Genomic DNA, 144,179 nt, shown 5'->3' on the forward strand with positions numbered 1-144,179 from the left:
ACAAAATTATTGGTTTGTAATACTTACTTTATAGAAAAAAGTACGTCCTGAATTATTGTTAAGAGTTTTGAAGCATGTTCTGAGATCCACATTTCTGGGAGACAAGTGGAAAAAAACAAATTAAAACTGCATTTTGTACATAAGATTATGTACTTTTGAGAAACCCATCACAGTGTTCTGTGTAACCTCTCCTCTGCACTCTCTTCCCCTAACTGTTTAGCACCTAGATCCCCAAATCAGACTCTGAGACTTATAAGATCAGATCTTCTAAGGACTCTGAATTTTGTATTTGTAAGTGAAATATTTCTTATCTCTTTCCCTTAAGTCCTTTGCAAGTTTTACTTTAGAGCAAAGTTCTTTTTGTGTAGACACAGCAAGACAGTTGATGCTATGCTTTTGTAACTTGGGGGTTAATTGACTCCAAATAACATTTACTCATGAGAGTCTGTCATATTTACTTCACTGAATCCTTAGTTGCCCTTAGTTCCTTAGACCCAAACCAGGGTCCCGACAAAGGGACTGAATGAACCCAGGGCAAGCTGTAAGCATCCTGGTATCGAAACGGGACAGGCTAAGCACCATAATATTTAACTATCAGTTAAGAGCTCTGTCATGGACAAATTCTGTCATAGTTCAAAGAGAAACAAATGGACAAGGACCCTGCTTAGGGTTAGGAAGGGCTCGTCTGAGAACTCTAGTCTGGGATCTATAGCGAGAATTCCCCAGGAGAGCCACCCTCTAAGTTCAATGCATCTCTAACTGTGTCCATACAAAATGACTAACATTAAGAAATAGAATAAAGACTTGCATGGCAGAGCCTGGCAAGCTACCCTTAGCATATTCGATATGCCAAAAACAGTAACAATTACGGGTCTCATTCCCTTGACCCTGAAAGAGGCTCCAATACAGCACTGTTGAGAAAGAGGAGTAAGAAGAGGCTGCTAAAATCTCAGGGCTGTGATGAATGGAGATGTTACTAGCACTCACTCAAGTAAATTGATGAACAACAGGATGACGGTAATACAGTGATACAGTGCTTTTGAGAAAAACCAAAACTGCAAATCATTGTAAGAAAATTTGAGTATGGACAGGTAGCTGTTTGTTATTTGAGAGGTACTAGAGCCTTTTAAGGCTGGATGAGAGTTGGTCACACCCCGTATCACTCACCTCACTATCACTGAAAACAAATAAATCTAGTGCTTACTTCTGCCACTTCTACATTATTTACCAATGAAATATTAGTAAAATACTGCAAAAAAGTATTAAATGTGGATTGTTCTATTTTATGTTTTTTGTTCACATTTAGTGGTCTTCAGGGTTTACTCCTGATTCTGCTCTTGGAAATCACTCCTGGTGAGCTCAGGAATCCATCAGGGATGCAGGGATCAAACCTGAGTGTCAGAGTCAAAGGCAACATCCTGCCCGTTGTACTATTTCTTTAGCCTCCTACACCTCATTTTCAACACTGATACAGTCTAATATTTGGCAATCATATGCATTCAGAATGCACCATCCATAAAATGTTCAATTCAGTCAGTAAGAGATTAGAAGTTAATTTATCCTATTTTTATACTATACAAAAGATAAATAAAATACTCTACCTAATGCCTGGATATAGGGTTATTAACAGTGAAACGGTGGCCATCAACAGTGATTTTGAACCAGCAGAATAAGGTTTAGGCTGGAATTAATTTATGATTTATACCTGTTGTGGATTAAAAATATGCAATTTAATCATGTACATTGTATATCATATTATATAAAAATCAGTTCTACTATTCATTATGCTATTTAATAAACCAAACAGCTGATGATTAAAATATAGTTCTGCCTTATTATTAGTTAATATTTCTAGAGCTTGGATTGTCTACTTGTGAAACAGACTATAATTAAAGTATCCATACTTGTAGATCAGTCAAAAAATAACATTGTGCATTCATGAAATATTTTTTAATTGTTGATATATGCAAATCTTTGAAATGACATTATAACAGGCTTTGGGAAAAGCTTCTAGTTTCTATTTTTTATTTGAGTGTTTTGAAAAGTGCTATATTCTTTCATAGTTTACCCTAAATTTTTATTGATATAAAACTTTGATAAAGGAAGTTTTCACTAATTGTAATTATTTTCATTGTTAAAAGATTGTATGCAATCATTCTTCAGGAACTATGAGTCATATTATTCTTATTTGGGAGTCAAACAGCTTTCTTTTCTGTTTCATTATCAAATGAGCGAGAGTTTTTTTTTTGAGCATTAAATACTAAGCATGTCGATTAAATGAGGAAATGTTTATAATATATGTGTCTATATGTGATGGCAGATGATATGTGTCATTTTTTTAAAGGATCCATGTTTAGATTTTCTTTTAAATGATGGACTCACTAACTAAACACATATTTACTGAGTTTCCACTATGAGCAATGTTAATCACATCTTTAGCAAAACAGAATGAATCTCACAAAAGAGTTGGGCGAGGGGAAAGAGGAGGTAAAAGAAGATGAGTATTTGCAAGAGTGCTACACAAATTTGTTCAAGCTAATATAAAGCTGCTGAGGAGAATGAAAGTTCAGGTTACAGTTGATAGTACAATTGACACTGCCAAATTAACCCAGGTGGTCTAAAGTACATTTCAAATGTTCTTTTGAATAGTTGGTTAGAAGCAGCATATAGAGTAATTGATTTTAGTGACCCACATTCAACTTTAATGATCATTTTGCAATATAGCATTAAGAATTGGTTCTAGTTGGTTTTTTTGTTTTGTTTTGTTTTGTTTTTATTGTATGGGTGGCTGGCTAAATGCAAACACAAGACTAAATTTCAACAATTGAGTTGTACTTGAAAATGCAAACACTCTGGAATGGCAGATTCAAATTGGCAACTCAGGTGGAATGACTTGTTTTGCATATTTTTATTCTTTCTCTTCTAAGCTTCTAAGGATTGAGTCTAATAGCCATGATTCTCCACATGGTAATAAAATGTATGAAGATGTCACAATGACCAAGCAATTGCCAGACTTTCTGAAGTTTACCGATGCACCATATTAACTGCGATCTGCTTACGTTCAGAATCTATCTTCAAGAGAAAGAAATAAGGGCTTATGTTGTTTTTAGGCTGTCAAAAGGCTTAATTCATTAACCAAGCAAAACAAAGAAATTTCCTGATATTCATCAAATGCTAATGCATTTTTTTCTGCAACAATAGAAAAAGCTTCCAAGGAATTCAAAATTCTGTTTATTAATAAACACTTCAGAATTTCATGGTCAGACTCTAAATATTATCTCAAATTAACTTGATTGCATTTTCAAAAATAGTATACTCAAGTAAGGTCATATACTTAGTTCTTAGAGGTGAGATCTTCAAAACTGAACTCTGCGGAAACAGCTCTACGCACATTATTGTAAATTAAAAAAAAAATTAACACAAGACTTGCCCTTGATTTAGACTTAAGAGATGCAGAATTCAGTCTTATCTGTCTATGGGTATATACATATTCAATAATATTGAAACTTTGCCATTTTCCAGACAACGCATTAAGTCCTATTTCAGGAACTATTCTTTAACATCTTGTATAAAACAATAAGCTGTCTGTAAAATACTATGAAAAACTCACAGATAAATAAGATCAAAAATATAGTTCGAGCGGGCACCAGTAACATCTCTCATTGAGAGACTTATTGTTACTGTTTTTGGCATATCCAATACGCACGGGTAGCTTGCCAGGCTCTGCCTTGCGGGCTTGATACTCGGTAGCTTGCCATGCTCTCCGAGAGGGGCGGAGGAATCGAACTCGGGTCAGCCGCATGAAAGGCAAACGCCAAACCGCTGTGCTATCGCTCCAGCCCCAAAAATATAGTAATAGATTAAATTACTTTTTGTCTATTTGTGAGATTTCTTTTTTGGAAGCCGGTGTTTGTTTGCTTCCGGGTCACACCCATCTGTGCTAAGGGCTTTCTTTTGGGTCTGCTCTCAGGTACAGAGAGAACAGTACTCTTGGCCCTTCTCAGAGGACCCTAAAGAATGCAGGGAAAAGACGGCCACGTTGGCAGCTTGGAAGGCAAGAGCCCTTTCCACTCTGCTATCCCTCCAGCCTGACATCAGGTGCTTTTTATTTAACAATGAAAACAAAAGTCTGAAAAGTATAGATATGGAATGAGCACTAAAACTTAAATGAGACTAAGAGATATAACAATGTGGTGTATTTTAGGGAACTTGATTGAATTCTGTTTATATAAATAAACTGAAAAAATATGGTGTCATTATTGAAATATGAAAATTAATAGCACTGTCGTAGCACTGTCGTCCCATTATTCATCGATTTTGCTGGAGCAGGCACCAGTAACACCTCCATTGTGAGACTTGTTATTGTTTTCGGTATTGTTTTTGGTATATCAAATATTCCATGGGTCAGCTTGCCAGGCTCTGCCGTGCAGGCGAAATGCTCTCTATAGCTTGCCAGGCTCTCGGAGAGGGACGGAGGAATTAAATCCAGGTCCGTCTTGTGCAAGGCAAACGCCCTACCCACTGTGCTATTGCTCCAGCCAACCATATTATTTATTATTTTGTTTTAGAACTGATAACAGATGTCATGCTTATAAAACAGCTTTCTACATCTTAGAAATTTCTCCTGAATTATCTACAGATATCTTACTCTAATGACAGGAATTTGATTCATAATAATCTCCCTTGGGGAGCAATTGGTGCAGAAAATTAACCATGAATTTATCTTTGAAGATACTCCATGATAAGTATGTGGCATTTTATTATGGTATTTACTCATTTTCAAATGTATGTTTAATTTTAATAATGTACAATGAGAATGACTATGAAATAACATTTAATGCGTAAATATAAAAACACATCTCTATCACAAACTACTTTCATTTGGGCAATAAAATATCTATTTTACAGATAGTAGGAGGTAAACATGAACACATGTTTATGTGGAATACTTTATCAACTTTGTACTACTTGATGATATTTTAGTAGTATTTTGATAAAATAAAATGCTTTTTTAAAGAATATTTTGGTACAATGGGAAAATAAAATTAGTTGACAATTGTAAAAAACTAAAGCTTGCCGAGGGGCGAGTGCACCTGCGGGCTCTCCGGGGGGCTCTGTCTCACCGCCCGCGTTCAGTGCCCTGGAACCGCAGTGTGTGGACAGGATCGGGACGGCCGGTGGTCAAGGACAGGCAAAGGAAGAACGAGGACCAAGCTAGTTGCTGATTAGTTACCGTTTATTCAATCTTCCATCTTTCTCATCTCCTGCACTCCCAGCTCCGGCCTCTCTCTGCATCCACTGCTGCCTCTCCCTGGCTTCTCTGTCTCCTCCTCCTTCTCTCTCCCACTTTGCCTTCTGGGCTACACCCAGCCAGGTAGCAAAATCAACATAAGAAAGCCCTTCCTGAGGGCAGGGCATTCCAAAGCCCTTCCTCACTCTTAAGGTTTTTTTCTTTTCCTTAGTCCAAGAACTTATTAACATCTTAATACTAGTTATTTTTGTATGGACATAGCAAGGGATACATTGAGGCTTGCAAGGCAGCTCTCCTGGCAACATCTTGCCACAGGCTCAGACCACAGCACTCAGGCCAGATTAATCATTCCTCACCCTAGCAGGGTCCAAATCTGGTTATCACTGTTTGGATCATGACAACATTTGTCCATGATCAAGCTCTTAACTTATAGTTAAGCATTAGGCACTTCGGCCAGGCCCATGTCGATGCCAGGGTAGCACACAACTCACCGCTTGCCCTGGGTCCGTCTCTGCCCCACGTCGGGGACCCTGCTTTGGGGATGCTAGGAAGTAAGGGCAGCTGAGGCTTAGGTCAAGAGAACAGATGCCCAGGAGGAAAATACCATGTAGAGTCAAATGACTCCCAGGTTACAAAAGCATAACATTTGCTAAGTCTTCCTGTGTCCATACAAAAAGGACTTGCTCTGAATAAACTTTGCAAAGGACTCAAGGAGAAGAGAAAAACATTATTTACAAGTCAACAGAACACTAAGAAAGAAGCTACAAATGAACAAAGAGGAATAGGAGCACTGTAACGGAAGTAACCCAATAAACCTAAACTACTGAGGCTGTGTTATCCTACAGACAATAATCATAAATAAAAACTATAGATCTAGAAGGAGTAAGAAAATGTCCGTTATAAAGAAGTTGGAAATGGGAATGTGAGTCATAAAGAAGGTTATGAGGGATAAAAGCAAAGTATAGCCCACGTCATACCCAGGCATATTAAGGAGTGGCTAAATTAACCAAGCATCTTAGCTTCATAGTATTTTTCACTACCCAAAACAGGATAGCTAAGAGTAGACAAACGTGAAGGCTACAACAATTTCCTTGTATTTTTCTGACTTACCCTAATTTTCTTAGGAACATATTTGAATACATGCTTATCAAGCAAGAGTTTGTATGTGATATGAATTGCTATCCAGATAATTTCTACACAAGAAGATGTAACCTCTTTTTTCTAATATTATCTGTTTATTTTTTATGAAAACGTGCTTTTGTGTCAAAACAGAGTGGTAATAGAAATGAGATCTGTTGTGTACAATGCACAGAAATGTAATTCAAAGAGCAATTCTTTGGAAAAGTAATTTGTACCTCTCTTAAATAACACATTTTTTACAAGTTCAAATATTATATGATTACTATAAAATGAATCTTCACTTTGCCTTATAATTGATTTTAAACTCAAAAACATCTTGAAATAATGGAAGTTAAAAGACACTTTTAAATGAATGCCTGTGGTATTTGAGATGGAAACAAGAGGGGTTCTGAGGCCTGATATTCTTTATATAAGAGAGTTATGCACATCAAAGAACAGAGTGGTCATGAGTTACAATGAATGAAAGATTTACAAGAACTTTGTCAATTGCTTCCTTGTCTTAGAAGAAATTCTGGGAAGGCCACACATTTTGTGACTGTAAACGGTCTTTTGTACAGCAGGACTAAGATGCGTGATAAGTCACTGATGAGTTCCCATTCTGTATCCTTGCTAAAAAGAAAAAAAGTAAAAAAAAATGACAAAACAAATAATAAATGACTAAAGTATTACACATATACGCATACATATGTATGGACACATTATATTACCGTTTTCAGAAAAAAAATTGAGGAAGTGTGGTACAATAAATGACTGAGTTCAGAATTTATAAAGAATTTCACTTTTTTGTTTCTCTTATACATCTAATTTGACTCATTTCTGAAATGGAGTTGAAATACATTGAAGACAATTGTATGGAAATCATATACAATGTGTCTGACATAATGCCAGTCACAGAGTATCACTGTATCACTGTATCACTGTCATCCTGTTGTTCTTCCATTTACTGGAGCAGGCATCAGCAACATCTTTATTCCTCCCAGCTCTGAGATTTTAGCAGCCTCTCCTTACTCATCTGTCCAATGATTGGAGGCTCTTTCATGGTCAAGGGAATGAGACCTATTGTTTGGCATATCGAATACACCACGGGTAGCTTGCCAGGCTCTGACTGTGCAGGCAGGATACTCTCGGTAGCTTACTGGACTGTCTGAGAGGTAATATATATATATATATATTGCTCTATGATTTGTTGCATACTGTCTGAACTCCATCAAATATGGTGTGGTAATTATGGAAAGTGGGTAGGAAGTGTCTTATAATGTGTCTAGAAAGTGGCCTGGAGCGTGGTGGCAGTTGGGTAGTGGAGGTCGGCTGCCAAAGCTGGGTCCCCTGGGGTGAGGAGGGTTCTCACCCGCCCCACCCTGTGGCTCCACAAGTGTAAACAGCCTGGCATGGAGTCTCAGTAACAGAGTAATTTGGTCAATAAGTGCTATTTATTAATATCATCTTGCTGTTATGATACCATTTTACATTAATACTGGTGTGATGATAAAGTAATGTATATTGCAATACAATTTTAGTGTGAACAATCTGGAGTAACTCTTGAATTTCAACAGGATAACCCTAATTTTATTTTAGTGAAGTGGTTATTGAAATGATCTCCAATTTTATCTTTCATTACCATTTTCTGCAAAACTATTGCCAGGTGATATTTTACTTTATGTGAGATCTAGTACACTTCACAACATCCTTACATTAGTGTTAGTGCATATCTATGTAAAGTTTCATAAGAGTTTTATTCAGGTGCTGGTCTGGAGTTGAATTACTTAATTTTCAAAGATGAATGTAAAACAGACACGTTGCCACAATATCTGACTATAATTTTCTTCTTATCACAAATCCCAGGGATCAGTAGGTATATTTCTGTTTTTTAAAAAAGTACCATACTAAATGTTGATGGCTAGACCTCCTGCTTTTTTAGACACTCTAGGGTCCAAAGCTAGTGGTAGGTAAGGTGCTTATCTTCCACACTGTGGACCCAGGTTCCAGGAGTAATTCTGAGTGCAGAGCCTGGAGTAAGTGCTGAATATTACCAGGTGTGGCAATACTCATAAGATACAAGTCCAGATGGGTTTTCCCATTGACTCTTTTGTGAATTCAACATTTGTGGTAACCGTGGAAAGCAGTGTGAAGCCTTATAAGAACCATTAAACCTATGCTATTTTTTCATACAACAACTTCATCAACTGTTAACTGGCTAACACAAGCAATCCTTACCATAGCTGGAATTCAGAAGGAACCTCAAGAGACTCACAAGAAATTTATTGGTATTCCTATGTATGTCCAGTGAGTTTGATAGTTTACCTGGGATATTTACAGAATAGTTGTCAGAGGTCTCTAAAGGTCCATAAAACTCAGATTTGCATATATTACTTCTTTGCAAATTAAAGGGTGGCAGTAGTCCCTGTAGCTTTAACAGAATTCACAACTCCAGATAGATGAACAGTAAAAAGGAAATCCTCACTTCTGGGAACTAGCTATATTTGCTTTGATTCAATTATTGCTCTCTTTGAAGAAGACAAGAAGGATTACACATAAGATACAGATGTATTAACTTAGGTAAGTGAGATTTCATTGACAAAACAAAAGTTATCAATGAACTAAGACCATTAAAATTAAGTAGTCTTTTAAACATCAATTTATACTGTAAAGTTTTCTCATAAAAAAATAAGCATTAAATATTTCTTCACATAAAATATCTTCTATTAATTCATTTAAAGTGAATAAAAATTGTTTACTTTTAGTGTCAGTACTGTTTATATTCATGCTTGAAATTCATTAATCTATTGAAAATTATCATCCAACCTTTAAAAGTTTCCTTAATCAGACCCATGCAAATATTTTTATATTTTATACTGGTAAACAGAAAATAATGATTGACATATTTCTTCATCAAATCAATATAGAATTTTTTAATCTAAAGTAAAAATGCTGTAAGAAAGCGTAAAGGCTAGGTGTTGGAAACCCACACAATTTTTAATTTAAGTTATAAATCTTTAGATATCAAGGATTATATGATTTATTTCTAATATTCTCAATCTATAGAATGATATAGAGAACTGCTTTTCTTCTAGAAGAATTATGCATAAAGCTAGGTCTTGCATTAAACTGTCATTTTGTTAATCTTAAATAATGTATATAAAATTTTTATGGTATAATTTCTGGCAGGGTAAATAATATAACTTTGCTTTTATCAACTTTATATGTTTGCTTGGTTTTGAAGCTCCATCTAGCAATGCTCAGGGGCTAGTCCTGGCTCTTTGATCAGGGATCACTCCCATCAGTGCTCAGAGGACCATCTAAGCAAGACAAGTGCCTTACATTCTGTACTGTCTCTTTGCCCAAATAATATTTTGATTATGATTATGTAGAGTTAAAAATAAGTGATCAATAATAGGCTATCATTTTTATTGTATTTTTTCATGGTAAAAGGTTTTTTTTATGTGGACAAGATGACATTTATGTAAATTTATATGGTACAATAATCACATTGTGAACTTGTCTGAATGCTCAACTGAGAAGTCTCATGTTCAAATAGAAACCGAAATAAATATGAGCTCATCCTTAACAACAGGGTCTATTAATGGAGTGACTTGATATTTTATGGTTTCCATCTGAATTGTTTTTACAATCAGAAGTGTGATTACCATGCTAGGGTAGAGCCTCACCCACAAGTGAACCTGCAGAAAACCCAGGTATGCAGATTTGTGACTGAAAACTCATGGTTCAATGGAACTGGTCATCGGTGACCGTCACACATCTCCCCCTGTTTCTGGCAACTTGACAGCCATCTCCACAAACCACCTCTGGCTGGTGCCAGATAATCTCAGTAACAGCCATAATCCAGAGACTCAATAAATCTCTCAGAAGAGAGCACGGAACAATACGCCAGAGCCATGCTACCGGATCCCATGCCAGGCTGTTTCATTTGGGGCAACACAGTGGGGCGCGGGTGAGGCCCCTCTCCACCCCAACGAAGCTAGCCTGGCAGCTGAAAACCTTCAGAACTCAACCACTGCCATGCTCAGGGCCACTCCCCACATGCTTGGGTTTAGCCTCACCCCTGAGTGAATCTATTTCTGGACATCTCATACTTTCACCACGATTATTCCAAGAGGAGCACACCACATTTGAGGGGTTTAAGAAGGCAGCCAATCTATTTTGACAGATATAAAAGCACACAAGTCTCAACCTTTAACAGCATGTTAATAATCTCTTATTTAAGGGTTTATTGGCTCTTGGGTAAGACACAACAATCTTCACACACTTTCCTCTAAGGAAACTTTTTTGGATCATTTTTTAGGAATTTATTCATAATAAACAATATAAAATAAATTATCTTGGTTCTGCTTTGGAAACATTGGAAATATGGTGATGGGAAGGTATAGTGGTAGTGGGATTGGTGTCCAAATATTAAATGTAATCAAATATTGTGAATGACTTTATAAAAATAAAATAAAAAATTTTAATAAAAGAAGTGTGATTATTGAAATTTCTTCTTTACTTTCTAGTTTCTTCCCTTTGTCAATTCCTTGTGCCATACTTTATTTTTCAAAGTCTTATCCCAATAGTTCTAGCTCTAGTTTAATACTGATATTTTTTGTACGACACTGGACATATGGTATTGATTTTGCACACCTTTTAATTTCCTTCTTTAATCCTATCATCTAAATTAAATCCACTCATCTTTGTGATTGTGACTTGCCTTACTGATAATGCAATAAACTGTCTCTGATACCCCCTTAAGACAATTCTCTGCAGTTCTGGGGAGTTCTGGAAGGATGTTGATAATTTTCACAGAGGAAACTGAGTCTACATGCTCTGTAACTGATTGTAGTATTAAGTGCTGCACTTTATAATCTCACTGTTTTATCTAGTAATTTAGCATTGCTTTATAGAAATTTAAAAGAAACCATTAGTCTTGTTGGAACAAAAATTGTGCTAGTGTTTAAGAAATTTACAAACGTGAAATTGATTTATGAATTTTTCAACTTCTTATCATTAGGTGGCATTTTAGAGTTACTTATCACATTTATTTGCTTCAAAGCAAAATATAATCTGCTATAAGGTCATTAAGTTATCAACTTAAAAATAATCAGTTCAGGAAAAATAAATTTATCATTTATTTAATAAACTAATTATAATAGTTTTGATGATGGTGCATGAATAAGGAAAAACTTCATATTGGTTGTCACTGTCATTGTCATCCCGTTGTTCATCAATTGCTCAAGCGGGCACCAGTAACGTCTTCATTCATCTCTGTTGCATACTAGTGTAGCCCAATGGCGTCTGCTAACTTCAAGAACACGAAGAGCATGTTGTTGTTACTGTTATTGTTTTTGGCATATCAAATACGTCACAGTTACTTTGCCAGGCTCTGCTGTGTGGGCCGGATATCCTCAGTAGCTTGCCAGACTCTCTGAGAGGGATGGAGGCATTTGGGGTGGGCTCTAATCGTCCTTACGGGTCCTCATGGGCTCCAGGAAAAAATTGTGTCGCTCTCTTCTGGGAGCTTTGTATTATAGTCTCTGGATCTTGGCTGTTGATGAGATTACATGGAGTGTGTGTGTGTGTGTGTGTGGCAGGGGTGGGAGTGGTGGCAGTTTGTGGGTGTGACTGCCAAGCTACTGGAGAGTGGAGAGTGGCCTTGAGCATGGCTGTAGCTGGGTTCTGGGGGATTTTGGCTGCTAGGGCTCTGCTTGGGGCGGGGAGGGAAACTCAACCCGGCCGCCTCCAAGGGGGTCCCAGTAAAGATAGCCTGCCACTGGGGCAAGAGATCGGTTGAACATATAAGATTATAGTTAGTGTTTCAGTCCTATTTGCATACAGATTGGGAGATCAGATCTGCTTTGATACTTCGTTTAGGGCTCTCCTTAACTACTAGTTGAAGATTTCTCTATATTTTGTTGTTATTTTGACTTGGTGCCACATGTGGCTGTTCTCAGGGTATACTCCTGGCTGTGTGATCAGGGATTAATGCTGATGATGCTAAGGAGTCAAAGCCAGGTTGGACAACTGCAAGTTGGACAATTGCCATACGTATTGTACTATATCTTGAGCCGCTGGGTAGAATTGCATCTTACATCAACTGTAAAACAAGAATAACAACACTATTCCTTATATGCAATACTTTTATTTATTTATTTATTTATTTATTTATTTTTGGTTTTTGGGTCACACCTGGCGATGCACAGGGTTGACTCCTGGCTCTGCACTCAGGAATTACTCCTGGCGGTGCTCAGGGGACCATATGGGATGCTGGGATTTGAACCCAGGTCGGCCGCGTGCAAGGCAAACGCCCTACCCGCTGTGCTATCACTCCAGCCCCCTATGAAATACTTTTAAGGAATGAAGATTGGATATATGCTTGTCTTAATAAATAATACCTGGTGCTTAATATATGTTCAATGAATATCTTCTATGCATTTCTGTATTGATACATTTAATCTATTAAATATATATTCATTGATGTTGATATTGATAAATAGGCTCACTTATTTTAGTTGTTCCTCATAATATTAGTGTTTGGAATTAGCACAGAATTTAGCATTAGATGCCACATAGGAGACAAAATTATGGAAAATTAAAAATGAAGAAAATTTCTCTGAAAAAGAATTGAGGGTAAATTAAAGAGACTAGAGTGAGCTGATTATAATTTGAAACCCAATGTGAGTTATTCCTTCTGCTAGCAAAAAAAAAGTGCAATTTACTACTCTGTATTGCTTTATTTCCTTGGGCATGTAAATAAAGTCACTTCTCTCCTGTGATATTAAGGAATTAACATTCATGATAGTTTTAATTTTATTTTTCATGATAGTCATGGAAACATTTGCTTATAATTTCAGTTATTTATGGCATTTATGTGCTCTTTATGTTACCTTATCTTATTTATGATGAGAATAAAAAAAAATTCCTATGTCTATGAAATAAGATCCAATAATTAGTAGAAGTTGAGTGATAAAAACAGGGACCAGATTTCTGAACATCACTGGTTTGGTCACATCTGTTATGCTCAGGGTTTACTCCTAGCTATACGCTCAAGGATCACTCTTGGTGGTACTTGGGAGGCAGTATGGTGTGATGGAGAATGAATCCACATCAGCAACAAACAAGGCCTTCTCACTGTTCTGTCTCACAGGTCCATTTCATACTAACTTTTTAAAACTAAAGGGCATAATAGTAAAAAAAGTGACAATAGCTTGTGTTTTGTAGAGTTTTTAAGATCATCATTTACACCTGCATGTATAACCCTATCAAACAATAGTTTGATCTAACTTCTATGTTCTTTGGAACTTAATTTTATTAATAAATTAAACTCTCTCTTTTTTTAGTTAAAAAAATAAAAAGAGAGAGTATCCCACCCACATGATAGAGCCTGGCAAGCTCCCCGTGGGCTATTCGATATGCCCCAAATAGTAACAACAACAAGTCTCATCCCTTGACCCTGAAAGAGCCTCCAATTGTTGGAAAAGGCGAGTAAGGTGAGGCTGTTAAAATTTCAGGGCTGGGGCAAATAGAGGTTACTGGTGCCTGCTCGAGTAAACCGATGAACAATGGGATGACAGTGATACAGTGAATAATTTAAAAATTATGCTTAGTATTTTACTTTTGAGTCAAACTTAAAATTACTAAGCTTATTGTTGGGGTCTCAGTAGCCGGCCTGAGACTTTGACTAAACCCCTTGCCCCTGAGAGCAAGAGTTGGCCCTGTTTATAGGGGCCCAGGGGCCCCACATTCCACACACTCCAGCATTCCACACACAGGCACTCTGGTTGAGGAGACAATGGGACGAGGGGTGTGACAGTTAACATTTACCTTAGCTAGTTAACTCAGCTCTGAGATTGGAGAATGCAAACCATTAACTAGCATCTGTACTGACCTAGACAAGATAAGCGTGATACATGCGTGGAATGCCCCCCTCACCCCAGATTGTGTGCATAAAAACCCCTGTGTAAGAGTCAATATGCGGAGTCTGCTTGACCACCAGGCTCCCTGCTCTTCTCGGTGACCTCAGTCGGTTCCTTTCTCGGCAGTAGGAATCCTGCGGCGAGCAGACGGCCAGGGCAGAGGCTTCTCCCCTTCCCACTCCCTCTCCCATAGGGAGTGAGTCCGGTGACTTCGGGGCTTATACTCCAGTGTGCTGGGGTTGACTGGCCAGGACCCTGACAGCTTATAATATAAAAATCTATTCAATTACCTGTTATTATTCAGAAACATTGTATAGGATAATATACAGTCAGGAGATGAACTTCAGAGTGGCTACTGAAAACACTGTGTGAGTAGGCATACATGGAGAATTAAATCACAGTATAAAGTATTAGGTGGCAGAAGAGTGTCATACTATTTCATTAACAAAATAAAACATATCATTTCATGACTGAGTTCTCACTGGAAGCAAATATGACTGAATTTTTGTAGACTCCCTTGCATTTCCCAACCATTTACTTTAATGCAGACATGAATGTAAACAGACAATGTAGGTTTCTTTCTATTTATAATCTCTATGTCCTGTAACTATTAAGACAATAAAAAGATAAAGCTAGTATATGTATTATGGTATCACTGATGGTGGTGATTGGTGGTGGTGGTAGGATGTGTGTGTATGTGTGTGTGTGTGTGTGTGTGTGTGTGTGTGTGTGTGTACAGAAAGGACATCATTTGTTATAACACATTATTTGCTAATATATTCATAAGAGTCAGTACTACAGTGAGTCATTATCCTCTGGAAACCAAATTCCCCCTAGTGACTCCTCACTGTTGGCTAAGTTGCCTGCATGTTAACTATTTCAGGTAACTTATGAATCATGTCTATAAATAATAGTCACAAGCAGCCCAGGTCCATCTATCAAACATAGAGAGAATACCATGAAGAAAATAAAGGTAAGATGTTTCAATTAACGCATATTCAAAAGATCCCATTATCTAAACATCAAATTTCTTCAGCCTAGACTCAAGACTGAACTAACTCTAATGCCTCTGTATCACAGGCTTCCTGAGAATGAGGCCATTTGTGTTTTCAGTCAGGGAGGACTTGAGCAATTGTTTTTTTGTGTATGACCACAAACTTTGGTTTCGATTCTTTCCTCATTGCATAGCCAGCACTCCTCGAGTCTAATGATATTACAGTAGTCTGGGTATGCCCTGCTTGGCAGTAGAATTGATTCTTTTTTTTTCCACCCTCAAGAATAAAGCTTTTATTGAACTTGTTTTCCTGGTCTTCCTTCTAATAACAAAATAAAGCTCATGAGTGTGTTTGGAAAATCAACATGAGTAGAAGTCCTGCAAGATAATACAGAAGGTACTATTGCTTGCATACAGCTGACAAGGCTTGATCCCTGGGACCCCATAGGGTCCCCTGTGTGCCACTAGGTTTGATCCCTGAGTGCAGAATACCCTCAACTCCTCATAAAAATAATAATTATTATGAGTAGAGTTCATGTTTTTCTCCTCTAAAACACTCATCCAATAATATAACAATATGTGCGGCAACAAACACAATTGTTAAGCTCCCATCAGGAATTTCAGCTAAGATATATAGTGTTTATCACGCAGGAGTTTTCACTTGTTATTGGGACACTATTCCCTAGAAGCCATTGCCAAGGATTTCCATCTTGATTATGTCATTTCGCCTTCCTTTTTGAATTCGCTTGGAAATAAGAATGGAGCCAGCTGTCTCTCTAACATTTGCTTCCTAACAATCAAGTAGTAGGAAAACTTCATCTAAAATAACATCAATATCGTTATAATAGTATTTGCTATTTTATATTCTTATGCATAATAGATACATAGATTGAATTGGATTTGTGCCAGAATCATTAAGTTCATTCAGAAAATATAACAGCAGCAACATACATAAGAAGTCTGGACTGAGTGAATAGATTAGCAATCTGAATTTTAATAGAAATGGATTGTGGAGGCAGGAGGCAGGTGCTAGGAGAAAAAAATGTGTTCAGCAAGATCAATATCTCCTATATTTATTTTAAAGCTTTAGAGGTCACCTTTTTTGTTACAAACTTATGAATGTGTGCAAATACCAATATAGATGGGCACATATGCATATATACAACTATATCGTATGCATAAAATTATTACATAAATAGCAAATGATAGCTTAAACCTTTACTCTTCTTTTAAAATAATATATTTATTTAGGGTAATGTGCTTAATTTTTAAAATAATATATAATACAAGCAATATAATAATGAAAATAGTAACAAAATTGGAAAATTCAAGAATCACTAAGATTTTCTTATGCTTTTATCTTTCTGGGCTCAAGTATTATTTCTAGACTGCAGTCTCAACTCTTCTAGAGACAAAAATGCTAAAATCCTGAGATACACTAACTAAGTGTAAGATTACAGTTATGAAAGAAAGCAGAAGACCTTAATACTTCTAAAAATAACACATTCTCCAGACAACTTACACTTCATTGCAATTTAAATATTAGAGATCAGACCCAAGCCAATTATTTAAAGTCATAAAAAATAATGAAACATTTGAATCATGTCTGAAATGCATAAAATAATAAATAGCAAATTTTATTCTAATGGTTTAGCATTCTTGGTTCCAATCTGAATGGGGGAAGAGAGAAATTTTTTTTAAATATATTTATATAAGTCATTAAAAATATTTTTTCAAAAGTTTTAAAACAAATTAAAGGCTGGAGATATATTTCAGTGATAGAATACCTGTCTTATAGGTGGAGAATCTGGGTTTGACACCCATGGTGTCAAAAAATAAATTATATAAAAAATTTTGACTACTATTTATTTTTCGATGTGAAGATTTTATACAGAGACTATTAAATATTTTGTGACTTAAGAATAGTTTATGCAAAAGAGATTTTAAAAATCTGTCATTTTCGATTAAAATTTTAAAACAAGTATGTAAGACTAAATTCATGAACATTTTTAATATAGTGAAGAGCATAGAATGATGCTTTATTTCATGTTTCAAAGAGGTTTTTGAAAAACAGTTCTGCTATCTTTGAAAGCTAATAAAATGCAAGTTGAAAAAGAAAATAGAATGCCATATTTTCAAGCTCATATTTCAAATTCCAACTAGCTCATACCTACCCAAAAGTCACTAGTTTGATTTAAATCTATGTCGGGAAACTATTCATCTTTGAGTTGTCATTGAGTTATCTTTTTTGAATTCCGAAAATACTTTCCTGGAGCATGTAGAACCTTGAAAGATCATGAAAATTATAGTAACTATAATTTGATCTTAAGAAAACTAAAAAAAATGCTTATTACAACTGATTAGCAGATGTGAACTTATTAAGATATTCTCTGTATGTCAGATGGTAACATATCATAATTTTATACTACAATAATCAGATATTTTAATACCTCTTAGACTTAGCAGAAGTATATTTTCTTGGCACTGTGGTAGGTTTGCAACAAGCATTTCAATGTCAGATTTTAAAAACTTACATAAGAGAAGGGGAAAAGTAAACAAATTTCCATTGTCTTAAGATTTATTTTAGCCATGCCTTATGCACTTAGTTTGATATTTCTTGTCATCAGTAATATCATTTTCTTTAAAATTATGGAAAAAATGTTTCTCTCTTAAGAAGCATTTTAAATAGATTTAAATTTTAAAAATCAAAATAGAATGATTTTTCTGACTAAAATCTTATTTAAAAAAATAAAGAGTAAAAGGCAAAGAGCCTTAAATTTCTGTACTAAGAAATACTATAACTAAAGTTTCCTATGAAAACAAGTAACTAACCAACGTTGCTCCACTGTCTAGAAATTAGCACTGGGAAGAAAACAAGTAAGACTCAACTTTTATAGTTTATACATCTGTCTATTTAAAGGACTTCCAACCCCTACCCTTGTGCTGTTGTCAGGAAAGAGATGGAAAATCCAGTTACTATTGTCTAGCAGGTCTATCATTATTCAGGATGAAAATACAGTTTAGTCATTCAGTAACTCAGAATTCTCTCTTTTTAGCAACTTAATACAGTATCATAAAACAACTGTCCCAGACAGTTTATAACAAGAGACTGTGCCAAAAATACATCACTTGTAAGGAAAACAGGAAACAGCAAAGAGAAAGTTAACTTTAACCAGCTTTTTTTGAGTCACCTTTTCCTGTTAGTTCCTTTTTCCACAAGACTACACTTATTTAGTGGAGTTTGAAGTACAGCATTAAAGGAAACCGTTAGAGCTGGTAAATGCTGTTAATTAATCCAAAGTAACTCTTTTTCCCAAGACTAGTTCTTGGCCAAATTACAGACAGGCAAGCACTTTCTTGGAACTATCTCCTCTGCTCTTTCTGCATTCACACCCCCATGCCTCCTGGTAACCTGATCATTTGTGCCTTATCAGGCTGCCCAAGGCCTGACCCCTTTACTCACCAAGGCCTTTGTGGTTAGTTTGATGATGAGTCACTTGGCATGATAAAGTAATACCAAATGCAGAAACAAATTAAGGTTAAGTGAAAAGTTGTTTGGAGTTACAGAAACTACATTGGAACTTCTTCAAGGCAAAAGATGGTCAATTAGTCACAGTGACCAAAAAATAGCAGCAATAAGAATTTATTCAGCATTTTCTGGCTGCGAGCTAAATTCCTTAAATTATTTCATGACTCATTACATACTATCTATATAGCTACGTCTCTCTCTATGAGTAAACAGGAAACTGAAGCATACATGTTAACTAACATTTCAGAATCTAGAACTCAGTTGCAGACCTGTGTGAATCTAGAGCCTGTCACCGTGCTGAGCCACACGCTTATTCTACACAAGGGTCTGTCTAGGGATGAAAGATAGTTGTCATGTCAAAATTTCCTTAGAGTGGTCTCAAAAGCCATATATGTGAATGAGACTCTTCTGACTCGTTTCATGGGTGCAACATTCATGGATGCCTTAAAAATTTACCAAATAATTTGAACCCACACTCTGGTTGAATGTGCACATTAATGGGGTTATTGATATGTGGAGACACAAGCACGGCTGATAAATCAGTCAGACAGAAAATCACAACCTAAAGAATGCCTGCTACACTCTAACTCAAGTGCTAATCAGCCATCCTCCAGCATATCAAGTTCACCTTTGGCAGTGCTGAACGTTTTATGGAACTTTTCTGGATTTGTGTTTATTATCGCTGAGAAGAGATCCTTCAGGAACAATTTGGGTCTGATTTTTGAGTTGAGATGAAAGACCTTGTGCTCTGGAGCAATTTTAATCTGTCGTCTCCCTTTTCCTAACCTGTCGTAGTTCTAACATCACAACCCTTGTCATCAGCATTGCTTTCTGAGATAGATTCAAAAGGAAGAACTTTGGTTTTCAGTCCTAATATATTTCTAGGTCTTCTCCAGTTCTTTTGTCTTTCTTCCCATTAAATAAGAAACCTCGATGGGGTTCTGAAGTTCTGTTTTGATAATCTAGGTTCAAGTAACTATAGCAATAGGCAGGGGAGACATAGCAATTTGGAAATAACATGATTGAGAAATCTTTGCTAAAGAATTCAGCTCTTTCTTTCCTAGGTAGCCAATTTAAAAAAAAAAAAACAACTTGCTTTCACTTCTATTATTTTCTACATAATTTGTCATCTTTCCTCTCTGTAGCCAAGCAATTTCTGTTGCTATTTTTCTTAGATTCCTTGCAGTATTTGGATAACTTTTCCAAAGAACTGGGAAGAACAAAGTCTTTTATTCTTGACTTCATATAGTGCAGTAAAAAAAAACAAACACTTAGTTCTAACTGGTTTAAATTCTAGTGAAAACCACTCTCCCCTTATGTCATCCAGTACTTACAGTCTCACTTGGTTGAGGCAACAACCCATGTCTTTGTGACCTCTTAAGGTGACCTGTAAGCAAAGACATCCTTTAGACAACTGTGAGTCTTGCAAAGTTCCAAATAGGGTTGAAATTACATACCCCTTATAATGTCAAAAATAATCACTTATGAAAGCCAAACTCAAATATACTCGTAGATCATTTTATTCACAATAATGCATTGAGTTTCTAGGAGTAGGCTAGTAGCAGTTTATTCATTTTGCCACCACTCTCTCCCTCTCTCCTATCCTTATACTAATTGTCTGTTTCATTCACCTAGTTTTTCTTGAGGGGTGAAGTTGTGACAAATATTCAAGTACTTATTCCTATCTCTATCACCCAAATGAGAGTTCTTGTTTAGAGATCTATCAGGATCTTTAGAGGAAACAGTTTCTATTGCTCAACACTTTGGGGGAGAAACAAATATTTGAGATCACTAGCCTTGGGCTATAGAGAAATAATGAAGTCTAAAAGTTTCTTCAGGTGAGGTTAACCTCTGGGCTGACATCGGCAGGGCCTTTATGGAAAAGGGAAGCAAATACCCCTGCCAGGTGGGTTTCAAAAACCTCAAGCCCTTCCCTCTGTCCACCCTGCACTCCCAGCCATCCCTCTTCCACATCTCCTTAACCTAAACTCATATGGCTGCTTGACAGGATTACTCATCACACTTCACACTCTCACACTTATATTCACTGGGTGAATGTCACTTCCTGTCACTGATAAAGACAGATAGGAAAGAGAAGACCAGTCTAATTTCTCAGAAGCACAGAGAGTGCTGAATATAATTTCACCCTGTTCACAGAAGGGCAAAACAGACAGTGGGGAAGACACTTAGGAGCCCACCAATCTCAATGACCCAAAATAGCATAGAAGACTGTACCAGCTATAAACTCTAAGACAATGACTTCAGTGGCATCACACTGAGCATGCTAGGTGAGCTAAAAGGAACAATAGCACAGGTAGTCAGCAAAGCACAAGACACTGTGAGACCCATAAATGAGAAAATGCCAATCAGAAGTGGCAGATGACAAGTATGGGAGGGGATATAAAGACTTCAATGGAGGGTCTGAGAAGCAGAATAATGGTATAACAGCTGACAGAAAAATCAGTAAGATTCAAGATGAGATGTAGAAAAGTTCAAAACAGAACAACAGAAATTAGGAAAAAAATCTGAAAACAAATGAACATTCACCAGAGAACTATGGGATAAGTTCAAGAGGATCAATGTAATAATCACTGGAGTCCCTTAAGAACTGGAGGAAAGTTCAATGAAAAACTTCTAGTTAAAGATAAGAATTTCCTAGAGTTGAGGAGTTCAGACACTGACATCCAAGAGACCAAAGTATTCCACTGAATATAGACCCAAGTTAAAAACTCCCAAACACACTATAATCATTGTGACAAAAGCCAATTACAGAGATAGAGTTTTGAAAGCAACATCATCAAAAAAAACTTCCATGAAAGCAAAGCAAAACAAAACATATGATCCACACCAAATCTGACTTGGTGATCTGAAAGAATATGGTGGATCATAGCTAAAAACAAAGAAAGAAAAACTTCAAGGAGATGAACACAACCCAGTTAAATTATGACACAGATTTGAAGGGATGTCACAGAGCTTCATGGACAGGCAACAGCTTAGAAGAATTTAAAACTTCAAAACAAATTTTTAAAATAAGCATTAAAGGCTGAAAGATCATCTAAAAATTGATTATGAGTAACTTTATAAATCACAGTGCTTAAGTAAAATAAAATTCTAAAATATTAAAAGGGAACACCTATAAGGAAAAGAAAAACTCTAAGCACTTTACCAATGAGTATGGCATTAATGCATGGTACTTGTGGTTGCCTCATCCAGATTAAGAAAGGTCTGTTCAATTCTCGTTTGCTAAGGATTTTATACTTTTTCAGTAATGAATTGAGTGCACTATGTCTATTTGGGTGATGTTTTTATAGCTACATGGATACTTCCACATTATCTATATTATTAGCTTTAAAGACCTAGCATTACTCAGAATTTACTCCTCACTCTGGCAAGGATCATTTCTTGTAGAACTTCGGGTACCACATGGGGAGCTGGCAATCATGCACAGATTGACCTCATGCATGAAATATTTTATCCTCTGTATGATATCGCCAGGCCCAATGTAACATAACATTTTCTAAACATAAAACTAATGTTCCCTTTATAGGATAAAACACATTTATACTTTTATACTATTTAGATTTTTCTTTAAAGTCTTTTGTTTCCTCTGTTCATTCTCACTAAATTGTATATTTAAAATATATTAGCATATAATTATTCACACCATTAAATTCTTTGTATTTGTAAAAAGATATCTATATATATATATACATATATATAAAGATTTTGCAAAAAGATTTCTATCCACTAATTGATTTACACTTTACTTGAATTTCAGGAGCATAGCTTTATTCATCTATACCTGCATAGACATAACCACCTCTGCAAAATTTTTAACAAAAAAATCTACTTGTAAGATATAAAGAAATGTAGAAAGGGAACAATAAATGGCAAAAGTCATCAGAATAGGAGATTTTGTCTATTGAATTAACTGAACTGGCTTGGGAGGGAAGACTGGATAGGAGAGTCATTCAGGATACTGATAGAGGGAGTCATGCACTAGGATTATGAATCTGGTGTTGGAATGATGTATGTATGAATAGCATTATTATCTGTATTATAAATTCTGATACCTCAATAAAATGTGCATTATATATAAAATAATAAAATTAAATTACTTTATAAAATGACCATCCAAGATCAGATGAAGAATTTATACTATGACAGGCAGAAAGTAACCATGGATCATATGTCCCTCTGACACTTTCTTGCATTAAGTACATCAAAATTACTCTGTAAAACATGAAGCTTTTAATTCTTGTAAAAAGATTTCAATACTATCTGAGGTGACATTTCTAAACAGAAATAAATTAAAAAGCAAGAACAATTTGGAGATAGTGCTCCTCCCTTTCCTGTATGAGGCCCTGACTTTGGCTTTCTGTACTGTAAAAAAATTTTCAATTGATTGATATTAATATGGACTATGCAATATGTAACTAGTTGTTTCTCCTACACAATAATTCTTGGGGTTAAGATTTCAAGTTTACTCTTTTACATAATGAGAATTCTCAAAAACGTATTGAGTGCACATACTATATTATCTTTTGGTTCTCAGACTAATATGCATTTTACCCAGGAACTGTTAGGCAGCACTGTAGCACTGTTTTGGAAACTTAAGTGAATTTTAATGTACTTCCATACATATTAGTCACTTAAAATTTTTAAAAAATTAAGCACAGCGGGTAGGGCATTTGCCTTGCACATGGCTTACCTGTGTTGAATTCCTCTGCCCCTCTCACAGAGGCCGGCAAGCTACTGAGAGTATCCTGAACGCACAGCAGAGCCTGACAAACTACCTGTGGCATGTTCGATATGCCAAAAACAGTAACAACAAGTCTCACAATGGAGATGTTACTGGTGCCCACTTGAGCAAATCAATGAGCAATGGAATGACAATGACAGTGACAGTAAAGTTATTATGTAGTGTATGATGTTTGTGTAAAGAAATAATTCAATTGCTAACATTCACATATAGGTGTGAATAAGAATTCAAACACATTGGTAACTAATATCAATGAAACTAAACATATTAGACTTAAAATAAAATGAATAACATTGAAACAATATAAATGATCACTGTATTACTGTATCACTGTCATCTCCTTGATCATCGATTTGCTTGAGTGGGCACCAGTAACATCTCCATTTGTTCTAGCCCTGAGATTTTAGCAGCCTCCCTTTACTCGTTCTTCCCAGTGGTGCCGCATTGGAGGCTCTTTTAAGGGTAAGGGGAATGAGACCCATCATGATGATGGGTCTGAATACAAATGATAACTTAAATAATTTAAATGTAGTCAAATTATAAAATAAATTACTTGTTAGAGTAAATTTCACAGCGAGCTTAAAGATTTTATTTTATCATTATATTATGGACAAATTGTTTTAATGACTATTCATAAACTTTACCTCATGATAGAGTTGTATTATAAATTCCTATTTAATTAATATGTGTTATGTACATTCACTAGGAATTTAAATGTATCCTTCTAATTTTGTTAGATAATCACCCTATAATAACACTAATGTATATATTTTTCCAATAAGATAGTTTGGTGATGTGAGTAACACATTAGGCGCTTTTCTTTTTATTTCACTCTATATGTGTATAGCAAAGAGAAGTTAATTATCTGTTTCTGATAGAATCTGTATAGCAAAAGGAATTTAATTATAAGTTTCTAATTACATTAGCAGGTACTTATAGTTCTCTTCTTTGTAATATCTTCATCATCACATCACATTTTATTTACTAGTGAGCTTTTTTAGAACATGAGCCAAATCTTTTTAACTTTTGGAATACTAATATCTGTTTCAGCACCTAGAACACAGGAAATATTCAATCTTTAGAACTATATTTTCTTCCTGAATTGCAACATTCTTCAAATTAGATCAAACAATTTTGTTATGATGACAGAATCAAATTGCTTTTTTACGTAAATTAAAGCAAACTCATAAAACAATGAAAATCTTATTAGATATTAACTGTGTACATTCTATTCTTTAAGACTCAACTGAAATAAATTACTTCTGAAGATATTCTGTTACTTGATATTTTAATTATTTTAATATTTTCTTTCATATTCATTTTTTCTATTTTTATAAAAATAAAAATGAACTAATGCATTGTTGAAACAAGAATGATATTAGTCCAGTACATGTATTCAGTGGGAGAAGAGGCAGCAAGACCAAAGAACAGAGAGCATAACTGGAATCATTTGAGTCTACTTGATAGCTCTGTCTTTGATTGTTAATGATTAGAAACTGATTGGCATGTTATCTTAAAAGATATCTATCCGTTTCCTGTAAAATAAACAGCCATCAAAAGCGATTATCTTGAACTTCACAATTGATTCATGCCATATTGATTCTACTGCACAATTTTTCATTCCTGGAGATGTCAGAAATAAGTTATTTACCAGGGAAATACTCTTGAAAAACAACCTCTATATTAGAAAATGGCATTTTTCTCATTTCGTAGGTAAAGAAATAAAGTCATCTGATATTACTGACCATAACTCTTACCTGAAGAAAATGAACATTAGCACTCTTACCTTTAACAATAAAAATTTGAGGGACATAAGTATTTACTTTTATTCAGGATCCACTTTTCAGTTAGAGCTCTTTATCAAATATTTTTTGGTCTTGTCTTATACTTACTTTCACAAAAAACTCATTGTCAACCATGTTTTCACTGCCTAGCTTCTTATTACCAAATTTCCTGTAAACATATTTGTCTCAGGCTTTAATTTTTTTTTTTGCTTTTTGGGTCACACCCGGTGATGCTGAGGGGTTACTCCTGGCTCCGCACTCAGGAATTACTTCTGGCGATGCTTGGAGGACCATATGGGATGCTGGGGGATTGACCTGGGTCGGGCACGTGCAAGGCAAATGCCCTACCCGCTGTACTCTCACTCCAGCCCCCAAATGCTTTGATTTTATGTCCCTATGTTGCTCATACTTGCTTTATTTGGGAATTTACCTATGCTTCTCAGAGTGTGATTGTCAATATTAATGCATCAGCTTGATTGGATCACTGAGTCCCAGATATTGGATCAAATATTATTTGTGAGTATGTATTGTGAAGGTTTTTATGTCCATTGGATTTTTTTTTTACTTATTTCTTACTGTATTTGTTTAGATATCACATGGGTAAACGCATCTGGTAATTTTCATTCTTTTTCTGACTGATTTTGTATGATTATTGTTGTTTCAAAACAGGTTTTCTTTTCTTTTATTTTTTTAAAGGTGAAAGATAAAATAATTGACAAGTCAAAAGATCTCCCATTTTGAAATACAGGTTTTAAAAACTGTAACTTCTCCCTCCAATTATTTATGTTGTTTGTTATATATCCACTTACATTAAGTAAGTACATCTTTAATTCAGTTTTTTTTGCTTTTAACTCTGTGGCTTAAAAATTAGAGTTTTAGTTTCCGGTATTTACAAATCTTATAGGACTCTTTCTTTACACTGGAGAGGTCACGCAGAGGCTAGAACTCTTGCCTTGCAAGTGTCTGAATCAGTTTTGCTTCTCTGTTCCCTATGTGGTTCTTCAGGCCCACCAGGAGCCATCCATGAACATAGAGTCAGGAGTAAGCCTTGAGCACTGTCAAGTGTGGGCCATAAACAAAACTTAATTTTTTCACTTTATGACTTCCTACTTAATGGCATTTTGACCAACATAAAAATCCTTAGATTATTGAATACTATTATATTTATTGAGACATGTTTAATGTTCTCAAACAGTCTTAATTTTTTTTATGACATAGGCTTGCCCTGTTCAATATTGGACTAGGTTATACAAGGTCATGTGCCTATTTTCCATCATAATTGTTCATAATTTACAAGTCTATGTGCAACTGGGGACTCAACAATCTTTAATGGAAATAACAATGCAGTCACTGGTGTTTAAATAAAAACTTAGAGCAAAAAGTGAACAAATGAAGTATAGTCTGTGATAAATGTTGTGAAACACATAAAAAGGATGTGCTAGTAAAATAAAATGAGATGACTGTTGATGTTTTATTAAGGATAAATAGGAACATTCTCTACTGAAGGACAATTGAATCTCAACATGGAATAAATCAGCCAATAAAGGAGCTGAGGAAAGATTATTACAAGAAAGAGAAGAGCAGAAAGAGCACAGTGTTGAGAAGACAAATGAGCTGACTGAAAATGTTATTGAAACTTAAGAGAATAAATATAGTATAGTAAATGTTTAGAGAATCACTGGATCAGTTATTTTAATCTCTTCCAGAAAATTACAATTTGTTTTAAATGCTTCAGAGATGAGAATTGCATATATTTATTTTAAAACTAAAAAGAATGACTATTGCTTGTAGAATTGGAGTCTTGGGTGAAAGTGGAATTACTATATATATTTGAATACTGGGAATAAAAACAACACAGGGTACTGATAGGGAGTCTACAAAGTGTATGAGAAGATTTGATTGCTAGAATTGAATTATAAGGAAAGGAATAATAAATTTTCTACAAGCAGAGAACAAAATTGATTTGTTGATGGATTGGATATGAAAGGTTATTAAAAAAAAAGAATGAGTTTCACAAGCATGAGCTAAGTTAAATAAGTCAAACATAAAGTACTAGATAACTTCAATAGTAATAAAAGAATGAATAGGAAAGGTGAAATTTTATTGACATAAAAGAAACACTAATATAGGGATAGATTTCAGTCAAGGAGACACTGTAAAGAATCAATAGAATTAAATAAGAGTCACTGGACATTTGTACACTTTAATTATGGTAGAAAATTAAATTTTTTACATTTAATTATAAAAAGATATGTACAGTTAGTAAAGTTTATAACAATATACATGGATTAAATATTTTTCTTTTCATAAATTATTCTTGAACTATATTATAATGTCACTTTTAAAAGGAGTCAAATATATTCAACATTCACTGTATCACTGTCATCCCGCTGCTCATCGATTTGCTCAAGCGGACACCAGTAACGTCTCCATTGTGAGACGTGTTGTTACTATTTTTTGGCATATCGGATACACCATGGGAAGCTTGCCATGGTCTGTCATGGGGGCGAGATACTCTCGGTAGCTTGCCAGACTCTCCTAGAGGGGTGGAGGAATTGAACCTAGGTCAGACGCATGCAAGACAAACACCCTACCTGCTGTGCTATCACTCCAGTCCATATTCAATATTATGTAATTAAAATAATTACTAACTTTAAAAATAAAAAAATGTTATTTTTAATTGCATATCTGAGGTAGACCATTACAAAGCTGTTCATAATTGGGTTTCAGTAGTGCAATAATGCAGCCCTCCCACCACCAATACCCAATTTCCCCCTCATAATCCAAATGCTCCATCCCTGACCCCCATCTCCCTCTGTGAGATGCACTTTCCTTCTTGCTCTCTCTCCTTTGCCTTTAGCACATTATGGTTTCCAATACAGGTATAAGAGGTCATCATGTTTGTTCAGGTCATTCAGTTTGTCTATTGGGAAAGTAAGGACAAAGTAAATTTAACTGGGTAGCAGCTTTGGGGTGTGGATGTGACTGCTGAGGCTTCTGGAAGTACTGGAAGGTGGGGGGAGGTAGCACATCCTGACCCTGAGAAAGGAGATTTCAGGCACGAAACCCAAATACCAGAACTTTCAGCAGATTATGTCTCGGTGAGGTCCATCCTGAGACAGTGGAGTCAGCCCATGGAGGATCTTGATGTACTGAATTTGAAAGCCCTATTTGTCTGGGCTTCAATGACTGCTTCAGTGTCAACAGAATTAAAGGCCTTCTTTAAATCAATTAACGTTAGACAGAGTGTCATCTTGAACTCTTGTGAAACTTCAATGAGCTTGGTCACTGTGTGGATATGATGATACCATACTGAATCCTTTTCGGAAACTGGCTTGCTCGCATAGTTGTCCTTTGTCTAGTGTTCTGCCTATTCTATTCAGAATGACACGAGTGAACAATTTGTAGACAATGGACAGTAGGCAGATTGGGCGATAGTTGCCGATGTCATGGATATCTCCCTTGTACAAGAGAACGGTCCTGCTAGCTTTCCATTGGGACAGAACCTTGCATTCAGACAGGTAGCGTGTGAAGAGCCGAGCCAGTGTATTTATGAATACTGACTTTAGATTCTTCAGGTGTTCATGTCTGACCTTGTCTGGACCAAGTGCTGTACAAGTCTTTACTTACTTACGAAATGGCATCTCGGATTTCGAAAGGGAGAACATTGGGAATGACATATCCATCCTACGGAATTTGGTATGTGGGCAGGTAGACATGGCTGTTAAAGAGATATGAGTAGAAGTCTTAAATAATCCTCTCCATTGCTCTTCTGGGAAATGTGATAGATCTCTAGGGACATCCAAGAATAGAAGAATATACAAATTGACAACTGATTTTTTTTAAATTTATTAGTGAATCACCGTGAGGTACAGTTACAAACTTATGAACATTCATGTTTACATTTCAGTCTTAAAGTGATCAATTACATCCCTCCACCAGTGCTCATTCTCCTCCACCAATGTCCCCAGTACCCCTCCCACCATCCCCACCCCAACCCCCACCACCTCTCCCTGCCTCTGTGGCAGGGCACTCCATTTTGTTCTCTCTCCTGTTGGGTGTTGAAGTTTGCAATAAAAGTATTGAGTGGCCATCATGTTCGGTCTATAGTTTACATTTGGCACCTAACTTTCAACCTGAGTGGGTCCTCCCAACATCCTCTACTAGGTGTTTCCTTTTCTATCTCAGCTGCCTTTTCCTCCGGCATGTGAGGCCAGTTTCCAAGCTGTGGGGTAGACCTCCTTGTTCTTATCTCTACTACTATTGGGTGTTAGTCTCCCATTCTGCTACTTTATGTTCCAAAGATGAGTGCGATCTTTCTATGTCTGTCTCTCTCTTTCTGATTCATTTCACTCAACATGATACTTTCCATATTGATTCACATATATGCAAATTTCATGAATTCATGTTTTCTAACAGCTACATGCTATTTCAATTGTGTAGATGTACCAAAGTTTCTTTAACCAGTCATCTGTTTTTGGTCATTCTGTTTTTTTCCAGATTTTGGCCATTGTAAACCATGCTGCAATCAACATACAAATGCAGATGTCGTTTCTACTATACCTTTTTGCCTCTCTGGGATATATATATTCCTAGGAGTGGTATTACTGGGCCAAGTGGGAGCTCAATTTCTAATTTTTTGAGAACCATCCATATTGTTTTTCAAAAGGGTAAACCAGTCAGCATTTCCACCAGCAGTGAAGGAGAGTCCCTTTCTCCCCGCATCTGAGCCAATACCAGTTACTTTTGTTCGTTTGGATGTGGGCCACTCTGTGGTGTGAGATGATATTTCATTGTTGTTTTAATCTGCATCTCCTTGATGATTAGTGATGTAGAGTATTTTCACATGTGCCTCTTAGCCATTTGGATTTCTTCTTTGAGAAATTTTCTGTTCATTTCATCACCCCATTTTTTGATGGGATCGACTGTTTTCTTCTTGTGGAGTTCAAGCAGTGCCTTATATATCCTTCATATCAACCCCTTGTCGGATGGGTATTGGGTGAATATCCTTTCCAATTCTGTAGGCTGTCTTTGTACTTTGGTCACTGTTTCTTTTGAGGTGCAGAGCTTCTTAGTTTAAGGTAGTCCCATTTGTTCATCTCTGTTTCACTTGCTTGGCCAATGGCGTGTCATTTTTGAAGATACCGTTAGCTTGAATATCATGGATGGTTTTGACCACCTTGTCTTTAATGTACCTTAGCAATTCTGTTCTAATGTTGAGGTCTTTAATCTCTTTTGATCTGACTTTTGTACATGGTGATAGGTGGAGATCTGAGTCCATTTTTTGCATATATCTGTCCAGTTTTGCCAGCACAATTTGTTAAATATGCTTTCCTTGCTCCACTTCACATTTCTTGTTCCCTTATCAAAGATTAGATGAGCATATAATTGGGGGGTGGGGTGTCAGAATAGTCAACCCTGTTCCATTGGTCTGTGGCTATGGGTTTGTCCTAGTACCATGCTGTTTTAATTATTACCGCTTTGTAGTAGAGTTTGAAGTTGGGGAGGTTGATTCCTCCCATTTTCTTTTTACCAAAAATTGCTTTAGTTATTCGTGGGCGTTTATTGTTCCATATGAATTTCATGAGTGTTCACTCCATTCTCTGAAAAATGTTATGGATATCCTTATAGGGATCTCATTGAATTTGTACAATGCTTTGGGGAGAATTGCCATTTTGACAATGTTCATTCTTCCAATCCATAAACAGAGGGTATCTTTCTATTTCCTCGTGTCCTTTTATTTCCTGAAGTAGTGTTTTGTAGTTTTTTTTATACAAGTCCTTTGCTTCCTTAGTTAAGCTGATTCCTAGGTACTTGATATTTTGAGGCACAATTTTGAACGGGATTGCTTTTTTCGTGTTGCTTTCTTCTCTCTTATTATTTGTGTATAGGAAAGCCATGAGCTTTTGGGTATTTATTTTATAGCCTGCAACTTTACTATACAAATATATTGTTTCTAGGGCCCAGGTGAAGATAGCCAGGCGTAGGGGCAAGGGACTTTGTGTTGCTCTCTTCTGGGAGCTTGGTTTTATAGTCTCTGGATATTTGTCGTTGATGGGATTACACGGCACCAGGGGCAATTTCTAGGTGTGACTGCTTAGCTACTAGAAAATGGAGGATCTGGGTCGAGAAGCCCAGTCCTGATCTGAGCAAGCTTGGAGATGTGAGGCCTTAAATGCTATTTCTATCAAATTTCTGGAAGTAGGATGTAGGGTGTAGGACACTATGGAAATAGAAAGTGCCCAATGACAGTGGAAATAATACAAAGTGCATAAGTAGATCACAAAGTTGTGTCAATATTCTATAAAAAGATGGCATAAATGTAATGTAAGTGGCATATATTCCAAATATATGCAATTTCAATATTTATCAGCAATGCATGTGTCAAATAAATTTAGTAAATTATTTGAATATATTGAGACTAAAACTGAAAGTATAATTTTATATTGCATTAAAAATCCTAAAAGGAAAATTCAAACTTTTTTTTTAATTTTATTGAATCACCATGTGGAAAATTACAATGCTTTCAGGTTTAAGTCTCAATTATACAATGCTGAAACAACCATCCCTTCACCAGTGCCCATATTCCACCACCAAAATATATATATATATATATATATATATATATATATCAAAAACCCAGTATACCACCCATCCCGCCCCCCCACCCTCAGCTGATAAATTTCACTTTACTTTCTCTTTACTTTGGTTACATTCAATATTTCAACAAAAACCTCACTATTATTGTTAGGAGTTCCCCACTAGAGTCAGACCTGTTGTGAAGAGATATGAGGGTAGCTGCACGGTTTTGGATTTCTGTATTTTAGCAACCAAGTCCAGGGAAATTCCTTCCAGATATTGGATCATTGCAAGCTTGTAATTCTTATCTGTGGTCCTTATAATATGGCAGTAGCCACGCTCTTCACCCCCAGCAAGGAAAATGGCGAGAGAGAGAGGAATACCTTTCCCCTCCTGGGCAGGCATGGGGCTGTGGCTTAGTTCTCAGTCTGTAGACATTTTGCAAGGAGCTGCTGATACCAAAAGTAGTTTAGCTGGCCTCTGGAGTCATGCTCGTGCAGCTGTGGAGAGGCCGCACACGTGCGGCTCCTGGGATCACATCTCAGCAGTGAGTGGGGCCGGTGCCGCCCATGGAAAATTCAAACATCAATGGAAAGAACATCTAAGATTTATAATCAAAGTTCCCACCTTAGAAAATAGGAAAATTATTAAATTAAACCCAAGGTGTACAGAATAAATGGAATGGACTCAGGATAATGAAAAAGTTCAACTAAAATTTGTTTCCCTTGGGAAGAAAATTATAAAAACTGATGGAATCAAAGCCAGGGTCAGGAATGAAAGATAAGTCTTTAATACTATTACTACTGACAATAGAAAGGAATAAGAAATCATTACAGCAATTGTGCATATATATATATAATTTCGATGGAATGAAATTATATAGATAATGCATAACTATAAAATTATTTCAAGAAAGGTAAATAACCTTAAATTGAGTTATTAAAATCATTTATTTATTTATTTTGGCTTTGGGGCCTTACACCAGCAATGTTCATGGCTTACTCCTGACTGTGTTCACATACTTTGCAGTGAACAGGGGACCTTCTGTGTTGTTGATGAATACAAAACACTTGTGCTTTCAACCTGTACTGTCTCTCTTGTCCCCCAAATGCGTTTCTTAACAAAGCTAATTTATCCTGAAAAATATTCTTCCAAATAATAAAATGCCATGCCCAATTAGTTTCACCAGTGATGTGTAAGAAAAAAATAATGACAACTTTACAAAATATCTTTCAGAATTTAAGGAAAACACATATTAATGCCTTTAACACTCTAGCACTAGCCTATATAAAACCCCATAAAGTGTGTCCCCTAAATTAAATATAATCCTCATATGACATCAACATTGATACCAAAAATCTTTACCGATTATTAGAAAATTCTTGAACTGAACATTTAATTCATCATGACTCAATATCTACGAGGATGTGGGGTATTTCTGAATAGATTTCTCTGACCTAAATATGAAACTGCCATAAAAATATTTGACACGACTGCCTGCATGTAGTGGGATATGAGAGGTGCTGACTTCCACAAGGTTTCACTTTTTTTTTACAGGTTTGCTTTTGATTTTGTCATCTTTAGCTGCAGTCTTTAACTAAAAAAGAAAAAGTATAGAAGCTTCTTCTGCAGGGTATCTGACCATCAGAACTATACTGGAAAGAAAAGACTTTACAGATTTGGCTTTGACCTTGAGGTGCTAAAGATTGGTTTGTCTTCCTAACACACACAAGGAATTAAAAACTGTCTCATGTGGCATTTTCCTTCAACTTCGGCCTCTTGTCGAGTTTATCACAAGCCTTTGTTGTCTAATTTCCATCTTGAAATTCTAGCACGCGGCCATATAAATGTCAAGGTTGCTGTTTAGTCACGCCAGCTCTGCTCAAGTGGTTACATGTCTCTGTCCCAACCAGCCCTCGGCTCAGAATCTGCAGAATCGGGAACCCTGTGGATGGTCATTGTTAAATTACTTAAGACCGGGGGTCCTGTTGAGCCCAGCAGTCATCCCTGAGCTGCATTAGGTCCCTTGTCTTCTGCCCTTCCAGGAAGCAAATGTCAACTTTCTGTGCACTCACAACAGGACAATACGTTGAAAAATGTTTTAAAACAGGAACAAAAATAGTTTAGTTTTCACAGTGATTCACACTTATTATGAAAAATTAAAAGGTAAAACTCCACTGAAGATGAGAAAGAAGCCATTTCTTTTTTTTTCCCCATTGAATTACTGTGAGATACAGTTACAAAGCTTTCATGATTGAGTTTCAGTCATAAAATGATCGAACACCCATTCCTCCACCAGTGTACATTTCCCAACACCAATGCTCCCAGTATCCCTCCCACGACCCCCACCCCACCCCATCTCCTGCCTTTATGGCAGACACTTTTTTTTTTTACTCTTTCTCTACTTTGAGGCATTATGATTTGTAACACAGATACTGAGAAGCAATCATGTTTGATCCTTTGCCTACTTTCAGCACACATCTCCCTCCCGAGTGAATCCCTCCAGCCATCATTGATTTAGTGGTCCCTTCTTTTTCCCAAAGAAGACATTTCTTGGGGTAAAAAATTATTTTAAAAGATCCGCTTTTGAGTCACACCCACAGCCCATAGCTACTACCTTGTAAACAGTGGTGTTGCTTTACAGCTTTACAACTAATCTCGGAAGAGACTCAAGCATAACTCAGGCCTCTGGGGCACCCTCTGGAAGTGGGAGGGCCCAAGTTATGTTTCTGCTGAAGTCCAGGCAGATGTACCCAGAACTCACAATCTCCATGTAGAACATGCAAATGGCTTAACTTCACTACTCACAACTTATGTCTAAAGAGATACCAAACCAACAAAGATTCCAGGCACACTTGTTTTGGGGCTGTGAACTCTGGAATCTTCTAAGAATCACAAGTTCCAAAATGATTGTACAGTGTGAGGCTGGAAAGAAAAAGAGCTATACATTAGCACTGGAATATATATAGTAATTTTTTTTCCCACAGAGCCTGAATGTTGATATTCAATCACATATAGATAAAGCTGCATACTAAAATTTATTAAATAGAAATGTGAATACTGAGTGCTAGGAGATATTCATGTATATATGTGTGTATGCATATTCATAAACAATAATATTTATTTTTGTGTTTGTGTCTATGCATGTGGGCAGATGATATAGTGTACTGTATATATAGATGCAGAAAATTCACATTAACAGACTTTCAAAAAGGTTTAAGTCATAAATCTTCTGAGATTTACAGTAAAGGTAAATCATTAGTCTGTATGTTTTTGCTGAGATTGATGCTCATATCTCGCTTAATATTGTTTGTGATAGACTTTTTGTATTATATTCTGAACTCATTTTGACAAATTCTGCAATGAAATTATTTTCCACAGTCTGGTAATTAGGTCTACTGACAGGCAATACAATAAAATGGATCTTTAACAATGTACAGTGTGCTAATTCCAGTGATTTATTTCTAAAATTAATTTTTTATTATATCGTTATATTTGGGTGATTTTTAGAACTTTTTTACTCTATGTGAGCATTATGTTCACAGAAAAATTAAACTATATAGAGATTTCATACTAATCCTTGTACCCACACATTGTTTCTGCCACCATTGATATCATCCATTAATATTGGAAAATATGGTTAATGATCAAGCATAACTTTTATATGATAATGATTAAGATTCCATAGCTTATAGTAAGATTGCCTCTTGGGGATGGTACTTCTGTAATTTTGGACAAATTCCATATGTGTAGTGACTTATTTTTCTTTGTTTTTTGGAACACATCCCATGGTACTCAGGGGCTACTCCCAGCTCTAAAACTGAGGGTTGCCCACATAACATTTGTGATTAAAACTTCTGCCTGCAAAACATGCACTTCAACCTGCTGAGCTATCTTTGTGGCTCCATTCTAACAATGTTCAAATGAGTCTCTGTGCTCTGCTTGCTCATTCATATTAAATTATATTTTGTTTTGTTGATCCTAAGAAAGCAACCTAATCTTAATTTGAAGATCTAGCTGCCAAATTCAAACACAAGTTACATTGTGCCACTTTAAAATCCTTCTTAAAATGGTCGATATTTGAGTAATCAAGACGTGACTATAGGGGGACTGGAGTGATACTACAGTGGGTAGGGAACTTGCCTTGCATGCAACAGACCCAGGTTCTATACCGGGCATCCCATATGGTTCTCCTAGCAGGCCAAATGTGATTTCTGAGAGAAGAGCCAGGAGTAATCCATGAGCACTTACAGGTGTGGCCACAAAACAACAACAAAGTGACCCTAGAGGCTGGATAGATAGCACAGAATGCAGAGCAGTGTGTTATATGCATTCTATTTTGGTTTGATCCCCTCCACCTCATACAGTCCCCTGAGCCTGGTCATGACCTCAAAGCCAGGAGTATACCCTAAGCATAGCCAAGTGTGATCCACTCACCTTTTTAAAAGTGGGTGTAGTAACACATGTAGGATATGTACAAAGGATGAGCAGAAAAATAAAAACAATCTGAGAATACTTAAAATCTTTCCACAGATCTTGAAACTCCTGATTAATGATTTCTTCTTTTTATAAACATGTTACATATATACTTTTAATTTGTATTTTTATCATTCCTAATTTTTTTTTTCTTTTAGGGTCACACTCAGCATTGCACAGGGATTACTCCTGGCTCATGCACTCAGGAATCACTCCTGGCGGAGCTCAGGGGACCATATGGAATACTGGGAATCGAACCCAGGTTGGCCGCGTGCAAGGCAAACGCCCTACCCACTATGCTATGGCTCCAGCCCCATCATTCCTAATTTCTTATTAATTTAAATATATTTAAGATAACGTGGATTTATCTGCAAATTTCGAACTGAGATTTGAAATAGAAATGAAATTTATAGGAGTTCCACTTCATGACTTTTTCTAGACTTTCTTTGATCTCAATGATATAACTTATAGTCTAACATATTAATATCTTTTGGTGATTTAGTAAATCAAACTGATAAAAGGGACTGACCTAGAATGTAATTGGTATTTCTTTTAAAAATAGAACACTGAATTGAACATTTTACTTATTACTTTCTTCTTTTAAACCCCACAGTGATATTTTTATCTGATATTACTCTGCTTGTAAAATATAACTGCAATAATTATTATTCAGCATAAATTATATGCTTCTTTGTATTTGATATATTTGAGATGTTTAACTACTCTGAGTTGTCCTACAGCAAGATCTATTTAAATTGTGTCTCCAAAGAGACTAAAAACTCCTACTTGATAATATTTACTAAATCAAGAGTAATTTTTTATGTTTAAAGAACTGTTTAAGTTTTTAGGGATAAAATAATGAACAAGAAAGACGTAATTCTTGTCCCACACTTCCAATTCATAAGAAAAACAATATCACATAGGCATTTCAATTATTTTTTTGGATATTACAAGAGTTGCAGGAAATATTTTTAAGTAGTTTTGAAGCATTATTACTGAAATAATTTTTAATAACCAATTACTAAAAATTGATTGTGTTTAGATAGTTTTGTGATGCTGCAATTAAATAACCTAAAAAGTAAGTTAACATGTCTTTAAAAATCAGTTTTTAAATGTACAGTTAGGCTGATTTATTAGACATAATTGGAAATTCTAGGTAAAAGTGAACATCTATAATTTTGACTAAATTTGATCAATTTTTATAGATCAAAATAATTGCATCAAAAAAAATACCATGATTCTCAAAACACTTTTTACTTAGCAAGCTACATCTCTTTATTAATTTATATCTGATCTGTTGCATCTCTCTACATTTGGTTATTTATAGTCCCTTGAAACCAATAGCTTTTATTATTTTTATACAAAATGACAAATTTACTTTCTGTAAATATATGTGTGAAAGTTATAATTTATTATACACCCATATGGGGCTTAATGCTTTTAAACACCTTTACCTAGCCCATAGCCAACTAATCAGACAGATATATAAAATAAAATTGATAAAATGTATATTTTTACAAATATCTTAGGAAGAAATTTGATACTGTGCTTGAAAATGTGGAACAACAATAAAAATATCTATTATTTCCTAAATGTTGGAGTTACATTTTGATAGGGTGAGCTTGGAAATTGGACCACATACATAAATTAACAAGCAATTGTATAATTGGAAGAGACAGTATGAAAACAAAAAATGGAAATGCTATCAAATTGGTGACAAGGGACTAAAAATTGGCCTGCAATATCATAGAAGTTGTTGCACAGTAAAGGAAACTGAATATAATAAGTAAAGAAAGGTAATCAGGTTTTGGGAGGTGGTGATTTTTTAGAAACAGTGGGAGAGGAGTCAAGAGAGAATGATACCACAAAAGGAGATATTGACATAAAATGATTTTATATTGTCCAGAAAATATAGAACCCCAAATTCTTGCAGAAACTAGGTAAATGACAATAAAAATATCTGCAACAATAATTTACATCAATCTGGGGTTTGCAGAATATGTATATATATTAATTTATTTTAAACATCGATTTTATTGTAGTTGTTGAAAAATGTGAATTAGTAACACGTTATTCATGATTTACTTTTGGGTATACAATGTCAAAGCACCAATCCTTTCACCAGTGTCCACTTCCCTCCAGTCATGTCCTCAATTTCCCTCCCAACCCCTGACTGCCTCTATGATGCTATGCTTTTTTTCTTTTCAGTGATTCACAATGCACTGCACTGCAGCAATATTGTCCCATTGTTCATCCATTGGCTGGAGCGAGCACCAGTAACGTCTCCATTGTGAGATTTGTTGTTACTGTTTCTCGCATATCAAATACTCCACAGGTAGCTTCCAGGCTCTGTCATGCAGGCGACATACTCTAAGTAGTTTGCTGCCTCTCTGAGAGGGATGGAAGAATCAAGCCCGGTCAGCCTTGTGTATGGCAAACGTCCTATCTGCTGTGCTATTGCTCCAGTCCTTGTGATTCACAATATTATTAGTAATAGGGTATCTCTTGAACAGCACTTTACCTCCTATCAGTACCCCACCACATCTCACCACTATTAACAAAAGGAAGTGACGTGCATTATTTGTTTTGTAAAATATTTATTATACTATTTTTTGAGCAGAGCCCCGGTATTTGAAAGATCTCTAGAAGAACCCAGCCACAGCCATGCTCAAGGCTACTTTCCACACACTTGGACAAGCCTCACACATGAAGGAACTGGCAGAGGAACCCAGGTGTTTGGGACCCAGGGCTGAGATTGACAAGCCTGCTCGGATCAGGACTGGGCCTCCTCCACCCAGATCCCCTTATTCCTGTAGCTAGGCAGTCACACCCACTAATTGCTCCCCGGGGCTGTATAATCCAATCAATGGCCAAGATCAACCTCTTATTCTCTAGTTCTCCCTCTCAGAGTACCAGGCTAGCTTCCAAGACTATCCTGCCCGCATGTTGAAGCCTGGCAAGCTCCCCGTGGTGTATTCCATATGCCAAAATAGTAACAACAAGTCTCACAATGAAGATGTAATTGGTGCCCGCTCGATCAAATTGATGAACAATGGGACAACAGTGCTACAAGTGCTAAATTGCTACTTTAATAATTATTGTATTCACTAAATATAACATGTTTATACTTCAGTAAGTTTATTGTTGACTATTAACTTTAATGTCTGTTAATACCATTACTGTTAACTATGGAACAATTCATAATCAATGCTTAGACCTTATATAATGGAATAACCACATAAACCAGGGTTTTGCTTACTTTTATTTATTTATTTTTATTTTTATGTTTTTAATTGAGTCACGGTGAGATACACAATTACAAAGCTGTTCATAATCAAGTATGACTGAACACTCATCCCTCACCCGTGTTCATATCCCACCACCAATGACCCCAATTTCTCTCTCTCCACCCCCTCACACAGCCTTGTCTATCACTCTATAGCAGGCACTTTCATTATCTCTCTTTCTCTTTCTATCTCTCTCTCACGCTCTCTGTCTGCCTGTCTTTCTCTGTCTCTGTCTCTCCCTCTTCTCTCTCTCTCTATCTCTCTCTATCTATCTATCTATCTATCTATCTATCTATCTATCTATCTATCTATCTCTATCTCTATCTCTATCCCTATCTCTATCTCTATCTCTATCTCTATCCGCTTCCTGGAACTATGGTCTGCGACACTATTGTAGACCATGTTTTTTGCTTACTTATAGTAAAGCATTTGTTGTGTTGCTTTTATCTCTGATTGAAAATTTGTTCTAATCTTCATTAAGATATTGTTGTTCTAATTTATACTTAATTAGGGCATAAATAATTTCGCCCTTATATTTTTTACTAATTTTTGACACTATCACTTTTTGTTTTATCTTGGTTTTGCTTTGTTTTGTTTTTTGGATCACATCCGGTGATGTACAGGGGTTACTCCTGGCTCTGCACTCAGGAATTACTCCTGGAGGTGATCAGGGGACCATATGGGATGCTGGAAATCAAACCCAGGTGGGCCATGTGCAAGGCAAACGCCCTACCCTCTGTGCTATTGCTCTAGCCCCGACACTTTCACTTTTGCCTTAAGAAAATTGTCAAGGTTCATTCAGAGAGACACAATACTGCAAGCAGCAAGGTCCAAGAAGGAAATTGCATACAAAGGAGCACCCCTTAGACTCACAGCAGATCTATCAGAGGAAACCCTCCAAGCTCGAAGGCAATGGTGGGATATAGTGAAAAAACTCAATGAAATCAACGCTTCACCAAGAATACTTTATCCGGCTAAACTCTCATTCAAACTAGAAGGAATCATACACTACTTTGGGGATAAACAACAGCTCAGGAACTTCATAGACTCAAAACCAAACCTAAAAGAAGCACTAAAGGGGCTATTGTAAGACAAGAACAACCCCTACAAGCACAAGAAACCCTTGTACAAAGATGGCACAAAATCCCATAACAATAATCTCCCTTAATGTCAATGGTCTGAATTCACCAATTAAGAGACACAGACTGGCAAAATGGATTCAGAGACTCAACCCAACATTCTGCTGCCTGCAAGAAACACATCTGAATAGCCAGAACAAACACAGACTCAAAGTCAAAGGATGGAAAACAATCCTGCAAGCAAACAACTCCCTCAAGAAAGCTGGGGTGGCATTACTAGTGTCGGACAACATAGACTTCAGGTTGAAAAATATTAGAAGGGATAGTGAAGGCCACTTTTTATCAATCACGGGATGTGTACATAAGGAAGAAATCACACTCCTAAATGTCTATGCACCCAATGAGGGACCAGATAAATACCTATAACAGCTGCTAAGAGACCCTAAGAAGGATATCTAGAGCAACACAATAGTAGTTGGAGACTTCAACACCGCACTGTCTCCTCTGGACAGATCAAGAAGATTAAAACTCACGAAGGAAATACTGGCTTTGAAGGAAGAAATAGAAGAGAGAGGGCTAATAGATCTATACAGGGCTTTATATCCCCCAAAAATGGAATAAACATTCTTTTCCAGTGCACATGGAACATTTTCCAGAGTAGACCATGCGCTGGGCCACAAAGCATACATCAACAGAATAAAAAAGATAGACATTGTAGCAGCTATCTTTTCAGACCATGATGCACTGAAGATAAAACTTAATCGTGGACCGGGGCCGGAGCAATAGCACAGCGGGTAGGGCGTTTGCCTTGCATGCGGCCGACCCGGGTTCGATCCCCGGCATCTCATATGGTCCCCCAAGCACCGCCAGGAGTAATTCCTGAGTGCAGAGCCAGGAGTAACCCCTGAGCATCGCTGGGTGTGACCCAAAAAAACCAAAAAAAAAAAAAAAAAAAAAAAAAAAACTTAATCGTGGACAGATGCAGAAAACTAAATCAAACACCTGGAAATTAAATAGCTCGATATTGAGCAATGAGTGGGTCAGGAAGGAAATCAAGGAAGAAATCAAAAGGTACCTAGAAACAAATGAGAATGAAGACATGAGCTACCAGAACCTGTGGGACACAGCTAAAGCCGTTTTAAGGGGAAAATTTATAGCTCTGCAAGCATATCTCAGGAAGGAAGAAAGGGCCCACATAAATAACTTGACTTCACAGCTCAAGACGTTAGAAAAGGACCAACAAAAGGAGCCCAAACCAAGCAGAAGGAAAGAGATAATAAAACTTAGAGCAGAAATTAACGACATGGAAACCCAAAAGACAATCCGAAAGATCAATGAAACCAAGAGCTGGTTCTTCGAGAAAATAAACAAGATTGATAAACCACTAGCAATACTCACAAAGAAAGAGAGAAAGAGAACACTTATAAGCCGAATCAGAAATGAAAAGGGGGATATCACAACAGAAACCAATGAAATTCAAAAGATCATCAGAGACTACTTTGAAAATCTCTATGCCACGAAACAAGAGAACCTAGAAGAAATGGATAAATTCCTCGAATCCTATAATCTCCCAAGGCTGAACCAAGAAGACCGGGAGTACCTGAATAGTCCAATTAACATCAAGGAAATTGAAATGGTAATCAAAAGTCTTCCCAAATACAAAAGCCCTGGTCCAGACAGATTCACTAGCGAGTTCTTCCAAACATTTAAAGAGGATCTTTTGCCAGTCCTTATCAAGCTTTTCCAGGAAATTGAAGAAACAGAATCCCTCCCAAAAAGTTTCTATGAGACTCATATCTCCCTAATAACAAAAGCAAACAAAGACACCACAAAAAAAGAAAACTACAGGCCAATATCCTTGATGAACACAGATGCGAAGATCCTCAACAAAATATTAGCGAATAGAATTCAACAACTCATCAAAAAGATCATACACCACGACCAAGTGGGATTCATCCCGGGGATGCAAGGATGGTTTAACATCTGGAAATCAATCAACATAATTCATCATATCAACAAAAGAAAATATAAAAATCATATAATCATATCAACAGATGCAGAGAAAGCATTTGACAAGATCCAGCATCCGTTTATGATGAAAACCCTCGCCAAAATGGGTATAGAAGGGACCTTCCTCAATATAGTCAAAGCCATTTATCGCAAGCGTATGGTAAGCATTGTCCTCAATGGGGAAAAACTAAGAGCCTTCCCTCTGAGAACAGGGACAAGACAAGGATGCCCACTCTCTCCACTTCTATTCAATATAGTACTGGAAGTACTTGCAATAGCGATTAGGCAAGAAAAAGATATTAAGGGCATTCAGGTAGGAAAGGAAGAAATCAAGCTCTCACTATTTGCAGACGATATGATACTATACCTAGAAAACCCTAAAACCTCTACCAAGAAACTCCTAGAAACAATAGAGTCGTATAGTAAATTTGCAGGCTGCAGAATCAATACACAAAAGTCCATTGCTTTCCTATATGCAAATAATGAGAAAGAAGAAAGTGACCTGAGAAAAGCAATCCCAATCACAATTGCACCTCAAAAAATCTAGTACCTCGGAATCAGCTTAACAAAGGAGGTAAAGGACTTGTATAATGAAAACTATAAAACAGTACTTCAGGAAATAAAATAGGACACAAGGAAATGGAAAGACATCCCCTGCTCATGGATTGGAAGAATTAATATTGTTAAAATGGCAATTCTCCCCAAAGCATTGTACAAATTCAATGCGATTCCTATAGGGATACCCTTGACATTCTTCAAAGAAATGGAGCAAGAGCTCCTGAAATTCATATGGAACAATAAGCCCCCACGAATAGCTAAAGCAATCCTTGGGAAAAAGAAAATGGGAGGAATCAACCTCCCCAACTTCCAACTCTATTACAAAGTGGTAGTCATTAAAACAGCATGGTATTGGAACAAAGGCAGAGCGGCAGACCAATGGAATAGGGTTGAATACTCTGACATACACCCCCAAATATATGATCATCTAATCTTTGATAAGGGAGCAAGAAATGTGAAGTGGAGCCAGGAAAGCATTTTTAACAAATTGTGCTGGCAAAACTGGACAGCTGCATGCAAAAAAATGGGCTTAGACCTCCATCTATCACCTTGTACAAAAATCAGATCAAAATGGATTAAAGACCTCAACATCAGACCAGAATCCCTAAGGTACATTGAAGATAATGTCGGCAAAACCCTCCACGACATTGAAGCCAAAGGTATCTTCAAAGCTGACACGCCACTGGCCAAGCAAGTGAAAACAAAGATAAATAAATGGGACTATCTTAAACTAAGAAGCTTCTGCAACTCAAAAGAAACAGTGACCAAATTACAAAGACAATCTACACAATGGGAAAGGATATTTATGTAGTACCCATCCGATAAAGGGTTGATAACAAGGGTATACAATGCACTGGTTGAACTCCACAAGAAGAAAACTGCCAACCGAATCAAAAAATGGGGTGATGAAATGAACAGAAACTTTTCCAAAGAAGAAATCCGAATGGCTGAGAGGCACATGAGAAAATGTTCAACATCACTAATTATCAGGGAGATGCAGAACAAAACAACAATGAGATATCATCTCACACCACAGAGACTGGCCCACATCCCCAAAAACAAAAGCAACCGGTGTTGGCGTGGATGTGGGGAGAAAGGGACTCTTTTTCACTGCTGGTGGGAATGCCGATTGGTTCAGTCCTTTTGGAAAACAATATGGACGATTCTCAAAAAGTTAGAAATTGAGCTCCCATTTGACCCAGCAATACCACTCCTGGGAATATATCCCGGAGAGGCAAAAAGGTATAGTAGAGATGACATCTGCATTTCCATGCTCATTGCCACTCTGTTTACAATAGCCACAATATGGAAAAAACCAGAGTGCCCGAAAACAGATGATTGGCTAAAGAAACTCTGGTATATTTACACAATGGAATACTACGTAGCTGTCAGAGAACATGAAGTCATGAAATTTGCATATAAGTGGATCAACATGGAAAGTATCATTCTGAGTGAAATGAGTCAGAAAGAAAGAGACAGACATAGAAATATCGCACTCATATATGGAATATAAAGTAGCTGAGAGGTACAAGCTTACAATGTTGCGATTCCTGGCAGACATTTCTCTGGACTTAGTTACTAAAATACTAAAATACAGAAATCCAAAACTATGTTGCTGCTAGTGCGGCTTCCTGACCTCATATTTCTTCATTCTCAGCAATGGAAAACAAATTACCAAATGCTTTGTTTTCAGCAGACAGACTTTAGGGGGGAGAAACTCCAAATCAATAATAGTGAATTTTTTTGTTTAAATATTGAATGTAATCAAAATAAAGTGAAAGTAAAGTGAAATTTACCAGTTACACATGCGGGGTGGGGGGCTGGGGAGGTGGGGGGAAGGGGGGAGGTATATCGTGATTCTTGGTGGTGGAATAGGTGCACTGGTGAAGGGATGGGTGTTTGAGCATTGTATAACTGAGACTTTAACCTGAATGCTTTGTAACTTTCCATATGGTGAATCAATTAAAGAATTAAAAAAAAAAAAAGAAAATTGTCAAGGAGCTGGAGACATTGTTACAAAGGTTGAAAATCTGCCTTGCATGTGACTGATCTTAGTTCCATTTGTGACACCACACATGATATGTGTGTTCCAGAATGATCTCTGAGAACAGACTCAAGAGCCCTGAACATTTGGATGTTGCCTCAAAGCAACATCAGCGATAACAATGGTCTGTATTTTTATATAGCCTTTGCAAATGAAAACCAAACATGCAGATTTTTTATGTTGCTATAGTTATTATGTATATATATAGCCATATGTACCTATTTTCCAGTAATTTTAGAAATTAACAGGGGTAAATTTAAAGTCACATTCTTACTTAGTCTAGTAACTTATTCTATAGATATACAACATGAACTCTGAGAGAGGGTTTAAATTATTGTGCTGGTGGGTAATTTCTAGTAATAGATAAAAATTCTGCTGATAAAGCAGGCAGACATAGATAGTGAACAGGAAGAAAGTTATGTGATTCAGAAACCAGCTGAGGGCATTAAAATTTTTTAACTGAAATTATCATTCCTCTTATTCTCCATGAAATACTAGTCTCCTGGAGATCAGAAGGTTTCATTTATATATATATATATATATATGTATATATAGGCTTCAAATATAGTGTTAAAGTGAAAGAGTATAATAAATTTTTAAGGTACTTGTTTAATGATATTTGATGTTATTACACACTGCAGTAAATTCGAGTTTGTAACCAAAGTAAAATCTGATACTTTCAAATTCGAATTTGTCTACATGGAATCTTGATTTAATTTTCTATTTAATTTTCTCTATAAGCTGTCCTGAATTAAAATGAATTTGCTTTTTACATGCTAAATTATAGGGCATTCCTGACCATTAAGCTCAACAAGAGCTTGTATTATGCAGGGAAGTCTTATAAAAACTTTTCGATTCCCTGATGTACTTTCCCTCTAAATCATTTATAAAAATGTTAAATAAGGCAGATGCTGGCACTTTTCCCTAAGGAACATTAGTGTTTACACTTCTTTATACACAAAAGTATCTGCTTCCTCTTATCCTTCCATATCTCTAAGTTAATTTTCTTTCCAAAATATAGTTCGCTGCACCTGCTTTTTTTTAAGTTTTAATATATAATTTTGCCATTAAACTTTCAGGAGCTGGTATTTATTGATATTTGTTTGTGTGTTATTGGATGGCTACCTATGACAGTGTTCAGGGCTTACTCTTGACACTGTGCTCAAGGGCACTCTGGTAGTATATATGGGAACATATGTGGTGCCAGGGATCAAAGCAGGTGCGTAGAACATAAAGCAAATAGCTTAACCCCTGTACTATTCCTCCAGGACCTATTCTTGACTGTTTTTATTGACACACATCTTTAGGATTTATCCTTCCTAAAAATGTTTTAAATGTGTCTCTTCACTCCCTGCTACACCTTTGATAGTCCATTGACTGTTAAAACAATGTCACAGTCACTGTCATCCCGTTGCTCATCGATTTGCTCGAGTGGGCACCAGTAATGTCTCCATTGTGAGACTTCTTGTTACTGTTTTTGGCATGTTGAATATGACACAGGTAGCTTGCCAGGCTCTGCCCTGCGGGTGAGATACTCTTGAAAGCTTTCTGGGCTCTCCAAGAGGGATGGAGGAATCAAACCCCAGGTCGACCACATGCAAGACAAATGCCCTACCGCTGTGCTATATTGTGTTATCAGTTGACCAAAAGCTTATGTGCTGTAGAGTAGGAATACTTGCAAAGGCGATTAGAGGTCGCCCCAAAAGCCTCCGTTCCTACCAGAGAGCCTGGCAAGCTACCAAGAGCATCCCACCCACATGGCAGAGCCTGGCAAGCTACCAGTGGCATACTTGATATGCCCAAACCAGTAACAACCATGGTCCTCATCCTCCTGAACCTGAAAGAGGCCCCAATATGCCATTGACCTACACTAGCACGTGACAGGGATGAATGGAGATATTACTGGTACTCGCTTGAGCAATCAATGAACAACAGGATAACACTGATACCATGATACAGTGATATTTATTTCAATTTTTCTCATTAGGTAATTCATTTTCTTGTAATGATATTGTAGGTTGTGTTTTTTCAGAGCATTCTATTCCAGAAGCTTTGCTAAATGTAGACTGTCATCTTTAGTCATTCATAGTAACAACTACACTTTAGAAAAACATTGAATTTCATATGTGCATGAACAAGTTTTGTTTCATCTGATGCTTTTGTGCTTCTAGAGTGTAGATATTTTATAAACAGTTCATATGTCTAAAGCCCTTGTGATAGTTCACAAAATATCCAATATTTTTTATAGATTGCAGAAAAAGTAGGCACTTTGTTTTTAACCTAACCTGGAAACCCATTCTCTAAAGAATTAAAAATGTAAATTACCAATAGCATAGCATATAGGTAGGCCGCTGTTCATTGTCAAATCACTTAGAAGAGCTGCTATATAATTTCTGCAGAAATGAAGTATCTCAATATCAAGCACAAGCATAAATTTTGTATTATAATGCATATTTCAAACCTACAGAGTAAGCAAAAAATAAATGCACACAATTCATTTCACACACTGTCCTTGATTCTAAAAGACAAAGTTAAACTATTTTTATCATTTAGATAAAAGAAAAAAAACAGAACCACAGACACCTGCACTTGGATATTTGACATGCATTTTTTTCCTCTCTTACATCTACCACTGAGAGTAGGCTAATATACACATTCCTGCGTAGCTTTCCATTGCACTGAAAAGTACTCTCTTGGTGATTTAGGTTTGATTGAAGGTGTATTTCTTGTTCCTAATCACTCCTTTGTTTGGAACTGACCAAGGTCTTCCACAACATGGCTCATTTACAGATAAAGTATTCCAGGTTCTTATTCCTCTAACAACTCCCACAAATTGCTCAAGTTGCAGAAACCTATTCCTACCACTTTCCTACCCCCAGATTTTCTGTGAATGGTAATCCATTTAGAAAACGAAAAGCAATAAAAATATCTGACCATTTAAATATTAATAGACTTCACTATTTAAAAATTCATTAATGCAACACAGAAACACTCAGCAAATTGTCTGGGTCTTACTGATAGGGGACCGGTACAAGGATGGGGACAACCTTGCTTTCCATCAGCTGTGCGGTGTGTAGATCTCAAATGACAGCAAACAAACCAGCGTGAGTTACCAGTATGGAATGGCACTTCAGGTTTGTACATCTTGTAAATAATGAAAAGCCTTTCCATATTCTGCCTACTGCTTGGCTTTTAGTATTATGTCAGTGCTAAACTGTACCAGATGCTTTTGAGTCTAAATTATTTTTAACATTTGGGAAATTGAGAAATGATATTTATGCAAAAAACAGTGCAGGATTTTAATTTTTAACTTTAAAAACTAGTAGAATGCCTAAATTTTCAATGAAGGATTTGTAAGAAGTATGAGGTTACATCAGGCAAAGAAAGAAGTAAGGGAGAAAAAAAAGTGGTCTTAGGAAGGAATTAGGTAGTTTTGACTCACTATATTATATACATGCATTATGGGGAAAAACCAAATTGATGCAATGAGATCTGTGGAGGAAGTCTGCATGTGACCTCCAGTCATCAAAATCTGATGACTTTATGTGTGTCTTGGGTCTTAAAAAACTTGGAGACATGTAGCTTATAAGGTAAAATACCATTTTTACTTTTCTTCTTTAAAATATTATGGATATAAAACAGAGTAATGTTTTAGACGTGAAATGATTGATGTTTTATGTCCCATGGATCTTTTTTATGTCATAGGTTTCTACCCATAGAATCAATGTTATGCATGATTTCAAAGGGTTTCCATGAATTTTGTAGTGAGGACCAAGAATTAATTACCCATATTTTGGTTTTACATGATAAATCGTATTGAGTAAAGTTTAATATGCTGCTTATTTCTATTTGTTTGCTCTGAGAATTGATTGGATACCAGCCATCCTGAATGTTTTTTTGTGTAGACTTGCCCTGAGATTGTGTGTTGACAGTGAGATTAAGTTAGACTTTAGCAATTGCAGCCCTATGTATCTTTTTAAAAGGCTGTGATATTTCTGTTGTTTTTCCCCTCCAAATCTGACATTTTCTTTCAAAGGAAGTTTGTATTGGCTCACTCTTACCTTGTTATTCAGAAACCGAGCTTCTGAAAGCTCTGCTCCCAGGAGAGCAATAGATCAATGTGAGAGCTCACATTTGTTTGAATGTATGTCAGGTGATCATAGTACAGCCCCTAACTATTGACTGAGCAAAGACAAAGTTAAAATCCTGTTATTTTCCATTGGAATCACATTACAGAGTCTAAAGATACTTTCACAATGATCAAAAACGTGAAGTTTATTTTGCTCTCATTAACAGAATGACAAACCTTTGTGACCCATAAACATTACCTGCTATTTGGGTGATCATTATACTTGAAATAATTTATTTCATCTAACACCTTACCTCTGTATTGCAATTTCCCTATGGGATGATGAAAAATACTACGGAATCTTTATATCTATGTTGTCAACATTTCTAAATAGGCACTGCTTAAATATTTTGATATACACTAACACTACTGCTTTCATGTTTACATATATTTCAAGATGGAAACTTCAGCTACTAATAATAGTCCATTAAAAAATAGAGAAATTCTAGTGAAACATGAGAGTTGGTACTGTTTATGATTCCCAAGGCCAAGTTTAAAGACTCAAATAGGGGCTGGAGCGATAGCACAGTGGGTAGAGCATTTGCCTTGCACAAGGCCAACCCGGGTTCTATTCCCAGCATTCCACATGGTTCCCTGAGCACCGCCAGGAGTAATTCCTGAGTGCAGAGCCAGGAATAATCCCTGTGCATCGACAGGTGTGATCAAAAAAAAAAAAAAAAAAGCAAAAAAAAAAGACTCAAATGTCAGTAGGTGGGACTCCCTTTGCAAGATAATTGCTGGCAGCATTTACATGGTTCCTACATAATACTCTGTAATTGTGGAAACATTTACATATGCACTATATTATCTTATATGACAGTCTTTTATAGTATCCCTTATTTACTTTTCGCTTTGATTTTTAGCTCTGGTGTGATTACGTTTCTTGCCTTAATCACATTAGAAAAAGGGGAACTGGGAAATGATTATTTTACTGTCTATCTATATCTGGACAATTTCCCTAATACTTTCATGTTGCCTCTTACAATCCCTTTGGAGTGTTACTTGTCCCCACACCTTTTGCCAATAATCTACATCACAATTTTATCCACAGGATGTAGGTGTGATGCTCAGGTAAATTAAATAAAGAAGAAACATTTACATTCTCATTTCTTATGTTGATCCAAAACATCAGCTTGGTGTATGGCTTCCTGCTTTCTTATTTGTTTTATGAGTGAAAACATCTCTTCAGATTTTATGCAAAATGAAAAGATCATTATGAACACCACTTTAAATTAGAGTAGGCAGGATAAATCTGTAAGAGACCAAAAAAATTAATCACCTGTGGCAACTGTCATTTGAAGTTATCCTTCCCTCATTCCACTCCAGCTCACCCACATAAACACAAAGAGAGATCATATTGTTTATTGGTATCAAACTGCAGAGTTTGGCTTGCCCTAGGCATTGTTTGAGCCTAGAATCCAAGCCGCCACAAATATCAATTTGGAATGCAGCTTCGGCGCTAGTGGGAAAGCTGTCACAGGCAAGTCTAAAATACTGAGAGTGCTGAGCTACTAACATTGCTAAAGATGATCATGAAGACATTTATCCAGTCTCTCCTGCCGCCCCTTCACCCAGCTCTTCAGAAGCTTATGTCAAGTGTGACAGGCTAGGTGATGAATGGGTAGAAAGTTGACAGGTGACGACAGGCAGCTGAGTAAGTGAAATCCTCCATCGTTAATTCTTGTGATTCAGCCTTTCTGACACAATGAACTGATATTAGAATGTGTGACTAAATAAACTACATGGAGAAAAACCACACAGAAAGAAAAAAGAGTCACAAATACAAAGTTCTCCTCCTCCTCCTGTCAAGCTTCTTGATTGCTGGTCTTCAGGAATATGCTACACAGTAAAGTATGTATTATTTACAATTAAGTGCCACGATTAGCTGTGCTTCTCTCTGGAATAAATATCCAGAGTCTTTAGATCAAAGTCATGAGTCAGAAAAATCCCATTTCTCATAAATCTATTCTAGACTAGACTAAAAAAGAAATCAGCTCATTGGAATTTTGATTAATGAGAATAGGAGAAAGGTTTCAGGGTGAATGCTTTGTTCTATTGATGTCCATGAAATGTTGGTTACTGCCTGACACATCCTAGTCCAAAGCAATTGAAAATCATTTTAACTTTGCTTTGTTTTGAAAGGCTTAGGGGTTATTGAATTGAGAGAAATTGGACTGAAACAAGTAATTTTTTTGACACAGGCCACTAAACAGCTTGGAGACCAGGAGCCTTAAGGCCCAAGCAGGTCATTTAGTTTAGAATAGTGCCTTTCTCAGGGGTGTTTGCTTCTTACATAAATATACTGGAAACAGTAGTCTGACTTATCTTCTGATTTTTTTCAACTTACATTTATATTTGCAGATAAGTATTGATGGAAATGAAGTTTTTGTCTATTCTCATACATCAAAATTGGCATCAGAATGGGCAGAGGATAAGAGAAAGCTGCAGACCCTCATTAAGTCTGGCAGGAGAATTTCATGGTTCAAGTTCAATAATATAAACTCCTACTCTGGGTAATAATGTGTACTCTTTTTTGAAACCCTATATGAATGAAAAAAAATTTTTAATTGCCTAATACTAGGGTGGAAAATAGAAATAACTCATATACACATGTTGAACAGAGGTTTATATTTGGAGGCATGTTATAAATGTGCAAACGCTCCTACTATTAAAAATATATGAAACCATTTCTAAAATAGAAGCTCTTAATTGAACTTATTTTCAACTCGTTTCCTCTTTTCACTGATATTATGATAGTGACTTAATCACATGCTGATTTTTCTTGCTTTGGAATATATTACATTTCTATAAATTTATGAAGATTTTACTAAAGTCAAATTTATAAGCTGTATCATTTATGTTTCCATTTTGAGGTTCCTGAGATGATGCTTCTTGAAGAGCACATTTCATAATGTTTTTCATTGATATGAATATCCCTCCTATTATTGCTAAAAATATAAATATATTATGTTTTGCTTATCTTTCAGTGCTTTCCCCTTGGGAAAACTCTATTTTCTAATGTGCATTTTTAACAATTAGTATAGTGTTTATTATGGGAAATCATTCCTCTAACAAATATCCAAAGATTGGGATTTTCTACTAGGTAAATAATTTAGATGTTAGAATACATAGGCATTGCAAATGTGCACCCAGAGAAGAAAAGATACGATGACAGGGCAAACAAAAAAAATGCACCCAGGAAAGAATACAACAAATAATTGAAGGTCTGAAAATGTATATGTACATATATGTGTGTACATAATAAATACATATGTAAATGTATGTATAAACATATATACGCATATGTATGTGTGTGTGGCTTTATAAACCTATCAATATATATGCGTATTTTCCTATAGATTATTTAAACATAGAAAAGTATTTCTTAAATTTTTTTTTGTTCCTTTTATTTCCAAATTCTGAGGAGATATTCCTATTTCATCATTTTTTCTTTTTTGGCTTTTTGGGTCGCACCCGTCAATGCACAGGGGTTACTCCTGGCTTTGCACTCAGGAATTACTCCTGGCGGTGCTCTGGGGACCATATGGGATGCTTGGAATCAAACTCGGGTCGGCCGCATGCAAGGCAAACGCCCTACCCTATATGTTATTGCTCCAGCCCCATATTCCATCATTTTTTAAACCTGCAGCAAGATAAATCAAAATGTTGAATCTTATTCTTAACTTATGCTTTATTACAGCTTAAAGTAATTTAATGATTGTCTTTGTGTTTGGTTCCAGAACTTTCCTCTAGTCTTATAAATATGTACCATACCCTAGAAGTTTGGCCAAGAAAATGAATAACCAAACTCAAGTTTCACTACGGAAAAGAAATGACTTTAATAATCACCTTTACCTTCCTTAAATCTTAAATGAAATAATGCCTATCCAACTGTCTAAGAAAAGTTTTAGTGAGGTCTCAATAAATAGCAGTTAGTACATTTGCATTGCTTTTATTCAGGAGCCTAGGAATGATTTATAGGTGGATCACAAAATAAAATGTTTACTCAGTGCAGTTTGAAAAGTTTTATTGTGTGTCTGGCATTCTTCACAACAGTGGTAATAGTAAGAAAATCAAGCATTTCATCTCCTCTTGATGTTGGGACTATACGAGAGAACATGCACTCTAGGAAATAAGAATTCACTGTGGCGGTCAGAATTGTAGTTCAGCAGGAAGGGTGCTTGTCTTTCATCCAGTTTGATCCAGGTAGTCAAAAATGTCCCCTAGCCCTGCAAGGAGTGATTTCGAAGGGCAGAGCCAGGAGTAAGTCCTGAGCACTGCTGAGTGAGGTCCAAAATCAAAAACAACAACAATGAAAAACCCCACTGGGAATCACACTTAATAAAAGTATAGAGAATAGGTGCTATAGAGACAGTGCAGGGACTAATGTGCTCTCTTTGGATATGATGAACCCCAGGTCTATCCCCAGTGCAGCATCTGATCCCTGAGCCTCTCCTGGGATTACTGAGTCAGAAGTATCCCCTGAGTATATCAGGATGGTCCCCAAAACCCAATATCTCACAAAAAATGTATTTAGAATAAAATTATTATGTAAGAAAAGGATTTAGGGAAGAAACCTTAGAGCAACAGAAACCAATCATGGATAAACTTTTAGGGAACAAATTTTAAAGGAATAAATAATTCCTACCATAATGAGTAGCTTGTTGGGCTCTCTGAGAGGGGCGGAGGAATTGAACCTGGGTCAGCCATGTGCAAGGCAAACGGCCCTAGCCACTCCGCTATCGCTCCAGCCCACACGGCAGAGCCTGGCAAGCTACCCCTGGTGTGTCCAATATGCCAAAAACAGTAACAACAAGTCTCAAGATTGGAACAGTACTGGTGCCCGCTCGAGCCAATCGATGAGCAATGGGATGACAGTGACATTGACAGTGACCATAATGAGAAGAAAATTGCAAGAAAAGTAACAGAATAAGGAAAGCATGTTTGAAAAGCCATTTAGTGTATTAAAAGTATGTGCTCTACTAGTAATATTAACAGTAATAATATTACTATTAAAGTTTAGGATAAAAGTTATAAGGAAATATGGGATGAGCAATAGTACAGCAGGTAGGGCACTTGCCTTACACTTGGCTGACTAGGATTCAATTCCCAGCATCCCATATAGTTCCCTCCAGGAGTAGTTCCTGAGTGCAGGGCCAAAAGTGACCCTGTGAATCGCTGGGTGTGACCCAAAAAGCCAAAAAAAAAGTTATAACAAAATACTTGTATATAGATAATGATGTATCAAAGTTTGAGTACTTTTATAATAAAGCATTTATGTTACAAATACTATATTACATATTATTGTATGTATGTTATGTATAAAGGTATACATATGTGTATCATACTATGTTTTCTTGTAATTCAGAACACATCGATGGTGTTAGGATGCATATGCTTTACCAAGGATGAAACTCTCCACCTAACACATGAAGGATATGTGTTGCACGATCCTTGACTGTTTAAATATATATTTTAAATGTTAAAAAGGAGTATTGTTGGTTTATAGATAATTTTTGTTAGCATAATGATATGAATTCCCATAATAAAAATATAAAATTTCTCAGAACATGTACAGTATAAGATATAAGATACTTCTCCTCTGGGAGAACCTGGCAAACTACCGGGAGTTTCCTGCCCAAATGGGAGAGCCTCGCAAGGTCCCCATGGTGTATTAATATGCCAAAACCAGTAACAAGCTAGGTCTCATTATCCTGACCTTGAGAGAGCCTCCAATGTAGCATCTTTTGGAAGGATGAGTAAAGAGGCTTCTGAAATCTCAGGGCTAGGATGAATGGAGACATTACTGAGACCACTCGAAAAATTCGATGATCAATGGGATGATGATGATGATGATGATGATGATGATGATGATGATGATGATGATGTACAGTATAGAATATAACTACTTTTTCACCAGATTTGCTCTACTCCAAAATTTTCAGGCTTCTGTGTAGATTTCTGCAAAATTTTAATGACTATGTCTGTTGATATCAGGGTTCACCTACTAAGATTTAACATAAATAGCTCTTAGATTTTGGGAAGGCATATACTAATTTAAAATTTGTGAATCAAAATCTAATGCATTTAAATGTGATATTCATCATATTTATATCACTGGTTCTATTCTATTACTTTCCTATACCAATTTTTATTTCATATTTTATTCAACTTTTAGAAACAGTGACTGAATTTTGCCAAATTTTAAGTACATGCTAGGAAGCAGCAACTGTGTATCCCACACCTGTATGTGTACTTTATGTGTAAATCACGTTACACTTCCTCAATTTCATTTTGATATATTTACTAGTACACGATGCATAACAATATACAGTATGAATTATTTGTGTTTGATTTAAAAATAATTACATATCATCTCCTTTTAAAATATATAATATGGGGTAGTTTGGGTGATTGTGGGATGGAAAATGGGGACGTTGGCGATGGAAAATATACACTGGTGAAAGAACAGATGTGTTGCATGCTGAAACCAGATCATGAATAACTTTGTAACTGTCTATCTCATGGTGATTCAATGAAAATAAAATAAAATTTTAAAAAGAAACAAATATTGACTGAGGCTGGAGCTGAGCAACAGTACAGCGGGTGGGCATTTGCCTTTTGCACAGCCAACCCGGGTTTAATTTCTAATACCACATATGGTCTCCTAGTCTTGTCAGGAGTGATATCAGACTACTGCCAAGTGTGACCCCAAATATAAAAAAAATGAAATATATACTGTCAGAGCTGAAACTTCCTCAAATAAGAAATTGGAATGGCTCAGAGGGCACATGAAAAAATGTTCTGCATCACTAATTATCAAGGAGATGCAAATCAAAACAACAATGAGATATCATCTCACACCACAGAGAGTGGCATGCATCAAAAACAAGAATAACTAATGCTGATTCGGGGAGAAAGGAACTATCATTCATTGCTGGAGGGATGTCGAATAGTTCAGCCTTTTTGGAAAACAATATGGACATTCCTTAAAAAACTAGAAATTAATTTCTGTTCTTAATTTTCCCCATTAAGACAGTACCTGATACATAACGGCCAGTTGAATAAGTTAATGGTGTATGTTTTCAACAAGATGTCACCACTTTAAACTTCCATACTTAATCTACAGGGCATAATTTAGATAGTAATTTCATGTAAAATGGCATGAAAATTAATAAGGTAGTGATAAATCAGAATAACAAATACTGCAGACTACTTAAATGTAGAGTGAGATGTAGCGCATTCCACAAATACTTCAGTGAAAAAGAAACATGTATATGTTTTATACTTCTTTTTAATGTTATGATTTTTGGTTTGTTTCTATTATTCATTTTTTACATAATGGCGCAGTGATTTGCAATTCTGCCAATCATAGTTTTAAGTATACAATGTTCCAACCCCAAATCAGCACCAGTGTCAGCATCCTACCAAAGTCCCAAATCCAGTGCAATTGATTATTGAGACTTTCTATTTCTGAATGTTATGCTACTGACCCAAATGTGACTGCTCTATTTTCATTCAGCTTCCTTATCATTGTAATTTTCAATGTGAACAGGCTATAATATTTATTTTGAAGGTTGACAATCTGTATTTAATAAGTATTAGTCGAGGTACTGTGCTATGTTACTATGTTCTGAGCTTTCCAAACTCATTCTCTGAGATACAGAATACTGTAACTCTGTAGGGATAAAAATCTCACTAAAATATTGCATGAAAAAATAAAAAATAGATAAAATATACACTGTGATTTAGTCTAGCAGTCCTAGTTAAAAAAAAGTGTAATTTTCTCCCTTGTGATATAACAATATTTGAAGCAAAATTATATATCCATATTTAAGCTTATATGTGACATAGAACTATAGCACTGCTGTCCTGTTCATCGATTTGCTCAAACGGGCACCAGTAACATCTCCATTGTAAGACTTGTTGTTACTAGTTTTGGTATATCTAATACGTCACGGGTAGCTTGCCAGGCTCTACCATGCAGGCAGGATACATTCTGTAGCTTGCCAGGCTCTTCAAGAGGGATGGAGGAATCGAATCTGGGTCAACCGCATGCAAGGCAAAAACCCTACCTGCTGTGCTATTGCTCCAGTCCAACATATATGACATACAGTGATAAATGAAAAGAGATATAACTGCAGAATTGCTATATGACCATTTATCTCTTTGATGATTTTTTTAACTATTATAAAGAAAAAGTGGAAGGTTTTTATATAAGGGGGAAATAAAAGGCTTATTGATGATATGTTGTAGGATATCATTGGTTTGTCCTTTCTCCCTTGCCACAGAGTTTGGGGTTATCTGGTAATAATCTCTAAATATTCTAGACTACATTGGTATGTCCTGTTCCCCTTGCCACTAGGAGCTTAGGTATATCAGTCACACCCATCAAAGTGCTCCCGAGTCACTCCCACTCCTTTGTCTATATGTAATGACTTCTATGCTTCCTTCCCCAACTAGTTAATCAGCTTTTCCCCTAATCAGACTATTAATTTGTAAGGTCAGACCTTGCTAGGACAGTGAACTTGTATTATACGTTAATATTGCCTTGCTCCTCTCCTCATGTCTTTTGAATAGTTTACTTTAAAACAATGTCCTTTTTTGTATGGACAAAGAAAGACAGTTGTTAATATGCTTTGGTAACATGGGATTTAATTGGCTTCGAATATTATTCACTCCTGGGCATATGATTTCTCGACTTAAGCCTCAGCTGCCATTATTTCCTAGCACCCCCAAAAGCAGTGTCCTGATGAGGGACAGGATGGACCCAGGGTAAGCGGTGAGTTATATGCTACCCTGGCATCGAGATGGGCCTGGCCAAAGTGCCTAATGCTTAACTGTATGTAAAGAGCTTGGTCATGGAGATGTCATGTCATGATCCAAAAGCAACAATGAGACTAGGACCCTGCTAGGGATAGGGAAGACTATCTGGCCTGAGCACTGTAGTCTGAGATTGAGATGACCCCAGGAGAGCAATTCTATAAGCTTAATGCATCGCTTGCTATGTCCATACAAAATGATTAATATTATGAATGCTTATGTGTCAGTTGGACAAGGAGAGGAGAAACACACCCATGGGATTATGCTCTTGGGTGGGTGTCCTGCTGAAAGAGAATCTGTCCTAGAAGAATCATCCCCTGAGGGAAAGAAATTTACCCCTATTGGTTGTGGCCACACCTATGTGTAAGCCCCAACCCCTCATGCTTGGGGATTTAACTAGGCTGAAAGAATGGGCTGGGGGGTCAGTCCCAGTGCCAGATCTGGAGAAGCTAGATCCAGATGCAGATCCAGAGAAGAAAGAGAATGGAGTAGCATGGGGGAGAAAGAAGTAGGAGGAAAATCAGAGGAGAATGGAGATGGGAATGGAATAAACTGCAACTGATACCAACCAGCGTGGCTCCGTTCCTTCCTTCGCCTGCCTCATCATCGCCATCAACCTCCCCGGGGTGAGGGAATCGGCTAGAGACTACCAAACTCGGGCAGCAGGAGAGATAGAGCGCCGCTGCCCAGTGCCTGCGGTGTGGTGCCCCACGTGACCCTCTCCCTCTTTCCCTTCTTTTTTTGTGTTTTTACACTATATGTAATTTCCTAACCCCAACGCATTCAGTATTCTTGGTAAAAAAATATAGGCCAAGTTATGAAGCCAAATAGGCAACTGTTTCTCTTTCCTGTTATCTAGACCCGAATAATCACAGAGGAAATAATTTGGTCTTGACAACTTGGATGCACATAAGCGTAGCTTCATTGGCCCTACATGCATTTTGTCTCTTATCCTTGGCTATGCCCAAATTCAAGTAGAACTGGGCAGGGCCCTTGACAAGATCTGCTACAAATCAAATTGCACCAGAGCGCGGATACCTACTAGTATGAACCCCTATTGCCATGAGGAAAACATCTCTCCCTGCTACCAAAGCGTTGCTCTGCCTATTTTGTTCCACTTTGTTTCTGTATTTTGGTAGCTACACCCAGCAGTCCTCAGTGGCCAGCCAAGGCTCTGTGTGATTCCTGGTGATTGTCAAGTGCCAAGGATGGAACCAGAGTCAGTTGGAGGCCTGCAAAGTTAGTCCCTTACCGACTCTGCTCTCTCTCCAGCCCCATGTGCCCTACTTTCTTTCATTTTCGAAAATCTTGAGACATCGCTCTAAATGGACTACAAAATTTCTTAACCCTTGATGAAGTGGAAGTTGTCAGCCATATCTGCTATGATTTAACACTTAACAATCTAATAGGCAAATGAGTCTTTCCTAATTGCTTTTAACGGCTTGATTTCAAATTGAATAAAGTTGATGGTTCCTTTCTCCTAGGTTTATTGGCCGTTTTACAGTTTTTAACCTCCCAGCATTTGTATGCAAATTTCCGATTTATAGGGGGTTCATAGTTAATAGTTATCAAAGTAAATACAGCTGCTATTTATTGAGCTCTTAACAACTTAATCTACAAAAAGAACTTAAATTTTTTATCACTATTAACCCTATTAGAAAGGTGAAAAAGTCTTTGCATAGAGAGTAAAAACTTGCTGGTTTGCACACTTGAAATAAAGCTAGAGGTAGGCCTGGAGCTGTATTCTCCAGAGCTGTAGTCTTCAGTGACTTTACTATTCTTCCCCTCAGGCTTTGTTTTAAAAATTCCTTTTGTGCTGTCCCTCCAAGGGAACATTTAAACATTATTATATTTTTTGTATTGAGTTCCTTTTTTAAATATTTTGATCATCTAGTGATATCTATTTGTTCTGGTGATGATTTAAAACTGGTGGTTTATCTAGACCCCATGGTGAATCCTGATTCACAAAGATGTTTTTGTTAGATGCTAATGCAATCACATCAGCAAAGGGCACCTATGATTCTGAACTAGAGAACAATGGTCTCACCAAAGCTGGTTTTTGATTCCCATTCCTATAACTCTAATTTTTTTTTTTTTAAATGGGGGAATTGTTGCTACAGAATCATATGAATGCCAGTTCCCTGGATGTCTGATTTTGTTCTCTCAACTTTTAATCATGAGATTCGATGGCTGAGATTCCCCTCCAATTAAAGCTATAATATCAAAATTCAGGTTCTTTGGTTTTTAGGATAAAGAAGTTAGTGAATTTTCTGTTGTTTATAATCAAAGTATCTGGACAGGTTCATAATAATAAACAAGTTTTTCAATGGGATACTATGCAGTTGTTAGGAAAGATGAAATCATGAAATTTGCTCATAAATGGATGGCCATGGAGAATATCTTGCTAAGTAAAGTGAGTCAGAAAGAGAGGAACATACGTTGAATGACTACACTCATTTGTGGAATATAAAACACCATAATATGAGATTAACACCCAAGAACAGTAGAAACAGGGCCAGGAAGATTGTTCCATGGTTGGAAACCTGACTTATGAGCTGAGGGAGAAGACAGCTGGGATAGAGAAGGGATCACAAAGTCAATGATGGTTGAAGGGATCAGTTGAAATGGGACATATGTGCTGAAACCAAATATGATGGCCTCTCATTATCTGTATTGCAAACCATAATGCCCATAAGTAGAGAGAAAGTAAGTGGAAAATGTCTGCTATAGAGGCAGGGAGAGGAGTGGGACGAAGGGAGGTGGGGCGGGGGGAGGGATCCTGGGGACATTGGTGGTGGAAAATGTGCACTGGTTGAGGGATGGGTGTTGGATCATTGTATGACTGAAACTCAAACATGATAGCTTTGTAAGTGTTGCTCACGGTGATTCAATTAAAAAAAAGAAAAATAGATATATGTGTTTTATATTTTTCTTCAAAAATGTCTGTTGCTTACCTTTGCTTTCTTAAAGCACCTCTGCTTATTTAATAATAGTCATTTTTTACATATTTAAATTAGGACCCATTACATATAGAATATTTTTTTTTTCTTTTTAGGTCAAAACCAGCGATGCTCAGGGGTTACACCTGGCTCTGCACTCAGGAATTACTCCTGGGGGTGCTCAGGAAACCATACAAGATGCTTGGAATTGAACCCAGGTCAGCCACGTGCAAGGCAAATGCCCTGCCTGCTGTGCTATCATTCTAGCCCCACAGATAGTATTTATTTTAATACAATTTGTATTATATCCTGGTTAAGAATATTTCTTGTACTATAGACAATAATCCAGTGCTATTCAAGTTGTCTTATTTTCCATGTGAAAACTCTGTGTCATCCAGAAAACCTTGCACATGGTCTTTCTGTGCTTTAATAGCATGTTTTACTACTTTCTTATTTATAATTAGCAGCTTAGTCAGGTTCTTATATGATGATTTTATACTTCCTGATATGAAATTTTATGAAATATGCAAGTGTATAGTTATATTCAAGCATTGAACACTCACTAAAGTACTTTTATTGAATTTTGGATTACTGATAAATTATGCCACCTTTTGCCTTTCAGTTTATTATATGGATTTCAACACAGCAGGTAGGGTGTTTGCCTTGCATGCGGCCAAGCCAGTTTCAATTTTTCTGTCCCTCTCGAAGAGCCCAACAAGCTACCGAGAATATCCCTACTGCATGACAGAGCCTGGAAAGCTTCCTGTGGCGTCTTCGATATTCCAAAAACAGTAACAACAAGTCTCACAATGGAGATGTTACTGGTGCCTGCTGGAGCAAATCGATGAACAGGATGACAATGCTACAGTGCAGTGCTGCACTTCTTTCTAGAAAACAACCTCTTCTGAGCCCATTTAGCAGTGAAAATAAGTGAGCTTGAAGATAATTGGGATGTTACAGTTTATGTAACTGTTTTTGACATACAGGATGAAGTCAGCACTGCAGTGCAACTGGCAAGGATATTGTCTACTTTAAAGTCCAAACACCTGCTGAATAATGGTCCCACAGGGTCAGAATGTTGCAAAATCTCCAAGACTCATAGAAAAGCACAACATTCTTTAAGAGGGTCTCAGTTTCAAATACTGTCATGATAATACAGGCAGGCAGACAGAGAGGGGAAACTTCCATTTTTTTTTGTAGCCATGGCATTGAGTTCTTGGGAAATAATAAAACACCTAGCAGCTAAAATATTATCTCATGGGCATGGAAATTAATTATTGATAAAGCTTATCTGGTGCTGTCACAGATCCAGAGAAGGGTGGACCCCAAGAAGAAAACAAATTTCAGCAGCCATAAAAGTAGGTGATGAGGTCTTGAAGAAGGATCGCATTTAAAATGAAAAGCTTTTTCTGGCACTACGTTAACCAATTCTCCCTTCTCCAGAAAATTTCACACCAAGGCAACCTGGAAAATATCCACATAAAAGTCATTCCTAAAAACCACTCAAGGCTATGCTATTTTCCTCTCTCTCTCTCTCTCTCTCTCTCTCTCTCTCTCTCTCTCTCTCTCTCTCTCCCTCTCCCTCTCTCTCTCCCTCTCTCTCTCCCTCTCTCTCTCCCTCTCTCTCTTTCTTTTCTCTCTCTCTGGCTCTGTCTGTCTGTCTCTCTCAAAACTTGACATGAAATTTATTTTTACTTCAGGGCTCATCTCCTCCTGAAATTTGTTTTTTGTGAGGAAAGTCACCAGACATCAAATGCCTGAGTAACGTCTAGAACGGACTTTCCTTCCATGCAAACGGCAATCCCTCACTCTAGCCTGAGTGAAAGGCTGCTTGAGAGATCTGCTATCTGCCCTCTGTACACAAAAAGCAGATGCCATGTGTAGCTTGAGACTGGTGAGACACAGTGTGTGTATGGTGTAGGACCTCATCTCAGTCTTTCTCCAGTCCTAAGGTAAACCCAAGTGCTGCTGAGGTGGCAGGGAGATAGAGAAAACCTTCTCAAGTTGGCTGGCTCTCTTCTTCCCCCTATCATGTAAGTAACCAGGGACTCCCTGTGACATCTATGAGACATGTACTAAACATAGCATAGTCACAAAAAATGAAGTCTTTGAAAAAGGGATAAGTACACATCAATAAATGAAAAAGCAAGGCAAGAAAGTTACTCGCTGAGATTATGCTCTTTGTTATATGTCCCATACATGCAGGACTGGAGCGATAATAGCACAGAAGGTACGGTTTTTGCCTTGCACATGGCCAACCCAGGTTCGATTCCTCCATCTCTCTCGGAGAGCCCAGCAAGCGACCGAGAGTATCCCACCCGCAGGGCAGAGCCTGGCAAGCTACCTGTGGCATATTTGATATGTCAAAAGCAGTAACAACAAGTCACAGAATGAAGATGTTACTGGTGCCTGCTCTAGCAAATCCATGAAAAACAGGACAACAGTGCTACCATACTTGCAATTTTAGATATCAGGTGTATGGAATTCTTATCCGTGAAAGTTTGTATTTTACTAGAATAGCATTATTGTATTGACTAACAAACTTAATAATTCTTTTACTTTGTATTACACTACTGATATTTATATTACTTCCTATTTTATAATTTTCTACCACTCCAATGGCAGAGTCTCTTGCCCTGGTGCCTGGGTGTCTTCACCGGGGCCCCTCAGAGAGGGTGGGTTGAGTTTCTCTCTCCACTCCAAGCAGAGCCCCAGCAGCTGAAGACCTCTGGAACCCAGTCACAGCCATGCTCAAGGCCCCTCTCCACATGTTCAGATGAACCTCAAGCATGAAGGAGCTAGCAGAGAATCCCAGGTGTGCAGGACCTGAGGCTGAGATCTCCAATCTTGCTCAGATGGGGACTGGGCCTCTTCTGCCCAGACCCCCCATTTTCCAGTAGCTAGGTGGTTACACCCAGAAACTGCCCCCAGCGCAGTGTAGTCCCATCAAAGGCCAATATCCAGAGACTATAAAACCAAGCTGCCGGAAGCTGACATCTTATAGCCTAGTTCTCCCTCTCGGAGAACATGGCAAGCTATTGAGAGTTTCCTACCCACATGGAAGATCCTGACAAGCTCCCCGTAGCGTATTCACATGCCAAAACCAGCAACAATGATGGGTCTCATTCCCTGAAAGAGCCTCCAATACGGCACCATTGGGAAGGATGAGTAAAGAGAGGCTTCTAAAATCTCAGGGCTAGTAATGAATGGAGATGTTACTGAGACCGCTCGATTTCCACGATCAATGGGATGATGATGATGATGATGATGATGATGATGATGATGATGATGATGATGACGACGACGACGACGACTCCAATAAACCTGACATCTAAGGATACAGGTCTGTGTAACTTTTTAGGCAAGCACCAAAAATTGTAACGTTTGATTCATGGATTCTTGCCTTCCTCATGGCATTGAGGCCATGCCCAATGGTACTCAGCACTTACTTTTGGCTTTGTGCTCAGGGTTCATTCCTTTTGATGCTTGGGGACCTTTGTGTTGCTGGGATTTAACCAGGGTTGCAGCATGCATTAACACCTATATTAATTCAAATTTCAGAATTTAAAATTCCTATTTGATGTCTTTAACATCTTTAGAAAATTTATATAGTTTGAACAAGTAAGAATTTAAGCACAGTGATGTACCTGCTAACCTAAAATGTTGTTTATTCTAGACATTTTCTTGTAATGTGCTTCAAGTTGGAGAGAAAGCACCAGTGAAATTAGCATTTTATTTACAAAATTTCTTTTCTATAGGGACAGTTTGAATGAGTTATTCTTTGTTTTCTGTATCCCAATAGATGTCATGCATCTTTTAGAATCTTTCTACCTGCATGAAATATTTATATAATCTATCAGTACTATAGACTCAGAAATACAATTACAGTTTCTTTGTTTTAAGAAACTGCCCTTTGCCCTGTGAATAGCTTACTATTCATACTGCTTTAAACTCTATTGCAGAACTAATCACATAAATTTTGTTCTTCTACCCTGATCTTAGATGAAATTAAACAAGGAAAAACTATCACTAAACTTATGACTATCAATGCATGTTATTTTATGTAAATTCTAAAAAATATTAGTAATCAAACTTTATTTTTAATTCACCCTTCTTTTGTTCTATTTGTTTTTGTTTTTTCTTGGGGGCCATATCTAGCTGCCCTAACGGTTTACTCTTGGCTCTGCACTCAGGAATCACTCCTAGGGTGTTCAGGGGACCATAGGGGATGCCAAGAATTGAATCTGGTTAGTTCGGGTTTAAGACAAGTGCCCAACTGGCTATACTTTGACTCCAGCTCACCCATCTTTTGTTCCAAATTGAAGCAATTTAACCTCAAACATAATAAAAATGGCATCATTCCTTGTATAACTGCAGCAATTTTAAGACCTATTTGGGTTTTAGTTTGACTAAGAATAAAAAGAAAAAAAAAGATAAAAAATCATGCATTAGTCTTGCTTTAGGTTATTGAGTTTTAGTCATGAAAGTTATATCAATATCAGATTGATCTTCTGATCTTGTAATAAACAAGAAAACTTCACCTGAAAACAGTAAAATCCATGAAAACCTTTAAATTGCATCATAGTTTTAATTTTGAAAATACCTCACTTGACAGTACAAAACTCATTAACATAGTAATAAACTCTCTTAAGAGTGTATATATGGCTTTTATGTAACTTTTTAGCATTTCTTCCTGTTCTTAATTCATATATCAATATGAGAAGGTTTATTATCTCCATGTTAGAACTGAGGCAATTAAAACACCAAGAGTTGAAGCAATCAAGGAAACATTAAATAAATTGATATTACAACCCACTTATTTCACAGCCTTCTTAACTGCTCTCCACGATAATCTGCATGACATTTGAAATGTTAATTAAACTTTAAAATCTTCCAGGCATATAAACAAATAAATATATATCCCATGTTAGAGATATATAAAAATAGTTTATTTAAATTAAATGTATTTTAATAAAAAAATCTGATTATTTGAAAATAAAACATCAGACAATAAACAGATAAATTTCAATGATATTAAATAAGCATAAACAATAATAATTGTTCTAATTGGGAATGTTACATAAACATAATTTAAAAGCTATTACATAGATGAACTTTTGACAATTAAAAGCAACATCAAAAGCATTGGGCTGAAAACTAAATATGTGCTAAATGAATAGATAGAGCCAATTTTTTTGCCTAAAATATTTTACAATAAATTTCTTTTTTGAAAATTACATATCCTTAAAAGATTTAAGGCATTTGCAATAAAGTATAATGCAACTCATTATGTGATGTTTATTTCAATTAGCAAATGCTTGTTTACTTTTTAATTATCTAATATATTTTTTGTAGGCAAAAGAATTTTCACTCTGTAACAAACATCTCACTTCCCATTGGGATGCTTACCATTGGGATAGATATTAGAAGAACTTGGTAAAACTCAATGGAAAATTTAGAAGATTATTGTGAAGATAATTTTAAAGTATAAATCTACTCCAAAATATAATTTCTTTGCTTCTTTATCTAGATATGTGAGTAAATCTATCTCAGTGAGACTAAGAAACACTTTAGTATATTTCTCACTTGAATCAAATTATTTCACATGAAAATTCTTAGAATAAAATTATAACACTTGGTATATTTTGATATTGATTTGATAGAATCTACTCATGACATAAGGAAACTTCAGATATAAAAATATCTACTTCATCATATCACTTCAACACATAATTGTAAATAACAAAAAAGGCAGAATGGCACACATTATTTTATTTTATTATTATTTTTTTTAAATTTATTTATTTTTAATTAGAGAATCACCGTGAGGGTACAGTTACAGATTTATACACTTTTGTGCTTATACTTCCCTCATACAAAGTTTGGAACCCATCCCTTCACCAGTGCCCATTCTCCACCACCCGTAAACCCAGTGTCCCTCCCACCCTCCCCAATCCCATCTCCCCCCCACCCCACCCTGCCACTGTGGCAAGGCATTCCCTTCTGTTTTCTCTCTCTAATTAGCTGTTGTGCTTTGCAATAAAGGTGTTGAGTGGCCGCTGTGCTCAGTCTCTAGCCCTCATTCAGCCCGCAACTCCCTTCCCCCACATGGCCTTCGACTACAATGTAGTTGGTGATCGCTTCTCTGAGTTGACCTTTCCCCGGAACGTGAGGCCAGCCTCGAAGCCATGGAGTCAACCTCCTGGTACTTATTTCTACAGTTCTTGGGTGTTAGTCTCCCACTCTGTTATTCTATATACCATAGATGAGTGCAATCTTTCTATGTCTGTCTCTCTCTTTCTGACTCATTTCACTCAGCATGAAACTTTTCATGCCCATCCACTTGACTACAAAATTCTTGACCTCCTTTTTTCTAACAGCTGCATAGTATTCCATTGTATAGATGTACCAAAGTTTCCTCAACCAGTCATCCGTTCTGGGGCATTCGGGTTTTTTCCAGATTCTGGCTATTGTAAACAGTGCTGCGATGAACATACATGTGCAGATGTTGTTTCGATTGTACTTTTTTGCCACTCTGGGATATATTCCCAGCAGTGGTATTGCTGGGTCAAATGGGAATTCAATATCTAATTTTTTGAGAGTCGTCCAAATTGTTTTCCAGAAGGGCTGAACCAGTCGGCATTCCCACCAGCAGTGAAGAAGGGTCCCTTTCTCCCCACATCCTCTCCAACAGCGGTTGCTTTTGTTCTTTTGGATGTGTGCTAGTCTCTGTGGTGTGAGGTGGTATCTCAAAGTTGTTTTGATCTGCATCTCTCTGATGATTAGTGATGCAGAGCACTTTTTCATGTGCCTTTTGGCCATTCGTATTTCTTCCTTGGTAAAGTTTCTGTTCATTTCTTCGCCCCATTTTTTGATGGGGTTGGATGTTTTCTTCTTGTAGAGTTCAACCAGGGCACACATTATTTTAAATAGAACTTAAAAATAAAACTTTAATATTAACATTTCAAATCTGACACATAAATCCATAAATGAGGAAAAACACATAAATAAAATATGGATACAATAAAAATGGAAACATTTGCAAGTAACATGGTTTAATATTGTATTAATATTAACGTTTTCATTAAGGTTATATATTTTTAATATGATAATTATACTATATGTCACTGTCACTGTCATCCTGTTGCTCATCGATTTGTTCAAGCGCACACCAGTAACGTTCTCAATGTGAGACTTATTGTTACTGTTTTTGGCATATCCAATATGCCACGGGTAGCTTGCCAGGCTCTGCCATGCAGGAACGATACTCTGCACGGCAAGCTACCGGGCTCTTCAAGAGGGGCAGTGGAATCGAACACAGATCGGTTGCATGAAAGGTGAAAACCTTACCGCTGTGCTACTGTGCTATCACTCAAAGTAATAATTTTACTTTAATTAAAAGCAAATAATAGACAACTAATAGAGGATTTGAAGAAGATTAGAAATTCATATTATCTTTCTACCTTGAAATACAGTTGCAAAATAATACTAAGGAGTCTTAGTATTACAAAAATTTTGTGTCATAATGGTTTTCTTAATATGGCATTAACTGGTTTTGGTAGAATATATTGATACTTCTCAGAGATACCACCATTTTTTTTCTATCTGTCCCATTTAAATTATCTTCTCATTCTGCTCTTCAGACTGTTAATAATTTGTCCTAGGGCTAGAGAAATAGATAGCACAGCCGGGAAGATACATGTATGTTTTGCGCATAGATGATCTAGGTTTAATTCTGGGTAGGCATGTGGTTCTCTGACCACCACCAGAATTCCTGAACAACACCAGGTGTGGCTACTCAAAACCAGAGTAAACAACATTGATCAGGTATGGTTCAACTGTTATTCATTAGTCTTTTAATTATTTCAGCTTTGGTTATTTATCTTGTCACTTTTCCCACTGTTGCTCTCAAATATAATTTTAAATTACAATTTTACTTTGAAATCACAGATTCTCCGGAGTTGGAAATAATATACTTTCAAAGAAAGTATATTTAACCTCTCCTCAGTATCCTACAGTAAGGAGCAGTTTGAAAATCGATAGTGCAATAATACAACTAAGATGCAACATTGATGATAGTCAAGTCAGTCATATCTCTACCATCACCTGAATTGCCTTCATGTTGTCCTACTTTTGTCACCACAGACTCCCTAGCACATACTTTCTCCTTGTTATCTTTTTAGTACTCAAAACATCATTTTTTCATTTATTTTGATTTTTTAAATTGAATTACATGAGATACACAGTTACAATGTTGTTCATGATTGGGCTTTCATAATACAATATTCCATCACCTATCCATTCTTGATATTTGGTGAACAACTATACTCTTTTTCTATATTTCATAGTAAGAGAAGCATCCATACCATTTTCGAAAAGGGCTGAACCAGTCGGCATTCCCACCAGCAGTGTAGAAGGGTCCCTTTCTCCCCACATCCACACCAACAGTGGTTGCTTTTGTTCTTTTGAATGTGTGCCAGTCTCTGTGGTGTGAGGTGGTATCTTGTGGTTGTTTTGATCTGCATCTTTCTGATGATTAGTGATGAAGAGCATTTTTCCATGTGCCTTTTTGCCATTCATATTTCTTCCTTGAGAAAATGTCTGTTCATTTCATTGCCCCATTTTTTGATGGGGTTATATATTTTCTTCTTGTGGATATCAACCAGTGCCTTGTATATACTTGATATCAACCCCATATCTGATGGGTATTGGGTGAATATTCTTTCCCATGGTCGCTTCTCAAAAAATTAGAAATTGGCTCCCATTTGACCCAGCAATTCCACTCCTGGGTATACATCCTGGAGAGGCAAAAAAACTATAGTCGAAATGAAATCTGCACTCGAATGTTCATTGCAGCACTGTTTACAATAGCCAGAATCTGGAAAAAACCCGAGTGCCCGAGAACAGATGACTTGTTTAAGAAACTTTGGTACATCTACGCAATGGAATACTATGCTGCTGTTAGAAAAAGTGAAGTCATGTCCTTTGCATATAAGTGGATCAACATGGAAAGTATCATGCTAAGTGAAATGAGTCAGAAAGAGAGAGAGAGAGACATAGAAAGATTGCAGTCATCTGTGGAATATAAAATAACAGAATAGGAGACTTACACCCAAGAATAGTAGAGATAAGTACCAGGAGGTTTGCTCCAAGGCTTGGAAGCTTGCCTCACATGTTGGAGGAAGGGGAAGCTCTGATAGAGAACGGAATACCAAGTAAAGTGTTGTTTTAAGGATCCGAATGAGATAGGAGATGCACGCTGAAAATAGACTATAGACCAAACACGATGGCCACTCTGCCTCTATTTCAAACCACGACACCCAAAAGGAGAGAGAGAACAAAAGGGAATGCCCTGCCACAGAGGTGAGGTGGGGGTAGGGATGGAGTGGGAGGATGGGAGGGATACTGGGAACATTGGTGGAGGAGAATGGACACTAGGTGGAGGGATGTAAACAAAATGCAAACATGAAAGTTCATAATTTTATAACTGTACCTCACGGTGATTCACTAATAAAAATTAATGAAAAAAGAAAAGCATATACAAAAAACAAACAGTTATATAACCTCATAAATATTTCTTCTTCACTCAGACTAATTCTGGTAATTTATTCTAATAATACGATTGCATCAAGTTTGTTCCTATTTTTAAATATCTGTGGTAAGGATAACATAAACAAAGTTTGCCTGACTAGGCACCCACTGAAAGAATATAGGTTATTTTGAGTTTATGCTATAAAGCTACTATGAACATATATGTGTTGTTTGTTGAATGAAAACAAATTTTTATTTTTTCTGGATATTAGCTAAGAGTTACTTAGGTTTGAGAGACGTTGTCATATCATTTTTTGTAGAGTAGCAGACAGACTGGTTTACATTTACACTGTAAATATATGAGTGATGCAATTTTTATTTCACGTGCATTTGGTGTTTTCACAATATTTAATCTGGTAAGTTATAGGAATTATATTGTGATACATAATTTAGTTTTCAATTTATGTTCGCCTAGCACTGTCACACTGTCACACTATCGTCCCGTTGTTCATGGATTTGCTTGAGCAGGCACTAGTAACATCTCCATTGTGAGACTTGTGACTGTTTTTGGCATATCGAATACACCACAGGTAGCTTGCCAGGCTCTGGTTTGCAGGCAGAATACTGTCTGAGAGGGACGGAGGAATCAAACCCGGGTTGGCCACAAGCAAGGCAAACATCCTACTCTCTGTGCTGTGCTATTGCTCCAGTACCATGCATGTTTGCCTAATATGATATTGTGATTGTGAATAAATTTAATAAAGTAATATGATTGACCATTACATGGTTATATTTATAGCCAAGAATATACTTGATAAAATATGTTAGTAAAATTTTATTTTTAATTGCCTCAATCTAGAACAACTCAAATATTGCAAATCAGCAACAGTTTAAGTATCCTCCAACTGTAGTAAATAATTAAATGCGACTTAGCAAGCAAATGAAGAAGAGAGTAACAGGAAAGAAACTTACTAGTATTATGTTCAATGAAAGAATATATATTCAAATATTGCATATAACATGACATAACTTCTTTGATTCTAGGTTCAAGGCAAACAACACTAACCAATTATGGAAGTCAATATTTCAAAGAACAGATTTTTTTTCTTTTGGTATTTTGGGCCACACCAAACTATACTCATGGCTTTTTCATTAGCTCTACGCTAAGGAATAATTCCTAGAGGAGCTTGAGAGAAAATATATGCTCCCAGTCTGTCACAGGCAAAGCAAGAAAGTACCTGCACTACATTTTTGGGCCCGAAGATTCTGTTCATGATGGTGTCTCTGTACTTTTATCAGCCTGGTGAACACAAAGTTATGTGCAACTGTGAGGAAAGTAGTTCAGTTAAACACTTAAAATATGTATATTTTATTTTGAGTAAACTGCTAGTTGTAATTTAATAAAATGTTTAAAATTAAGTAAATTAGATAAAATGTAATTTTAAGTAAATATTTCTGAAATCCTTATGTAACATATATATTGCTTTATTATTTTGCTTAGAGATGTTTAGGCATTTCTTCTCTTTACACTGAATTGCAATATAGTAGTCCTTATAAAAATGTAAACTAATTAAGTCTAAATAATTACATGTATTCTAGTATATATAAAACAGAGCTCTATATAGAGTTTGCCTGAAATATACTTTATGACATTAAAATGTATGAAATGGAAGAAACAAAAATGTATATCTTTTAAAATTAATATCATGTATACTAATATAGATACCTTTACATGTGGTATTATTATGTTCTTATAAATATCTATGCATTAACTATAAGGGAAATTTAAAATAAGATTTCCCATGTTTTATTTAACATGCTGTCATTATTCAAATACACCATTAAAATAGTAATTCCTTTTACTAGGTAATATATTGTGAATATTCGCATATACACACAAAGACATATAATGCACAGGTCAATTCACAAAGTGATTTTTAAAATAATATGTTATATTAATGTAGCATTATAAATTAGCAACTTATTTGAAAATTCTAATAGTGCAAAAATCTTTGTTTCAATTCTAAAAATGCTCTTATAAAAAAATGCTGAGATAGGCTCTTATTAAGCCATCAGTTTTATGTGGTTTATTTTTCTCCAAGGCAATGAACATTTCAGTAAGGTCCAAATACTTCAAATTGCATTTGAGCTTTCTGATACAATTCTAATTTCTCAATAATTAGAATGACATCATAAACTAACTTTTCTATACCTACTGGTATTCAAGTTACAAGTAATACCTACTAGTATTAACCAGTAGTTATTGAATACCTACTGCTATTAACCAGTAACAAGGTGGCTCTCATTCCTCTGACCCTGAAAGAGCCTCCAGTATGGCATCGTTGGAAGGACGAGTAAAGAGAAGCTTCTAAAATCTCAGGGCTTGGATGAATGGAGATGTCACTGAGACCGCTCGAGAAATTCGATGATCAACTGGATGATGATGATGATGATGATGAATACCTACTAAGATTATGTTAAGGATAAGAATAAGAATAAATATTGTTAGTACATTTTAAATTATCTATTAAATTTGAAATTTGTAGAGAATGTTTAGAAAATTCCCAAACATCGTATGTTTCTAAGTTGTTTAAGCACAAATTAGAAACAAAGTGCTCTAAAAATTTTAGCACCATTTTTTTTCTAAATGGAATTTGAATTGCCATGTCACTATTTCACTGTATCACTGTCATACCCTTGCTCATAGATTTGCTCGAGAAGGCATCAGTGACATCTCCATTGTGAGACTTGTTACTATTTTTGGCTTATCGAATATGCCACGGGGAGCTTGCCAGGCAGTGCCATGTGGGCGGGATACTCTCAGCAGCTTGCTAGGATCTCTGAGAGAGACGGGGAATAGAACCTGGGTCGGCCATGTTTAAGGCAAAAGCCCTACCTGCTGTGCTATCGCTCCAACCCATGTCTCTAAAACATATAAACTTAGTATTCTTTTGAGCTGCAAGGTAATCCTTGCATAGCTTTTACTTAATAATTGGTAATGAGCCAAAAAAGAAAATGAACGTTTGGAATTTTTATACTTTTTTGTTAATCCCAAAAGACAATAATAAATAATGATTCTTCTATTAAAATATTTTACCTGGATTAATTTTGTATTGAATGATTCAACACGGAGACACAGTTGCCTTCTACATCAGCATATTTTAAATGATTAATTAATTTGTTCTCTCTGTACTGTAATCAGAATGAAAATCAGTCAGCTTTGTTATCAGTGTTATTTCATTTTGAGTTCAGAGGATTCATTTACAGAGTTAATGTGATAAGTACATCTATAATCTTAATTACTGAAGTATTTCAATAGATATATTACTATCAGATATATTGATGTTAGCCAACATGACACATATAAATTATGCTGACTTAATTTTAAGAATTTATAAAGGAAAATTTTGTTTGGTAGCAATTCAACTGATTACTCGTGGAAATAGAATTAAAATTAAATGTATCTGGTATAATTTACTAGCAGTAAATTATTAGCAATTTCAGAAGTCACAGTGTGTACATATAAATACATATATTTGGTTAAGATGGAAGAAAAAAATCTTGAAACTGAGCAGACTCCGTAGTCAGGGATGTGACTCGAGTCCTAATGCATGTGTCATGCCTGTTTGAAGCTCTAGGATTGATCCTGAGTCTGGCAATGGCCTCAACAAGAATAAAATAAATTACAGTTAAAAAATAAAACTATCACATAGTTTATGGTGTGAAAGGGCTGGAGCGATAGCACAGCAGAAGGACAGTCGCCTTTCACGCGGCCGACCCATGTTCAATTCCTCTGCCCCTCTCAGAGAGCCTGGCAAGCTACCGAGAGTATCTTGCCCACAGAGCAGAGCCTGGCAAGCTACCCGTGGTGTATTGGATATGCCAAAGACAGTAACAGTAATTCTCACAATGAGAGACGTTACTGGTGCCCGCTCTAATAAATCGATGAGCAATGGGATGACAGTGACAGTGATGGTGTGAAGAGATGATGTTTTCATTCAAGATACATAAAAGAAATAATAGATGATATAAAAGAAACAATATATATAATATTTGTGAAATTTGCTTTATTTGAGTTTATATGATTGCTATTATTTATAAAAAATACACAAAAACAATTATCCTTACTTACAATTTGAGGTTTTTCTTTATGAGGAAAGTAATTGGTCCCCTCCAAGCAGTGCTCAGTTGATCCAGGGCCCTTACTGGCAATTCTTACCAAGCAGACTGGTAATTAAATGTGAATGCTCAGGACACAGTGTTTTTTTTTTTTTTTTGGAGTCTGTGAATTTGGGGATTACCTGCTCCAGCTAATACAGTGGTGCTTGGGGGCCCTAGAGTTGCACCCAGTGATGACTATGAAGTATGGGGTATCTTCGATCAAACCAAGGTTGACTTCATGCAAGCAAAGTATCTTTACCCCGTCACTATCTCTCCACCCTAGTTGATGATCAATCATATCACATCACCAATGAATATATGAGGTCCTCTTTTCTAACCACATGATTAGAATGTAATCACCTTAATATTGTTTAAAGTAGTGTATTACATTTCTGTTAATCACATTTCCATCCTGCAGGCAAAATATTAACTTGAAATGTAGCATATTATATATTGTTATATATACCAGCATTGCTCTGCTAACTTGCTCAGAGGTCACTATTTGTAGTTCTCAAGAGACCATGTGGTGACAGGGATAAACACTAAATTGACATTTTATGTGACAAATACACTGTAGCACTGTCGTCCCATTGTCCATGGATTTGCTCGAGCAGGCACCAGTAATGTCTTCATTATGAGACTTGTTACTGGTTTTGGCATATCACATATGCCATGGGTAGCTTGCCAGGCTCTGCCATGCGGGTGGGATACTCTCGGTAGCTTGGGGGCTCTCCGAGAGGGACGGAGGAATCCAACCAGGGTTGGCCACGTGCAAGGCAAATGCCCTACCTGCTGTGCTATTGTTCCAATCCGATTGATTCAATAATATTTCATTTTATCAAACTCAAATTCTATTTGTAAATAAGACATGTAAGAAGCAAGCTAGTTTTATGAGCTAATTTTTCAATTATTTCTCACTTTTGAAGGATTGTGGGATACTCTTAAGCAGGATTCAGGAGACCATGTGGACAGGCAAGTGACCCTTGGCTAACCTTTCTGGCAGGTATTTCCTGTGGTACCAGTAATTCTGAAGATTATTAGCAGCAGTTCTCGTGGGACCTCCAAGGCTACCTCCATTGATTTAGGAGACCCATTTGGTGCTAAGGATTGAGTAGCATGTGCTCTATTGCATATACCAACTCCTCAGCCCCTCAACTTATTTCTAGTTAGAAAATAATAGAAAATAACTGATTAGAGCAGAAAAATTTGTAATTATTTTGAATTTGTGTGTGTTGTCACTGGCTCTAATAAATACTGCAATAGAAAACCATCTATATAAATATTGTTATAAAGCAAGGTACCTGCTTTTATTTTTTTCCCTTGTAAATGTTAAGGAAAACAAAGTAAAGGATACTTTTACAAATGATTTAGATAGTGATCACATTCCATTTTTTAAAATAGAAACTGCTAAACAGAGAGTTAAGATCATATTTAGTGTTCTTAGATAACTAATTTGTTAATGGCAAAAGTTATAAGGGAAATTAAATTTTTAAATCAGAGTGATATGTGAAATAATATAATTGTTTAATGGAACAGATGGATAATATTTGAAACTAAAGAGCAAATCTAATTTACTCTATGATCAAAGGATAATTCAGAAAACAATCCACCAAAACCAAAGCATTAAATAGAAACATAAATTTGTATCTAGCAGCTAATAAATATTAAGTGGCAGAACTAACCATGGGAATAGCATTATGATAACTTTCTTTACCTCAAAGGGGACTATTGACATAGTTATATATATAGATATATATAGAATATATGAGATATAAATACATATATCTTCTAAATATTTCTAAGTGTTCCTGAATGCCTGGAATTTAAAGAAAAATTCTAAACAGAAAAGCAGTATGTTAAAATAATTAAAAAGAATAGAGTACTTATTATATTATTGTAAAGAAACTTGCCTTAATATATATTGATCTGTAGTACTGGAGTGATAGCAGATCGGGTAGGATGTTTGCCTTGCATGTAACCCACCTGGGTTCAATTCCTCTGTTCCTCTCAGAGAGCCCATCGAGCTACCGCGGGTATCTCACCCATAAGGCAGAGCTTGGCAAGCTACCTGTGGAGTATTCCATATGCCAAAAAAAAAAAAAAAGTAACAACAAGTCTCGAAAGGGAGATGTTACTGGTGCCTGCTCAAACAAATTGATGAGCAATGGGATGATAGTGACAGTGACAGATATATTTGTAATTTAAAACATCTCTTTAAGATCTGGGGAGTTTGCACTGTACTCTGGGGTACATGCAAACACATCTGGAGTGACTCATGGTCTTTGACAATACGGAACCCAGCAGTAACACATCTTTGAGTCCTTGCAGGGAAGCCCCTGACCCAGGATTAACTGAATGTTACAGGTCTTGGCACCAAATTCCCCTAAACACTAGCTTTGTAGGCCCCTTAAAAGTCCAACCTGTGGAAATTTTGCAATTGTTAAATCATTTTGTAGAATACTATATTCTTCTTTCTGTTTTTTTTTTTTTTTTTTTTTTTACCACATTCAGCAGTTTCAGGGTTTCTTTCTGGTCCTGAGCTCAGGAATCACTCCTAGAGTTCCTGGGGAAACATATGAAGTACTAGGGACACATGGGTCAGATGCATGTGAGGCAGATGCCTTACCTCCTGTAATATCTCTCCAGCCCTACTAAATTATCTTGAATAAAATAAATGAAGCCTCTATCTCTTCCAATAAAACCCATCAAGCATTTCTTGTCCATCCAGCCTGACACTAGAAATACATACATACATGGCAGAGTCTCTTGCCCGCACGCCTGGTTGTCTTCCCCGGGGCCTGTCAGAGGGGATGGACTCCAGCTTCCCTCCCCATCTTGAGCAGAGTATAGTGGGTAGGGCACTTGCCTAACACATAGCCGACCTCAGCTCTATCCCAATCATCCCATGTGGTCCTCCATGCACCTCCAGGAATAATTCCTGAGTGCAGAGTCAGCAGTAACACCTGTGCATCACTGGATGTGGCCCCAAAACAAAATGAAAAATTGAGGGCCACTGGTATTGAGTAGTGTATGGTTTGTGTATGTGTATAAGCTTGTTTGTAGAAGTAATCATGCTTCACGTTTTACATACTTCAGTTACTGATGTCAAAGTAAAGTAAAATTATTTTCAGTAGATGGAAGTCCAAGTTGCAAATATCAAAAAATAAACACAACCTTTCTTCCATGAATTGTATCTAATACATGCAGTGGCTCTGCTGAACCTGCTCACACCTCTAGTTGCCCTTTTCCCATCTCCCCGACCTGGTCCTGTCTACTATGTCACAATCGTGCCAATCTCTGTGCGCAGCAAATGCCTTCATTCTTCAATAATTCAATGTTTCTGATGAGCTGAAATGTCATGCTATAACAGAGTGAAGCAGCTCTGGTTTCAGTGAGGAACCAGTGTTCATGCAAGACGCTCATGAAAAAGATAGCAATAGCACTGATTCACATTTGCCTTCTTTTGGAGATACTGATTTAATGAAGTCTACTATGAACAATTTTTATGTGGTATATCATCTTTTATTTTTGCCTTACTCTGAAAAAAATGCATCTTCATTATTTACTTCCAATTTAGTCTTTCAGGTGACTCTTATTCCACTGACAAGTCAGCAATGATGGAGTCAGAATTTGGAATATGAGGATGTAGATTCACAAAGTGTCACTTTTCAGATTGATGGTTCTGTTTTGGCTGAGGTTTTGATACATTTCTCAAACTTCAGACTGCTGTCTGTAAAGTTCCTTTTCCTGTAAAGTGCCAATAATAAAAAAGTACATCCGTCTTCCATTCCTTTATTGGCCATTCATTTACTAAAGATGCTTTAGAGCAATAGCAACAGGGAGGGTGTTTGCCTTACACACGGCCAACCCGGGTTCAATTCCTCTGTCCCTCTCAGAGAGCTTGGCAAGCTACCGAGAGTATCTAGCCCGCACAGCGGAGCCTAGCAAGCTCTGCATGGCATACTCGATACGCCAAAAACAGTAACAACAAGTCTCACAATGGAGATGTTATGGTGCCCGCTAGGGCAAATCAATGAGCTATGGGACTGACAGTGACAGTGACAGCTTTTCTACCAGTTCAACAGAAGATTTGTCTGTCTTACAGAAACCATTCAGAGTGTATTCTAAAACATTATGGAATATTCAAAAGTTTTCATTTTTGTATAATAATTAATATTTTTCATTGAATTTTTTTAGTTATCTGGCCATATACTGATTTATCCATCTCAAGTTTAAGTAAAACTGTGTCACCATCTATCTGTGACCTAGTTTTATATCTCTCCATTTGTCAGTCTATATGCCTGTTACCTGAAATCCAGTTTGGTTATTTTACAAATGTATTGTTAATTTTAGACCAAAAAACTCCCTGTGGCCACAAACTGAACTAGTAACAACTTCAGTGAACATTACTCAAAAATGCAGTTTTGTATTTAGAAGACTTTCTTGGAATTTTACTTTCAGTAAAAGTCCATACCTGCTTATAACATATGTGTTGCAAGAACAATCAATCATGGCTGTATTTTTCTACTCAGATGATATTGAGGATGTATGTACATGCTGATGTGAGTTCATTAGTTCTTACTCTAATTTTACAAGTTAAAGAAGATAAGACTATCCAGGCCTAAGAAAGTGTATATAATCACTACGTAATTTCTAGCCAGTTGTTATTAAACAGTAATGCATTATTGTGATAAAAATACTCTATGATAGTCAAAATACAGGTTATCTGAAAGAGTGGATTGCAACTACTGATCTGTGGACTACCTGTTTATGTATGAGTTCTAGTCCACAGATTTAAGAATGTTGAAAGTCAGTAATCAAAACAACAGAGGCAGCTTAAAGAGGAAAAATGATTGCAGACACTTTTCCAACACAGAATGAGTGGTCATTCACAGACTCAGCTTAGGTTCATAATATGTGATTTAGAAATTAAAAAGCTCTTTATCCCACTATCAATCCCTTGAGGCAAATTACAACAACTGAAAATGAAAAACAACCCTGGGGCTATAAATAAGATGTGTTTATGTTTTGAGGAGCAAGGAGCAATATCTTGTGATTTTGTGGTGGTATATATTAGAGGTTCTCATGTCATCTAAAGTGAGCTTAATTTGAATGGTATTCACAGATTCTGAACCTTCATAAAATCAGTGGTGCAGGTAGTAGATGCGTCAAATGTTTCAAGGGAATTGGTGTACTTATCATAAAGCAGTCACAGATGATAATCTGAAAACTATAATTACAGGCTTATTGCAGTGTGAAATGCTTCCTACTGAAAATAATGCCACAGTATATAGTTGGTTGGTATGTGCAAAAGTATTAATAAAACAGTAATGTATGGAATCTGTCTTGTTATTTCATATTTTGCAGGTATTCAAAACCACAATTAGCCTTTTCCCATTAATGCTGATTTTTTGTTTGTTTATATAGAAAGAAGCTATAGAAAGTTTGCTCATTTTAATTAAAATGCACACACAAACAGATAAACATATGTACATATGTATGTATGTACTACAACGCTGCCAAAGTGGACCACACAGAAAATTAAAGTGATAACATTTTTACATCCTCTGTCCTCTTCAAAAAAGAAACACACACACATGTTAGAATTCCTTGGCCACCATATGGGAGCCTGACATAAGCTTCGTTCAAACAAGCTGCACCTGTTTGCTCTCCAGGCTGACATTACATGTTGCATGTGTTGGTTACTCTGAGATACAAATGGTGGGGAAGGAGGAGCAGCTTTCCTGGGGATTCATTATTCTGGAGATCACCTGGGAGTGGTCAAATTGAAACCTCCTTCACAGTTTGAAATCAACAAGGTCTGCTTCAAGAAGGAAGGCTGCTGGGATTCTTCTTCTTCTTTTTTTTTTTTTCTGGATTTATTTTACACAAATAACCTGGAGGGCCTAAAATGGGTACTCTGGTGCTCTTATCAAGGAGAAACACTGGGCTTGTAAAACCGCACGAAATGCTTCCTACAATATCATTCAGATGAAAAAGGCAGAAGAGCAGCCAACAATGCAGGAAGTGACAAACCATTAAGCTAATCCTATAAAGATCTGGCCTGTCAGGCGATACATTTCCTGAATACTTAGAAAGCATGAGAGAAGCTTATTAATGGTTCATCACAGTTCTTACACTGCTTACAGGGCTAATATGCAAACACTGCCCTTTTACAGTTGGGATTTTAAGCACATCAGGACGTCACATCCACGGCTTCTGTATTTTTTTTCCTCCTGGGTAATTGAAGCATTACCATAGAAGACAATGATTGATGATGTCTTTAAAGGTCTAAAAAAGCACAGGCTATTTTTGAAACTGTGCCATGTCTATATAAGGCGATAAGAAGGCACAATCCGAGTCTCCAGTATGCAGCAGGAACAACAAAGCCCTGTGTCTTCCACAGAGATGGGGGCTACTTCTCCTAGTTTGCTTTCATTTCACACTCTTTTTTTTTTCTTTTGGTTTTGAAAGTTACTGACTGTGTCTCCTTATACACGCATGGTCTGGAGTTTGTAAGATGTTCTGTGTAATTAGACCATTGTGCGAGAAAGGTTTGACTCCACACTTGATCTCCTGGTGCTGCAAAGCTCTTCTGGTGTTTGAACGCTGTTTGACTGTGTTGAAAACAAGCAATAGTACTGGTTGGGGTGTGATTAACATCAGTTTGCCTTTAGCACAACAGCTTTCTTTGTGGTTTTTAAGTAATTGGAAACTATTGTGTCTCCACATATCCCCCGCCCCTCCTAGTAATTTAATTTTTCTCATCAGCATCTTCTCTCAAGATTCTGGTAGTGTAGCTTCAATGCAATGCAACTTTTGGCAGACTAGGTGAATAAGATTTAAATCAATATGAATTGATTAACCATAGCATTTAATAATATATATCACGTGAATATAATAATAATAATAATGAATTTATCTAATAATATATAGGATAATATATATCACATAAATCCCCCTCTTGGAGAGCCCGGCAAGCTACCGAGAGTACCTCGCCTGCACAGCAGAGCCTGGCAAGCTACTGGTGATGTCTTTGATATGCCCAAAACAGTAACAAGTCTCACAAGGGAGACGTTACTGGTGCTCACTCAAACAAATCGATGAGCAATGGGATGACAGTGACAGTGACAGTGATCACATGAATCATATTTATATGAGCAAAATGAATGATTAAATACGTAAATAAAAGCTTGTAAGGCATAATAAAAACTTCCATCTCCAAATTACTGTTTACTTTTCTTCTACTTCTTTTTTAAAGATTTATATGATAAGAAAAACTATTATTCAGTTTGTAGGCCACACCTTACTGTGTTCTATGCTCAGGAATCACAATGTTAGGATTTGTGGCAACTATATAGTGTGCTGGAGATCAAAATCTGGTCCATCAAACTCAAGGCAAGGGCTTTAACTATTGTACTATCTCCAGTGCCAAGAAATAACTATAATTTGAAGGCTAGAGTGTTAAGGACAAAATTTTGCAGAACAAAATTTTGATCACAGCATTTTATTCAATTTAAGAGGTCAATAAACTAATATGGGCATTTACTACATAAACGATAGGGGAAAAGTAATCAATAAGCATGACAAAAATATCGCATCTGAAATTGGTCAGAAACTGATTCCTCAGCATTATTAGTTGGTCTCCTTCTTTATAACACTTTCATAGTGATATTTTCTTTTCCAAACAATGATACGTTTGTTTGTTATGATGGACTTGACTTTAGATGCATTGCTTGTTGGTTTACTTTTCCATGTTCTTCATGCACAATAGAACATGAATTGACTTATATGATTATACATGAAAAGTATAACACAGAGGCAATAGTTATCAAGGTTCCAATTTGGCAGAGAAATCAAGTTAAAAAAAGGATTGAGCAAACTGCCAAAACTTACAAATAAGTAATAAATAAAAAATAACAAATAATAAAAATAGAAAAATAAACCCCACAATACTGATATAGGTTCTTTTCTGTTTGTTTGTTTGTTTGTTTGTTTGTTTGTTTTTGCTTTTTGGGTCACACCCGGTGATGCACAGGGGTTACTCCTGGCTCGGTGCTCAGGAATTACCCCCTGACAGTCCTCAGGCGACCCTATGGGATGCTGGGAATCGAATCCGGGTTGGCTGCGTGCAAGGCAAATGCCCTACCCTCGGTGCTATTTCTCCAGTCCCAGGTTCTTATGTATAGGTTCTTATTCTTGGTCCTTTGATCAACAATGCATTTCAGGTTTTACCATACAGTCTTCTTGGGATCCAATAAAGCTTGAGAGACTTTAGCATAAAGTAGGTTCTTGTTCAATCTCAGAACTGGACAGACTGACTTCTAAGTGCCTAGATAGGACTAGTTCTTAAGCAGTATCAGTTGTTGTCCTGATAAAAAGGGGGAAAAAAAAGTGTTGTTCCCCTCCTTCACTACTTTGTCTTCCCACTTGTTGAGCAGATTTTCAATATATGCATGACTGTTATTTCAAAATCAAACTATGACTCCATCTGGAATTCAGTACATAATATCATCCTAAAGTTTGTTTGATTTCACAGAAAATCAAAGCAAGCTAAGAATAAAAATATTCTTCCACTCAAAGGTCTAGGTTCAAATATATAGGGATCATTCTATATTATTTAAGTCTCTGGCAGAAGTGACTGCCAAAATACCACCAACAGATTCTTATTAATCTCAAGTTACATTTGTTTTCCCATCCTGGCTGTGGAACAACTAGTAAGTTGTGATATACTCTGAGCCAAATGTATATAATACATTCTTTCGATTAATAGTTCAATTTGTCTCTCACTATACTATGCTTTACATGGCAAAGGTAAGTTAATTGATCTCAATTGTGATGTGCTTTTAGACTCTGAACTCATAATGATCTACTTCTGACCTCTGTCTCAATGCACTCGACTTCTGACCAATCCTCTGAGGACCTCAGAACACTTGTGTAAAAAGCTTTATTTGTATATTTCACCATTAACCCCGCCCCTACTTCACCCTTAGAGTGACATTGAATTTTACCAATACTTCATGGCATTGAAAAGGTGTTTCCAGGTGATCTTTAGAAAGGGAAAGAGAAGCATGTCTGAAAATTACTATACACATTCATCAAGCATCTTGCTGATTGTCTATTTCATGAAATGTGTTGATATACAAAATAATTCCTCACTTTAATAAACTTCAGAGATACTTTCATATTTCTAGAAATAGGATGACTTTAACATAACCTATCAAAAACAAAAACATGAATTGTGGCCTGTAGTTAAAGTGCATTTCTAAGGGGTCTCACAGGCAGATTTCATAAGTCCCCAGACTCCTCCCAGCAGCTTTCTGGCATCCTGGCAGCAGTTCAATGTGAGGGCTGGAGGAAGCAGTGCTGCTCAGGGCCCGCAGGGCAGGAGATTACTCAGGTTGCCCTCACGAGACTCAGAGAACTCCAAGATCAAAGCCTAAGTTTTCAGGAGTTTTCCGAGCTAAATTCCATAATGTTCAGGGTAACATCTGGTGCTGAGAATTAGAGACTGGAGTCAGTTGAGAGCCATGCCAAGCAAGTACCTTTACTCTGTACTGACTCTTTGGACCATTGTAACACATGTTTTAAGGAACAGAAAGAATCTTTTCTTCCACTAGATTGCTGAGAAATCTGGACATATCTAAAATAATTGTTATGGGGCTGGAGTGATAGCACAGTGGGTAACATTTGCCTTGCGCGTGGCTGACCCGGGTTTGATTCCCAGCATCCCATACGCCCCCACCCCAGCACTGCCGGGAGTAATTCCTGAGTGTATGAGCCAGGAGTGACCCCTGTGCCTCACTGGGTGTGACCCAAAAAGCAAAAACTAAAACTAAATAATAAAATAAAATAATTGTTATGGGCATAACTGTGTTTACCCAAATGTTGTAGGTTCAAGTACCAACCTATAATGCTTCATTGTGTTACTGGAATGTATTTGAAAACAGAGCCTTGAGGAAGTAAAATCACTGGAGTGCTCACTGGTCCTTTCTGATGGGTGTCTGTACCTTGATTCGTGGAGACACCAGAAGTGTGAGCTCAGAAGAAAGAGCATGTGAGGACATAGTAAGAAGGAAGCCGCCTGGGGACTAAGATCTTCCCAAAAGTCTGATTCACTGACACTCGACTTTTAACCTCTAGTATTCAGAACTGTGAGAAATTAATGTTTGTTGTTTAAATCATGAAGTATGAAAATTTGGTTATGGAAGTACTAGTAAATCAATCAATAGGCAAGTTACACATCTCAAACTATAATATAGTGTAGTATATCCAAGTCCAGTCATTTTCAAATATGATAGTCTATTTTCAAATGTGAATAGTTCTCTATTTTTCACATTAATAACTCTTGCTTTTCCTCTTTTCTAGATATTAATAGTTCTTTGTTTTCCAACTTTTCTTTGTTTCCTTTACTTATTGATTTATCTCTTGGCCAATTTTAAGTTTGTCTAACTAATACTGTGTTGAGTTACTTTCCTCCTCTGCTTCCTACAAATGAAATTTAATATATGTAGAGCTCACTAAATTCTGTCAGTATATTAACCTATAACTGTGAGTATAGATTAAAAATGTTCAAATCTATGATACTATCACACAATGTTTTGAATAGAATGAAATAAAATAGAAAATAATAAAATATGACATATAATATGCATTATTAATATGATAGATATTTGAATTATTATTATAACAATGAAGTAAATATCCATGAAACTATATCTTTTTATAAAACATAAAATAAGCCCATTCAATTAAATTCATACTTTTACATATTCATGCTCTTATCTTTATTTGATAAAGCCATGAAATATTTTGTTTATCATTACCTGAGACGTAAAATAAATTATTTAAAAATTCCTGATAAAAATTATTGGGGTTAAACTATTATATTATTCTGAGTATAGGTAGTGTATAGATTTTATTTTTATTCCATACTTAGTTGATTCCCAGATCTGAGGAAGGGAAGAAGCATCTTATTTATTTTTTTCTGCTTTTTGGGTCCCACCCAATCGATTCTCAGGGGTTACTCCTGGCTTTGCACTCAGTAATTACTCCTGGTATTGCTTGAGGGACTATACGGGATGCTAGGGATGACACCCTAGTCGGCCGGCCCCGTGCAAGTCAAACACCTTACCCACTGTAATATCACTGCAGCTCCTAATTAAGCATTTTCTATTTATTTTATTTATTTATTTATTTATTTATTTATTTATTTATTTATTTATTTATTTGTCTTTTTGGGTCACACCTGGCAATGCACATGGGTTACTCCTGGCTTTACACTCAGGAATTTCTCCTGGCAGTGCTCGGGGAACCATATGGGATGCTGGAAATCGAACCCCAGTCAGCCGCATGCAAGGTAAATGCCCTACCCACTGTGCCCCTAATCAAGCCGCTAATCAAGCATTTTTTAAATGACGGTTTAAGAGATAGTACAGGGATGAAGGTGCTTGGTTTGCATGTAGCTGACCGTTTTCCATCTGTGACACCACATATGACTCCCTGAGCACAGAGCCTGACCACCCATAAGCTATGACCATCACTGAGTGTGACCAAAATAACTCAAAATAAATGACACACCTGCTTCTCTTAAACCAAAAATGAAAATATTTCCTAAAAGTTTGACATTTCTTACAACTTTTTCCTTCATATCTCACGTATTTAAATGATCTCTGACTCTTATTTAGTCTGTATAAAATTATTTTCTATTCACTTTTAACATTTCATGAGTCATAAGTAGTTTTCATTTGATCATTGTGTTTGCTTCATAACTGGGCTCCATGCAATCATTTCATCTTCATTTTCTCCCAGTAATATTTTTCACTCACAATCATTTTAGCCTTTAGTGGTGTGTAACTAGTGGACATTTTTGAAACTGCTTATCATTGGAAGTAGGTAGAAAGCTAGCCTGCATGCAGGCACACTGGATTTGACCACAGATACCAGTTATGGTACTGTGTGTCCCACCAGAAGGGATCTCTGATCCCTGAACCCAGCCAGAGCCACTATTAGTGCATTCTCTTCTTGATGATAAAATTAAGTATGCAGATTTATTTAATGGGAGTCACACCCAGTAGTACTCAGGGCCACGGAGCCAATTCCAGAGATCATGCACGTCTGAAAGTTTAAGTATTTGAACTCAATGTTTCAGTTCTCAGGTTCAAGGTCTGGGAACCATCAGGGTCACTGTGAATATATTTAGGAGGCTCAAGAATACTCTGGTGCTGAAGAATACACTCAGGGCCTCATATGTGGTAGATGTGTGTTCTACTATTTGAACCATAAAACCAGTCCTTAAATGTAATTTTCAATAAGAAATCCCATGGTAAAACTTTTATTATTGTTAAGACATTTTAAAAAGTCACTTACTGTTGTTGATAACTTTGTGACAAGGAAAGCATGTTCTTGAATCCAGCATAAATGTTCATTTAAATGAACTCAAGTTGTTGTCATCTAGCTATGATGAAAAGGTACTATGCAATCAACCTGTGATGTCGGACAGGACAATTTCTCAAGACTCTGTTGTTGTATCAGAAGTTCATGCCAAACAGTGGTTTAATCAATCAGTACATACATTCAGGTCAGTTTTAGCGAAAAGATGTACATAATGTTGACACAAATGGAATCATTTACTCAACCATTCCATAATTTGTGGGATTGTTACAAATACTTTATAATTCTATTGTGGTTACCTGTTAAAATACTAATAATGTTATGTTTATTATCTTATATAATTTGCCATATGGACAGAGCAATCTTCATTAAAGTTAGATCTAACTTGAAGCAAAGGAAGATCCTATTATTGTTTAGTCTTTAGATCCTGAAACGCCAGATATACCAGATACCGTACTTTTTAATTATTCTAACTGCATGAATTTTTAAAATTAAAGAAGTAATAATAATCATAACTAGGATAATGATTGGCTGTGGAGAAAATGGGCAAAAGTAAATGAGAATATTTAAGTTTCTTGGAAATAATTATGAAGTTCTTTTTATTGTTTTATGTATTAGACATGCGGGTGTATTCATTTTTTGAAAATTGAAGCAAGTGACTCACTTATTTGTGATTTCCTTTAAGTATATTTTGATTTAAGTGAATTAAAATACTTGCTACTATTTATGGAAAAACTTGAAAAACACCAGCTTCAATTATTAAAGATATAAAATGCACTCCAGAAACTCTCCCAGGCTAATAAAAGTGAAGTAACACTGATTTTGGGATACTAGAATATTCCAAAATCCTTCTATAAAAAAAGTACTTTGGGGGTAATTGTTCATGATAGCTTCTACTACTTTTCATTACTATTTTGTGAAACAACACAAAATATCACTTAAATATTAGTTCTATGTGAGGAACATAAGTGGCAAAAATCAAGTAACAAGGCTTTATCTGAGCTATAAGAGCATCTGTAAAATAGTATCCTTTACAAAAAAATATTTCATGATTTGTGGAAAGAAAGGTAGATATACGCTGTCAGGAGTGATAAATGATATAGCATCATACTCCTGCTATTTATTTCAATGTGCTCTTTAATCTACAAATTGTCCTAGAGTATTATACTTTAGTTTCGATAATCCTATGATTTCTGATTGTGTTATGCTATCATGTCTTCTTAGCTGATCTAATTCCTATAAATTTCTAAAAATTTTCAAAGACCAATGTCTATGTGGCCTGTTTTAGGAATTTCACTATCGTTTCAAGAGAAAATTATTCTATGTCTCCCTTCTTTAATGTCAGAGCATGATACCCAACTTACTTAACTACTCTTAACTTTTTTTGAATAATGTTTTCTCTCAATTTTATTTGATCCATTATTGTATTAGGAACATTTCTATCAATAAGTGATGTTTTACTGTTCTCATATCATGTTTATGGCTATGTCAAAATTTTGACATTAATTTGACATGTATATATTAAGTGTATTCCATTTGCCAATTGTTGTGGGAAGTTTGGAATGATAAAATGATTAAAAAGTTTTTAATACTTATGTCTCATATTTTAGACTCATATTTTAGATATCCATATCTCTTATGGATATACATTATATGTACATACATATATAATGTATATCCTTAAGAGAAGTATACATGATACTTATATGTACATACATATCTAATTATAACATATCATGATCACGAAATCCCATTAATTGTCAATTTCTCGAGCTGGCTCAGTAACCTCTCCATTCATCCTTTCCCTGAGATCTTAGACGTCTCTCTCGACGTGGCCCTCCAAAGGATGTCGCACTGGAGTCTCTTTCAGGGTCAAGGGAATGAGATCCAGTTTGTTACTGCATTTAGCATATGAATACACCATGGGAAGCTTGCAAGGCTGTCCCATGTGGGCAGGAAACTCTCAGAAACTTGCCATTTTCTCCCAGGGGAGAAGTAGGCTACAAGATATCGCACTTCTGAGAGCTTGCTTTTAAATTTCTCTCTGGATGTTGGCCGTTGATGGGATTACACACACCTGGGTTCCTCTGCTAGTGCCTTCATGCGTGATGCCTGTCCAAACGTGTGGAGAGGGGCCTAAAGCATGGCTGTAGCTAGATTTCGGTGGTCTTCGGCCACCAAGAGCTCTGCTCGGGGTGGGGAGGGAAGCTGGAGCCCATACCCTATGAGGGGAAGATAGCCAGGCGTGCGGGCAAAAGACATATATATTATAACATATAAGTATATATATTATGAGTATACATAAATATACACTTTTTGCAAATTCAAATGAGCAAAGCTATAAAAATAGAGAAAAATAAAAGTATAAAATTATGTAGACTAAAGAAAGAAGCACATAAATAGATAATAACCAAATTTGTTTACAAAAGTCTTACAAACATATTAACTAATTAATTAAAATTCATTATGACATTTGAGTTCATTAATGTTCAGATAATTCTACTCATATTAGGCCAATATAATAGAAAAATTGGAGTTTTGTAATATATTCATACATATAGTAACATATGTTACAATATACAGTGCGCATACAAATATATACTGTATGTATTATTATAGATACATATATACAAAACTCCATATACATTCTTATACACATATAGTATATATTTGTATATATGTGTGCATATATACACATATGTACATTATTAAAATAACATGTAAACAATAATATATTATATGCCCAGTGATATAATAATATATGTATAATACTTATATACATATACACACATGCAATCTTTATATATTTACATAATATATAAGGCAATATAATAGTTTCCTAGTTGGTAGCTCTGGAAGGTTAGTTTTATTTTTCATTAAAAAAAGACTTAAGGGTTGAAGCAATAGTACAGTGGGTAGGGTATTTGCCCTGCATATGTCCCACCTGGCTTTGATGCCCAGCACGCCATACAGTCCTTCAAGGATTCCAGGAGTTATCCCTGAGTGCAAAACCATGAGTAAGCCCTGAGCATGGGGGGGTGTTCCTCCACCCAAATCTATATGGTCACATATAGATTCACACATATAAAATGTATATCCATAAGAGAAGTATATATCATATTTATATGTACATACATATTTAATTATACAAATAAGTATATATATATTAAGAGTATATATACATATACACTTTTAACAAAAATCGACATAGATTTAAAATGTAAATGTTCAAATCTCATTATAGGTAAAAATAATCCTGTTATTTAGATAATCCTATTATCTAAATCTATCTTTTATATTTCTGTACATTCAATATATAAGTAAATATTTTGATACAAGTTATATAATATCAAGAAATATACACTTGATACAAGTTATGATTATCTATTTTTTTCCTTTTTTTTTTTTCTTTTTGGGTCACACCCAGCAATGCTCAGGGATTACTCCTTGCTTTGCACTCAGGAATTACTCCTGGCAGTGCTTGGGGGACCATATGGGATGCCGGGGATCGAACCCGGGTTGGCTGCGTGCAAGGCAAACGCCCTACCCGCTGTGCTATCGCTCCGGCCTCAGATCTTACAATTTTGATACAAGTTATGATTTTCTGAAATAGATCACTTCTACTAATGAGGCACCACAATATTAAGGACAACTCTCCTGCTTAGGATAATTAATAAAACTGAGTGAAATCATGAATGACATATCTAATCAATCTTAAAATGTTAACAAGTTTTAAGGAATTACAGGTCAAAATTTGGGGCAAGAAAGTACCACAAAGTTTTTTGTTCCTTAAGGATACTTGTTAATTGATGAGCAATAAAAGAAAGATGAAGTGCATTTTTCGAAAAATAACTTGTCAGAAAGTAAAAATCAGTCTTTGTAAGCTAGTATGACACTGAAGTCTTCACTTTAGACTTCACAAAACTTGAGAACTAAGTTGATTTATAAGATTATAATAATTATATTTAATAAAGTAAATTAAAATTTTCTCCCCAATAATCTATAACAAATACCTGCTGAAAATTATAATATTGAATATTGGATAAAAGCAAAATAGAATGCAGAGCCCATCATTTCATAAAAACAAAAGGTTATGCTTTGAAGAAGTAAATTCTTTTTAAAAACTTTATAACCATGAACAACATAGTTGATTATAATGAATTTTCAGATAGATAGTGTTTCTACCTCCAATTGCAGCAACTCACGCTCCCATCCCTCAACTGCTTACCCCTTTTCTCCCTCTCCAACAGAGCTCTTTGAGAGCTATTATTTAAAATACGAATTGAAGTTTGAATTTCATGCTTATGGCAATGCTGTATCTAGTGGTTTGGATATATAAAGACAAGAAGTAAATTCCATTAACCTTATTTTATAACTACAAATAAATAAATGACCACAACAAAAAACATAATCCAGTCTCTTATGGAAATGAAATGCAATTAATAAAAGGGAAAGCAGAATTGGATACATAACCAAATTAAAATAAAATAATTTATTAAGTCTGTCAGGGTCTTTAAAACAATAGTCATTTCTGTTGCTATGCAATGAAAGCAACATTCATTGCCTATAAACCATATTGTCATTGTTTTTATGTTGCTTCTTGCAACAGAAACAATTTTACTTATATTTTTTAGAAAAAGAATTGAGTGTTTAAGAATTATTTTACCAAAGGTGGGGCTGGAGTGATAGCACAGTGGGTAGGGCGTTTGCCTTGCACGCGGCCGACCTAGGTTCAATTCCCAGCATCCCATATGGTCCCCTGAGCATGGCCAGGAGTAATTCCTGAGTGCAGAGCCAGGAGTGACCCCTGAGCATCGCTGGGTGTGACCCAAAAAGAAAAAAAAAGAGAATCATTTTACCAAATGAGGTGAAATTACCAAAGGATATGAAAATTTATAAAAAGTAGCAATATAGTTTAAAAAAGTTTAAAATGACCATTCTACACAAGTATCATATAGACTCAATGCCCCTATTAAATTCTATTAACATTTTTAAGAACATACACAAATATAACTACAATTTGTATGGAACTGCATAAAATTCAACAAATATATAAGCTAAGTATAAGAAAAAAAAACAAAAAAGCATCATATCCTCCAAATTTAAATAGTACTATATAAGTAGAGTAACAAAATGCAGTATTAGAAAGAAAGCATATAATCAGCCCAACAAATTTTAATGGAAATCCCAGGGATGAATACTTATACTTTCAGACAGTAACCATGATAAAGAAAACATGACCACATGTTTGAAAAGAAAAATCCCTTCTATAAATTGTATATGGAAAACTAGTTAGCCACACAAAAAGAAATAAAAGAAAGGAAAAAAAAGAAACCGAGACTCTATTTTATACCATCCACATATGTTGACCACAAATAGATGAAAGACTAAATTGTTAATCCCAAATTCATAAATTACATTGAACAAGACATAAATTCCAAATAATGTTTGTTTTGATAATTCCTTTTGTGATTCATCCTTATTGGCAAGGAGAGTAAAACCAAAAATAAACAGCAAGGATTTTGTCAAACTAAAAGTACACTGTATTTAAGATATCACTGAATCAAACAGACAAAAAATTGTTCTATTTATTAAGACATATCTTACAAAGGACTAACATATAAAATATATGAAACACTCACAAAATTAACAACAAATAACAATCCCAGCAAAATTAAGTAGCTCAAATAGATATTTGTCTAACATTGGTGGAGAAAGTGGGCACTGATGGAGGGATGTAAACGATCGCTGTATGACTGAAATTCAAATATGAAAGTTCATAAATTTGTAACTGTACTTCACGGTGATTATCTAATAAAAATTTTTAAAAATAAAAAGTAAGAGTATATAAGATGCAACATTTTTATTCACTATCTCTACCCTTTGACACTTGAGCTGTTTTCAGATCTTTACAAAAGGCACCAGAGGACTTAGATATATATATATATATACATATATAGATATGCATATATTTGACTTGATGTTTTTGTGTAGTTAGGATAGATAATCTAAGTGTAAATGATGTATCTTGTGAAATTATGTTTTAATATTCTGAGAATTCTGTTTCTAAGAACTGTGCCAGTTTTCATACTTACTAAAGGTGAATAAGGGTTATTCTCTTCCCCCAATATCTGTGCCAATATTTGTTTGTATGCTCTTTTATATAAAATCATTTTTGTTGGTATGGAGTGATTTATCATTATAAATTTAATTTGCATTTTTCTAATCATCAGTGTTTAACATTTTTTATGAACATGTTAGACATTTTTGTATCAGTGCCCACTTTCTCCACCAATGTTTCTAGCATCCTTCCCCCCACCCCCACCCCCACCACCCCACCCTGCCTCTGCGCAGGGCATTCTCTTTTGTTCTTTCTCCTTTTGGGTGTTGTAGTTTGCAATAGAGGTATTGAGTGGCTATCATGTTCGGTCTATAGTCTACTTTTGGCACATATCTTTCAACCCGAGTGGGTCCTCCCAACATCCTCTATGAGGTGTTCCCTACTCTATCTCAGCTGCCTTATGGTCTTACTTTTTAACTATAAGAACTAATGCTTTGCCATTTGCCACAATGGAATGAAATGCTACCCTGCTAAATAAAGTAAGGTAGAAGGGAAAACCAAGCACTTGAATGTCTGAATCGTGCGTGGTATAAAAAGGAACAAAACCAGGGCCAGAGGGACAGCAGAGTGGATAGGGTGGTCACCTTGCAAACAGATAATCTGGGTTTAATCCTCAGCACCAGTTGTCATGGCCTCTAACACTACTAGAAGTGATACTTTAGCACAGAGCCAGGAGTAAACTCTTAGTACCACTGGGTAAAACTCAAAAATTTAAAAGAAAGGAAAAAAAAGAAAAGAAAAAGTCACAAAGCAAAGGAATAAGTACTACAAAAAAAATTCTTGGACTTAGTACATTGAGTAAACCAATGGGAAATAGAGGCATAAGCCACAATCCCTGAACAGTGGTGAATGGATATTAGCACTATGCTTTTGATGTCATGTAGAAATCATTATCCCTTTAAGACTAATAAAAATAAATATTTCTACATAAAACTTGTCTTTAAACAAAATAAAATAACTTTTTATTTCTTGATTTTTTTCCCAGAGATCATGAAAGACCAAAGGCACATCTTGGAAGGAACCAAAAGAAATTTCTCCTAGTGGGAAGATAGCAGCAACTGTGGATGCAGTGGCTAGATGTCACCCAGATTAGGAGAAAAGATGGGAGAGAAGCCTAAACAGAATGTCAGTAAGAGTGCCTAAAAGTAAAATGAGATATTAAAAAATAAAATAAAATAAAAGAGTTGATATAAATAACAAGTCAACCTACCACAGATAGGAAGAATATATTTTTTAAAAATATCCAAAAATTAAATAAAAAATCCATAAAATATACAAAGTTTAAAAGCTCAACAGTAAAGAATCAAAATATAGAGTCAGAAGATTATAACATATATCCAAAATAACAACGATAGTATGCATTTTTTAAATGTGCATATATTTCTCTGGAGATCTGCAAAATATGGTGTTAGATACCACTCCAAATCAATCAGAATTGTCAACTTTAGAAAAAAGAGGAAAGTAAATTCTGGGGAACATCCTAAGCAACTAGAATTCTCATTCATTGCTGGTGGAAAAGCAAATAGCACAAACATTTAGGACAAGTTTCTGGCAGTTGAGCAATAGTGTTCTTTGATATTTACAAAAATTAGTTGATATGGCCATACAAAAATACTCACGAATTTTAATAAATTTGTTTATATACTATTATTTAAGTGAGTACAGTGAATAGAACAGGTACCTTGTATGCAGCCTATGCAGGATTTACCCCTGAACCTCATATGGCCCCCAGAGTCCCACCACATATCCCTGAATGCAGAGCAAGGAGTGAACTTCGAGAACCCCTGGATGCAGTCAGAAAGCAAACAAACAAAAACATAATTACCATAATGTGGAAAACACCTAGATCCTTCAATGAATAAACAGCCAACATCTCAACAAGGCAATACATAAACATACATGAGTTTTGAAGTCAGGAAGAAGCACAGGATAGTTTAAAATGCGTATTACTAATGAAGGAAGTTAATCTGAAAAGATCACAATCTGTGTGATCACAGGATCACACTCTGAGAAATTGAAAATGAGGAAGACTATACAAGGATCACTAGTGTCCAATGGGTGAGTTGGGGAGATAAATAAAGGAAGAACATAAAGCTTTATAGGAAACTTAAAATAGTTTGTATCTATTATGTTAGAAAAGTACTATAGAGTTCTCAAAATGATAAAACATCAAGAATGAACAATAATGCTAATTACAGAATTTGGGTGTTTTGAGGCAATTTGTATTCCCCAAATATAACATTATAACACTAGTAGAGATTTGACGATGGATAGGTACAGAGAGTGGAAGGATAGGGACAACTGGATATTCTTTTTTCTTTTTCCATAAAGAAAAAAGATCAACAAGTCCCATTAAGGGAAAAGGAATATTCAGTGAAAAATATAATATATTTAATTTATTTACAAGAGAGAGGAGAAAATAGGGCAGAAAACACCTTTTCTAAATTGAAGTCATTAAATCTTACAGGCTTGGGGAATATAAAAACGCATTTTATATCTTACAAAAATCTAAAAAAGAGAAAAGTCACTGAAAATATTGTTTATTCCCATCATCATCATCATCATCATCATCATCATCATCATCATCATCATCATCATCATCATCATCATCACCCGTTAAGCGTCGATTTTTTTCCTAGCCCTGAGATTGTAGAAGCCTCACTTAATCGCTCCCAGGATCTTAGTTTTATAGTCTCTGGATGGTGGCTGTTGATGGGATTACATGGCGCCATGGGCAGTTTCTGGGTATGACCGCCTAGCTACTGGAAAATGGGGAATCTGGGCAGAAGAGGCCCAGTGCAGATCCAAGCAGGCTTGGAGATCTCAGCCACGGGTCCCACACACTGGGTTCCTCTGCCGGTTCCTTCATGCATGAGGCTTGGCTGAACGTGTGGAGAGGGGCCTTGAGCATGGCTGTGGCTGGGTTCCAGAGGTCTTTGGCTGCCGGGGCTCTGCTCAAAGCAGGGAGGGAAAGTGAACCCTCGCCCCATCCGAGGGGTCCCGGTGAAGACAGCCAGGTGCAGGGGAAAGATTCTCTGCCATATGAATAGTTACCTACCATAAAGGGTCTAATTGTACAAAATGAAGTTGATTCCCAATAATTATATATATATAAATATATATGTACCTTGAAAAGATCAAGAGAAGAAAACATTTTATAAAGGTAAATCATTTTTTACCAATAATTAATCTAGAAACCAGTGAAAGAATAGTCTAATTCATTGAAAAGAAAATAATTGTCACAATAGAGTAATTCTATTTCCATACATATAGGCAAAGAAATTTGGCTAAAAAGCAATCTATTATAGATGAAGAAGAGGAGAGGGAATATTGAACATAGCAAATATGATCTTGTTAAATCATTTTGTAGGCAAAATATACTAATGCTTTTCCACATGAGTAGTGATAAATCCTGTTAAAATGGAGGATGAATCCTGATGACTTCGGTATATCACTTGTATCACTTGTAGTCCCGTTGATCTTCAATCTGATTGAGCGGGTGCCAGTAACATCTTCATTTGTCCCTGTCGAGAGCTAGTGTAGCCCGATGATACCTGCTCGCTCCAGGAACAGGAAGAGCCTCAAATTGTTCATTCAGAGATTTGATGAAGAAATCTGACCATCTAGTTGGAGGGCGGCCACGAGGTCTTCTGACGTCCTGTGGAATCCAGTCGGCAGCAGCTCTAGTCCAATGGTCATCTCTGAATCACATTACATGACCAGCCCATCTGATTTTTGATGCGTTGGCAAACGAGACAGCATCCCTGATTTTTGACCGTCAACGGAAGTCAGAACTCCGGATTCCTTCTCTCACTTGAGTGAGACATGATATTCCCAGCATAGCTCTTTCGATTCCTCTTTGGGATACACTAATAGCATTCTTATCTTATTTGTGTAAGGCCCAGGTCTCTGAGGCATATGTTAGTGCAGGAACAACGGTGGAATCAAAAAGATGTGCCCAGAGTAGGAGGTTCTTTGTTCTCTTAACGACCTCTTCAACGTTCTTGAATGCATTCCACGCTGCTCTCTTCCTCCTGCACAGTTCTGGCACCAAGCCATTCCTCATGTTGAGTTCTCGACTCAGGTACACATAGCTGCTGCATTCAGAGATGTTCGTTCCATTGAGAGAAAATGGAGCTTCAGGGACCAGTTCGTTTTTCATGAACATCGTCTTGTTGAGATTCAGCTGCAATCTGACCTTTCCACACTCGTGGTCGAAGTCGGCCAGCATTTGTGCCGCTTGGCTAATGTTTTGTGTTATGAGAACGATCTCATCAGCGAAGCAGAGGTGGTGTAATTGCCAACCGTCTATCTTCACTCCCATTCCTTCCCATTCCAGTCTTTGCATGATGTTCTCAAGGGCAGCACTGAAGAGTTTCGGTGAAATGGTATCACCTTGCCGCACCACTCTCTTTATATCAATAAATCACTTCCTTTTTTTTTTAATTAGAGAGTCATCGTGAGGGTACAGTTACTGATCCATACATCTTTGTGCTCATGTTTCCTCCATACAAAGTTCGATAACCCATCCCTTCACCAGTGCCCATTCTCCACCACCAGTAAACCCAACATCCCTGCCCCCCTCCCCTCAATAATCACTTCCTTGTAGAATGGTGAGATCCTGGTGGTGAATCCACAATACAGCTCTCGAGGATTTTGATATAATGAGTTTGAACGCCCTGTTTGGCCAGGGCTTCGATGACTGCCTCAGTCTCAAAAGAATCAAAGGCCTTCTTTAAGTTGATGAACGTTAGACAGAGCGGCATCTTGAACTCTCGCAAAACTTCAATGAGCTTGGTCACTGTGTGGATATGGTCTACTGTGCTGAATCCCCTTCGGAACCTGGCTTGCTCACATGGTTGTCCTTTATCTAGTGTTCTGCCTATTCTATTCAGGATGACACGAGTGAACAACTTGTAGACAACAGACAACAGGCAGATTGGGCGATAGTTGCCAATGTCGTGGATGTCTCCCTTCTTGTACAACAGAACGGTCCTACTGGTTTTCCAGTGGGACAGAACCTTGCATTCAGACAGGTACCATCTGATTCACTACCCAGACTTGGGTATATAGAAATAATAAAATGACTTATCAGTTCTTGGACTGGAGTGACAGAGCAGCTGGTAGGGCACTCACCTTGCACGCGGCCGACAGAGTTTCATTCCTCTGCCCCTCTCAGAGAGCCCAGCAACTACAGAGAGTATCACGCCCACACAGCAGAGCCTGGCTAGGTACCCGTGGCGTATTCGATATGTCAAAAACAGTAACAACAAATATCACAATGGAGATGTTACTGGTGCCCGCTCAATCATATTGATGGGCAATGGGATGACAGTGACAGTGATCAGTTCTTAGATTAAATTAAAGAGAGTGAAACTGGGGCTGGGGAACATTATTATGAACCACTTTCCTTTCACACAACAAATCTGGGTCAGATCTCTGGCATCCCAAAGAGTCCTCCCAAGTCCCCCAGGAGTGATCTCTGAGTTTTCAGAGCCATGAGTAAGCCCTGAGCATAGCTGAGTATGCTCCCTACCCCCTAAAAAGAATAACAACTAAAAAAAAAAAAAAGAAAGAAAGAAACCATTGCTATATGTTTTTTTTTTTTGCTTTTGCTTTTGCTTTTTGGGTCACGCCTGGCGATGCACAGGGGTCACTCCTGGTTCTGCACTCAGGAAGCACCCCTGGTGGTGTTCAGGGGACCATATGGGATGCTGGGAATCGAACCAGAGTCGGTCGCATGCAAGACAAACGACCTACCCGCTGTGCTATCACTCCAGCCCTGCTATATGTTTTAAAGGGGAAGCAAAGTAAGTTTTATTTTCTCCTATGTAACTTGCTCAGAGCCATTGCTCATAGAACTGGAAGACATGCTTTGCATATAGAAGTCCTGGGTTCAATACCCAGCACTACAATACTGCTTGAAATAGCACCTAAGCACTGCCAGATGTGACCATAAATATATATATATATATATATATATATATACATGTATATATATGTGTAATGCTGCTGCATTTATCATGTTTTATTACCATTGATGTCTACAATCTTTTTTACAAAGCTCATACCTGTGCTACCTTTTATAAATAATGATGAACTGAGAAAAATAACACTTTAAGTACCTCATAACAGAATAATTTGGCATTTGTTTGATAACTGTTACCTGTATTTCAGTCATATCACTTTTATCCTTTTATTACATTACCAAGCTATATATAACTACTATTTACATCTTTATTAGTAGAATTTATTAATATTAAATGTGAAAAATGTACTCTCCATCTTTATTTATTTAGCAATGCATTTATTCATTAATTCATGTGTTCAAAAATATTTGGGTGTCAACACCATTGTAGTTGTTTGATTTAGGATATAACAAGAATACATTAAAATACAGTGTTCCTCTGTGGATCCTGCATCCTGTTCAGGGAATACAGACAAATTTTAATGAAGTTGAATAAATAAAATATGGAGCAAGTTGGTGACAAAGAAAGAATATAGCAATAAAAAGTAGATCTGGGTTTCAAGGACAGAGTATTTTATTTAGATATGTAGCAGGGAAAGTCTTCAGTGGGAATGAAATAAATATGTCTGAGATTGAAGGATATGGGAGTACATGGTATGATGAAGAAATGGACTATTCCTGAAAAGAGAACAGCATTTTACTCAGTGTTGTTTCTGGCTAATGGTCTGTCATCACAACAGGCACAAGGAAAGAAAAGACAAACTTCACCCTGAATTTTTAAAAAAAAAGTATGTATCATAATATGGTTTCAATTTTAAGTTACAAATATTTTTAATTATCTAGCTAGCATTTTATGTATAAGTTAAAGTTATACTGTGCTCTATTATGTCAGGGTAATGGGATAATACGTTAAAAAGTAAAATCAGAATATGACTCAAAATCAGCATAATTCTGAGAACACTGTTTGAGAACAGTGTGTTATATTTTCTTTAAGGAAATAAAGAAAATGTAATACCAGTTCTATGGAAAGAATGTTCCACCTGTACATTGGTTTTTAAAATTCTTTGATGTCCTATTTCATTCAAGATGGCCTGTCATTCGAACAGGGAGGTGGCACAGATGGCTGGACCATGTATTTTACATTCAAGATCCTAGAGATCAATTCATGATACTGTAGGATCCCTGAAGCCACCACATACTATCAGGAGTATGTAGCCACCACATACTATCAGGAGTGCCCCCAAATCCAAACAAAACAATTCTATAATTATTGTCTTTCCTAATCAATTCATTTTACATATAGACATACATACAAGTATGCAAATAGTTGGATTTTTATCATCATCATAATTAATTTTGCAGAGTGCATCATCATATTGAAAATGATTCATTAAACTGATTTTGTTAACAGACTCACAAATAAATAAAACACGTACCTCTTTAAACAGCAAGCAGAATTTTCAAGTTTGAGATTGTTTGCTGTATCAAACTCAGAATTAGAAATTCTGAATTTCATAAGTCTCATGAAGTGTTCTTTCTGTAAGTCCTTATCACTGACATATTTTATTTGTTAAATATTTTATTGAGGTACCAAAATATAAAATATTGTTAATTATATATTCAGGTATATACCATTCCAACACTGCATCCATTCCCAGAGTGCCTTTTTCACTTACAAGTCACCCCAGGGCTTTTCAGCCACTTTCCTCCTATGATGAAAATTTAGTTATATAATCATAAATAACATTTCTATTGACTTTGTTCATTTGTTGTTACCTATTGTTTTGAAGATATTAACATTTACCACCTATAGATTAATAAAGCTAAATTCCTATATTTCACAAAATTATAAATAGAAAAAATAAGTAGTTAAAAACTCTTTTTTCATCAGTAACCTGATGATGCTTTCAGGCTTCCTGATACCCCAAAATTGCTTCTGTGCCTTTGGCCAGACCCCAAAAACTTGGGACCAAGTTTACCAAGAAATTAAACAGCCGAAAGTTAGGTATGTTGGAAACACAACCACAAACCACTTCTTTCTCAGCTATTCAAGCTCATGGCTTTCTTGGATTCCTAGTTGAATCCAAAAATGAATTAGTGCCATACAGAGATGTCTCTGGGACCCACCATTTACAATCTCAGAGTTGGGGTGGGCTACCTCACCCCACTTCCCAATGCACATGGAAGGAAAGGCAATTAGCCCCATGAACCAACTCCAGCATCACCCTGTAAGCTCTACTACCGGCCTTGCTTCAGAGACCCCTAGATAAATCTTGAAAGAGATCAGAAGCCACAATTAAGCTCAGACCCGTGCATGGCTGAACAGACTGAAATAAATTAGAGGAGGCCGGTTGGCCTGTAACTGCCCAAGCAGATTCCAGCAGCCACTTAACTGGCAAATCCAAAATTGCCTCCATGACCCCAACCTGACTCCACTGTCTCTAGGATGGATCTCACCAAGATGTAATCCGTTGAAAATTTTGTAATGTGGATCTTAGTGCACCAACAGCCTTGGTTCAGAGACACAGAGGCAAGACCCAGAAAACAGCACAGCACCGGAGATCTCTTTCAAGCCCCATACTGAGACAATATCACCAGGGCACCCCAGATGGAGCAGGTGCAGTCCCCCCCCCCCCACCTACTCCAGATGGAATCCCGGTGATCAAGAACTTCCACAGCAAGACCTTGGTATGCAGGTTCCAGGACTAAATTTCCAGATCACATGGCAGCAGAGGAACCCAGGCTGCCCTCCCCAGGTCCTCGCCCACCCAGTAGACTGACTGTCATGCCCACAATTTGCTTCCGGGCACCATCTTAGCACAACAACAGCCCTGGCCCAGAGACACAGCAGCAAGTCCTGGAAAATAACACAGCCAGAGATGTCTCCAGTCCCCATACCAAGCCAATATCACCGGGTTTCCCACATGGAGCCGTGCAGTCTCTCCTCCTACTCCAGATGGAATCCCAGTGACCAAGAGCTTCCACAAGCAAGGCCCTCGGTATGTGAGTTCAGGACTAAATCTCCAGGCTGAATGGCACCAAAGGACCTGGGTTTTCTTTCTCCAGGTCCCCACCCACCCAGTAGACTGACTGTCATGCCCACAATTTGCTTCCGGGCACCATCTTAGCACTCCAACAGCCCTGGCCCAGAGGCTCCCAGTCGAATCCAAAAATGAATTGATGCCATACAGAGATGTCTCTGGAACCCACCATTTACAATCGAGAAATTTACATTTACAATCGAGGCCCCATGAGTTCTCATGATATTCAAAATGAGCAATGGAAAATAAATTATCTAGCATCTGCCCCTGGCAGGTAGGCTTGAATGGTCGTGGGAAAATTCAAGCAAAACATAATGCCCCAAGTTAGAGATAGAGTATCTGACAAATTGTCTGCCATAGAGACAAGGTTCGGACTGGTGTGTGTGTGGTGGAAGGGTTGGTGGGGATACTGGGGATGTCGGTGGTGGGAAATGTGCACTGGTGGAGGGATTGGTGTTCCATTATTGTATGGCTGAATCTCAAACATGAAAGCTTTCTAACTCTATCTCATGGTGACAAAATAAAATAAAAAAAAATGTGGTTTTCATGCCCAATTCAATGGCTGAACAAATAGCGTACTCCTACATTATTAAAAAAAAAAAAAGAAGAAGAAGAAGAAATGATGACCAGAATAAAAAACCCCACAGACTGGGAAAAAATAAATAAAAAACTTCTTCTTAAAAAATACATATCTTTAAAATTTTACATACACATAAATTAAAAACTAATAGTCTGAATAATTTTGTGCTAAAACAGTTTAAGTTTTCTATAATAGATAAATGCTATAAGTATACAATTTAGTAAGAGTGAGGAGAGAAGAATTAAGTCACTGTCACTGTCACTGTCATCACATTGCTCATCAATTTGCTCGAGTGGACAGCAGTAACATCTCCATTGTGAGACTCGTTGTTACTGTTTTGGGCATATTAAATGGTTAGCTTGCTAGGCTCTACCATGCAGACGAGATACTCTCCATAGCTTGCAGAGCTCTCCAAGAGGGGCAGAGGAATCGGACCCAGGTCAGCCGCATGCAAGGCAAACGCCCTACCCGCTGTGCTAAAATTACATTTTTTAGAATCAGATAGAATTACAAAAAAATTAAAAGAAAATAGAATAGGCTTTAAGAGGAACACGATTGTGCTCTAACCTAAACAAGCAATTATCAGTTTTATGTTAGAAAATAGCACATTAGATGCAATGCTTAAGTATCTGCATAATAAGAACAAAATGTAACAAAAATCTCTTTATATAAACAAAGTATCACATAACTAGGCATAAAGCATTCAATATAAGTATAACATTAATTTATTATTGTTTTATTCATGGTAAAGTTCTGAGAGTTTGTCTTGTCTTTTTAAATTCCTTATTTTCCCCCATTCTTTGAAAAATCCCTCTTCCATGTTTATTTATTTATTTAAAATTTTGGCACTGTGAATTGAAAAACTCTTCATGTTCTAGTTTCAGGGTTGCAGTATCCCCACACTAAAACACCAGTTCCTTCACCAGTGTTCAATTCCCTCCATCAATGTCCATTGTTTTCATTCCACACAGCAGACTGTCTTTATGACAGGTACTTTAAAAAAAATTAATTGTAGACACTGTGGGTTGCTTTAGAGGACTCTTCCTAATAGGGCTTCATGTATAACACTTTGCCACATTTCAGCACCCTACTTCCTCAGTGAATGCTCCTCTCCACACAGTTTTCTTGGCATTCTCTACCCTGTCTGATCATACTAGGTCACCAATCCCACCTCCAGCCCACTGTCCAGTGGAGACCTTTCTACTGAAGTCCAGTTCTCATGTTCTTTATTTCTATTTGGGGCATTTATTACAACCCCACTAGGTTGCTTTATATCCCATATATGAGGGAGATTATTCTGTGTTAGTCTCTCTCCCTCTGAGTAACTTCACTCAGCATGATACTCTTCAGATCTATCCAAGTAGCAGCAAAATGCGTAATTTCATCTTTTCTATGGGTCAGTAATATTCATTGTGTATATGTAGCAAGGTTTCCTTATCCAGTCCTCTATTCTTGGACACATGGGTTGTTTTCAGATTTTGGCTAGTGCTGCAAATAGCGCCACAATGAATATCAAAATGCAAATGTCTTGTCTACATTAGTTTTGAGGGCCCTTGAAATATATTTCAAAAAGTGGAATTGCTGGGTCATATGGACACTCAAATCCTAGCTTTCTGCAAACTGTTTATATAATTTTCCAAAAACGATGGACAAGTCAATATATTCCTAGCAATAGTGAACAAGATTTCCCCTCAACAGGAAGTGTCTTGGGGGAGCACGTACAGCTGGATACTGAACCCAGGACTTCTGTATGCCAAGCCGACTTCTGTATACCCCTGGCTCTTGAGCTATGGCTCTGAGCAAGTTACCTAGGAGAAAATAAAATTTATTTTACTTCCCCTTTAAAATATATGGATATGGTTTTACCTCCTTTTTGTTTGATTTTGTTTCAGGGCCACACTCAGCTGTGCTTACAGCTTGCTCCTACCTCTGAACTCAGAGATACTCCCAGAGGGCTCTAGTGGACCATAGGGGATGCCAGAGACCTAACACAGTTCTGCTGTGTGAAATTCAAGCTGCCTATACATGCTATGCTGCCCAAGTTTCACTTATTTTAATTCCATACATCTAAGAACTGCATTGAACTTTATTATTTGTTTATCCAAAGTTCATCAGGATTTATCCTCCATTTTAACAGTTTATCTCACTAAAAATTAGTATATTTTCCAACAAAAATGATTTAACAAGATCACATTCGTTATGCACAATAACTTTTCATATTTATGTATGTATATAGTACTTTTAAAGTCATTATTTAAATGATCTATTTAAGTCACATACTAATACGTTTCAATGTAACTAGCAAAGCCAGTTTTGAATTATAACTTGTCCTTAGAGCAAGAACTCTGAATTCTAACCCCTATGTTTGGACAGGATCCATTTCCTAAACCAAAGAAAAATAGTTTGTCTTTTCAAGCATCTTTTTATTTAATTTTGACAAAGGTTTTCATTTATTGGCTTAATATGAGTAATGATATATTTATATAAAGCTAAAATATTTTCTTCACTTGTTTATTCATAAGTAAATTGCATTATTGCAATGCCATTTCAGGACCAATTTCACTTATTGTTTTACCATTTTCCAGGTACTGAAATTGTTGGCATGGTTTTAATTTAAACATCATATTTATTTATTGTTCAAGGAAGTTCAACCTGTTAAAGTCATAATTTACCTTCACATTATTTTTAAAGATTTCAGTTACATTCATTCTAGACTTACTTTAGAGCTCAATTAGAGAATGTTGTAACATTGGCTTGTATAGATTTTTTTCTTTTTATCTTTTTACCTATGACATATTTACAATACATAAAATATTTTGTTAAGTCCTTGATTATGAAATCAGCTGTTATATAAATACAGGCTATTATATAACTCCAGTTTATTATTATTATTATTATTGTTATTATTATTATTATTGCTTTTTGGGTCACACCCAGCAATGCACAGGGGTTCAGTTTCTGAATCTATTTTGTCACTCTGTGTCTCTTGATGGGTGCATTTAGACCATTGACATTGACAGAGATTATTGCCGTGGAGTTATGTGCCATCTTTCTGTAGGGGCTTGTTGTGCTTGTAGGAGTTTTTCTTTTCTTATAGGAGCGCCTTTAGTCCTTCTTTTAAGTTTGGTTTTGAGTCTGTACAGTTCCTGAGCTGTTGTTTATCCATGAAAATGTGTATGGTTCCTTCCAGTTTGAGTGAGAGCTTAGCCAGAGAGAGTATTCTTGGTGAAGCGTTCATTTCATTGAGTTTTTTCACTATATCCCACCATTGTCTTCTGGCTTGGAGGGTTTCCTCTGATAAGTCTGCTGTGAATCTAAGGGGTGCTCCTTTGTATGTGATTTCCTTTTTTGAACTTGCTGCTTGCAGTATTATATCCCTATCTGTGGCATCCATCATTCTGACTATGATATGTCTTGGAGTCTTTTTTATTAGGGTCTCTTCTAGCTGGCACCTTTTGGGCTCCTAGGATCTGGACATCTGCATTATCCAGCTCTGGGAACTTTTCAGCAATGATTTCTTTAACTGTGGCTTTTTCAGTAGGGTTGCCTCCCTGTCCTTCCGGAACTCCAATGATTCTTATGTTATTCCTCTTGGAATCATTCCCTAGGTCTCTGATTCACTCTAGAGCTATTTTGCAGTCTTTCCCCATTATTTGTTGTAGCCTGTGAGCTTTCTGCTGCTCATCTTCAAGCTCACTGATTCTATCTTCAGCTGTAGCCATTCTACTGTTGAGAGCACCCCACTGTGTTTTTTATTTTGTCTACCAAGTCTTTTATTTGTGACATTTCTGAATGTAGCTTTCCTATATCTGTTTTCATTTCTTCCTGTATTTTCTTAGGTGACTGCTCCACTGTTTCTATAAGTTCGATGAACATTCTCAGCATTTCTTCTCTGAATTCTTTATCGGAGAGATCATATTTGTGGGAAAGCCCTTCTGAGGCTTCTGGGCTCATTCCTTCATCCTTTCCTTGCAGTGGGGATTTTTGCTGTTTCTTCATGCTGTCGCAGTTGTATAGAGGTGGGACCTTCAAGTTCACTAGCGCTGTTCTCTCTTTGTGGGGTTTCTGGTGAAGGTTCGGAGGATGTGTTCTTTTACATTGGGCTTCTATATCTTGCTGTGCTCATCAGTAATCTGCTGTAATTGGAAAGAATTTGTGCTCACCGATATTTTGGTGCAGTTGGAGTAGACTAGTGGCTTATTTGCATTTTCTATTTGAGGTAGCCAGGGAGTTCTCTACAGAGTTAGGTAATGGGGATTGAGATGTCTGCGAAGTGTTCTAAAAGAAGCAAAAATAACTGCAACCTCGTAATCAGCTGCTGCCCCCAGAGACCACGCCCCCTGCTGCAAAGGCCACACCCACTACTGCAGAAGCCACGCCAACTTCTGGCCCCAAATGATGGGGGCTGGCACACCTGCATTCAGAAGCAGGAAGCACAGGGTCTGTGGTGGGGGCTGAGAGCCGGGGGTCCCTTCCCACTAGACGCTGGGTTGATATCGGGTCCTGGGGCCACACGGGCATGCAGGCACGGTGGCCTGGGGCTCCCAGTGAGGAGGGCGGGTGCACCTGGGCAATGCACAAGGGTTACTCCTAGCTCATGCACTCAGGAATTACCCCTGGCGGTGCTCAGGGGATGATATGGGATGCTGGGAATAGAAGCTGGGTAGGCCGCATATAAGGCAAATGCCCTACCCACTGTGCTATCGCTCCAGCTTCACCCTGCCTCTGTGGCACGACATTCCCTTTTGCTTCATTAGAATCTCTCTCTCTCTTTCTTTAGTTTAATCAGCATGAGAACAGTTACAAAGCTTTCAGGTTTAAGGCTCAGTCATACAATGATCAAATACCAATCCCTTCACCAGTGCACATGTCCCACCACCAAGAACCCCGGTATAACCACCCTACCCCCACCCTGCCGTATAGCAGATGTTTTTCACTTTACTCTCTCTTCTTTTATTACATTCAATTTTTGACAGAAAACCCACTATTATTATTTGGAATTTTCCCCCAACAATCAGACCTGCCGAAAAGGCATCATTTTGTTTTATCATCATCAGCAACATCTCTCTGCAGAGATGATGCAGGCAGAGAGTCTTTGCCCACAAGCCCATCTGGAGGGGATGGGCTCCAGCTTCCCTCTCTGCCTTGAGCAGAACTCTCGGCAGCCAAAGATCACCGGAACCAAGCCACAGCCATGCTCAAGGCCCCTCTCTATGTGGTCGGACAAGCTTCACGAGTGAAGGTACCGGCAGAGGAACCCAGGTGTGTGTAATCCCATCAACAGCCAACATCCAGAGACTTAAAAGCAAGCTCCCAGAAGATATCTTATAACCTACTTTCCCTCTGGGATAAGCTAGCAAGCTACTAAGAACTTCCTGACAATGTGGGACAGCCTGGCAAGCTTCCAGTGCCAAAGCCAGTAACCAGCTGAATTTTATTTTCCTGACCCTGAAAGAGCCTCCAACGAGGCATCGTTGGGAAGGCTGAGAAGAGAGAGGCTTCTAAAGTCTCAGGGATAGGACAAATGAAAGGTTACTGAGACCGCTCGAGCAACTTGACAATCAATGGGATTTCGTGATTTGTCGTCATCATCATCATCATCATCATCATCATCATCATCATCATCACCATCATCACCATCACCATCACCATCATCATCATCATCATCATCCCGTTGATTGTCGATTTTCTCGAGTGGCCTCAGTAACCTCTCCATTTGTCCTAGCCCTGAGATTTTAGAAACCTCTCTTTACCCGTCCTTCCCAATGATGCCGCATTGGAGACTCTTTGAGGGTCAGGGGAATGAGACCCATCATTGTTACTGGTTTTAGCACATGAATATGCCACAGGGAGTTTAACAGGCTCTCCCATGTGGGCAGGAAAGTCTTGGTAGCTTGCCAGGTTCTCTGAGAGGGAGAACTAAGCTATAAGATGTCTGAAAGCCGGGATGGAACTGCTCGGTTCCAGTGCCCCCATGCACTTTGGCGAAATAGTCCTGGTCCCCACATACCGGAGCCATGCTTGTAGAAGCTCATGGTCTCCGGGATTCCATCTGGAGAAGGCATATAACTCCAGTTTATTCCCACATGGGCCCTATCCCTATTTCCACTCCATAAATTCAGCTTTATTTTTTCATATCTTTATTGAATATTTTTATAATTGTTATCAAATAATGACATGTTTCTTAAGTAAATAGTAGGTGTTATTTCATTTATAGAATCTTAGTTTATAGAATCTTACTTTTCATTTATAAAATCTTACTTGAAGAGATTTTTAAAGTAAACTCATTATAATTGACTGGGAAAGCTTCCCTTATCTCTGGCTCAGAATATCTATTTTCTGACTAAATTTCGTCTTGCATTGATTATCACCCAGCTTCTCCAAGAAAATCTATTATTTTATCCTGACTACACTAGTAATGAAGGATTTTATTTGCAATATTTATTTATCATTTATTTGAAATACTTTCCCTTGAGTCCTATTACACGCTGATTGTAAAACTGTCACCTTTTATTCGATTCTCCACTCTTACAACATCTGTCTGGCAAAAGAAACTAGAGTAAATCAAAAGAAACTAGAGTAAAAAGAAACTAGAGTAAAAAGGAAGAGGAAAAGAGGAAGAGAGAAGAGACACACAAAGAGAATGAGAGTAAAAGTTTCATTACATATATATGTTCTTTCAAAATCACTCATCCCTAAACTTAGTGACATTTGGAGCACTATGCTAAAGAGTACACTAACAGAAAAAAATGTGAATATTTTGTGAAATAATTTAAAAAATTTAATTTTGATATTTATTGCTCACATAATATTTTCAATCTTGTTGATAACTTGAAGCATGTACTATTGATGGTGTTTTCAATCTTTAATTAGTAGGAAAGAAAGTTTGAATTTTTCCTTTTTAAATTATAACAGGTATCACTGTATCACTGTATCACTGTCATCCTGTTGTTCATCAATTTGCTCCAGTGGGCACCAGTAACGCCTCCATTCGTCCCTGTTGCATGCTAGTGTAGCACGATGGCATATGGGGGGATTCTTTCAGGATCAGGGGAGTGAGGACTGTCGTTGTTACTGTTTTTGTCATATCGAGTACACCATGGGTAGCTTGCCAAGCTCTTCCGAAAGGGATGGAGTCTTTGGGGGCGGCCTCTAATCCCCTTTACAGATGTTCTCAGTCTACCGAATGTAAGCTTTTGGTCCACTGGTGTGTTGTAACGATCTGCACACTGACAAACACACACCTGCCTGCATCCCTGGGCAGCACCTGGGACATCTGCGGTCTCAAGTTGATCTCCTTGAAGTTGATGGAAAGTGTCCATGAGTTGCTGAGCAGCTGGCAGAGTAAGACCCTATCGCAGAGGGTCTGTGCCGGGTTGAACACCTGCGCTGAGCCGCAGGTCACGGGTGGTTGGCTGACAGCACCCCACAGTGGATGTGCCACTGCGCACACTGCCGCCACGGCTCTATGTCCGACAACCCTGCAACTCGGCCTGGCCGGGGCAGGTGGCGATGCTGTGGCTGCTGCCACATTTCCTCCATGCCCCACTGACACCATTCTGTCCGAATTTTGTAAAACAGCTGGCAATGTCCATCAGAAGTCATGCATAGAGTTCCGGCAGGGATCACGCGTAGAGTTTCATGCCTGGGGTGCTGAGCTGCGTGTTGTCTAAGATGGGATGTTGAGCCGGGTTTGGGAGAGCACAAGGGGTTCAGCGTCATCATGCCTCCAATATGGTGTGGCAATTATGGAAAACGGGTAGGGAGTGTCTTATAATGTGTTTAGGAATAGGTTTACTCATCTATGAAGCTCTGAGGTGCCACCACTGAAAACAGCCTGACGCCCAGTCTGGTAGCATGGTTATAGGGGCCTCGTTTTATGCTCCCTTCTGGGAGAAGCAGCCATGAATTCTAGATGGTGGCTGATGAGGAGATTATCTGGCGTGGCAGGAGGTGTTATAATAGGTAAGTAAACTTTTTAGATGTTTAAAATGTCAAGTAGGATTATTTAATATGTATACGTATTACAAAAGGATCTCCACATTCATAAAATTACCATATCGATCAGTTCACAGTTTCAACTTCTCTTGGTAATAAAACTCTAACTTTCCATTCCTCATTTATTTCGATAATATAAAACAGCATCCACTACTCTAGTCATTATATTGCAAATTCAGTCCTCAGGCATTACTGAAATTCTGAAATTCTGAAAAATGAAATTCTATAGTTTTGTCAGACCCAACCCTTGACTATTTTTCAAATTTCCAGTTCCTGACAAGTGTTTTCACTTTAGATTTGCGAATTTTTTATTTTATATATAAGTACATAAGTAATTATTTGCTATTAATTGAAACCAGAGATTTCAATTAGCATGATTCTCTCCACGTATAGTCATATTGTTACAATTTATGACATAGTTTTCTTTTGTTTTAGTACTGCATAATATTCAGTGTGTGTATATTCATACATATATGCAAAGAACAGCCATAGCACAGAGTAGGGTGTTTGCCTTGCACACCACCGACCCAGGTTCTATTCCTCTGTCCCTCTCAGAGAGCCTGGCAAGCTACAGAGAGTATTTCATCCACACGGCAGTATTTGAGTATATGCCCGTAGTGTATTCTATATGCCAAAAACAATAACAACAAGTCTCACAATGGAGACTTTGCTGGTGCCCACTCAAGCAAATCAATGAGCAATAGGATGACAGTGTTACAGTGATGAAGTAGAGAGAAAAGGTTTTTTCACAGGTTAACTATGGTTTATAGTACTACAACCAACATTGGAGTACATTTATTTGTTTGAGATAAAGGCTTTCTATGGATATAATCAGGGGTGGGTATACCAGTTAGTGGTCTATTTTAAACTTCATAAAAAATTACCACACTCTTTTCTATTTTGGCTGCAGGAATTTAATTTCCTAAAGTTAAATTACTTCAAAAGTGTTACACCCAAAGTGCAAAAGTGTTCCCCTTTTTCCATGTCCTCACCAGAATATATCAGTTCATGAATTTTAGGTATACACACACACACACACACACACACATACGCAGAGAAGAAAAACTCTTCATATACTTTTTATTCTGTTTTAAAAGTGTTTATCTCTATTGAAAGAATGACTTTGCCCATCCTTTTCTTCTTACTCAGTGAACGTTTTGATTGGGGGGAGTTTGGACCACACCTGGAGGTTCCCAAGGCTTATTCCTAGCCCTTTTCTCTTGGATCATTTCTGAAGGTGCTGAGGGACAATATGTGGTGTCAGGGCTGAAGCCAGGGTAGACCTTGCAAGGCAAACACCTTACCAGCTGTACTGCACCTCTGACCTGATCCAGGGAGTACTTTTATGATACTAATTTTTATAATCAGTGAACAGTGGTTACTGTGCTTGCTCGGCATACGCCCATTGAGGGTTTGATTTCCACGCTGATGGTTCCAGAACATCAGATGCAGCCCTAGAGGACCTCAGCAATCACCTTGTGTGACTCTAGAGACTCTCATCACTCCCATAGTAGTCTGGGTCACCCTGACCTAGCAGGTTCTAGGCAGTGTCATATATGATGAATGACAAGATCTATCAATGCAGGGAAGGAAGGATCACAGGCAACAAGCAGAAACAGGCTCATTTGTAGCTGGGTTCTCTGGAAGCAAGGGGATTGTATGCAAATTATCTACTAGGGAGTAACCAATAGCAGGGCTTTGTTGCTTTCTCTCTTAGCTGCCACCTAAAGGAGGATAGTCCTGGCATGAATTTACTCCATTTAACAACCTTTTACCTTTTGAGAGGGTTATAATTATTTGGACTCCTTAATCCAAATCACACTGACTTTCAAAATAATGGTCTGGAAGTCTGACCGTAAAATGTAAGTACTAATGTGAAGTCCAACCATTGTTGAAAGTTTGGATTTGATGGAGGACTTCCCTCTAAATGTCATGCTTTGTATCCAAGTGAGTTTATGACAAAATTGTGTCTCCATTTTCTACATTACTGATAATTAATGTAGGAATAATTCATCAATTTTGAAATTTCTCTTTAAGAGATCAGTTAGCTGTAACGTTCTGCATTTAGTTTGATCTGTGGAATCAGAGATATCTGGGAGTTTCCTCTATTTCATCAACTTGGTCCAAAACCTAAGAATTTTTCAATGCAGTATTATTTTTTTCCTAATAAATTAATTGTATTAAAATTTATCATTAATTTTCTATCTGGTCATTTTTCATTAAGATTATCTGAAGAAGGTGGAATTTTTTTAAATAAAGCCTCTTTTTAAAAAGACATGGTTGATATGGTTTGCTGAGTATATATACATATATAATTTCTAATTTTTATTTTTACAGATAATAAAATAATATATAATTATTTTTAAATAATCTAGAATAAATATTTTATACGTCTCATGCAAATTTATCATGATTTTTAAATATCTCTACTTTTTAAATTTATGTCTTAATAATCTGTGATATTTGAGAACAGATTATATATAATTATGGAATATCATATAATTAATTATATACTATTTAAACTGGTGAGTTGGAAATGAGATTTAAAGTTATTTCAGAATGTGTGTGAATAAAATGAAATTAATCGGTTCACTATAATTTTCATCTGTTTAAAATTTTCAATTTAATTCTCCATTTCTGAAGTTTGTAAATTCATAGTAATGTGAATTTTATTGCTGGAAAAAACTGATGTCAAATTTGAAAACACAAAACCCTTATGATTAAGTTTGTGGAGTCTTTTATTCCCTAGAAAAGTCTGCGTTCATTAATTAACAAATCCTCTATACTACTTATGTAAATAGAGACAGGGATAACTTAGAAAACATTATCCCAGCATACACTTACTAGTTTCTCCAGAGTTCTCAAGTCCTTTAATATTCAAAGGAACTGAAATCAAATATGAGACTTGTAACAATGGTCAACATTAACAAAAGCTTAGGGGCTGGAGCAATAGCACAGCTGGTAGGGTGTTTGCCTTGCACGAGGCCAGCCCGGGTTCGATTCCCAGCATCCCATATGGTCCCCTGAACACCACCAGGGGTAATTCCTGATTGCAGAGCCAGGAATGACCCCTATGCATCTCGGGGTGTGACCCCAAAAGCAAAAACAAACATTTACAAAAGCTTAATAGTTATTTTATTGGTTATTTATGTTAATAGTTACATGTTATTCAAATAGTCCTTATTTCTATACATTCACTTTTAGTTAATTGTTACTTTAATCATAGAATTCTTAGATAAATCAGTTTAGCTCTTATAAGTGTGTTTCATCCAGCATTTTATTCTAGAATACTATTTCTTGTGAAATAAGTCATATGTTTCATGGCCAATTCCCTTATGACTGATTTCCTAAAAAATTTAATTGAATCCTGTGATTTTGAGTACATACACATTTTACCTTCAACATCTGCTTAAGACTAGTGTTATTTCAAATTATCACCAATATTGTTTCTAAAATGACATTGCATAGAATTGATTGGATCATTTCCAAGTGGGTCTCTACTCTATCCTGATAATTTGTACACAACTTCATATGAGTGGAGAAACTAGCTCAACTTTCAGGAGAATCTTCCAAACAATTTGTTTTATGACTAAGAAAAATATTCAGACAACTGTTTTCTTTTTTTGTATACTTGGCAGTACTTGATTTAGTGTTCAAAGTAATAACAAAATTTACACATATTAAAATGTTGATAAAACAGCAGAAATTAAAACAAACATTTAGGCTTTATTTCAATGATTTAGAACACCAACAGGTAAATTATGTAGAAAATAATTTATGAAAGTAAGTTTGTTAAGAAAATGGTAATATGCAGATAAGTTTACTGTTTCTGAAAAAAATCAAATTCTAATGAATTAATAATTCTAATTTTTGTTATCCAGCAATTCAAACATTTTTGTGTCCTTTCACTATTGAAGGGGAAATCCTAACTGAATCTGTAATACATTATTTAGTTGATTCCACTTTTTTTTTGTTTATCTCACCTTTATTATGGGATTCTGGGTCTAATGACTAATTTTATCTTTAAAATGAAATATATCTTAAAGTATTTATGCTAAAAATATAGGGGCAAAGTGATATTGTTTCTAGGTACATTAGAAGCTTTAGACATTAATTGTGCATTTCAGGTTTCATTTTTAGAGATAAATCCAAACTCACTGAAAAACTAGACTACCATAAAGTAATATTTGTAGCTAGCCAGATAAATGATGGATAGATATGTAAGCATAGGATACTATTAAAATATACTTACTTTTAAAAGACCCATGAGTGATGTTAACAGTTATTAATTTCTTTTCCTTCTATTCACATTTGAGTTAAAATTTGCGTTACCAGACAGGTAGATGGTTATCTCTAATTAAAACACAAATACATTAATTACAGTTTATGCTATTATCCCAAATCTACACTGGATGAGTTTAAACAGCCAAACAGCCATTAATTTTACTGTTCAAAGAAATACTCATAATCTTTTTAAAATGTCATATAAAATATTCATTTCTAAATGCCCCACAGTGATTTCTGAATTTATTTAAAGTGGGCTGTTGATAGCTCTTTTTATAAATAAGCAATTACACTGAATATATCATGGCCCATCACATTATACATTCTATAATTTCATGGATGAAAGGCCTACAGCTGATCTGCATAAGTGCACAGCGTATCTCAGCAGGTGAAGGGTTTGATTACACAGAATAATCAGTGTTATTATTTATAGTAACTATTTATGTCTGTTATTTATTAAATCTCTACTGATCAGGTATCTATTTTTCCAGGACATATAGTCAAAAATATTTGTAATGGAATATAGATCTTTCAAATATTTACATAATGGCCAGAATATGATCTTTTACAAGTGAATTTCCAATTTTAACTGCCGTTAGCTAGTCAAAATTAGATTTTAAATAACATTTGATTCTAAGGCATTTTGGAACATAAGTGTGCTTTATACATTCAAGAGTAAGAGTAAGAAGTATTTTCAAATTCAATATATTCATCTAGTTTGGATGAGGCCAATTTTCTTACCAGTGGAAATCCCTTCTCTACTTTTGCTGATAAGTTATATTTCTTTGTCCAGTCATTCACATAATTTAGTTATTAATATCCACAGTTAGTAAATGTGCCTATCATAAGATTATGATGTCAGAGAGACTGATATGTTTCTATTTTTTCCCACTTATCTGAAAAATTCTGCACATTATAAAGGAAAAGGCCAGGAAAACATACAGCAGAGGAATGCAATGCAATATAGGTATTAACAGAGATTGGAAAATATAGATTAAAAGCTATAATGCCCCAGGAGGTAATTGCACGTATGTATGGGTTGAGGGAGAGGTTAAGAAGGGAGAAAGTTTGGAGAATGAGATCATTTTTAAACAGAAATAAGTTGCAAATATTTTGATACAACATTTGGGGATCTCTCTCTTGCCCTCACTTACTCTCCCCTTCTCTCTCTTACTATCACTCTCTCTCTCTTTGTTTTTTGCTCTCATTCTCTCCCATACACACACAGACCTAAACATATCTTTGCACTATCTATATTTATCTCTGACCCAGATTGTACTTTATTTACAAAGTATATGATATATACAATTAAAATGCTTGTGCGTTGATGATGGAGGCTGGATAAAATTTGCCAAAATTTAAAAAATTAAATTATAAGTTGACATCAACTGAGAACCTAAACAAAAGCATTTCATTGGTTTTTCTAAAAGAAGATGTTAATATCAGCATTTTTTGATGAATAGAATGCAGTAACTAGTCTCACAGTAAACTTTAAATCCTATAAGGAGATTAGTAGCACATTCTATACATATTTTCTTTAACCAATCTTAAACTCTCTATAAATAGCTTCAGTTTAGACCTCCAGGGTCCCAGAGTGCATAATAAAGTTATAGAAAAGATTTCTCAATATAAAGATAAAAAAGCTAACTTCAATGAAACTCAGGAGAAACAAACAGAACAAGCTTAGACTTTCAACACTGGAAAATAAAGTCCTATTTTAGAATTATGACCAAACTTGTGGTTAAATATTAAAGGATTAAAAGTTGGATAAAACTGATCAATTAATTACCAAGCCAATAAATACCATTAAGTAAAATGGCGACTAGAATGATTTTATTACTTAAAATTTGAGTTTTGTTATTGGGGATCACCATGCCTATAGGCACAACCATGATTAGATAAGTAAAGAAAGGAACAGAAATAGTGAAAACAAAGACAGTGAAATGTGCCAGTATTCCTTTAAGCATCACATGAATACAAACTTTATGAGTCTGTGCACAAGAAGTCAGAAAGCTGATTGTTGAAGACATGCTTTAAACACCCTTTAATTGCCTGTGTTGAATATCAGTTCTGTGATTGTATCAGGTTATAAGGATGTCAATTCACATGTGATATGTTTGGAAAATGGCAGAAAGCTCTGGCAGAAGACTGCATGTCAGTGGTACTCATTGGACACTCTAAAGACTAATGTATGAACTCGAACTCATGCTTTCAATGGGCATTGTCATAAAATTATAATAGATTAGATGCTAATTCTTCAACTCTTCACTGGCATCTTCATGTCCAGCACAATTAATTTATATGAAGTTCTAATGGCTATATACTTATTAATTCTATCACCATGATCCTGAGTTATTTATGCTGTTTTACAATTTAGAGAGTAACAGTGTAAATTATAAGGAAAATAGACAATTTTGAAATAGAAAATAAATAATATGAAGAAAAATTAACCTCATTGGAAATAAATAGCAAACGAATTATAAAGTATTCAAGTTACAGAGTATAGAGAAGATACAAGCCATATAAAGGGAACAAAATATTTAAGATATAAAATATAGAAGAAGTGGGAAAGAAAGACAAATTTGCAAAGTTAATTTGAGAGAAACTTCCAGACATATTAAAGCTAAGGTACAGAAAAAAAATAGTTGGCCGTCACAGTTTAGTGAACACAAAGTATAACAAAGACACAAGGGAAATAATTAAAATTATATAAAAGAAAAAAGGCAACAATTACTTTAAAATACTAATAGCAGTCTTCATAACAATAGAGACATAATATATAATTATTCGTCCTTCAAAATGTTGAAAGTAAGTTAATAAAGAATTTCCATATTAATAACAACAAATCTTTTAAGATCAAAAGCAAATCAAACACAGTTGCAGATATATGGAAATTGAAAATCAGATATTCTCTGAAGTATATCAGAAGATCTTACCTTGGCATAAAAATGAATTATGTTTGATGAAATCCCCAAAATTAGAGAAACTAGAAACAAAAGGGCAAATACTTAAATGGATCTAAGTAAGCCATATAAAATAATCAAACTGATGTTTATATATTATGCAATTAAATAAATAATTACATAATTATGAATGCATGATATTATAAATTTTTGATAACAGTACTCAAAGTGAAAAATAATCAGAATTCTTTGTATTGATAAGGGAAATATTATAAGAAAAATATTTTTAATAGTTTTCAAAATTACCACTGAAATTATAAAATTATATTGCACAATTATTAAATGAAAAATGACAAAATGATATAAAATGATCATAAATGAGTTCTAAATAGAAGAAAATAAATCCTAGTATTTTTATCAATCTATGTGATCAATTAATTCTCTAATTATTTTTTGTTTTTTTATGAGACAAAAACATGCTTCAATACTAAGCTAAAAATCTTGCTTTTGATAAAGTGGATTCTAACAAAACCTTAAGGTAAAAACAAAGGGGATCTAATGATGAGATTTTTTGTAACCTAAAAAAATAGTATAAATCTGTTGAAATAATTTGAATTTTTTTCTAGCCAATTATTGTTAACTTTTATCAATTAACTTTCTTAACTGCTCCAATTAAGTGGCATAAATTATCAAGAAAATAATACCAAATGAAAGTAGAATTGTTAATTTATATTATTTTTTCATGAATTTATGATTTGACCACAATTTTATAATTTTATAGTATCTCAGTATTATAGAAATTTGAAGTATTTAAAGGAATCCAGGTGATGTAAGAGTTCTAGAAACAATGCAGATAGGTAAAGTAGGTAAAATAGACAGGTTAGAACTATCTAGGGTAGATATGTGCCTTGAATATTGCTATATGACTTCTATACCCCTTTATTTCTCTTGATTAGCAGTCTCCTTATCTGTTATAATAGCAAAGTTTATCTTTCAGTTGAAAGGATTAAAGCAGATATGAACATGAAATCACATACAAAAATCAGTACTAAATACATAATACATTCAAATCATATTGCTTTAGTTAGTGAAGACCAACTAAAAGGTGCTAGATAAATCATGTCACATTATGAAAGTCATGCAATAAATGCTTGATAAATAAATATATGTACATATATATATTTATATACTATATTCCCTCTTTCCAAATAAAAGGGATTTATAAAGCTTCATAAATAATGAAAAATCCTATAAAAGAGGGCAAAATGAGCAAATAAATATTCCCACAAATCAAAGTTTAAATGATAATGAACCCCCCTTTCCCTCCCCGGCCCCAACAAGACCCCAAGTCGCCACCCACAAATGGCCTCTTTGGCCCCTAATCAAGCTGCTTAATGGCCATGACCCCGAGACTCAGAAACAAATCTCAGAACCCAGTGGGTTTTGGCGAAATCCCTCCCGATTTAATTATTAAAATTTAGAATTTCAAAATCATGTGGCCACTATTGCGGCCACGAAACATCATATGCTATTCATAATCAGCAATAGAAAACGAATTGTCTAATGTTGCCTTTTTTGACAGAGCTTAGTGTTGGGGTAAAATCCCAAATAATAATGGTGTTTCTGGTGTTGAAAAATTGAATGTAATCAAAGTAGAGAGAGAGTAATATGAAATCATCTACCACACAGGTAAGGGGAGGGTTTGGGATAGGGGGGATATACTGGGGTTTTTGGTGGTGGAAAATGTGCACTGGTGAAAAGACGGGTGTTTCATCATTGTATGACCGAGACTTAAACCCAAAAGCTTTGTAATTGCTCTCACGGTGATTCAATAAATAAATTTATATGTATATATATATATATATATATATATGTATATACACACACACACAAAAGATAATGAAACCATGACCCCAGAGCAGCATGAGTACCTGACACTGAGAAATTGGGTTAGACAAAAAATAATAACTTTCTTGCACTGTTTGCAAAAACTGTTTCATAGAGGCAGTAACTGTTAAAAGCAGAGTAGCAGGCAGAAGTTCACACTACCACCTTGTTCTTGCTTTCTTTCTGCCCTCAAAAATCCAGCAGAGTTGGTGTTTTGAGAAAATGGCATGAAGATGAAATGAATAAAAATCACATCCAGGAGACCAGATGAGACCAGAAGACTGGAGGGCCTCAAGCCCATTCCTATACTACCCGCAGCTAATTCCTACTTACCAACGAATAAACAAGATAGTTTCCCCTTCTATTGTAATAAACATTCTTTGAAACAAAGATAGGGAGGCAGAGCTGCTTATTACTCTCATGTTCATTACATTGTCGATAAAGGTTAGCAATTTTTTTTTCCTCTTGCTAAAGTTTGTGTGATGGTGTGCTAGGAAATCTCCATGTGATGGGTTCCAATAATAGAAAATATAAATGAATTATCACAATTAATGTAAGTAGCTGAGTAGTTAAAAGAAAGGAAATGGTCATTTAAATTAAGTGAGGGCACACCCTCTGTTGTTCGGGGTTTACTCCTGGTGGGGCTCAGGGGTGTTATAGGGGTCCTGAGGATCAAATCAGGTCAACTACATACAGAGCAAACAGCCTACCTACTGTGTTATCTTTCCACTTCAAGGCTGTGGTTTTATTATAGATGGTTTGAATGTTATTGTTTTTAATATAATATAGATAAGAGCAAATTTTGGGCTGGAGCGATAGCATAGCAGTTGGGCATTCACCTTTCACACCGACGACCAGTGTTCAATTCCTCCGCCCCTCTCAGAGAGCCCGGCAAGCTACCGAGAGTATTGAGCCTACGCGCAGAGCCTGGCAAGCTACCAGTGTGTATTGGATATGCCAAAACCAGTAACAATAAGTCTCTCAATGAGAGACGTTACTGGTGCCCGCTCAAAAAAATCAATGAACAACGGGATGACAGTGACAGTGAAAAGCAAATTTTACAAAAATTTAAATGAAGAAAATAAAAGAAATCAAAAGAAAAAATCTTTGAAAGCAAAATTTGATTCTTTTCTATAATGGAAAAAACAGGAGAGGAAATAAAATAGGAGAGAGAGTGGAAATTAGTGACCAACATAAGGAACCGAATGATGTCATTACAAAACCCATCATCAATAAAAGGCACATAGGAAATTGTTATGAAAAATCTTGACAAATAAATTCAACATGATTTAAAAAAAAACTTTGTTCTTGAAAATCAGAACATTGAATTTTAAGATGGTAGGTCTTATTTTATTATAGGTTTCAGTAATTTCAAGTCTTTATAGTCTAGAGACCAACTCGTGTTGCAACTGTCTTAAAACACCTTGGGCTGGACATCATGAATACCTATGAGTGGAAGACTGTAGCAGAGAGTTAAATGAAGCAGAATCACATATGTTTTTGTTATTATACTTAAAGTCAACCTCCTTCATTTAGGAGCAGAAGGAGCTATTATTTGTTAACATTATTTATTCAATTTCACCTGTAACCCCCTAATATCTCCCATTCTCAACTGAATATATGAAGAAAAAGTGTAAAATTTCCATGGAAATTAAAAAAAAAATTCTAGGTAATTAATTTCCTCTGTTATAAATGATGGAAGGTGCCTGCTATGGTGACTTAAAAAAAAATCACTCACTCACTATTCACTTTTTAAATTTACTTTTCTGGCTAACCTCTTGGTTCTCAGGCACTACTCATCAGTTGGTGCTCAGGACACACTCTGAGTTCAGCAGGACCTAGATAGTATGGAATCAGAGTGTCTGGCATACAAATCAGGTGAACCAACTATTCTAACTATGGGCAATTCACAATGAACTTAGTTGTCCTCGGTTTATCCCACTCTGGTCAAATGAAATGTGAAAAGTTTTGTAAAGTTAATATTTTTAAGCAATCAAGATACTTTGCAGCTCATACAGTTAAATATTCATAAAGCCTTTTATTCTCACATTTCTAATCTAAGAGTTTTAAAAAAATAGAGTTTAAAAATATTTTTTAAATAAAATGATTTATGATGAAATAGACAAGGATGGGCACTTACATGTTTTGAACTTTAAAGAGTCTCACACTGTGAGCAGACCCGCTTATCATGCTGAGTATCTCCAGGGGTGTCACAAAGCCTGGACCATTGCTAAACAGACCCAAATAGAAACTATGAAAAGAAACAAGCAAATAAACATATAAGCCCTTTCAGCACATTCAACTACATACATTGTTGGTACAATGCAGATACAGATTATTTTTTAAGTAAAAATCTTAGGACTTACATGATAATTTTAGCTTTATATACTACCTAGTATTACTGAGATAAACAAACAAAAAATAGTCCTTAACGGTTCCTCCAATGTCTCATAAATCATAATACTTTTATTAATGTGCCATGGTGCACACATTTTAAATATATTATTTCTTGCAAATTGAAAAATCATTAGAAATCTTTATTTCAGTGTTGGCTTCATTAGCCATTGGCTGTATTGTAGCACTGTCGTCCCGTTGTTCATCAATTTGCTTGAGTGGGAAACCAGTAACGTCTCCACTGTGAGACTTGTTACTGTTTTTGTCATACCGAATATGCTCTGGGTAGCTTGCCAGGCTCTGCTGTGTGGGCGGGATCCTTTCAGTAGCTTGTTGGGCTCTCCTAGAGGGACCGAGGAATCGAACCCGGATCAGCCACATGCAAGGCAAACACCCTACCTGCTGTGCTATCACTCCAGTCCATTGCTGTATTAAACATTTTAAATGTAATGTGCATACAGTCAGTGAATACTTTGTCTACAAGCCTCTGTTAAAACTAACTTGGATTGCAAAGCATTGATTTAATTAATGTATGTACATATAAATTATAAATAAAAATAATATTTAATTGTGTATTTTTTATAATATTGCAGTCTCTGACAAAGTAGTAGGATAAGGCTCTGTTTTTCTTTACCTGTCTCTTAGTTTGCGAATGTCAAAAGTGACAACAAAGGCTGTCTTAGACATAGAAAGGATAGCACCAAAATCTAGCTGAGATATTTCCTGGCTCATCTTTATTTTGATTAAGTTATGCAGATTAAATTCGGTATCTTTAAATGTTTCCAGGGATGAAAACAACAGTGCAAGTTCAAACACTTACCTTACAGGTCACCAACCCTGGTTTGAACCTTGCCGTCTCATATTGTTTCCCAAATACAGCCAGAAATGATCCCTGAGTACAGAGTCAGGAGTAAGGCCAAGATACCACCAGATTTTGTCCTCAACAAGCAAAAAGTAATTGTTCTAAAGATGATTTTTAAAATTAATATTTCTAAGACATTACACATTCTATAAATCTCTTGTGCTATTTCTTGCATTAAATTAATTTGAGAAAACATTCTTGTTCATGTGTCTATATTCTATTTTATTTGATTTCATTGATTGATTTTTTGGGTGGCCACTGTTGGTGATGCTTAGGGGTTATTCTCGGTTACACTCAAAAATCACCCTTGGCAGTGATAGGGACCATCCATATAAATGTGAGGATTCAACCTAAGTCAGTAAAACACATATCTAGGGCATGATAGGTCTTCAGCTTGAATCCTGTGAACAATGGGCCTCCTGATTATCGCCAGTGTGATGTTACATCTCTGCACTGTTAGGCGGTCCTTTCTGATGGGTCACAAAGCATGGTCTGCCTTGAGTGCACATATCACTCAACCTGAACATTGAACCATTAGATCCAAACTGCCTAAGTGAGCATTACATGGAGTTGCCCTAGAATCTCTGAGCTCCACTGAATATGACCCATTTATAAATAATAATAAATACATTTAAATTAAATTGCTCTTTGGTTATGCGATCAAGAGAGTTTATATTTTAGATGAATAGGAGTTTAAAGGACAGCATTAAATGGAAGTGAGTAGAACAGTGATGTGATAAAAGCATGCCTCTGGGAGAAGTGGATAAATGTGGATGCTTATTGCAACCTAATCCTTTCGCTAAAAACTTTTCTGAACAAATAACATGGCATCTGAGCCAAGCAAGAAAAATTGGTAGTTGATCAGGGAAAGAGCTGGAGATGATTACCATACAAGTCAAACTCAGAAAGGTACTGCGTGTTAATTTTCTGTCGCTGCTGGTGCAAACAAATAACACCAATAATGGCTTAAAAAATAACCAAATAACCAAATAATGGCTTACACAACACAAGATTATTTTCTTGAAGTAGGAGATAAGATATCCAAAATGAATTTCTCTAAGCTAAGTTAAAGTGCTTGTAGGCCTGCATTTTTCTAGAGACAGATTCTTGCCATTTTCAGCTTGCAACATATGTCCCCATTCCTTGGTTTATGCCCACATCCTTTTAGCTTCTAAATACAACTTTTTAAATTTGTGCTTCCACAATCATGTCATCATATTAACATTTCCTTTCTCTTTATCTTCTTCGACTTTTAGTTATATTATGGTCTTCATTAATCCAAGATCATTTACCTCATTAATATCTCTAAATCAGTTACATCCACACAATTCCTTTGCATTATAACATATACAGTTTTCCCACATTAGAGACTCAACGTATCTGAGGTCCAGTATTCAGTACACTACATATAGTTGAGATCGAAACCAGGCAAGTTCAGAGTGGTATGGGCTAGAGCAACAGCACAGTGGGTAGGGCATTTGCCTTGCATGTGGCCGACCCAGGTTAGATCCCTCCATCTCTCTCAGAGAGACCAGCAAGCTACTGAGATTATCCCACCCACACGGTAGAGCCTGGCAAGCTACCTGTGGCATATTCGATATGCCAAAAACAGTAACAAGTCTCACAATGGAGAAGTTACCGGTGCCCACTTGAGCAAATCGATGAGCAACAGGACAATAGTGCTACAGTGCTACATATAGTTGAGTAGGGGTAAGGTACAGGAAATTATAAATTAGTTTGAGGATTAAAATTGTATTATAATTTTATGAACCTTAGGTGGCAGTTAAAAACAAGTTGAGTATTTTTTTTTTTTTTGCTTTTGGGTCACACCCCGAGATGCTCAGGGTTTACTCATGGCTTTGCACTCAGGAATTACTCCTGGCCATGCTCAGGGGACCATATGGGGTGCTGGGAATCGAACCCGGGTTGGCCACATGCAAGGCAAACGCTGTGCTATTGCTCCAGCCCAAGTTGAATACTTTTTTAATTGAGTCAATAAAGCACTACCAATTCAAAGATATGTATTATTTAAAAGGAATAGGAGTAACGGATAGGGGAAAATCATATAGAAAATGTCTGATACTTCTTTTTTTTTTGGAGGCTACACTCAACAGTGCTCAGGACTTACTCCTGGTTCTGTGCTCAAGGATCACTAGTGGAGGGCTTGGGGATGAATGACATTAAAGATGTTGAGATAGAACCTAGTTGGACCTCATGAAAGGCAAACACCCTACCAGTTGTACTACCTCTAAAGCCCCAGAAGATGTTTATTTTTAAGTGTTTTTACTTTCATAATGAAAACAAACACAATATAGGCATGAGTGGATCTTTTAAAAGTACTTTGATAACTAAGATATGCATTTGACATTACTATGTTTATGATTTTTTTTAATACCAACTTTTTATTCTCAAGTATTTTTTTTTAAATTTATTTATTTTTAATTAGAGAATCACCGTGAGGGTACAGTTACAGTTTTATACACTTTTGTGCTTATACTTCCCTCATACAAAGTTCGGGAACCCGTCCCTTCACCAGTGCCCATTCTCCACCACCCGTAAACCCAGCGTCCCTCCCACCCTCCCCAATCCCATCTCCCCCCCACCCCACCCTGCCACTGTGGCAAGGCATTCCCTTCTGTTCTCTCTCTCTAATTAGCTGTTGTGGTTTGCAATAAAGGTGTTGAGTGGCCACTGTGCTCAGTCTCTAGCCCTCATTCAGCCCGCAACTCCCTTCCCCCACATGGCCTTCGACTACAATGTAGTTGGTGATCGCTTCTCTGAGTTGACCTTTCCCTGGAACGTGAGGCCAGCCTCGAAGCCATGGAGTCAACCTCCTGGTACTTATTTCTACAGTTCTTGGGTGTTAGTCTCCCACTCTGTTATTCTATATACCATAGATGAGTGCAATCTTTCTATGTCTGTCTCTCTCTTTCTGACTCATTTCACTCAGCATGAAACTTTTCATGCCCATCCACTTAACTACAAAATTCTTGACCTCCTTTTTTCTAACAGCTGCATAGTATTCCATTGTATAGATGTACCAAAGTTTGCTCTATGTTTATGATTCTTTAAATAAAATTTGAGAAGACTTAAAATATAAATATAGTAATATTCATGGGAAATGAATGTTGGGACATCTTGGCTTAAATATTCATATCATGTATATATTATTTCATAGCATTTTCATCTTATAGATTGAAATATCTAGCAGAATGTTAGTATGCCAAAGTCAAGTAATGTATAAGAGGTAATATATTGTATTAAAGGCTTATATGTTTGATTTCTGATTAAAATTAATGTATTATTTTTCAATATTCATGTTAGTAGTCACAGAAAATATTTCTCAACATTTATCTAAATATAAGATCAACTGCAATCTATAACTACAGGAAAATTCTTTTATGTTATCTTCAAAAGTACACACAAAAGTGCACAACACACATCTGTTATAGTGTAAATACATTGAAAGCATTTGAGAAAGAGAGAAGCTGTTAGATGACATCATTTTTGTCAGTGTTATGCTAGATGCTAAGATCTAGAACATTTAAGGCAAGAATCTAAGGTCAATATGTAAACATATGCTTACATAGAAAAAATAGAAATTACTGGAAAATATTACAAAGAATTGATAGCTTCTCAAAAAATTTAAGCTGGAAAAGAATTGATTACAAAAATTGGTTGCACATATACATTTATTGCATTTAGATGAAAAGAAAAATTGTGAAAATATCTATGTGGGATAAAGAGCATCATTATCAATTCTAGCTTAAGGTATTTATAGGTTCAAATCAGTTCCTAATAAACATCTATACAGATTGCTTTTTTTCCTACATCTTCTCTTTTAATTTTGCTTCTGAAATATGAGCAGATGATCTATATTTAAATAAAAGAACATTGAATCACTACTGAAAATGAGCAAAGGGGTGGGGTGAAATTTTACCTACCATTTATCGATAATTATTAGAATGTAATAAGTAATAAACAGTATCTTTAGTAGGCTGGAGCAATAGCACATGGTAGGGCATTTGTCTTGCACTCAGCTGACCCAGGTTCGATTACTCTGTCCTGCTCAAGCTACCAAGAGTATCCTATCTGCATGGCAAAGCCTGGCAAGCTACCTATGGTGCATTTGATATGCCAAAAGTAGTAACAATAAGTCTCAAAATAGAGACGTTATTGGTGTAAATCGATGAGCAATAGGATGACAGTGATGTTTTAATAAAGATAGAAAAATGAAAAGATTTGAGTAACACATGGATGAACACTTATTATGAAAAATTTATAATAGTGTTTCGGTCAAGATCAGTGGAAATGAATAAACTTTTGCAGCAAATCCTACTAGCACGTTGGTTATGTCTATGAAGTCAATAAAATTTTGATTCCTTAATTGATACCATACTCATATTTGTGACTGGAAAAGAGCATTGCTTTACGTGACTGGTTAAGATAATAACTTTATAACTCTATGTAGATAATATATTAAACACAATCCCACTGATTATTTAAACTTAATTAAATTTTACTGCAAAGTAAGAGGAAAATTCCCAAATGAGAAAATATACATTTAACACAGAGATCAATTAGTATTAAGTATTTTGAATGCTTAAATGACTCCTGTTAATTAGGAAAATATACTTCTGGTAAAAATAAAAATGTATTAACAAATCCTTTAAAGCAAAAGAAATACAAATAGCTAGTCAGGATACATAAGGATTTCCAATCATGAACAAGGAATGTTCAAGTTTACATGATAAAGCATTTGTGCCCATTAGGTTGACAAATGTGAAGAGCCTGTAAGTATTAAATGTAAGGTTATGAGCAAAAGACTTTAGGCATTGTTGTTGGAAATGGAGAATGTGAAATGTCAAGAACATATTTGATATTATATGTAACATTTTGAAGAAGATTTTTATGCATTATGATCCAAGGACCCTACTCCTATGCATATGTATCAGAAAACTAGTGGAAAAAATATTCTTAGTAGCATATATGATGAAAAATATTGACAAGCAAGAAAATTCACTAATTGTAGAAGAAAAACATAACAAAATCTTAAATTGGAATTATTTATATCCAATTATGTAATTAAATATTGGGAACATATTGTTATAAAAAAATAAACAATTGTCCCATGTGTTTCCAGAGGAAAAGTGTTCTTCAGACTCTAACCCAAATGGCCTGTGGTTACCAACTTTCTGAAAAAAAAAATGGGTCTTTGGAAAATTGGCTCCAGCCAGTTACTGAGCATGCTCAGAGAATAGAACTCTGACCTAATTGCACTTTTTTTCTTACTAAATCCAAAATATATATTAATGTACTAGACCTCTCACTGTGCAATTAGATACAACTGAAACCTGCAACACTGAGCAAGCATGTCGTCTTTATATTTACATGCAAATTTAATACCAACCCCCATATTTGCTACTCATACTCAGCCCAGCCTTTTATCTATAACCTTATGCTTTGTTCACCCCTTAAACAGTCTTACATTTAAAATGACTCTCTTGAGAGTACTTGTAACTGTGCTTAGGTATTTACTATCTCTTAATCAAGTACTACTATTATTCACACTACCTTGTCATTATTTTTTTTAATTTTTAGGCAGCATGTTTAACAGTATTGTTAATAATAAGGCATAACACATAACACAATCCAGCACCACTCCCTCTTCCATTGGCCCAGTGTTCCGCCCCACAGTCTGTGCTCCATGTTCCAGCCCCTTGGTGAGCTTCTTCTTAAAAACTAATTCTTGATTTCTATTGCCTCTGGGTATTTTTATACCCTTACCGTGTATCTTTATCTCCTAAAGATGATAGAGATAATTCTGTGTCTGCCTTTCTCCTTTTGACTAACTTTATTCAGCCAAGTACTCTCCAATTCCATCTGTGTAGAAGCAAATTGTATGATTCAATCTTTTTGTATAGCTTAGTAGTTTCCATTTGTGTGTGTACCATGATATCTTTATCTTGTCATCGGTTCTTAAGCATTTGGGTTGTTTTCATATTTCTCAATTGTGAATAGTGCTATGAGAAATGCAGGAGTGTGAAACTCTTTTATGAATTAGTTTTCTGTGATATTTGTGTAGATTTCCACGATTGTAATTGTTGGGTCAGATTGAAGCTCAATTCCTACTTTTTTTGTGGAATATCAATATTTTCCTAAAAGGCTAAACCATTGACATTTCCAATGGCACTGACTGAGGGCTCCTTTTAATCCACATGTATGCCAACAGTGGTTATTTTTGTTCTCTGTGATGTTGGCCAATCTTACTGGTAATAGATATTATATTATTGTTGTTTTGATTTCTATTTCCTTGACAATAAGTTATGTAGAACATTTTATCATATACCCTTTGATCACTTATATGTCTTTTTTGAAGAAATTTCTATTAATTCCCCCTGCCCTCTATTTTTTATGGGGATGTTTTATTATTCTATCTTCTTATAGAGTTCTGCAAAGATATATTTATCTTGGATATTAAACCATTACCAAATGAATGGTGGTCAAATATTCTCTCACAGTCTGTGAGTTATCTTTTTATTTGGGTGAAGGGCACAGCAGATGGCATTCTTGGCTTACTTCTGGCCCTTTTCTTGGGGATCACTGCTGGTGGAGTCTGGGGAATCATAGTGGTTGCAGGAAATAGAACCAAGGTTAGCTGCCTACAAGAAAAATATTCTGGGGCTGGAGCGATAGCACAGCGGGTAGGGCGTTTGCCTTGCACGCGGTCGACCCGGGTTCGATTCCCAGCACCCCATATGGTCCCCTGAGCACCGCCAGGAGTGATTCCTGAGTGCAGAGCCAGGAGTAACCCCTGTGCATCGCCGGGTGTGACCCACAAAAAACAAAAAAAAAAAAAAAAGAAAAATATTCTGCTCACTATACTATATTTCCAGCCCCATATGGGGTGCCTTTTTTATGATAGTCATCATTTCTTTTAGAGAACAGAAGTTTCTTATTTTGATGCGGTTTATTAACATCTCTTCATTTTCTTGGACATTGACAGTGGATCAATGAAAACACCTCTATCTTCAAAGTCATCGAATACTTTGCCTATGTTTTCCTCAATATAATTTATGGACTTAGATCTGATACTGAGTTCTTGAATCATTTTTTTATTTGATATCTGTGAATATCATTAGAAAGTATTCTGAAGTCTTCTTTCTGCATATGACCCAGCACCATTTGTTTTCAAAACTTTCTTTCATCCGCTTCAGACTTTTTGCTCCTTTATCAATAATAAACCATCCATATAACTTAGGATATAAACTACTTTGTTAGGATGCACAATCCTCAACCAAATATTAGAAAATGAATCCAAAAATACATCAAAAAGACCATACTCCATAACCAGGATTCATACTGGGGATGCAAGGATGGTTTAACATATGATAAGTCAATCAATGTAACACTCTATATCAATACAAAATCATATGATTATATCATTATATTCTGAGAAAGCATTTTCCTAGATCCAACAAAATCCTTTCATGTAAAAAGTTATCATTAAAATGATAGTTAAGTTTGTAGAGATTGTGAGGCTGGAGCTATAGCACAGTGGGTAGGGCATTTGCCTTGCACACAGCCGACCCGGGTTCAATTCCCAGCATCCTTTATGGTCCCCTGGGCACCGCCAGGGGTAATTCCTGAGTGTCGAGCCAGGAGTGACCCCTGTACATCGCCAGATGTGACCCAAAAAGAAGCAAAAAAAAAAAGTTTGTAGAGACTGTTTGGCAGGTAAGGTATTTGCCTTGCACAACGGCCTCCCTAGCTTTGATCCCTGGCATCACGTATGATCCCTTGAGCAATGCCAGGAGTGACCCCTGAGTGCAGTTGCAGAGCCAGGAGTAACCTCTGAGCATTACCAGACATGGCCCCCAAACAAAAACAAAACAACATAAAATAAAATGGTAATTGAAGCAAATTACCTCAACTTAGTTAAATCCATCTACCACAAGTCCAAAGCAAATATTGGGCTCAATTGTGAAAAACTGAAAGACTTACTTCTAACATGATGCATAAGACAAGGTTGTCCACTCTCACCAGTACCGTTCAATGTATTACTGGAGGTAGACTCGGAGCAGCGTCCAGAGGCGCGCGAGACAGCGGTGCAGTGCTGAGGCCACATGAGCCAGAGCCAGAGGGCCGGGCCGCGCACAGACATGGTCTCGGAGATCGTGGCCACCCTGAGCTTCCTCTCCGGCCTCCTGCAGACCCGGGGCGGCGTTAGCGAGCAGAGGCTAAAGGTATTCAGCAGTCATGGCTGTGTCCAGTTAGACCTCTGGCGCCCACGGCCTGCCAGCAGGCCTCTGCGTACCTCAATCTGGGCATCTCTATTTTGAATGAAGATATATATATATATATATATATATATGTATATATGGGATTTTGTGATTCATATAAGATATATATATATATGTATATATATATATATATATATAGCTTCACCTGAGCCACCCAAGTTTAGCCTCCTAAATGTACTTGTTTGTTCCCTTGTCCCCACACAAACCTGTTTTCATAATAAACTTTATTGTGACAGGCAGGGCTGGTCCCTCCCGTGCAGGGAGACACCGTGTGGCAAGTGACAAAGCTCTGAGCTCAGCCCCTTTTGGGGCCACAGTGGTAGGGAAGAGGACTGCTGCTTTGGGGATGCAAATTCCCCTAACTGTGTCCTGACACCTCTAGAGGACAGGCCCTATTTGTCCTGCATCTTCTCCAGAATAGGCACGATCATGTCAAACTTGGGTCGCTTAGCTGGGTCTTCATTCATGCAGATCTTCATGAGCTTACAAACATGGGGGGAAATTCCTGGTGGGAGTAGGCCGAAGGCCTTCCAGTGCCACCTGCAAATACAGAGGAAAACAAGGTGGGCCTCAGAACTTGGGTTTCATGTTGGAAACAAAAAAAAAAAAAAGCGGCCTCAGTAACCTCTCCATTCATCCTTTCCCTGAGATCTTAGAAGTCTCTCTTGACTTGGCCTTCCCAACGATGTTGCACTGGGGACTCTTTCAGGGTCAGGGGAATGAGATCCAGCTTGTTACTGGATTTTGCATATGAATACACCATGGAAAGCTTGCAAGGCTGTCCCATGTGAGCAGGAAACTCTCAGAAGCTTGCCAGTTTCTCCCAGAGGGAGAAGTAGGCTACAAGATATCGCATGGCTGCTTTGCAGCCACACGCTTCTGGGAACTTGCTTTTAAGTCTCTGGATGTTGGCCGTTGATGGGATTACACACACCTGGTTTCCTCTGTGTGTGTGTGTGTGTGTGTATGTATATATATATATATATATATACATATATATATACACACATACATACATACATAATTTTTTTAAGAAAAGGGGAGGAAAACACAAAAACCAAAAGATATTCTTTAAGGAAAAAAAATATCCTTCAAGGGAGCTGCTCCAAGTGACTTCCTCAGGTGGCTTCGGAGAGTTGTATGTTTGAGTCTGAATGCTGGAGTCCGCCCGCCTGTGGTGGGGGGCAGGGTTAGGGAGGAGACTGGGAGAAGCCAGGGCCTGTATCCCAGGGGCGAAAGGGGAAGCTGACAGAGAGAGCAACTGTGAAGGAGGGCTCAGGGGCTTTCCTGGGTGGAGAAGGGCCCGTCGCCACCCATTCTCCCATGCTCACCTGCCCACCTCACTCAGGGCCTGGGCCGACACCCCAACTAGTTGTTGTCTCATCTTCTCTCCAAGTCCTGGGCTGAGCCGGAGGCCGAGGGAGCCTCTCTCTTCCTTCTGCCTGTCCTAACGCAGCTTTTCTGGAAATCTGGACTCATTTTGATTTCTAGCTCAGGGTTCTGAGGAGGCAGCTTCCCAGCTAGAAATCTCAGAGTGTTTGTGCTCCAGGGAGGACGGAGGATTTGAAGGGGTCAGTGGTAGATGGGTGGGGGGGGGGTTCTTTGCACAGCCCTTTGCTTTACCGACGGCACATCTATGTGGAGAAGACCTGGAGGGTGATTCACAATGGAATGTTGAGACCCAAAGAATATCCACCGGGGAAGTTTTCATCTTTTTTTGGCCAAAACCTATTTCGGAGCCACACAAAAATCCCGATGCCATTTGTCCCTTGGAGAGGTGGCTGAAAGCTCCTGGGAGCTCCACATCCCTTCAGTACTGCCTTCTCCCTCAAAGCACAACACTCCCCCCTGCCCCCGAGGCTCCCTGTGCTTCTTTCTAATGGGGCTGACACGGAGTGCCCCGGACGCAGGACCAGAATTCTCGACCACTGTGCAATATGCTGTGCAGGTCCCTGGATGGCCTCTCAGGGCCCTGCTGGGCTGGGGCACCGTCTCCCCCTCTCTCTGAACGCTGGCTGACTGGTCAGCCTTCAAGGGATCCCTGGGCTCTGAAAGAGAATGCCCGAGTACTGCAGGACTACTTGGTAGCTCCTGTAGCCAAACCTTGGGCATTGCTGTCTCTCTCTGGTGCTCAGAGCATCTGCAGGAAAGGCTACTTGTCCCTTTTAGTACAATCCAAATTTGTCTATTAGACTTGGGAAATATTTGCTGTTCTGTGTGAGAGGAAAAACAACAACAACAACAACAAAAACCTCCACTGAGAAGTCCCCTTTATTTCTCAGTGGCATGGGTGAGGGGTCCCTAGAAGGCCTTGAGTTTCCCAAACTTGAGTCACCTTAAAGAAGGGCATGGCTAGAGGATCTGGACAACTGGGCTGCCTGCTGGGGAAGAGGCTTCCAGCACCCCCCACCACTTCCCAGGGGTTCTCTCCTATTCTTCACTACTCAGTTCTGACACAAAGGTTCTAGGTTCTATCTACTAAACTCTCTCCCTACCCCTTCGTTCCTGCCGTTCCCCTCCTTCTCTGTTCTCCAGATTCCAAAATGTCTTTTTTGCTCAGTCTCAGTTGCTTTAACTTGGACTTTGGGCCCACAGACCCCTTGCAGCTTGTGGGTTGAAACCAAGCTGTGAATGGCTGCAGTTGCTGTTGTGTCTGTCTGTAGACAAGCTCCTTGCCTTTCCTCAGCCACCTCCCAGGGGTCTCTTGCTTCATCTTTTGTCTCCTCTCCTTTCTGATGTTCACTTTAAAAACAAAACACCCAGAGCTGGACTGTTGAGCAGGCCTGTCTCTCCTATGAAGTAAAAATAATAAATAGTATGTCTGTAAGCTGTTCTGCCTGAGAAGACAAAGGTTACTAATTGTACGGTAGTGTTTTATAAGGAAGAATGTACAGCTTTATGGACAAATGTATACTTTTTGGGGTTTTTTTTTTGGTACCTTAATAAAAATGTAGCAGATAAAAAATGTATTACTGGAATTTCTTATCATAGAAATGAAGCAAGAATATATTAATGGTATTCATATCAGAAAAAAAGTTAAATTATCACTATTTGTCAAAGTTACATGTCACACTCTGCTTTACTTTTTAATTGAATCACCTGAAACACACAGTTACAAAGATGGTCATCATTGAGTTTCAGTCATACAATGTTCCAACACTTTTCCCTCCCCCAGTGCACATTTCCAACCACCAATGTCCCCAGCTTCTTCCTGCCACCCCTTGAGCTTGCCTCGATAACAGTAACTTCCTTCTCTCTCTCTCTCTCTCTCTCTCTCTCTCTCTCTCTCTCTCTCTCTCTCTCTCTCTCTTACTCTCTCTCCCTCTCTCTCTCTTTCTGTCTCTCTCGCCTCTCTCACTTTCGTCTTTTGGTCATTACAGTTTGCATTACGGGTACTGAAAGATTATTGTGTATGTCCCTTTACCGCCTATCAGCATTCAGTTCTTTTCCAGTGTGATCATTTCCAATTATAATTACCAAGTGCTCAGGGCTAACTTCTGGTTCCTTATTCAGTGATTATTGCTGGCAGAGCTCAGGTAAACATATGTTACTGAGGATCAAGCCTGGATAGATCTTGTGCAAGAAAAGTCCTCTACCTACTCTACTACATCTCTCGCCTGGCTACCGCTGCATCCGAGAGAGATACACTACCCTGTCTTGTCATTGAATTCTTTCTCCTACAAAGACAAAGACCCAGCATTGATTACCACCACTTAGCCATCCAGCATTGATTACTAACTTAGTAACTTAGTTTCAGATTGAATTCTCTCCAGGAATAAAAACAATCTGTTTTAGGGGCCAAGGCCAATTTCACTTCTGTTTTTCTGGACCTGATACTGTTAAATCTTGTACCAAGTTAAGTTTTCTGATTCCTTTGAGGCTCAGGGCAGCAGGGGTTAAATCCAGTGGATTTAAGTATTACAGAAGGATACCTCTGCGATTCTAAGCACTGCCAGGGAATTGCCTGTGTTGAGTAGGGACTAATCCAGATTCTGCCTATTTTCCTGGTGATTTGGAGGTAATTAAGTAGGGACTCACCTGGAATCTCCCTATCTCTATGGCATCTCTTAATCTTATTCTCTGGTAACATCATGGTTGAGAGGAAAAGCAAACTGCAACAAAACACACATTGCACTGTTATCTTCTTTTCAATTTAAAGTAAGTTTCACTTACAAATACAAAATATTATTAAATTGGTGAAATAAAGGATCTGGGACCATAAATGTTAAGGCCAGGATAAGGTGAAGGAAGTAAGCATATGATTAAAATTCACAGCTGATTACATAAGTGTAAATTCTTAAAGATTTACATTAAAATCACATATTCATTATATCAGTGTTCTTTACATTCGATAATACAATGCAGATTATTATGCTGAACCTGTACAGCACTTAATACATTTAAAAATATTTATTCCTCCATATCTGTTTTTTTCTATTAAAGGAAAATATGCTCTTCAATCAGCTGCAGAGAAAGAACCAAGCTTTGTAATTTCTTGTCTGTAAGGTTTTCTTGGATGGGTGATTCTCCTTTGACTTTTGCAGAGCCCCATGAAGCTCAGAACATATCGAAGGCATTGTGTTTATTTTAACAATGTCAAATAATTAGAAAAATCTTCCCAGATAAAGTTGTTCTTTCATTTAGCAATTTATTCAACTGTCAAGTATGCACTATTTTTAAGTCCCTTCTCTATGTTAAGCATGAAGAATGCTATTGCCCTCTCTCTGTTTACAATTTTAGTAGCAGAGATAAGACAGCTCTTTTGCAAAGGCAGTATGAGAGAGGAGTAAAAATGCAGGTGTGGGAAGAGTTGAAAGGTGGAAGAATGATTGCTGGAGCAATCATGCAGCTGCTTCAATACTATTGCTGCCCAGGGAACAGAATATGCAAATTTCTGAGGCTGGGATCAAGAACTTGAAGTAAGTCTCAGGAAGGAAATTGGAGTGTCACAATAAGGAAAGTTGAAGTGAGGCTTCTCTTAAACAACAACTGTCAGATTCCCCTTGTGAAAAAAATAATACTGCCTGTCAGGTGGGCAGGTGTCCATCATCTCATCTGTCACTTAATTTAGATTGACATTCTGACCTCTTCTAACTACCAAGGGTTTGGAAGTAAGTAATAAGTTCAGAAATGAAACATGCTGTCTATTGCACCATCAGAGATAAGGTAGTTAGCCTGAATGGCCAGGTATATTATTGTGTGTGCACTTGTGCATTACTTATGCAAGGGTGGTGAGTGAAAGTTGAGGAAGTATGGAATGCAAGTGGAGCTATCCTCACCAGGATGACAGAAAATAATGCAGCTTAATGTATTCATAAAAATAGGCTAAACCATATCCTATTGAGACGTCATCTATTTTTTCTAATGTTAACGTTAATGGTAACTACAGGTGTAACCCTAAATAAACCCAAATCTTAAATGGGACATTTAACCTGATTCTTGAGGGGGTCAAGCGCTATACCATCTTTACAATTATGACTGTATAACTAATTTCTTGACAACAGGCTGCAATTTTAGACAATTCCTGGCCTTTAGATTATCATTTCAGATTTCTCATTGGCACCCCAAATAGTACATTAATAAACATGACATACTTAACATGCTCAAACAGATATTATTTATCTGTTCTTTTACTTGACTCTGCTTACCTTTAAAATACTAATCATCATGGATTCCACTCAATATTGCTCACATCCCAAGTTAGGGTAAGTAATTCCTTTCTTTTACTTTACAGGTCCCCTTTCTTCCTTCTCTCCCATTCTCTCTCTCTCATTCTCTCTGCGTCTCTGTCTCTCTGTCTCTTCTCTCTCTCTCTCTCTCTTTCTCTCTCTCTCTCTCCTCTCTCGCTCTCTCCCCACTCCTCCTCTCTCTCATTTGTTTCCTAAATGTACTATTTTACTTAAATAATCTTATTTTACTTTCTAGGTTTCTAATTTTTAATACCTCCAGAGACAACTGTTGTAACTTCTTTTAACTCACCATAGGGGCCAGCTGCTAAACTAGACTTTTTTCCCTATGAAATCCTTATTCATTTCTCCTTAACATTTTTATTCAACATCTCCTGACTTATTTTTCATCTGTAAAGGGTTTCTTATTTTTCAATGTCTTCTCTCTTCCCAGTCTTATCTCCCATGATATGTAATCTAAAGACTAAAGGCAATTTGTTTTATTTCTGTAGAAAATCCTGCATTTACAGTTCACTGTTATCAAGGCAAAGACCCTGCCTTTTCTCTTGCAGACAACACTATGCCAATAAGTACACTTTTGTCAGTTTTTTAAATTTTTTTTACGTTTTTGTTTCAGTTGTTCATTGTAGAAATACTCAAATTGGTCCATGGGCTTTCTGTTTTCATACAGCTCACATTACTTCAATGTGGAACTACAATAATTCTACAGACACCAACAGTACAGAGTACATTTTACTGATAACATCTTAGCTCACATTTAGTTATATATTATTTAAAATGTGTGTAATATGTGACTTAGCCACTCTCAACTTCTCTGTATAACTATTTAAGCACTTCTTGCATTAAGTTATAAATTTATTGTGGTCATAAACTTTGCTACCACTATAAATATCATTACACACACTAGATGCATCGGGCACAGACGCTGAAAATATTTATCTTTGCACATGTTTATTATCAATTTTATATGTATATATTAGCAAAGTCGTATATATAGTAAATATTAGTTATTTTGCTTAATCTGAATTGCTAGTGCTGCAAAGTGACATTTTTGAATCTTTATATTCTTATATTTTATTTTATTCATTATGATGCTCCCCTTATGCATTTACATGTTATTATTAGACAGTACATATTACACATGTATACAACACAACTCTAATGAAATTTTCATTATAAATTTTCTATCTATGCTACTTAAAGAAATAAGTAAAAAATATGTAGATGCAGTAACTCCATTTGATGAATGATACTCTGTAAAAATTCTTTATTCTGCTATTTCCAAAATAGACTGCAGTTTTGACTCCAAAATTTTGTGATGAATGATAATAAAATGGTAGTAAAGAGATGAGTGAAAAGATAAACCTAGGGAAAAAGAGGAGTTGCCTGACATTATATTGAAGAGATAACTAAAAGCTATTGTGATTGGTCACACTGCTTAAAGAGGAAGATACAAATAAAATTTTCAAGGTCCTATTTTAAACTGTGTGTAGACCAGTCCACAAAACATCAGTGTTTTCCACTCACTTTTTTTTCTCAAGATCATTGTTTCATGTGTTCATTATCAAAAAGGCATGTATGCATGCTTTTAACTTCAATAAAACTAAGACGTCATATGTGTTTTTTCACTTCTACTTAAACTATCTGTCTTACACAATGGGTTTTCTTAAACATCCTGAAAAGTAAAGAAATATATTTTTTTTAATTTGCCTTTCTAATATCTCTAAATGAGCATATGTATATGTTGAAACGGTTAGAGGTTTGCTACCAACAGTAGAAAAGAAGGGAAAAAGTTTTTTTTTAAAAAAAGAAAAGCAAATACTGCTCTGGCTTAAATGAAAAAAATATTGACAGTCTTTTTTCCAGTGCCTTGTTAACTTTATTAATTATCCCTTTTCAGATAAAAAACTGTAACACTAAATGTTCTTTCATACCAAGTGTTATTAACTTTTAAAGCATTGCTTAAAAGTGTATAAACAAATCTTATTTTAGTTATCATTCTAAACTGCTATCAAAAAACATTTTCAAATAAAATTCTAAAACTTCCCACAAAACCAATAAAATTTCAATTAACAGCATTAACTTAATATGCCATATATTTTAGGACTTTCTTTTAAAATACCAGTAAATTTTATTGTATAAAATGCTTCTCTCACTTAATCTTAGTGCTGAGTCATTATATTTGTTATATTTTGTATGTTATCTTTAAAATATTAATAATTTTAAATATCAGATTTATAATGTCGATCCTAACATTTAATTAATTCTCACTAATTATAATAAAACTAATTTGAGTTCTCAAGTTATTTATTTTATTTTTAGTACTATAATTACTTGTACAAAAATTACACATACATAGTACATCTGCTATTAAAATAATTTTGTCACTGAGTTCTAAATGTAGGATCTATTAAGAACTGAAGAGTTAAAAGATCTGTTCTGATGACTTAAGTCACCACTTCTCTTCCTTATGTAAATGCTTACAAAATCTTACTTATACAGCTTTTGCATGAAGTAATATGTCTTTTAAGTCAATGCAAATGCATACTTCAAACTGCAATAAAACAGCAACACATGGTCATAAGTTGAATATACTCACAGTCTTTGATACATTTAAATATGTTAATAACACCAAAATGACTGTAATTTATTAAAATTCTTAGAAATACAAGTAAATCTCTAGGGCTAATACACATGTTATTTCTTTTATGACTTTTATTGATTTTTTTCCACTTCATACACTTTTTCCTAGACCGTTGGGGATATATATATATATATATATTTTTTTTTTTTTTTTGCTTTTTTGGGTCACACCTGGCGATGCACAGAGGTTACTCCTGGCTCTGCACTCAGGAATTACCCCTGGCGGTGCTCAGGGGACCATATGGGATGCTGGGATTTGAACCCGGGTCGGCCGCATGCAAGGCAAATGCCCTACCCGCTGTGCTATCTCTCCAGCCCCATTGTTGGGGATATATATTACATATATATGACATATATATTTGACATATTCATATGCCAAAACCAGTAACAATGATGGGTCTCATTCCTCTGACCCTGAGAGAGCCTCCAATGCAGCACTTTTGGAAAGGACGAGTAAAAAAAGGCTTCTAAAATCTCAGGGCTAGGACAAATGAAGACATTACTGAGACTGCTCAAGAAAATCGATAATCAGTCTGGAGCAACAGCACAACAGGTAGGGCCTTTGCCTTGCATGAGGCCTACCTGGGTTCGATCCCCAGCATCCGTATGGTCCCCTGAGCACTGCCAGGAGTAATTCCTGAGTGCAAAGCCAGGAGTAACCCCTGAGCATCGCTAGGTGTGACCCAAAAAGAAAAAAGAAAATTGATAATCAACGGGATGATGAAAATAATGATGATGAGATATATATGTATATATATTTGTGTGTATACATATATATGATACTGTCATTTAAGAAGTCTTCAGATTGTAATGTTATTTATAGATTAACATGAAGCAAAATTAAAATGAACGCTGTATGGTTTTACATGTAGCAAACACTATTTAGGTCATTTTCGTAAAGCTAAACAGTCCAGTTAATTTGATATATTATAAACATCTGAAAAATAGATTGGATTTTGGAAAAATAATTTAGCCTATCTTTGCAGAAGAGGATGTTGTGGATATACTTCAGTGTAAAGGTTGTACTTCACCTGTCTTATATCCCAGGTTTAATCCCCACCACAAAACAAGGATAGGGAGAGGAGTTGAATAAGCAATTCATCAACAAAGGTTGCTGTAATATCTTATTTTACATACAATGGAATAATTTTGTTGCAATGTATAGTCTTTCTATTATTTTATTTTGTTTTTATGACCTAGAATAAGGTACTACACACTTTAATTTTATCTATGTTTATTTTCACGCTTTTTCATTGTTTTCAATAAACTCTAAAGTCTTATTTATATTTAGTTTACATAATTTACAATTTATAACTATTTTTGTGTAATAATAATTTTTTCTAAAACTGCTAATCTCTAAATTCTAAACAAATTCTAAAATAAATGATCAAATGAGTACACTTTGGGTATGAGTAAATAACTAATAAATATGTAAGAATGACAAATGTAGACTTTCTAATAAAATTTCTAAACAGTAGAATGTCTTATTTCATTTATAATTAATTTAACTACAGTAAAATGTGACTCCTTTCTCATTTATATGCATTGTTCCATCTCAGTTATCCTCATATGTTGTAGAAAAGATATCTTAAGGGAAAACAAATACTCATGTCTTCAAACTAATATTTATACGTATTGTATCATATGCCAGAATGTAATGAGTCATTACTTGTAATATCCAAATTTAATTAACAAAACAAAAGTCTGATTACTCTTTTATACCTGTGTTTTTTAAAGGCATTTGTGTTTGCTCAAACTTTATTAAGATAATATGGGTCTATGATTCTAAATTACTACCGAAAAGTGATTTTTAATACAGTACTATGCGTCTCCCATTTTTTAGACAAAATTCTTGATTAAGCATAATAGCAATTCTCTAAGAGAAAGTCCTGGGCCAGAGAGATAGTACCAGGGTACATACCTTGAGGATGGCCGATCTTGATTCTATTCATATGACACGATCCAGCACCAAGATTACAGCCCTGAAGGCTACTTCCCCAGTAGCTCTGGGATAACTCAGATAATCCCCAGAACTCTAGTGTCTGTACCATTGTTGGGCCTTCACATTGGACCACTGGCCCTTTTCATAGAAAATCACAGGGAGAGCTAATGGACCTTTTAAGCAAAGCTTAGGGGTTGGGGGGGGACCCTTTCACACTCCCACAATGATAGATAGTCATAGAAGAACAATCTCAGAATTCAGAATAAGGTAAAAAAAGAGAAATAAAGTTAACTTAAATGGAAAATCATTATTATTATAGCACAGCGGTAGGGCGTTTGCCTTTCACTCGGCTGACCCATGTTCGATTCCTCCGCCCCTCTCGGAGAGCCCAGCAAGCTATCTAGAATATCGTGCCCACACGGCAGGGCCTGGCAAGCTACCCATGGCATATTGGATATGCCCAAAACAGCAACAATAAGTCTCTCAATGAGAGACGTTACTGGTGCCCATTCGAACAAATCGATGAGCAACGGGATGACAGTGACATTGACATCAAGTAATAATTACAAATAAATCCTGTTAAACAAGCTTTGGAAAAAGATAAAGAGAACCCCCATTATGGTTTCACAAACATGCTGCATTTAGCTATTAAATATCCTTGTTTCAGAGAACTGTTTCTTATTCAAAAATTTGGAAAAAATTCACTGTATTTTTAAGTCTGCACTTATAAAAAATTCACTGAAAGTTGAATTTTATTGAGATTTATCAAAATTTCATGAAACCATAAAAGTAAGATAGTTTTTCAGTTCTGAAATAAAATAGGCTTTAGAAGAAAGAAATAAAACTAAGAACCCAATCTTAGTTTTATGAAATGTAGGATTTCCTTTGTAGCCTACTTCTAAATGTCTTTTTAATTTTCTGTTCAATAAATATTTAAGGGAAAGGAAAACATGGTGGTTATTAGTAAACTTTGATGCTGAGAAGTACATGACCTTGTACAGATTGTATCACTTGTCATTCCCTTGTTCCTCGATTTGTTCAAGCAGGCGCCAGTAACATCTCCATTCGACCTGTCACATGCCCAATGGTATCCGCGCATTCCAGGAACACGAAGAGCCTCAAACCATTCATTCAGGGTCTTGACAAAGAAGTCTGACCATCTCGTAGGTGGGCGACCACGTGATCTTTTGACGCTCTGTGGAATCAAGTCGGTAACAGCTCTAGTCCAGCGGTCATCTTTGAATTGCATTGTTTCTGGCCCGTCTAATTTTTGATGCCTTGGCCAACAAGACAGTGTCCCTGATTCTTTTTTTTTTCCATCTCTGATTCTCAATCGCCAACGGAGATCGAAACTCCAGATTCTTTCTTTTCTTGAGTGAAACATGATACTCCAAGCATAGCTCTTTTGATTCCTCTTTGGAATACCCAAAGAGTGTTCCCATCCTGTTTTCATAGAGCCCAGGTCTCTGAGGCGTATGTTACTACAGGAAGAATGATGGAGTTGAAAAGATTTGTCCAGAGTCAGAGGTTCTTCGTACTCTTAACCACTTCTTCAATGCTCTTGAAGGCGTTCCATGCTGCTCCCTTCTTCCTGTGCAGTTCAGGTGCAAGGTTGTTTGTCATGTAGAGTTCTCAAACTATGTAGGTACACATAACAGAGATGTTCATTTCGTTGAGGGCAAATAGAACATGAGGAACTAGTCCGTTTCTCATGAACGTTGTCATTGTGATATTCAGCTGCAGTCTGACCTTTCCACACTCATGGTCGAAGTCGGCCAGCATTCCGGCCACGTGGCTGATACTTGGTGTTATTAGAACAATGTCATCACATAAGTGAAGGTGGTGTAGTTGCTGACCAATTATCTTCACTCCCATCCCTTCCCATTCCAGTCGCCGCATGATGTTCTTGGGGGTGGTACTGAAGAGTTTCAGTGAAATGGTGTCACCCTTCTGAACCCCTCTCTTTACGTCGATATATATATATATATATATATGTATATATACATATATATATGTATGTGTGTGTACTTAAATTATGTGTGAGAATTGGGAATCGCAGTGAGAAAAAAGGATAGTTCTAAGTATTAAGAATTCAATTTGTCATACTAAAGCTTTTAGTGTTAAGATTAATTTAGCTGCTGGTGTTTTACTTATGACCACCATTGTATACATTTCCTTTCTCCATGCTGTCTT

This window comes from Sorex araneus, chromosome 4 (assembly GCF_027595985.1).
Source record: "Sorex araneus isolate mSorAra2 chromosome 4, mSorAra2.pri, whole genome shotgun sequence".
Classification (NCBI taxonomy): domain Eukaryota; kingdom Metazoa; phylum Chordata; class Mammalia; order Eulipotyphla; family Soricidae; genus Sorex; species Sorex araneus.